This window comes from Phyllobates terribilis, unplaced genomic scaffold, assembly GCF_046119375.1.
Source record: "Phyllobates terribilis strain yellow unplaced genomic scaffold, ASM4611937v1 Scaffold_4__5_contigs__length_816908805, whole genome shotgun sequence".
NCBI classification, from domain to species: Eukaryota; Metazoa; Chordata; class Amphibia; order Anura; family Dendrobatidae; genus Phyllobates; species Phyllobates terribilis.
Genome location: NW_027362764.1, coordinates 37,493,855 through 37,619,235, shown reverse-complemented (window position 1 = coordinate 37,619,235; position 125,381 = coordinate 37,493,855). Strand labels below are relative to the sequence as shown.

The following is a 125,381-nucleotide window of genomic DNA, read 5'->3' as shown; positions in this document are numbered from 1 at the left end:
GGAACACATTTTTGGAATGTTCACATCTGCCTGGTTACAATGATATATTTTTCATAACTGAGATACCCCCAGAAATCGAGGAATTGGTTTCTTAGCTTCTGAGCATCATAGAGAGGTCCTGTTTAATATCCATCTGCATGAAAATTAGTGATGGCCAACATGATGTCTCCATCTTGGATGTGGGACCCCCCCACACCAAGATATGAAATCTGAAGGTTTCTATGTTCTATGCAGCTGGGCGGTTTCACAAAACCGAGCCCCCGTGTGAGGTAGACAAAATGGGCGGTTCCTAATAATTTGGCCCTGTTACTAAAAAGCAAATCGGCCATTTTCAGGTCATTCTTCTTAGGGACGTCGAACGCACGCACATCACGCGGCGTAAGAAGAATCACCTCTAATTTCCGGGGAGCCGTCCCCCCCACAGAATCTGAGACCATCACCTTGTGAAGCAGGTTTTGCTATTACTTATCCCTTTTATTTTAATAACTGTTTATGCATACATGTAAATTGTCTCCTTTATAATATCTTGTATATATTTTGTAAACACTGCCCCCCTTTTGGGAGTAAATCATTAATTATTTACCAGTTTCTTTCTTCTTGTCCTATGTCGAGCAAACACGTTCCTCACCCACTAATTCACGTTACCTACCAGGTACCCGATCCACCTGTTAAGCGATCGGTGGTGGCAGTATACCAGTATTTATGTGATATTGTGGTTTGAGGGTGGCTGGTCGGAGGTATATATACGTTCCTGGAAGGAACTGGTGGTATATATACGTCCTGTCACATCACGTGCCGCAATAGTCGACATAAATTACAGCAGCGGCACCCGTGCTTATCCTCTGTCAATACCGTGTTTGACCAGCAGGATAAGGGGGCGCCAGAGAGCTGCAAGGTCTGACCCAAGAGTGGGTGTTGTTTTCATGACACACACTCTTGGCATTCTCTTAATGAGCTTCAAGAGGTAGTCACCGGAAATGGTTTCACTTCACAGGTGTGCCCTGTCAGGTTTAATAACTGGGATTTCTTGCCTTATAAATGGGGTTGGGACCATCAGTTGTGTTGTGCAGAAGTCTGGTGGATACACAGCTGATAGTCCTACTGAATAGACTGTTAGAATTTGTATTATGGCAAGAAAAAAGCAGCTAAGTAAAGAAAAACGAGTGGCCATCATTACTTTAAGAAATGAAGGTCAGTCAGTCCGAAAAATTGGGCAAACTTTGAAACTGTCCCCAAGTGCAGTTGCAAAAACCATCAAGCGCTACAAAGGAACTGGCCCACATGAGGACCGCCCCAGGAAAGGAAGACCAAGAGTCACCACTGCTTCTGAGGATAAGTTTATCCGAGTCACCAGCCCCAGAAATCGCAAGAATATAACTACTATAATACTGCTCCTATGTACAAGAATATAACTACTATAATATTGCCCCTATGTACAAGAATATAATTTATATAATACTGCCCCCTATGTACAAGAATATAGCTACTATAATACTGCCCCCTATGTATAAGAATATAACTACTATAATACTGCAACTATGAACAAGAATATAACTACTATAATACTGCTCCTAGATACAAGAATATAACTACTATAATACTGCTCCGATGTACAGGAATATAACTACTATAATACTGCCCCCTATGTACAAGAATATAACTACTATAATACTGCCCCTATGTACAGGAATATAACTACTATAATACTGCCTCCTATGTACAAGAATATAACTACTATAATACTGCTCCTATGTACAAGAATATAACTACTATAATACTGCTCCTATGGACAAGAATAGAACTACTATAATACTGCTCCTATGGACAAGAATAGAACTACTATAATACTGCTTCTATGTACAAGAATATAACTACTATAATACTGCCCCCTATGTACAAGAATATAACTACTATAATACTGCTCCTATGTACAAGAATATAACTACTATAATATTGCCCCTATGTACAAGAATATAATTTATATAATACTGCCCCCTATGTACAAGAATATAACTACTATAATATTGCCCCTATGTACAAGAATATAATTTATATAATACTGCCCCCTATGTACAAGAATATAACTACTATAATATTGCCCCTATGTACAAGAATATAATTTATATAATACTGCCCCCTATGTACAAGAATATAACTACGATAATACTGCAACTATGAACAAGAATATAACTACTATAATACTGCTCCTAGATGCAAGAATACAACTACTATAATACTGCTCCGATGTACAGGAATATAACTACTATAATACTGCCTCCTATGTACAAGAATATAACTACTATAATACTGCCCCCTATGAACAAGAATATAACTACTATAATACTGCCTCCTATGTACAAGAATATAACTACTATAATACTGCTCCTATGTACAAGGATATAACTACTATAATACTGCTCCTATGTACAAGAAGATAACTACTATAATACTGCCCCCTATATGCAAGAATATAACTACTATAATACTGCTCCTATGTACAACAATATAACTACTATAATACTGCCCCCTATATGCAAGAATATAACTACTATAACACTGCCCCTATGTATAAGAATATAACTACTATAATACTGCCCCCTATGTATAAGAATATAACTACTATAATACTGCTCCTATGTACAAGAATATAACAACTATAATACTGCGCCTATGTACAAGAATATAACTACTATAATACTGCTCCTATGTACAAGAATATAACTACTATAATACTGCTCCTATGTACAAGAATATAACTACTATAATACTGCTCCTATGTACAAGAACATAACTACTATAATACTGCTCCTATGTACAAGGAGAACTACTATAATACTGCTCCTATGTACAAGGATATAACTACTATAATACTGCTCCTATGTACAAGAATATAACTACTATAATACTGCTCCTATGTACAAGAATATAACTACTATAATACTGCTCCTATGTACAAGAATATAACTATTATAATATTGCCCCTATGTACAAGAATATAATTTATATAATACTGCCCCCGATGTACAAGAATATAACTACTATAATACTGCCCCCTATGTATAAGAATATAACTACTATAATACTGCAACTATGAACAAGAATATAACTACTATAATACTGCTCCTAGATACAAGAATATAACTACTATAATACTGCTCCGATGTACAGGAATATAACTACTATAATACTGCCCCCTATGTACAAGAATATAACTACTATAATACTGCTCCTATGTACAAGAATATAACTACTATAATACTGCTCCTATGGACAAGAATATAACTACTATAATACTGCTCCTATGGACAAGAATATAACTACTATAATACTGCTTCTATGTACAAGAATATAACTACTATAATACTGCCCCCTATGAACAAGAATATAACTACTATAATACTGCCTCCTATGTACAAGAATATAACTACTATAATACTGCTCCTATGTACAAGAATATAACTACTATAATACTGCTCCTATGTGCAAGAATATAACTACTATAATACTGCTCCTATGTACAAGAATATAACTATTATAATATTGCCCCTATGTACAAGAATATAATTTATATAATACTGCCCCCTATGTACAAGAATATAACTACTATAATACTGCCCCCTATGTATAAGAATATAACTACTATAATACTGCAACTATGAACAAGAATATAACTACTATAATACTGCTCCTAGATACAAGAATATAACTACTATAATACTGCTCCGATGTACAGGAATATAACTACTATAATACTGCCCCCTATGTACAAGAATATAACTACTATAATACTGCCACTATGTACAGGAATATAACTACTATAATACTGCTCCTATGTACAAGAATATAACTACTATAATACTGCTCCTATGGACAAGAATATAACTACTATAATACTGCTTCTATGTACAAGAATATAACTACTATAATACTGCCCCATATGAACAAGAATATAACTACTATAATACTGCCTCCTATGTACAAGAATATAACTACTATAATACTGCTCCTATGTACAAGAATATAACTACTATAATACTGCTCCTATGTGCAAGAATATAACTACTATAATACTGCTCCTATGTACAAGAATATAACTACTATAATATTGCCCCTATGTACAAGAATATAATTTATATAATACTGCCCCCTATGTACAAGAATATAACTACTATAATATTGCCCCTATGTACAAGAATATAATTTATATAATACTGCCCCCTATGTACAAGAATATAACTACGATAATACTGCAACTATGAACAAGAATATAACTACTATAATACTGCTCCTAGATGCAAGAATAGAACTACTATAATACTGCTTCTATGTACAAGAATATAACTACTATAATACTGCCTCCTATGTACAAGAATATAACTACTATAATACTGCTCCTATGTACAAGAATATAACTACTATAATACTGCTCCTATGTACAAGAATATAACTACTATAATACTGCCTCCTATGTACAAGAATATAACTACTATAATACTGCTCCTATGTACAAGGATATAACTACTATAATACTGCTCCTATGTACAAGAAGATAACTACTATAATACTGCCCCCTATATGCAAGAATATAACTACTATAATACTGCTCCTATGTACAACAATATAACTACTATAATACTGCCCCCTATATGCAAGAATATAACTACTATAACACTGCCCCTATGTATAAGAATATAACTACTATAATACTGCCCCCTATGTATAAGAATATAACTACTATAATACTGCTCCTATGTACAAGAATATAACAACTATAATACTGCGCCTATGTACAAGAATATAACTACTATAATACTGCTCCTATGTACAAGAATATAACTACTATAATACTGCTCCTATGTACAAGAATATAACTACTATAATACTGCTCCTATGTACAAGAACATAACTACTATAATACTGCTCCTATGTACAAGGAGAACTACTATAATACTGCTCCTATGTACAAGGATATAACTACTATAATACTGCTCCTATGTACAAGAATATAACTACTATAATACTGCTCCTATGTACAAGAATATAACTACTATAATACTGCTCCTATGTACAAGAATATAACTATTATAATATTGCCCCTATGTACAAGAATATAATTTATATAATACTGCCCCCGATGTACAAGAATATAACTACTATAATACTGCCCCCTATGTATAAGAATATAACTACTATAATACTGCAACTATGAACAAGAATATAACTACTATAATACTGCTCCTAGATACAAGAATATAACTACTATAATACTGCTCCGATGTACAGGAATATAACTACTATAATACTGCCCCCTATGTACAAGAATATAACTACTATAATACTGCTCCTATGTACAAGAATATAACTACTATAATACTGCTCCTATGGACAAGAATATAACTACTATAATACTGCTCCTATGGACAAGAATATAACTACTATAATACTGCTTCTATGTACAAGAATATAACTACTATAATACTGCCCCCTATGAACAAGAATATAACTACTATAATACTGCCTCCTATGTACAAGAATATAACTACTATAATACTGCTCCTATGTACAAGAATATAACTACTATAATACTGCTCCTATGTGCAAGAATATAACTACTATAATACTGCTCCTATGTACAAGAATATAACTATTATAATATTGCCCCTATGTACAAGAATATAATTTATATAATACTGCCCCCTATGTACAAGAATATAACTACTATAATACTGCCCCCTATGTATAAGAATATAACTACTATAATACTGCAACTATGAACAAGAATATAACTACTATAATACTGCTCCTAGATACAAGAATATAACTACTATAATACTGCTCCGATGTACAGGAATATAACTACTATAATACTGCCCCCTATGTACAAGAATATAACTACTATAATACTGCCACTATGTACAGGAATATAACTACTATAATACTGCTCCTATGTACAAGAATATAACTACTATAATACTGCTCCTATGGACAAGAATATAACTACTATAATACTGCTTCTATGTACAAGAATATAACTACTATAATACTGCCCCATATGAACAAGAATATAACTACTATAATACTGCCTCCTATGTACAAGAATATAACTACTATAATACTGCTCCTATGTACAAGAATATAACTACTATAATACTGCTCCTATGTGCAAGAATATAACTACTATAATACTGCTCCTATGTACAAGAATATAACTACTATAATATTGCCCCTATGTACAAGAATATAATTTATATAATACTGCCCCCTATGTACAAGAATATAACTACTATAATATTGCCCCTATGTACAAGAATATAATTTATATAATACTGCCCCCTATGTACAAGAATATAACTACGATAATACTGCAACTATGAACAAGAATATAACTACTATAATACTGCTCCTAGATGCAAGAATAGAACTACTATAATACTGCTTCTATGTACAAGAATATAACTACTATAATACTGCCTCCTATGTACAAGAATATAACTACTATAATACTGCTCCTATGTACAAGAATATAACTACTATAATACTGCTCCTATGTACAAGAATATAACTACTATAATACTGCTCCTATGTACAAGAATATAACCACTATAATACTGCTCCTATGTACAAGAATATAACTACTATAATACTGCCCCCTATGTACAAGAATATAACTACTATCATACTGCCCCTATGTACAAGAATATAACTACTATAATACTGCCCCTATGTACAAGAATGTAACTACTATAATAATGCCCCTATGTACAAGAATGTAACTGCTATAATACTGCCCCTATGTACAAGAATGTAACTACTATAATACTGCTCCTATGTACAAGAATATAACTACGATAATACTGCTTCTATGTACAAGAATATAACTACTATAATACTGCCCCTATATACTAGAATATAACTACTATAATACTGCCCCCTATGTACAAGAATATAACTACTATAATACTGCTTCTATATACAAGAATATAACTACTATAATACTGCTCCTATGTACAAGAATATAACTACTATAATACTGCCCCCTATGTACAAGAATATAACTACTATAATACTGCTCCTATGTTCAAGAATATAACTACTATAATAATGCCCCCTATATACAAGAATATAACTACTATAATACTGCTCCTATGTACAAGAATATAACTACTATAATACTGCTCCCTATATGCAAGAATATAACTACTATAATACTGCCCCCTATATACAAGAATATAACTACTATAATACTGCTCCTATGTACAAGAATATAACTACTATAATACTGCTCCTATGTACAAGAATATAACTACTATAATACTGCCCCCTTTATGCAAGAATATAACTACTATAATACTGCCCCTATATACTAGAATATAACTACTATAATACTGCCCCCTATGTACAAGAATATAACTACTATAATACTGCTTCTATATACAAGAATATAACTACTATAATACTGCTCCTATGTACAAGAATATAACTACTATAATACTGCCCCCTATGTACAAGAATATAACTACTATAATACTGCTCCTATGTTCAAGAATATAACTACTATAATAATGCCCCCTATATACAAGAATATAACTACTATAATACTGCTCCTATGTACAAGAATATAACTACTATAATACTGCCCCCTATATGCAAGAATATAACTACTATAATACTGCCCCCTATATACAAGAATATAACTACTATAATACTGCTCCTATGTACAAGAATATAACTACTATAATACTGCCCCCTATATGCAAGAATATAACTACTATAACACTGCCCCTATGTATAAGAATATAACTACTATAATACTGCTCCTATGTACAAGAATATAACTAATATAATACTGCTCCCTATGTACAAGAATATAAATACTATAATACTGCCTCTATGTACAAGAATATAACTACTATAATACTGCCCCCTATGTACAAGAATATAACTACTATAATACTGCCTCTATGTACAAGAATATAACTACTATAATACTGCCTCTATGTACAAGAATATAACTACTATAATACTGCCCCCTATGTACAAGAATATAACTACTATAATACTGCCTCCTATGTACAAGAATATAACTACTATAATACTGCTCCTATGTACAAGAATATAACTACTATAATACTGCTCCTATGTACAAGAATATAACCACTATAATACTGCTCCTATGTACAAGAATATAACTACTACAATACTGCTCCTATGTACAAGAATATAACTACTATAATACTGCCCCCTATGTACAAGAATATAACTACTATAATACTGCTCCTATGTACAAGAATATAACTACTATAATACTGCTCCTATGTACAAGAATATAACTACTATAATACTGCCCCTATGTACAGGAATATAACTACTATAATACTGCCTCCTATGTGCAAGAATATAACTACTATAATACTGCTCCTATGTACAAGAATATAACTACTAAAATACTGCTCCTAAGCACAAGAATAGAACTACTATAATACTGCTCCTATGGACAAGAATAGAACTACTATAATACTGCTTCTATGTACAAGAATATAACTACTATAATACTGCCCCCTATGAACAAGAATATAACTACTATAATACTGCTCCTATGTACAGGAATATAACTACTATAATACTGCCCCCTATGTACAAGAATATAACTACTATAATACTGCTCCTATGTACAAGAATATAACTACTATAATACTGCCCCCTATGTACAAGAATATAACTACTATAATACTGCTCCTATGTACAAGAATATAACTACTATAATACTGCTCCTATGTACAAGAATATAACTACTATAATACTGCTCCTATATACAAGAATATAACTACTATAATACTGCTCCTATGTACAAGAATATAACTACTATAATACTGCCCCCTATGTACAAGAATATAACTACTATAATACTGCCCCTATGTACAGGAATATAACTACTATAATACTGCTCCTATGTACAAGAATATAACTACTATAATACTGCCCCCTATGTACAAGAATATAACTACTATAATACTGCCCCTATGTACAAGAATATAACTGCGATAATACTGCAACTATGAACAAGAATATAACTACTATAATACTGCTCCTAGATGCAAAATAGAACTACTATAATACTGCTTCTATGTACAAGAATATAACTACTATAATACTGCCTCCTATGTACAAGAATATAACTACTATAATACTGCTCCTATGTACAAGAATATAACTACTATAATACTGCTCCTATGTACAAGAATATAACTACTATAATACTGCTTCTATGTACAAGAATATAACTACTATAATACTGCCCCTATATACTAGAATATAACTACTATAATACTGCCCCCTATGTACAAGAATATAACTACTATAATACTGCTTCTATATACAAGAATATAACTACTATAATACTGCTCCTATGTACAAGAATATAACTACTATAATACTGCTCCCTATGTACAATAATATAACTACTATAATACTGCTCCTATGTACAAGAATATAACTACTATAATACTTCCCCCTATATACAAGAATATAACTACTATAATACTGCTCCTATGTACAAGAATATAACTACTATAATACTGCCCCCTATATGCAAGAATATAACTACTATAATACTGCCCCCTATATACAAGAATATAACTACTATAATACTGCTCCTATGTACAAGAATATAACTACTATAATACTGCTCCTATGTACAAGAATATAACTACTATAATACTGCCCCCTATATGCAAGAATATAACTACTATAACACTGCCCCTATGTATAAGAATATAACTACTATATTACTGCCCCCTATGTACAAGAATATAACTACTATAATACTGCTCCTATGTACAATAATATAACTACTATAATACTGCTCCTATGTACAAGAATATAACTAATATAATACTGCTCCCTATGTACAAGAATATAAATACTATAATACTGCCTCTATGTACAAGAATATAACTACTATAATACTGCCCCCTATGTACAAGAATATAACTACTATAATATTGCCCCTATGTACAAGAATATAATTTATATAATACTGCCCCCTATGTACAAGAATATAACTACTATAATATTGCCCCTATGTACAAGAATATAATTTATATAATACTGCCCCCTATGTACAAGAATATAACTACGATAATACTGCAACTATGAACAAGAATATAACTACTATAATACTGCTCCTAGATGCAAGAATAGAACTACTATAATACTGCTTCTATGTACAAGAATATAACTACTATAATACTGCCTCCTATGTACAAGAATATAACTACTATAATACTGCTCCTATGTACAAGAATATAACTACTATAATACTGCTCCTATGTACAAGAATATAACTACTATAATACTGCTCCTATGTACAAGAATATAACCACTATAATACTGCTCCTATGTACAAGAATATAACTACTATAATACTGCTCCTATGTACAAGAATATAACTACTATAATACTGCCCCCTATGTACAAGAATATAACTACTATAATACTGCCCCCTATGTACAAGAATATAACTACTATAATACTGCCCCTATGTACAAGAATATAACTACTATAATACTGCCCCTATGTACAAGAATGTAACTACTATAATACTGCCCCTATGTACAAGAATGTAACTACTATAATACTGCCCCCTATGTACAAGAATGTAACTACTATAATACTGCTCCTATGTACAAGAATATAACTACGATAATACTGCTTCTATGTACAAGAATATAACTACTATAATACTGCCCCTATATACTAGAATATAACTACTATAATACTGCCCCCTATGTACAAGAATATAACTACTATAATACTGCTTCTATATACAAGAATATAACTACTATAATACTGCTCCTATGTACAAGAATATAACTACTATAATACTGCTCCCTATGTACAATAATATAACTACTATAATACTGCTCCTATGTTCAAGAATATAACTACTATAATAATGCCCCCTATATACAAGAATATAACTACTATAATACTGCTCCTATGTACAAGAATATAACTACTATAATACTGCCCCCTATATGCAAGAATATAACTACTATAATACTGCCCCCTATATACAAGAATATAACTACTATAATACTGCTCCTATGTACAAGAATATAACTACTATAATACTGCTCCTATGTACAAGAATATAACTACTATAATACTGCCCCCTATATGCAAGAATATAACTACTATAACACTGCCCCTATGTATAAGAATATAACTACTATAATACTGCTCCTATGTACAAGAATATAACTAATATAATACTGCTCCCTATGTACAAGAATATAAATACTATAATACTGCCTCTATGTACAAGAATATAACTACTATAATACTGCCCCCTATGTACAAGAATATAACTACTATAATACTGCCTCTATGTACAAGAATATAACTACTATAATACTGCCTCTATGTACAAGAATATAACTACTATAATACTGCCCCCTATGTACAAGAATATAACTACTATAATACTGCCTCCTATGTACAAGAATATAACTACTATAATACTGCTCCTATGTACAAGAATATAACTACTATAATACTGCTCCTATGTACAAGAATATAACCACTATAATACTGCTCCTATGTACAAGAATATAACTACTACAATACTGCTCCTATGTACAAGAATATAACTACTATAATACTGCCCCCTATGTACAAGAATATAACTACTATAATACTGCTCCTATGTACAAGAATATAACTACTATAATACTGCTCCTATGTACAAGAATATAACTACTATAATACTGCCCCTATGTACAGGAATATAACTACTATAATACTGCCTCCTATGTGCAAGAATATAACTACTATAATACTGCTCCTATGTACAAGAATATAACTACTAAAATACTGCTCCTAAGCACAAGAATAGAACTACTATAATACTGCTCCTATGGACAAGAATATAACTACTATAATACTGCTTCTATGTACAAGAATATAACTACTATAATACTGCCCCCTATGAACAAGAATATAACTACTATAATACTGCTCCTATGTACAGGAATATAACTACTATAATACTGCCCCCTATGTACAAGAATATAACTACTATAATACTGCTCCTATGTACAAGAATATAACTACTATAATACTGCCCCCTATGTACAAGAATATAACTACTATAATACTGCTCCTATGTACAAGAATATAACTACTATAATACTGCTCCTATATACAAGAATATAACTACTATAATACTGCTCCTATGTACAAGAATATAACTACTATAATACTGCCCCCTATGTACAAGAATATAACTACTATAATACTGCCCCCTATGTACAAGAATATAACTACTATAATACTGCCCCTATGTACAAGAATATAACTGCGATAATACTGCAACTATGAACAAGAATATAACTACTATAATACTGCTCCTAGATGCAAGAATAGAACTACTATAATACTGCTTCTATGTACAAGAATATAACTACTATAATACTGCCTCCTATGTACAAGAATATAACTACTATAATACTGCTCCTATGTACAAGAATATAACTACTATAATACTGCTCCTATGTACAAGAATATAACTACTATAATACTGCTTCTATGTACAAGAATATAACTACTATAATACTGCCCCTATATACTAGAATATAACTACTATAATACTGCCCCCTATGTACAAGAATATAACTACTATAATACTGCTTCTATATACAAGAATATAACTACTATAATACTGCTCCTATGTACAAGAATATAACTACTATAATACTGCTCCCTATGTACAATAATATAACTACTATAATACTGCTCCTATGTACAAGAATATAACTACTATAATACTTCCCCCTATATACAAGAATATAACTACTATAATACTGCTCCTATGTACAAGAATATAACTACTATAATACTGCCCCCTATATGCAAGAATATAACTACTATAATACTGCCCCCTATATACAAGAATATAACTACTATAATACTGCTCCTATGTACAAGAATATAACTACTATAATACTGCTCCTATGTACAAGAATATAACTACTATAATACTGCCCCCTATATGCAAGAATATAACTACTATAACACTGCCCCTATGTATAAGAATATAACTACTATATTACTGCCCCTATGTATAAGAATATAACTACTATATTACTGCCCCCTATGTACAAGAATATAACTACTATAATACTGCTCCTATGTACAATAATATAACTACTATAATACTGCTCCTATGTACAAGAATATAACTAATATAATACTGCTCCCTATGTACAAGAATATAAATACTATAATACTGCTTCTATATACAAGAATATATCTACTATAATACTGCTCCCTATGTACAAGAATATAAATACTATAATACTGCCTCTATGTACAAGAATATAACTACTATAATACTGCCCCCTATGTACAAGAATATAACTACTATAATATTGCCCCTATGTACAAGAATATAATTTATATAATACTGCCCCCTATGTACAAGAATATAACTACTATAATATTGCCCCTATGTACAAGAATATAATTTATATAATACTGCCCCCTATGTACAAGAATATAACTACGATAATACTGCAACTATGAACAAGAATATAACTACTATAATACTGCTCCTAGATGCAAGAATAGAACTACTATAATACTGCTTCTATGTACAAGAATATAACTACTATAATACTGCCTCCTATGTACAAGAATATAACTACTATAATACTGCTCCTATGTACAAGAATATAACTACTATAATACTGCTCCTATGTACAAGAATATAACTACTATAATACTGCTCCTATGTACAAGAATATAACCACTATAATACTGCTCCTATGTACAAGAATATAACTACTATAATACTGCTCCTATGTACAAGAATATAACTACTATAATACTGCTTCTATGTACAAGAATATAACTACTATAATACTGCCTCCTATGTACAAGAATATAACTACTATAATACTGCTCCTATGTACAAGAATATAACTACTATAATACTGCTCCTATGTACAAGAATATAACTACTATAATACTGCTCCTATGTACAAGAATATAACCACTATAATACTGCTCGTATGTACAAGAATATAACTACTATAATACTGCTCCTATGTACAAGAATATAACTACTATAATACTGCCCCCTATGTACAAGAATATAACTACTATAATACTGCCCCCTATGTACAAGAATATAACTACTATAATACTGCCCCTATGTACAAGAATATAACTACTATAATACTGCCCCTATGTACAAGAATGTAACTACTATAATACTGCCCCTATGTACAAGAATGTAACTACTATAATACTGCCCCCTATGTACAAGAATGTAACTACTATAATACTGCTCCTATGTACAAGAATATAACTACGATAATACTGCTTCTATGTACAAGAATATAACTACTATAATACTGCCCCTATATACTAGAATATAACTACTATAATACTGCCCCCTATGTACAAGAATATAACTACTATAATACTGCTTCTATATACAAGAATATAACTACTATAATACTGCTCCTATGTACAAGAATATAACTACTATAATACTGCTCCCTATGTACAATAATATAACTACTATAATACTGCTCCTATGTACAAGAATATAACTACTATAATACTGCCCCCTATATACAAGAATATAACTACTATAATACTGCTCCTATGTACAAGAATATAACTACTATAATACTGCCCCCTATATGCAAGAATATAACTACTATAATACTGCCCCCTATATACAAGAATATAACTACTATAATACTGCTCCTATGTACAAGAATATAACTACTATAATACTGCTCCTATGTACAAGAATATAACTACTATAATACTGCTCCTATGTACAAGAATATAACTACTATAATACTGCCCCCTATATGCAAGAATATAACTACTATAACACTGCCCCTATGTATAAGAATATAACTACTATAATACTGCCCCCTATGTACAAGAATATAACTACTATAATACTGCTCCTATGTACAATAATAAAACTACTATAATACTGCTCCTATGTACAAGAATATAACTAATATAATACTGTTCCCTATGTACAAGAATATAAATACTATAATACTGCTTCTATATACAAGAATATATCTACTATAATACTGCTCCCTATGTACAAGAATATAAATACTATAATACTGCCTCTATGTACAAGAATATAACTACTATAATACTGCCCCCTATGTACAAGAATATAACTACTATAATACTGCCTCTATGTACAAGAATATATCTACTATAATACTGCCTCTATGTACAAGAATATAACTACTATAATACTGCCCCCTATGTACAAGAATATAACTACTATAATACTGCCTCCTATGTACAAGAATATAACTACTATAATACTGCTCCTATGTACAAGAATATAACTACTATAATACTGCTCCTATGGACAAGAATAGAACTACTATAATACTGCTTCTATATACAAGAATATAACTACTATAATACTGCCCCCTATGAACAAGAATATAACTACTATAATACTGCCTCCTATGTACAAGAATATAACTACTATAATACTGCTCCTATATACAAGAATATAACCGCTATAATAATGCTCCTATGTACAAGAATATAACTACTATAATACTGCTCCTATGTACAAGAATATAACTACTATAATACTGCCCCCTATGTACAAGAATATAACTACTATAATACTGCCCCTATGTAGAAGAATATAACTACTATAATACTGCCCCTATGTACAAGAATGTAACTACTATAATACTGCCCCCTATGTACAAGAATGTAACTACTATAATACTGCTCCTATGTACAAGAATATAACTACGATAATACTGCTCCTATGTACAATAATATAACTACTATAATACTGCCCCTATATACAAGAATATAACTACTATAATACTGCCCCCTATGTACAAGAATATAACTACTATAATACTGCTCCTATGTACAAGAATATAACTACTATAATACTGCTCCTATGTACAAGAATATAACTACTATAATATTGCCCCTATGTACAAGAATATAATTTATATAATACTGCCCCCTATGTACAAGAATATAACTACTATAATACTGCTCCTATGTACAGGAATATAACTACTATAATACTGCCCCCTATGTACAAGAATATAACTACTACAATACTGCCCCCTATGTACAAGAATATAACTACTACAATACTGCTCCTATGTACAAGAATATAACTACTATAATACTGCCCCCTATGTACAAGAATATAACTACTATAATACTGCTCCTATGTACAAGAATATAACTACTATAATACTGCCCCCTATGTACAAGAATATAACTACTATAATACTGCCCCTATGTACAGGAATATAACTACTATAATACTGCCTCTTATGTGCAAGAATATAACTACTATAATACTGCTCCTATGTACAAGAATATAACTACTATAATACTGCTCCTATGTACAAGAATATAACTACTATAATACTGCTCCTAAGCACAAGAATAGAACTACTATAATACTGCTCCTATGGACAAGAATAGAACTACTATAATACTGCTTCTATGTACAAGAACATAACTACTATAATACTGCCCCCTATCAACAAGAATATAACTACTATAATACTGCTCCTATGTACAGGAATATAACTACTATAATACTGCCCCCTATGTACAAGAATATAACTACTATAATACTGCTCGTATGTACAAGAATATAACTACTATAATACTGCCCCCTATGTACAAGAATATAACTACTATAATACTGCCCCCTATGTACAAGAATATAACTACTATAATACTGCTCCTATGTACAAGAATATAACTACTATACTACTGCTCCTATGTACAAGAATATAACTACTATAATACTGCTCCTATGGACAAGAATAGAACTACTATAATACTGCTCCTATGGACAAGAATAGAACTACTATAATACAGCTTCTATGTACAAGAATATAACTACTATAATACTGCCCCCTATGAACAAGAATATAACTACTATAATACTGCTCCTATGTACAGGAATATAACTACTATAATACTGCCCCCTATGTACAAGAATATAACTACTATAATACTGCTCCTATGTACAAGAATATAACTACTATAATACTGCCCCCTATGTACAAGAATATAACTACTATAATACTGCTCCTATGTACAAGAATATAACTACTATAATACTGCTCCTATGTACAAGAATATAACAACTATAATACTGCCCCCTATGTACAAGAATATAACTACTATAATACTGTCCCTATGTACAGGAATATAACTACTATAATACTGCTCCTATGTACAAGAATATAACTACTATAATACTGCTCCTATGTACAAGAATGTAACTACTATAATACTGCCCCTATGTACAAGAATGTAACTACTATAATACTGCCCCCTACGTACAAGAATGTAACTACTATAATACTGTTCCTATGTACAAGAATATAACTACGATAATACTGCTCCTATGTACAAGAATATAACTACTATAATACTGCCCCTATATACAAGAATATAACTACTATAATACTGCCCCCTATGTACAAGAATATAACTACTATAATACTGCTTCTATATACAAGAATATAACTACTATAATATTGCTCCTATGTACAAGAATATAACTACTATAATACTGCCCCCTATGTACAAGAATATAACTACTATAATACTGCTCCTATGTACAAGAATATAACTACTATAATACTGCTCCTATGTACAAGAATATAACTACTATAATATTGCCCCTATGTACAATAATATAATTTATATAATACTGCCCCCTATGTACAAGAATATAACTACTATAATATTGCCCCTATGTACAAGAATATAATTTATATAATAGTGACCCCTATGTACAAGAATATAACTACTATAATATTACCCCTATGTACAAGAATATAATTTATATAATACTGCCCCCTATGTACAAGAATATAACTACGATAATACTGCTCCTATGTACAAGAATATGACTACTATAATACTGCCCCCTATGTATAAGAATATAACTACTATAATACTGCTCCTATGTACTAGAATATATCTACTATAATACTGCCCCTATGTACAAGAATATATCTACTATAATACTGCCCCTATGTACAAGAATATAACTACTATAATACTGCTCCTATGTACTAGAATATATCTACTATAATACTGCCCCTATGTACAAGAATATATCTACTATAATACTGCTCCCTATGTACAAGAATATGACTACTATAATACTGCCCCATATGTACAAGAATATAACTACTATAATACTGCTCCTATGTATAAGAATATAACTACTATAATACTGCAACTATGAACAAGAATATAACTACTATAATACTGCAACTATGAACAAGAATATAACTACTATAATACTGCCCCTATGTACAAAAATATAACTACTATAATACTGCAACTATGAACAAGAATATAACTACTATAATACTGCTCCTATGTACAAGAATATAACTACTATACTACTGCTCCTATGTACAAGAATATAACTACTATAATATTTCTCCCATGTACAAGAATATAACTACTATAATACTGCTCCTATGTACAAGAATATAACTAGTACAGTTATATGAAAAAGTTTGGGCACCCCTATTAATCTGAAGCTTAATGTTTTATAAAAATTGGTGTTTTTGCAGCAGCTATTTCAGTTTGATATATGTAATAACTGTTGGACACAGTAATGTTTCTGCCTTGAAATGAGGTTTATTGTACTAACAGAAAATGTGCAATCTGCATTCAAACAAAATTTGACAGGTGTATAAGTATGGGCACCTCACCAGAAAAGTGACATTAATATTTAGTAGATCCTCCTTTTGCCTCTAGTCGCTTCCTGTAGCTTTTAATGATTTCCTGGATCCTGGATGAAGGTATTTTTGACCATTCCTCTTTACAAAACAATTCCAGTTCAGTTAAGTTTGATGGTCGCCGAGCATGGACAGCCCTCTTCAAATGATCCCACAGATGTTCAATGATATTCAGGTCTGGGGACTGGGATGGCCATTCCAGAACATTGTAATTGCTCCTCTGCATGAATGCCTGAGTAGATTTGGAGCGGTGTTTTGGATCATTGTCTTGCTGAAAGATCCATCCCCTGCGTAACTTCAACTTTATCACTGATTCTTGAACATTATTGTCAAGAATCTGCTGATACTGAGTGGAAGCTATGCGTCCCTCAACTTTAACAAGATTCCCGGTGCCGGCATTGGCCACACAGCCCCAAAGCATGATGGAACCTCCACCAAATTTTACTGTGGGTAGCAAGTGTTTTTCTTGGAATGCTGTGTTTTTTTGCCGCCATGCATAACGCCTTTTTGTATGACTAAACAACTCAATCTTGGTTTCATCAGTCCACAGGACCTTCTTCCAAAAAGAAATTGGCTTCTTCAAATGTGCTTTTGCATACCTCAGCCGACTGTTTGTGGCGTGCTTGCAGAAACGGCTTCTTTCGCATCACTCTCCCATACAGCTTCTCCTTGTGCAAAGTGCGTTGTATAGTTGACCGATGCACAGTGACACCATCTGCAGCAAGTTGATGCTGCATCTCTCTGGAGGTGGTCTGAGGATTGTCCTTGACTGATCTCACCATTCTTCTTCTCTGCTTTTCTGTTTTTCTTGGCCTGCCACTTCTGGCCTTAACAAGAACTGTCCCTGTGTTCTTCCATTTCCTTACTATGTTCCTCACAGTGGAAACTGACAGGTTAAATTTCTGAGACAGCTTTTTGTATCCTTCCCCTGAACAACTATGTTGAATAATCTTTGTTTTCAGATCATTTGACAGTTGTTTTGAGGAGCCCATGATGCCACTCTTCAGAGGAGATTCAAACAGGAGAACAACTTGCAAGTGGCCACTTTAAGTAGCTTTTCTCATGATTGCATACATCTGGCTATGAAGTTCAAAGCTCAATGAGGTTACAAAACCAAAAAAAGTGCTTTAGTAAGTCAGTAAAAAGTAGGTAGGAGTATTTAAAACAAGAAAATGATAAGGGTGCCCATACTTATGCACCTGTCAAATTTTGTTTGAATGCAGATTGCACATTTTCTGTTAGTACAATAAACCTCATTTTAAGGCAGAAACATTACTGTGTCCAACAGTTATTACATATATCAAACTGAAATACCTGTTGCAAAAACACCAATTTTTATAAAACATTAAGCTTAAGATTAATCGGGGTGCCCAAACTTTTTCGTATAACTGTATAATACTGCTCCTATGTACAAGAATATAACTACTATAATACTGCCCCCTATGTACAAGAATATAACTACTATAATACTGCCCCCTATGTACAAGAATATAACTACTATAATACTGCTCCCTATGTACAAGAATATGACTACTATAATACTGCCCCATATGTACAAGAATATAACTACTATAATACTGCTCCCTATGTACAAGAATATAACTACTATAATACTGCAACTATGTATAAGAATATAACTACTATAATACTGCAAGTATGTATAAGAATATAACTACTATAATACTACCCCCTATGTACAAGAATATAACTACTATAATACTGACCGCTATGTACAAGAATATAACTAGTATAATACTGACCCTTATGTACAAGAATATAACTACTATAATACTGCTCCTATGTACAAGAATATAACTACTATAATACTGCTCCTATGTACAAGAATATAACTACTATAATACTGCTCCTATGTACAATATAACTACTATAATGCTGCTCCTATGTACAAGAATATAACTACTAAAATATTGCTCCTATGTACAAGAATATAACTACTATAATACTGCCCCTATATACAAGAATATAACTACTATAATACTGCTCCTATGTACAAGAATATAACTACTATAATACTGCTCCTATGTACAAGAATATATCTACTATAATACTGCTCCTATATACAAGAATATAATTACTATAATACTGCTCCTATGTACAAGAATATAACTACTATAATACTGCTCCTATGTACAAGAATATAACTACTATAATACTGCTCCTATGTACAAGAATATAACTACTATAATATTGCCCCTATGTACAAGAATATAATTTATATAATACTGCCCCCTATGTACAAGAATATAACTACGATAATACTGCAACTATGAACAAGAATATAACTACTATAATACTGCTCCTAGATTCAAGAATATAACTACTATAATACTGCTCCGATGTACAGGAATATAACTACTGTAATACTGCCCCCTATGTACAAGAATATAACTACTATAATACTGCCCCCTATGTACAAGAATATAACTACTATAATACTGCTCCTATGCACAAGAATATAACTACTATAATACTGCTCCTATGTACAAGAATATAACTACTATAATACTGCCCCCTATGTACAAGAATATAACTACTATAATACTGCTCCTATGTACAGGAATATAACTACTATAATACTGCCCCCTATGTACAAGAATATAACTACTATAATACTGCCCCCTATGTACAAGAATATAACTACTATAATACTGCTCCTATGTACAAGAATATAACTACTATAATACTGCCCCTATGTACAAGAATATAACTACTATAATACTGCTCCTATGTACAAGAATATAACTACTATAATACTGCTCCTATGTACAAGAATATAACTACTATAATACTGCCCCCTATGTACAAGAATATAACTACTATAATACTGCCCCTATGTGCAAGAATATAACTACTATAATACTGCTCCTAAGGACAAGAATAGAACTACTATAATACTGCTCCTATGGACAAGAATATAACTACTATAATACTGCTTCTATGTACAAGAATATAACTACTATAATACTGCCCCCTATGAACAAGAATATAACTACTATAATACTGCTCCTATGTACAGGAATATAACTACTATAATACTGCCCCCTATGTACAAGAATATAACTACTATAATACTGCTCCTATGTACAAGAATATAACTACTATAATACTGCCCCCTATGTACAAGAATATAACTACTATAATACTGCTCCTATGTACAAGAATATAACTACTATAATACTGCTCCTATATACAAGAATATAACTACTATTATACTGCTCCTATGTACAAGAATATAACTACTATAATACTGCCCCCTATGTACAAGAATATAACTACTATAATACTGCCCCTATGTACAGGAATATAACTATAATACTGCTCCTATGTACAAGAATATAACTACTATAATACTGCTCCTATGTACAAGAATATAAATACTATAATACTGCCTCTATGTACAAGAATATAACTACTATAATACTGCCCCCTATGTACAAGAATATAACTACTATAATATTGCCCCTATGTACAAGAATATAATTTATATAATACTGCCCCCTATGTACAAGAATATAACTACTATAATATTGCCCCTATGTACAAGAATATAATTTATATAATACTGCCCCCTATGTACAAGAATATAACTACGATAATACTGCAACTATGAACAAGAATATAACTACTATAATACTGCTCCTAGATGCAAGAATAGAACTACTATAATACTGCTTCTATGTACAAGAATATAACTACTATAATACTGCCCCTATGTAGAAGAATATAACTACTATAATACTGCCCCTATGTACAAGAATGTAACTACTATAATACTGCTCCTATGTACAAGAATATAACTACGATAATACTGCTCCTATGTACAATAATATAACTACTATAATACTGCCCCTATATACAAGAATATAACTACTATAATACTGCCCCCTATGTACAAGAATAAAACTACTATAATACTGCTTCTATATACAAGAATATAACTACTATGATACTGCTCCTATGTACAAGAATATAACTACTATAATATTGCCCCTATGTACAAGAATATAATTTATATAATACTGCCCCCTATGTACAAGAATATAACTACTATAATACTGCTCCTAGATTCAAGAATATAACTACTATAATACTGCTCCTAGATTCAAGAATATAACTACTATAATACTGCTCCGATGTACAGGAATATAACTACTGTAATACTGCCCCCTATGTACAAGAATATAACTACTATAATACTGCCCCCTATGTACAAGAATATAACTACTATAATACTGCTCCTATGCACAAGAATATAACTACTATAATACTGCTCCTATGTACAAGAATATAACTACTATAATACTGCCCCCTATGTACAAGAATATAACTACTATAATACTGCTCCTATGTACAGGAATATAACTACTATAATACTGCCCCCTATGTACAAGAATATAACTACTATAATACTGCCCCCTATGTACAAGAATATAACTACTATAATACTGCTCCTATGTACAAGAATATAACTACTATAATACTGCCCCTATGTACAAGAATATAACTACTATAATACTGCTCCTATGTACAAGAATATAACTACTATAATACTGCTCCTATGTACAAGAATATAACTACTATAATACTGCCCCCTATGTACAAGAATATAACTACTATAATACTGCCCCTATGTGCAAGAATATAACTACTATAATACTGCTCCTATGTACAAGAATATAACTACTATAATACTGCTCCTATGTACAAGAATATAACTACTATAATACTGCTCCTAAGGACAAGAATAGAACTACTATAATACTGCTCCTATGGACAAGAATAGAACTACTATAATACTGCTTCTATGTACAAGAATATAACTACTATAATACTGCCCCCTATGAACAAGAATATAACTACTATAATACTGCTCCTATGTACAGGAATATAACTACTATAATACTGCCCCCTATGTACAAGAATATAACTACTATAATACTGCTCCTATGTACAAGAATATAACTACTATAATACTGCCCCCTATGTACAAGAATATAACTACTATAATACTGCTCCTATGTACAAGAATATAACTACTATAATACTGCTCCTATATACAAGAATATAACTACTATTATACTGCTCCTATGTACAAGAATATAACTACTATAATACTGCCCCCTATGTACAAGAATATAACTACTATAATACTGCCCCTATGTACAGGAATATAACTATAATACTGCTCCTATGTACAAGAATATAACTACTATAATACTGCTCCTATGTACAAGAATATAACTACTATAATACTGCCCCCAATGTACAAGAATATGACTACTATAATACTGCCCCTATGTACAGGAATATAACTACTATAATACTGCTCCTATGTACAAGAATATAACTACTATAATACTGCTCCTATGTGCAAGAATATAACTACTATACTACTGCTCCTATGTACAAGAATATAACTACTATACTACTGCTCCTATGTACAAGAATATAACTACTATAATACTGCTCCTATGGACAAGAATATAACTACTATAATACTGCTCCTATGGACAAGAATAGAACTACTATAATACTGCTTCTATGTACAAGAATATAACTACTATAATACTGCCCCCTATGAACAAGAATATAACTACTATAATACTGCTCCTATGTACAGGAATATAACTACTATAATACTGCCCCCTATGTACAAGAATATAACTACTATAATACTGCTCCTATGTACAAGAATATAACTACTATAATACTGCCCCCTATGTACAAGAATATAACTACTATAATACTGCCCCTATGTACAGGAATATAACTACTATAATACTGCTCCTATGTACAAGAATATAACTACTATAATACTGCTCCTATGTACAAGAATATAACTACTATAATACTGCCCCTATGTACAAGAATATAACTACTATAATACTGCCCCTATGTACAAGAATGTAACTACTATAATACTGCCCCTATGTACAAGAATGTAACTACTATAATACTGCCCCTTATGTACAAGAATGTAACTACTATAATACTGCTCCTATGTACAAGAATATAACTACGATAATACTGCTCCTATGTACAAGAATATAACTACTATAATACTGCCCCTATATACAAGAATATAACTACTATAATACTGCCCCCTATGTACAAGAATATAACTACTATAATATTGCTTCTATATACAAGAATATAACTACTATAATATTGCTACTATGTACAAGAATATAACTACTATAATACTGCCCCCTATGTACAAGAATATAACTACTATAATACTGCTCCTATGTACAAGAATATAACTACTATAATATTGCCCCTATGTACAAGAATATAACTACTATAATATTGCCCCTATGTACAAGAATATAATTTATATAATACTGCCCCCTATGTACAAGAATATAACTACTATAATATTGCCCCTATGTACAAGAATATAATTTATATAATACTGCCCCCTATGTACAAGAATATAACTACTATAATATTACCCCTATGTACAAGAATATAATTTATATAATACTGCCCCCTATGTACAAGAATATAACTACGATAATACTGCTCCTATGTACAAGAATATAACTACTATAATACTGCCCCCTATGTATAAGAATATATCTACTATAATACTGCCCCTATGTACAAGAATATGACTACTATAATACTGCCCCCTATGTATAAGAATATAACTACTATAATACTGCTCCTATGTACTAGAATATATCTACTATAATACTGCCCCTATGTACAAGAATATATCTACTATAATACTGCCCCTATGTACAAGAATATAACTACTATAATACTGCTCCTATGTACTAGAATATATCTACTATAATACTGCCCCTATGTACAAGAATATATCTACTATAATACTGCTCCCTATGTACAAGAATATGACTACTATAATACTGCCCCATATGTACAAGAATATAACTACTATAATACTGCTCCTATGTATAAGAATATAACTACTATAATACTGCAACTATGAACAAGAATATAACTACTATAATACTGCCCCCTATGTACAAGAATATGACTACTATAATACTGCCCCATATGTACAAGAATGTAACTACTATAATACTGCTCCTATGTATAAGAATATAACTACTATAATACTGCAACTATGAACAAGAATATAACCACTATAATACTGCCCCTATGTACAAAAATATAACTACTATAATACTGCAACTATGAACAAGAATATAACTACTATAATACTGCACCCTATGTACAAGTATATAACTACTATAATACTGCCCCTATGTACAAGAATATAACTACTATAATATTTCTCCTATGTACAAGAATATAACTACTATAATACTGCTCCTGTGTACAAGAATATAACTAGTACAGTTATATGAAAAAGTTTGGGCACCCCTATTAATCTGAAGCTTAATGTTTTATAAAAATTGGTGTTTTTGCAGCAGCTATTTCAGTTTGATATATGTAATAACTGTTGGACACAGTAATGTTTCTGCCTTGAAATGAGGTTTATTGTACTAACAGAAAATGTGCAATCTGCATTCAAACAAAATTTGACAGGTGTATAAGTATGGGCACCTCACCAGAAAAGTGACATTAATATTTAGTAGATCCTCCTTTTGCCTCTAGTCGCTTCCTGTAGCTTTTAATGATTTCCTGGATCCTGGATGAAGGTATTTTTGACCATTCCTCTTTACAAAACAATTCCAGTTCAGTTAAGTTTGATGGTCGCCGAGCATGGACAGCCCTCTTCAAATGATCCCACAGATGTTCAATGATATTCAGGTCTGGGGACTGGGATGGCCATTCCAGAACATTGTAATTGCTCCTCTGCATGAATGCCTGAGTAGATTTGGAGCGGTGTTTTGGATCATTGTCTTGCTGAAAGATCCATCCCCTGCGTAACTTCAACTTTATCACTGATTCTTGAACATTATTGTCAAGAATCTGCTGATACTGAGTGGAAGCTATGCGTCCCTCAACTTTAACAAGATTCCCGGTGCCGGCATTGGCCACACAGCCCCAAAGCATGATGGAACCTCCACCAAATTTTACTGTGGGTAGCAAGTGTTTTTCTTGGAATGCTGTGTTTTTTTGCCGCCATGCATAACGCCTTTTTGTATGACTAAACAACTCAATCTTGGTTTCATCAGTCCACAGGACCTTCTTCCAAAAAGAAATTGGCTTCTTCAAATGTGCTTTTGCATACCTCAGCCGACTGTTTGTGGCGTGCTTGCAGAAACGGCTTCTTTCGCATCACTCTCCCATACAGCTTCTCCTTGTGCAAAGTGCGTTGTATAGTTGACCGATGCACAGTGACACCATCTGCAGCAAGTTGATGCTGCATCTCTCTGGAGGTGGTCTGAGGATTGTCCTTGACTGATCTCACCATTCTTCTTCTCTGCTTTTCTGTTTTTCTTGGCCTGCCACTTCTGGCCTTAACAAGAACTGTCCCTGTGTTCTTCCATTTCCTTACTATGTTCCTCACAGTGGAAACTGACAGGTTAAATTTCTGAGACAGCTTTTTGTATCCTTCCCCTGAACAACTATGTTGAATAATCTTTGTTTTCAGATCATTTGACAGTTGTTTTGAGGAGCCCATGATGCCACTCTTCAGAGGAGATTCAAACAGGAGAACAACTTGCAAGTGGCCACTTTAAGTAGCTTTTCTCATGATTGCATACATCTGGCTATGAAGTTCAAAGCTCAATGAGGTTACAAAACCAAAAAAAGTGCTTTAGTAAGTCAGTAAAAAGTAGGTAGGAGTATTTAAAACAAGAAAATGATAAGGGTGCCCATACTTATGCACCTGTCAAATTTTGTTTGAATGCAGATTGCACATTTTCTGTTAGTACAATAAACCTCATTTCAAGGCAGAAACATTACTGTGTCCAACAGTTATTACATATATCAAACTGAAATAGCTGTTGCAAAAACACCAATTTTTATAAAACATTAAGCTTAAGATTAATAGGGGTGCCCAAACTTTTTCGTATAACTGTATAATACTGCTCCTATGTACAAGAATATAACTACTATAATACTGCTCCTATGTACAAGAATATAACTACTATAATACTGCCCCCTATGTACAAGAATATAACTACTATAATACTGCTTCTATATACAAGAATATAACTACTATGATACTGCTCCTATGTACAAAAATATAACTACTATAATACTGCCCCCTATGTACAAGAGTATAACTACTATAATACTGCTCCTATGTTCAAGAATATAACTACTATAATACTGCTCCTATGTACAAGAATATAACTACTATAATATTGCCCCTATGTACAAGAATATAATTTATATAATACTGCCCCCTATGTACAAGAGTATAACTACTATAATACTGCTCCTATGTACAAGAATATAACTACTATAATACTGCTCCTATGTACAAGAATATAACTACTATAATACTGCCCCTATGTACAAGAATATAACTACTATAATACTGCAACTATGAACAAGAATATAACTACTATAATACTGCTCCTAGATTCAAGAATATAACTACTATAATACTGCTCCGATGTACAGGAATATAACTACTGTAATACTGCCCCCTATGTACAAGAATATAACTACTATAATACTGCCCCCTATGTACAAGAATATAACTACTATAATACTGCTCCTATGCACAAGAATATAACTACTATAATACTGCTCCTATGTACAAGAATATAACTACTATAATACTGCCCCCTATGTACAAGAATATAACTACTATAATACTGCTCCTATGTACAGGAATATAACTACTATAATACTGCCCCCTATGTACAAGAATATAACTACTATAATACTGCCCCCTATGTACAAGAATATAACTACTATAATACTGCTCCTATGTACAAGAATATAACTACTATAATACTGCCCCTATGTACAAGAATATAACTACTATAATACTGCTCCTATGTACAAGAATATAACTACTATAATACTGCTTCTATGTACAAGAATATAACTACTATAATACTGCCCCCTATGTACAAGAATATAACTACTATAATACTGCCCCTATGTGCAAGAATATAACTACTATAATACTGCTCCTAAGGACAAGAATAGAACTACTATAATACTGCTCCTATGGACAAGAATAGAACTACTATAATACTGCTTCTATGTACAAGAATATAACTACTATAATACTGCCCCCTATGAACAAGAATATAACTACTATAATACTGCTCCTATGTACAGGAATATAACTACTATAATACTGCCCCCTATGTACAAGAATATAACTACTATAATACTGCTCCTATGTACAAGAATATAACTACTATAATACTGCCCCCTATGTACAAGAATATAACTACTATAATACTGCTCCTATGTACAAGAATATAACTACTATAATACTGCTCCTATATACAAGAATATAACTACTATTATACTGCTCCTATGTACAAGAATATAACTACTATAATACTGCCCCCTATGTACAAGAATATAACTACTATAATACTGCCCCTATGTTCAGGAATATAACTATAATACTGCTCCTATGTACAAGAATATAACTACTATAATACTGCTCCTATGTACAAGAATATAAATACTATAATACTGCCTCTATGCACAAGAATATAACTACTATAATACTGCCCCCTATGTACAAGAATATAACTACTATAATATTGCCCCTATGTACAAGAATATAATTTATATAATACTGCCCCCTATGTACAAGAATATAACTACTATAATATTGCCCCTATGTACAAGAATATAATTTATATAATACTGCCCCCTATGTACAAGAATATAACTACGATAATACTGCAACTATGAACAAGAATATAACTACTATAATACTGCTCCTAGATGCAAGAATAGAACTACTATAATACTGCTTCTATGTACAAGAATATAACTACTATAATACTGCCCCTATGTAGAAGAATATAACTACTATAATACTGCCCCTATGTACAAGAATGTAACTACTATAATACTGCTCCTATGTACAAGAATATAACTACGATAATACTGCTCCTATGTACAATAATATAACTACTATAATACTGCCCCTATATACAAGAATATAACTACTATAATACTGCCCCCTATGTACAAGAATATAACTACTATAATACTGCTTCTATATACAAGAATATAACTACTATGATACTGCTCCTATGTACAAGAATATAACTACTATAATATTGCCCCTATGTACAAGAATATAATTTATATAATACTGCCCCCTATGTACAAGAATATAACTACTATAATACTGCTCCTAGATTCAAGAATATAACTACTATAATACTGCTCCTAGATTCAAGAATATAACTACTATAATACTGCTCCGATGTACAGGAATATAACTACTGTAATACTGCCCCCTATGTACAAGAATATAACTACTATAATACTGCCCCCTATGTACAAGAATATAACTACTATAATACTGCTCCTATGCACAAGAATATAACTACTATAATACTGCTCCTATGTACAAGAATATAACTACTATAATACTGCCCCCTATGTACAAGAATATAACTACTATAATACTGCTCCTATGTACAGGAATATAACTACTATAATACTGCCCCCTATGTACAAGAATATAACTACTATAATACTGCCCCCTATGTACAAGAATATAACTACTATAATACTGCTCCTATGTACAAGAATATAACTACTATAATACTGCCCCTATGTACAAGAATATAACTACTATAATACTGCTCCTATGTACAAGAATATAACTACTATAATACTGCTTCTATGTACAAGAATATAACTACTATAATACTGCCCCCTATGTACAAGAATATAACTACTATAATACTGCCCCTATGTGCAAGAATATAACTACTATAATACTGCTCCTAAGGACAAGAATAGAACTACTATAATACTGCTCCTATGGACAAGAATAGAACTACTATAATACTGCTTCTATGTACAAGAATATAACTACTATAATACTGCCCCCTATGAACAAGAATATAACTACTATAATACTGCTCCTATGTACAGGAATATAACTACTATAATACTGCCCCCTATGTACAAGAATATAACTACTATAATACTGCTCCTATGTACAAGAATATAACTACTATAATACTGCCCCCTATGTACAAGAATATAACTACTATAATACTGCTCCTATGTACAAGAATATAACTACTATAATACTGCTCCTATATACAAGAATATAACTACTATTATACTGCTCCTATGTACAAGAATATAACTACTATAATACTGCCCCCTATGTACAAGAATATAACTACTATAATACTGCCCCTATGTTCAGGAATATAACTATAATACTGCTCCTATGTACAAGAATATAACTACTATAATACTGCTCCTATGTACAAGAATATAAATACTATAATACTGCCTCTATGCACAAGAATATAACTACTATAATACTGCCCCCTATGTACAAGAATATAACTACTATAATATTGCCCCTATGTACAAGAATATAATTTATATAATACTGCCCCCTATGTACAAGAATATAACTACTATAATATTGCCCCTATGTACAAGAATATAATTTATATAATACTGCCCCCTATGTACAAGAACATAACTACGATAATACTGCAACTATGAACAAGAATATAACTACTATAATACTGCTCCTAGATGCAAGAATAGAACTACTATAATACTGCTTCTATGTACAAGAATATAACTACTATAATACTGCCCCTATGTAGAAGAATATAACTACTATAATACTGCCCCTATGTACAAGAATGTAACTACTATAATACTGCTCCTATGTACAAGAATATAACTACGATAATACTGCTCCTATGTACAATAATATAACTACTATAATACTGCCCCTATATACAAGAATATAACTACTATAATACTGCCCCCTATGTACAAGAATATAACTACTATAATACTGCTTCTATATACAAGAATATAACTACTATGATACTGCTCCTATGTACAAGAATATAACTACTATAATATTGCCCCTATGTACAAGAATATAATTTATATAATACTGCCCCCTATGTACAAGAATATAACTACTATAATACTGCTCCTAGATTCAAGAATATAACTACTATAATACTGCTCCTAGATTCAAGAATATAACTACTATAATACTGCTCCGATGTACAGGAATATAACTACTGTAATACTGCCCCCTATGTACAAGAATATAACTACTATAATACTGCCCCCTATGTACAAGAATATAACTACTATAATACTGCTCCTATGCACAAGAATATAACTACTATAATACTGCTCCTATGTACAAGAATATAACTACTATAATACTGCCCCCTATGTACAAGAATATAACTACTATAATACTGCTCCTATGTACAGGAATATAACTACTATAATACTGCCCCCTATGTACAAGAATATAACTACTATAATACTGCCCCCTATGTACAAGAATATAACTACTATAATACTGCTCCTATGTACAAGAATATAACTACTATAATACTGCCCCTATGTACAAGAATATAACTACTATAATACTGCTCCTATGTACAAGAATATAACTACTATAATACTGCTCCTATGTACAAGAATATAACTACTATAATACTGCCCCCTATGTACAAGAATATAACTACTATAATACTGCCCCTATGTGCAAGAATATAACTACTATAATACTGCTCCTATGTACAAGAATATAACTACTATAATACTGCTCCTATGTACAAGAATATAACTACTATAATACTGCTCCTAAGGACAAGAATAGAACTACTATAATACTGCTCCTATGGACAAGAATAGAACTACTATAATACTGCTTCTATGTACAAGAATATAACTACTATAATACTGCCCCCTATGAACAAGAATATAACTACTATAATACTGCTCCTATGTACAGGAATATAACTACTATAATACTGCCCCCTATGTACAAGAATATAACTACTATAATACTGCTCCTATGTACAAGAATATAACTACTATAATACTGCCCCCTATGTACAAGAATATAACTACTATAATACTGCTCCTATGTACAAGAATATAACTACTATAATACTGCTCCTATATACAAGAATATAACTATTATACTGCTCCTATGTACAAGAATATAACTACTATAATACTGCCCCCTATGTACAAGAATATAACTACTATAATACTGCCCCTATGTACAGGAATATAACTATAATACTGCTCCTATGTACAAGAATATAACTACTATAATACTGCTCCTATGTACAAGAATATAACTACTATAATACTGCCCCCAATGTACAAGAATATGACTACTATAATACTGCCCCTATGTACAGGAATATAACTACTATAATACTGCTCCTATGTACAAGAATATAACTACTATAATACTGCTCCTATGTGCAAGAATATAACTACTATACTACTGCTCCTATGTACAAGAATATAACTACTATACTACTGCTCCTATGTACAAGAATATAACTACTATAATACTGCTCCTATGGACAAGAATAGAACTACTATAATACTGCTCCTATGGACAAGAATAGAACTACTATAATACTGCTTCTATGTACAAGAATATAACTACTATAATACTGCCCCCTATGAACAAGAATATAACTACTATAATACTGCTCCTATGTACAGGAATATAACTACTATAATACTGCCCCCTATGTACAAGAATATAACTACTATAATACTGCTCCTATGTACAAGAATATAACTACTATAATACTGCCCCCTATGTACAAGAATATAACTACTATAATACTGCCCCTATGTACAGGAATATAACTACTATAATACTGCTCCTATGTACAAGAATATAACTACTATAATACTGCTCCTATGTACAAGAATATAACTACTATAATACTGCCCCTATGTACAAGAATATAACTACTATAATACTGCCCCTATGTACAAGAATGTAACTACTATAATACTGCCCCTTATGTACAAGAATGTAACTACTATAATACTGCTCCTATGTACAAGAATATAACTACGATAATACTGCTCCTATGTACAAGAATATAACTACTATAATACTGCCCCTATATACAAGAATATAACTACTATAATACTGCCCCCTATGTACAAGAATATAACTACTATAATATTGCTTCTATATACAAGAATATAACTACTATAATATTGCTACTATGTACAAGAATATAACTACTATAATACTGCCCCCTATGTACAAGAATATAACTACTATAATACTGCTCCTATGTACAAGAATATAACTACTATAATATTGCCCCTATGTACAAGAATATAACTACTATAATATTGCCCCTATGTACAAGAATATAATTTATATAATACTGCCCCCTATGTACAAGAATATAACTACTATAATATTGCCCCTATGTACAAGAATATAATTTATATAATACTGCCCCCTATGTACAAGAATATAACTACTATAATATTACCCCTATGTACAAGAATATAATTTATATAATACTGCCCCCTATGTACAAGAATATAACTACGATAATACTGCTCCTATGTACAAGAATATAACTACTATAATACTGCCCCCTATGTATAAGAATATATCTACTATAATACTGCCCCTATGTACAAGAATATGACTACTATAATACTGCCCCCTATGTATAAGAATATAACTACTATAATACTGCTCCTATGTACTAGAATATATCTACTATAATACTGCCCCTATGTACAAGAATATATCTACTATAATACTGCCCCTATGTACAAGAATATAACTACTATAATACTGCTCCTATGTACTAGAATATATCTACTATAATACTGCCCCTATGTACAAGAATATATCTACTATAATACTGCTCCCTATGTACAAGAATATGACTACTATAATACTGCCCCATATGTACAAGAATATAACTACTATAATACTGCTCCTATGTATAAGAATATAACTACTATAATACTGCAACTATGAACAAGAATATAACTACTATAATACTGCCCCCTATGTACAAGAATATGACTACTATAATACTGCCCCATATGTACAAGAATGTAACTACTATAATACTGCTCCTATGTATAAGAATATAACTACTATAATACTGCAACTATGAACAAGAATATAACCACTATAATACTGCCCCTATGTACAAAAATATAACTACTATAATACTGCAACTATGAACAAGAATATAAGTACTATAATACTGCACCCTATGTACAAGTATATAACTACTATAATACTGCCCCTATGTACAAGAATATAACTACTATAATATTTCTCCTATGTACAAGAATATAACTACTATAATACTGCTCCTATGTACAAGAATATAACTAGTACAGTTATATGAAAAAGTTTGGGCACCCCTATTAATCTGAAGCTTAATGTTTTATAAAAATTGGTGTTTTTGCAGCAGCTATTTCAGTTTGATATATGTAATAACTGTTGGACACAGTAATGTTTCTGCCTTGAAATGAGGTTTATTGTACTAACAGAAAATGTGCAATCTGCATTGAAACAAAATTTGACAGGTGTATAAGTATGGGCACCTCACCAGAAAAGTGACATTAATATTTAGTAGATCCTCCTTTTGCCTCTAGTCGCTTCCTGTAGCTTTTAATGATTTCCTGGATCCTGGATGAAGGTATTTTTGACCATTCCTCTTTACAAAACAATTCCAGTTCAGTTAAGTTTGATGGTCGCCGAGCATGGACAGCCCTCTTCAAATGATCCCACAGATGTTCAATGATATTCAGGTCTGGGGACTGGGATGGCCATTCCAGAACATTGTAATTGCTCCTCTGCATGAATGCCTGAGTAGATTTGGAGCGGTGTTTTGGATCATTGTCTTGCTGAAAGATCCATCCCCTGCGTAACTTCAACTTTATCACTGATTCTTGAACATTATTGTCAAGAATCTGCTGATACTGAGTGGAAGCTATGCGTCCCTCAACTTTAACAAGATTCCCGGTGCCGGCATTGGCCACACAGCCCCAAAGCATGATGGAACCTCCACCAAATTTTACTGTGGGTAGCAAGTGTTTTTCTTGGAATGCTGTGTTTTTTTGCCGCCATGCATAACGCCTTTTTGTATGACTAAACAACTCAATCTTGGTTTCATCAGTCCACAGGACCTTCTTCCAAAAAGAAATTGGCTTCTTCAAATGTGCTTTTGCATACCTCAGCCGACTGTTTGTGGCGTGCTTGCAGAAACGGCTTCTTTCGCATCACTCTCCCATACAGCTTCTCCTTGTGCAAAGTGCGTTGTATAGTTGACCGATGCACAGTGACACCATCTGCAGCAAGTTGATGCTGCATCTCTCTGGAGGTGGTCTGAGGATTGTCCTTGACTGATCTCACCATTCTTCTTCTCTGCTTTTCTGTTTTTCTTGGCCTGCCACTTCTGGCCTTAACAAGAACTGTCCCTGTGTTCTTCCATTTCCTTACTATGTTCCTCACAGTGGAAACTGACAGGTTAAATTTCTGAGACAGCTTTTTGTATCCTTCCCCTGAACAACTATGTTGAATAATCTTTGTTTTCAGATCATTTGACAGTTGTTTTGAGGAGCCCCTGATGCCACTCTTCAGAGGAGATTCAAACAGGAGAACAACTTGCAAGTGGCCACTTTAAGTAGCTTTTCTCATGATTGCATACACCTGGCTATGAAGTTCAAAGCTCAATGAGGTTACAAAACCAAAAAAAGTGCTTTAGTAAGTCAGTAAAAAGTAGGTAGGAGTATTTAAAACAAGAAAATGATAAGGGTGCCCATACTTATGCACCTGTCAAATTTAGTTTGAATGCAGATTGCACATTTTCTGTTAGTACAATAAACCTCATTTCAAGGCAGAAACATTACTGTGTCCAACAGTTATTACATATATCAAACTGAAATAGCTGTTGCAAAAACACCAATTTTTATAAAACATTAAGCTTAAGATTAATAGGGGTGCCCAAACTTTTTCGTATAACTGTATAATACTGCTCCTATGTACAAGAATATAACTACTATAATACTGCTCCTATGTACAAGAATATAACTACTATAATACTGCCCCCTATGTACAAGAATATAACTACTATAATACTGCCCCCTATGTACAAGAATATAACTACTATAATACTGCTCCCTATGTACAAGAATATGACTACTATAATACTGCCCCATATGTACAAGAATATAACTACTATAATACTGCTCCCTATGTACAAGAATATAACTACTATAATACTGCAACTATGTATAAGAATATAACTACTATAATACTACCTCCTATGTACAAGAATATAACTACTATAATACTGACCCCTATGTACAAGAATATAACTACTATAATACTGACCCCTATGTACAAGAATATAACTACTATAATACTGCTCCTATGTACAAGAATATAACTACTATAATACTGCTCCTATGTACAAGAATATAACTACTATAATACTGCTCCTATGTACAATATAACTACTATAATGCTGCTCCTATGTACAAGAATATAACTACTAAAATATTGCTCCTATGTACAAGAATATAACTACTGTAATACTGCCCCTATACACAAGAATATAACTACTATAATACTGCTCCTATGTACAAGAATATAACTACTATAATACTGCTCCTATATACAAGAATATAACTACTATAATACTGCTCCTATGTACAAGAATATAACTACTATAATACTGCTCCTATGTACAAGAATATAACTACTATAATACTGCTCCTATGTACAAGAATATAACTACTATAATACTGCCCCCTATGTACAAGAATATAACTACTATAATACAGCTCCTATGTATAAGAATATATCTACTATAATACTGCCCCCTATGTACAAGAATATAACTACTATAATACTGCTCCTATGTACAAGAATATAACTACTATAATACTGCTCCTATGTACAGGAATATAACTACTATAATACTGCCCCCTATGTACAAGAATATAACTACTATAATACTGCTCCTATGTACAAGAATATAACTACTATAATACTGCTCCTATGTACAAGAATATAACTACTATAATACTGCCCCCTATGTACAAGAATATAACTACTATAATACTGCCCCTATGTACAGGAATATAACTACTATAATACTGCTCCTATGTACAAGAATATAACTACTATAATACTGCCCCCTATGTACAAGAATATAACTACTATAATACTGCCCCCTATGTACAGGAATATAACTACTATAATACTGCTCCTATGTACAAGAATAGAACTACTATAATACTGCTCCTTTGGACAAGAATAGAACTACTATAATACTGCTCCTTTGGACAAGAATAGAACTACTATAATACTGCTCCTATGGACAAGAATAGAACTACTATAATACTGCTTCTATGTACAAGAATATAACTACTATAATACTGCTTCTATGTACAAGAATATAACTACTATAATACTGCCCCCTATGAACAAGAATATAACTATTATAATACTGCCTCCCATGTACAAGAATATAACTACTATAATACTGCTCCTATGTACAAGAATATAACTACTATAATACTGCTCCTATGTACAAGAATAGAACCACTATAATACTGCTCCTATGTACAAGAATATAACTACTATAATACTGCCCCCTATGTACAAGAATATAACTACTATAATACTGCCCCCTATGTACAAGAATATAACTACTATAATACTGCCCCTATGTACAGGAATATAACTACTATAAAACTGCTCCTATGTACAAGAATATAACTACTATAATACTGCTCCTATGTACAAGAATATAACTACTATAATACTGCCCCCTATGTACAAGAATATAACTACTATAATACTGCTCCTATGTACAGGAATATAACTACTATAATACTGCCCCCTATGTACAAGAATATAACTACTATAATACTGCTCCTATGCACAAGAATATAACTACTATAATACTGCCCCCTATGTACAAGAATATAACTACTATAATACTGCTCCTATGTACAAGAATATAACTACTATAATACTGCTCCTATGTACAAGAATATAACTACTATAATACTGCCCCCTATGTACAAGAATATAACTACTATAATACTGCCCCTATGTACAGGAATATAACTACTATAATACTGCTCCTATGTACAAGAATATAACTACTATAATACTGCTCCTATGTACAAGAATATAACTACTATAATACTGCCCCCTATGTACAAGAATATAACTACTATAATACTGCCCCTATGTACAGGAATATAACTACTATAATACTGCTCCTATGTACAAGAATATAACTACTATAATACTGCTCCTATGTGCAAGAATATAACTACTATAATACTGCTCCTATGTACAAGAATATAACTACTATAATACTGCTCCTATGTACAAGAATATAACTACTATAATACTGCTCCTATGTACAAGAATATAACCACTATAATACTGCTCCTATGTACAAGAATATAACCACTATAATACTGCTCCTATGTACAAGAATATAACTACTATAATACTGCTCCTATGTACAAGAATATAACTACTATAATACTGCCCCCTATGTACAAGAATATAACTACTATAATACTGCTCCTATGTACAGGAATATAACTACTATAATACTGCCCCCTATGTACAAGAATATAACTACTATAATACTGCTCCTATGTACAAGAATATAACTACTATAATACTGCCCCCTATGTACAAGAATATAACTACTATAATACTGCTCCTATGTACAAGAATATAACTACTATAATACTGCTCCTATGTACAAGAATATAACTACTATAATACTGCCCCCTATGTACAAGAATATAACTACTATAATACTGCCCCTATGTACAGGAATATAACTACTATAATACTGCTCCTATGTACAAGAATATAACTACTATAATACTGCCCCCTATGTACAAGAATTTAACTACTATAATACTGCCCCTATGTACAGGAATATAACTACTATAATACTGCTCCTATGTACAAGAATATAACTACTATAATACTGCTCCTATGTGCAAGAATATAACTACTATAATACTGCTCCTATGTACAAGAATATAACTACTATAATACTCCTCCTATGTACAAGAATATAACTACTATAATACTGCTCCTATGGACAAGAATAGAACTACTATAATATTGCTCCTATGGACAAGAATAGAACTACTATAATACTGCTTCTATGTACAAGAATATAACTACTATAATACTGCCCCCTATGAACAAGAATATAACTACTATAATACTGCCTCCTATGTACAAGAATATAACTACTATAATATTGCTCCTATGTACAAGAATATAACCACTATAATACTGCGCCTATGTACAAGAATATAACTACTATAATACTGCCCCCTATGTACAAGAATATAACTACTATAATACTGCCCCTATGTACAAGAATATAACTACTATAATACTGCCCCTATGTACAAGAATGTAACTACTATAATACTGCCCCTATGTACAAGAATGTAACTACTATAATACTGCCCCCTATGTACAAGAATGTAACTACTATAATACTGCTCCTATGTACAAGAATATAACTACGATAATACTGCTCCTATGTACAAGAATATAACTACTATAATACTGCCCCTATATACAAGAATATAACTACTATAATACTGCCCCCTATGTACAAGAATATAACTACTATAATACTGCTTCTATATACAAGAATATAACTACTATAATATTGCTCCTATGTACAAGAATATAACTACTATAATACTGCCCCCTATGTACAAGAATATAACTACTATAATACTGCCCCCTATGTACAAGAATATAACTACTATAATACTGCTCCTATGTACAAGAATATAACTACTATAATACTGCTCCTATGTACAAGAATATAACTACTATAATACTGCCCCCTATGTACAAGAATATAACTACTATAATACTGCCCCTATGTACAGGAATATAACTACTATAATACTGCTCCTATGTACAAGAATATAACTACTATAATACTGCTCCTATGTACAAGAATATAACTACTATAATACTGCCCCCTATGTACAAGAATATAACTACTATAATACTGCCCCTATGTACAGGAATATAACTACTATAATACTGCTTCTATGTACAAGAATATAACTACTATAATACTGCCCCCTATGAACAAGAATATAACTACTATAATACTGCCTCCTATGTACAAGAATATAACTACTATAATATTGCTCCTATGTACAAGAATATAACCACTATAATACTGCGCCTATGTACAAGAATATAACTACTATAATACTGCCCCCTATGTACAAGAATATAACTACTATAATACTGCCCCTATGTACAAGAATATAACTACTATAATACTGCCCCTATGTACAAGAATGTAACTACTATAATACTGCCCCTATGTACAAGAATGTAACTACTATAATACTGCCCCCTATGTACAAGAATGTAACTACTATAATACTGCTCCTATGTACAAGAATATAACTACGATAATACTGCTCCTATGTACAAGAATATAACTACTATAATACTGCCCCTATATACAAGAATATAACTACTATAATACTGCCCCCTATGTACAAGAATATAACTACTATAATACTGCTTCTATATACAAGAATATAACTACTATAATATTGCTCCTATGTACAAGAATATAACTACTATAATACTGCCCCCTATGTACAAGAATATAACTACTATAATACTGCCCCCTATGTACAAGAATATAACTACTATAATACTGCTCCTATGTACAAGAATATAACTACTATAATACTGCTCCTATGTACAAGAATATAACTACTATAATACTGCCCCCTATGTACAAGAATATAACTACTATAATACTGCCCCTATGTACAGGAATATAACTACTATAATACTGCTCCTATGTACAAGAATATAACTACTATAATACTGCTCCTATGTACAAGAATATAACTACTATAATACTGCCCCCTATGTACAAGAATATAACTACTATAATACTGCCCCTATGTACAGGAATATAACTACTATAATACTGCTCCTATGTACAGGAATATAACTACTATAATACTGCCCCCTATGTACAAGAATATAATTACTATAATACTGCTCCTATGTACAAGAATATAACTACTATAATACTGCCCCCTATGTACAAGAATATAACTACTATAATACTGCTCCTATGTACAAGAATATAACTACTATAATACTGCTCCTATGTACAAGAATATAACTACTATAATACTGCCCCCTATGTACAAGAATATAACTACTATAATACTGCCCCTATGTACAGGAATATAACTACTATAATACTGCTCCTATGTACAAGAATATAACTACTATAATACTGCCCCTATGTACAAGAATATAACTACTATAATACTGCTCCTATGTACAAGAATATAACTACTATAATACTGCCCCCTATGTACAAGAATATAACTACTATAATACTGCCCCTATGTACAGGAATATAACTACTATAATACTGCTCCTATGTACAAGAATATAACTACTATAATACTGCTCCTATGGACAAGAATAGAACTACTATAATACTGCTTCTATGTACAAGAATATAACTACTATAATACTGCCCCCTATGAACAAGAATATAACTACTATAATACTGCCTCCTATGTACAAGAATATAACTACTATAATACTGCTCCTATGTACAAGAATATAACTACTATAATACTGCCCCCTATGTACAAGAATATAACTACTATAATACTGCCCCTATGTACAGGAATATAACTACTATAATACTGCTCCTATGTACAGGAATATAACTACTATAATACTGCCCCCTATGTACAAGAATATAATTACTATAATACTGCTCCTATGTACAAGAATATAACTACTATAATACTGCCCCCTATGTACAAGAATATAACTACTATAATACTGCTCCTATGTACAAGAATATAACTACTATAATACTGCTCCTATGTACAAGAATATAACTACTATAATACTGCCCCCTATGTACAAGAATATAACTACTATAATACTGCCCCTATGTACAGGAATATAACTACTATAATACTGCTCCTATGTACAAGAATATAACTACTATAATACTGCCCCTATGTACAAGAATATAACTACTATAATACTGCTCCTATGTACAAGAATATAACTACTATAATACTGCCCCCTATGTACAAGAATATAACTACTATAATACTGCCCCTATGTACAGGAATATAACTACTATAATACTGCTCCTATGTACAAGAATATAACTACTATAATACTGCTCCTATGGACAAGAATAGAACTACTATAATACTGCTTCTATGTACAAGAATATAACTACTATAATACTGCCCCCTATGAACAAGAATATAACTACTATAATACTGCCTCCTATGTACAAGAATATAACTACTATAATACTGCTCCTATGTACAAGAATATAACTACTATAATACTGCCCCTATGTACAAGAATATAACTACTATAATACTGCTCCTATGTACAAGAATATAACTACTATAATACTGCCCCCTATGTACAAGAATATAACTACTATAATATTGCTCCTATGTACAGGAATATAACTACTATAATACTGCTCCTATGTACAAGAATGTAACTACTATAATACTGCTCCTATGTGCAAGAATATAACTACTATAATACTGCTCCTATGTACAAGAATATAACTACTATAATACTGCCCCCTATGAACAAGAATATAACTACTATAATACTGCTCCTATGGACAAGAATAGAACTACTATAATACTGCTCCTATGGACAAGAATAGAACTACTATAATACTGCTTCTATGTACAAGAATATAACTACTATAATACTGCCCCCTATGAACAAGAATATAACTACTATAATACTGCTCCTATGGACAAGAATAGAACTACTATAATACTGCTCCTATGGACAAGAATAGAACTACTATAATACTGCTTCTATGTACAAGAATATAACTACTATAATACTGCCCCCTATGAACAAGAATATAACTACTATAATACTGCCTCCTATGTACAAGAATATAACTACTATAATACTGCTCCTATGTACAAGAATATAACTACTATAATATTGCTCCTATGTACAAGAATATAACTACTATAATACTGCTCCTATGTACAAGAATATAACTACTATAATACTGCTCCTATGTACAAGAATATAACTACTATAATACTGCCCCTATGTACAAGAATATAACTAATATAATACTGCCCCTATGTACAAGAATATAACTACTATAATACTGCCCCCTATGTACAAGAATATAACTACTATAATACTGCCCCTATGTACAAGAATGTAACTACTATAATACTGCCCCTATGTACAAGAATGTAACTACTATAATACTGCCCCCTATGTACAAGAATGTAACTACTATAATACTGCTCCTATGTACAAGAATATAACTACGATAATACTGCCCCCTATGTACAAGAATATAACTACTATAATACTGCTTCTATATACAAGAATATAACTACTATAATATTGCTCCTATGTACAAGAATATAACTACTATAATACTCCCCCCTATGTACAAGAATATAACTACTATAATACTGCTCCTATGTACAAGAATATAACTACTATAATACTGCTCCTATGTACAATTATATAACTACTATAATACTGCTTCTATGTACAAGAATATAACTACTATAATATTGCCCCTATGTACAAGAATATAATTGATATAATACTGCCCCCTATGTACAAGAATATAACTACTATATTATTGCCCCTATGTACAAGAATATAATTTATATAATACTGCCCCCTATGTACAAGAATATAACTACTATATTACCCCTATGTACAAGAATATAATTTATATAATACTGCCCCCTATGTACAAGAATATAACTACGATAATACTGCTCCTATGTACAAGAATATATCTACTATAATACTGCCCCTATGTACAAGAATATGACTACTATAATACTGCCCCCTATGTATAAGAATATATCTACTATAATACTGCCCCTATATACAAGAATATGACTACTATAATACTGCCCCCTATGTATAAGAATATAACTACTATAATACTGCTCCTATGTACTAGAATATATCTACTATAATACTGCCCCTATGTACAAGAATATATCTACTATAATACTGCCCCTATGTACAAGAATATAACTACTATAATACTGCTCCTATGTAATAGAATATATCTACTATAATACATCTACGATAATACTGCCCCATATGTACAAGAATATAACTACTATAATACTGCTCCTATGTATAAGAATATAACTACTATAATACTGCCCCTATATACAAGAATGTAACTACTATAATACTGCCCCTATGTACAAGAATGTAACTACTATAATACTGCCCCCTATGTACAAGAATGCAACTACTATAATACTGCTCCTATGTACAAGAATAGAACTACGATAATACTGCTCCTATGTACAAGAATATAACTACTATAATACTGCCCCTATATACAAGAATATAACTACTATAATACTGCCCCTTATGTACAAGAATATAACTACTATAATACTGCTTCTATATACAAGAATATAACTACTATAATATTGCTCCTATGTACAAGAATATAACTACTATAATACTGCCCCCTATGTACAAGAATATAACTACTATAATACTGCTCCTATGTACAAGAATATAACTACTATAATACTGCCCCCTATGTACAAGAATATAACTACTATAATACTGCTCCTATGTACAGGAATATAACTACTATAATACTGCTCCTATGTACAGGAATATAACTACTATAATACTGCTCCTATGTACAAGAATATAACTACTATAATACTGCCCCCTATGTACAAGAATATAACTACTATAATACTGCCCCCTATGTACAAGAATATAACTACTATAATACTGCTCCTATGTATAAGAATATATCTACTATAATACTGCCCCCATGTACAAGAATATAACTACTATAATACTGCTCCTATGTACAAGAATATAACTACTATAATACTGCCCCTATGTACAAGAATATTAGTACTATAATACTGCCCCTATGTACAAGAATATAACTACTATAATACTGCCCCCTATGTACAAGAATATAACTACTATAATACTGCTCCTATGTACAAGAATATAACTACTATAATACTGCTCCCTATGTACAAGAATATAACTACTATAATACTGCTCCTATGTACAAGAATATAACTACTATAATACTGCCCCCTATGTACAAGAATATAACTACTATAATACTGCTCCTGTGTACAAGAATATAACTACTATAATACTGCTCCTATATACAAGAATATAACTACTATAATACTGCTCCTATGTACAAGAATATAACTACTATAATACTGCCCCTATGTACAAGAATATTAGTACTATAATACTGCCCCTATGTACAAGAATATAACTACTATAATACTGCTCCTATGTACAAGAATATAACTACTATAATACTGCTCCTATGTACAAGAATATAACTACTATAATACTGCCCCCTATGTACAAGAATATAACTACTATAATACTGCCCCCTATGTACAAGAATATAACTACTATAATACTGCTCCTATGTACAAGAATATAACTACTATAATACTGCTCCTATGTACAAGAATATAACTACTATAATACTGCCCCCTATGTACAAGAATATAACTACTATAATACTGCCCCTATGTACAAGAATATAACTACTATAATACTGCCCCCTCTGTACAAGAATATAACTACTATAATACTGCCCCCTATGTACAAGAATATAACTACTATAATACTGCCTCTATATACAAGAATATAGCTACTATAATACTGCTCCTATGTACAAGAATATAACTACTATAATACTGCCCCTATGTACAAGAATATAACTGCTATAATACTGTCCCCTATGTACAAGAATATAACTACTATAATACTGCCCCTATGTACAAGAATATAACTGCTATAATACTGTCCCCTATGTACAAGAATATAACTACTATAATACTGCCCCTATGTATAAAGAATATAACTACTATAATACTGCTCCTATGTATAAAGAATATAACTACTATAATACTGCTCCTATATACAAAAATATAGCTACTATAATACTGATCCCTATGTACAAGAATATAACTACTATAATACTGCTCCCTATGTACAAGAATATAACTACTATAATACTGCTCCTATATACAAGAATATAACTACTATAATACCGCCTCCTATGTACAAGAATATAACTACTATAATACTGCTCCTATGTATAAAGAATATAACTACTATAATACTGCTCCTATATACAAGAATATAACTACTATAATACCGCCCCCTATGTACAAGAATATAACTACTATAATACTGCCCCCTATGTACAAGAATATAACTACTATAATACTGCCCGTATGTACAAGAATATAACTACTATAATACTGCCCCCTATGTACAAGAAAATAACTACTATAATACTGCCCCTATGTACAAGAATATAACTATTATAATACTGCTCCTATGTACAAGAATATAACTACTATAATACTGCTCCCTATGTACAAGAATATAACTACTATAATACTGCTCCTATGTACAAGAATATAACTACTATAATACTGCCCCCTATGTACAAGAATATAACTACTATAATACTGCTCCTATGTACAAGAATATAACTACTATAATACTGCCCCTATGTACAAGAATATAACTACTATAATACTGCCCCCTATGTACAAGAATATAACTACTATAATACTGCTCCTATGTACAAGAATATAACTACTATAATACTGCCCCTATGTACAAGAATATAACTACTATAATACTGCCCCCTATGTACAAGAATATAACTACTATAATACTGCCCCTATGTACAAGAATATAACTACTATAATACTGCTCCTATGTACAAGAATATAACTACTATAATACTGCTCCCTATGTACAAGAATATAACTACTATAATACTGCTCCTATGTACAAGAATATAATTTCTATAATACTGCCCCCCTATGTACAAGAATATAACTACTATAATACTGCTCCTATGTACAAGAATATAACTACTATAATACGGCCCCTATGTACAAGAATATAACTACTATAATACTGCTCCTATGTACAAGAATATAATTTCTATAATACTGCCCCCTATGGCTAAGGACCTGTAAATGCAGGCCTGCTTGTTTGAATATCATCTCGGTGTGAGGGGAGGCGGTGTGCTATGTGGCGGTGCTCTGCTTTCCCTCCATGCTCTCTGGATTATACCGCTATACACGACAGGCTCACACACATCGGTTTGTAAAGACCTTTGTAAACAGGTTCTACGTTCTATTAACAAATCAAACTTTACCAATTGAAAATGTTGACATGGTTTAGTTTTGGCTTTTTCTTCAGTAACCTTCTTGGAAGAGCAGCCACATGTCTACCTGATCTTAACGGACAAAAAACATTTACGTAACCCGCACAGAACATCTGTTGTGTATAATCCCGAAAATGTCGTCATTGAGAGAGAAGTTGGACATTGTGCAGAATGTTATGAGAGGTCGGGATGTTGGAGCCTCCTCATGACCATATGGCGGCTTTCCTGGGCTCTTCACAACGTCTCGTCTTCTGTTTGGGTCCTCAGTGACTTGTGAGTACCATAGGTTTTCTAGCCATGGTCCTCCCCGATGAATTGGGTCTTCTCCTGAAGCTTCATTGACATCAAGAAATCACTAACTTTTCTTCCTCGCTACCAATGATCTAGTAAAAAAAAAAAATCGAATCATCTATGAAGATTTTGCCTTAAAGGGGATGTTCAGATTTGAAAACCAATTTTCTTATTCCTTTTTTGGGGGAAATTCTGACTTAATAAAACTTTGGAGTAACTTTCTACAAGTTCATCTTCTCTTGACCCAGAGTGATGAAAAGCTATGAAGAGCGTCTTTCGCTCTCTGGAGGCCTAGAGCAAGTCAGTCGATAATACTTGGCCCAGTGTAATGCTTCTTTTCTCCAGTGGTGGCGCTGCAGGGAATCTTACCACTTGGGACACAATTCATTACTGTTTTTGTGCCTATTTTTTTTTGGTTCTGCTCCAAGTTCTATTTTGATGGCGGCTGTTTTTGTAGTCCAGATTGCTGCAGTCGTCTCCTTACTTGGGACTCTTTAAAAAAGTAGCACAAATTTTGCACAAAAATAAAAAACCATCAGAAATTTTTGCGCAAATGTTAAAGTTGCATTGAACAAGTTAACGGGACTTTTTTTTTTCTCTACAAGACGGAAAAAAAAAAAAGTCAAAGAAAAAATAAAAAAAAGTATTTTTTTTGCAGAATTTACGAACCTGCGTGTAATATTGTCAACACTTTGGAGCAAACCTCAGAAACCAAACGGTAAAAAAGGAAAGTAACATAAGATGATGAATGGGACCTTTAGCGCTAGGATTCCCCATAGCTGGGATTTTTTAGAGCTTATAAATCCTTGCAATACAAGGTAACTACAAAATCCCTCAGGGGCCACGGGGGAATACATTGGGGGGGGGGATAATAAAAAGTTGTGAACAACTTCTTTAAATGGGTAAAATTGTAAAGTGTTTTTACGAACAACTTTGCAATTTAATTCCCATTGAAAATGTTCTCCGTTCTCAAGAATAGAGAGATTCTTAATGTCACTTTAAGAAAAGAAAAAAAAAAAATCTGGAAAGTTTATTCTTCACTTCTGCTATCCCGGTGAAAGTTGCAGCACCATGAAATACCACTGTCACCGAAAAGTACAGGCCAAGACTGACAACCAGTGAGGCCACCACTCCAGCTCTCACAATGGGTGACAGAATGGAAAACTGCCAAATGGTATTTGTCGTTGAGGAAACTGGGAAAGCTGGGTGAGGTCATGAAAGCTGGGTGAGGTCGTGAAAGCTGGGTGAGGTCGTGAAAGCTGGGTGAGGTCGTGAAAGCTGGGTGAGGTCGTGAAAGCTGGGTGACGACGTGAAAGCTGGGTGACGACGTGAAAGCTGGGTGACGACGTGAAAGCTGGGTGACGACGTGAAAGCTGGGTGACGACGTGAAAGCTGGGTGAGGACGTGAAAGCAGTGTCCTGTTAATCAACTGATCGCCACTCAGAGATACAGAAAAGTAATATTTATTAAAGCGATTTCCCCATAATCACCACCCATCACCCCATACTCACCGCCTATCACAGGAGCACGGCACATGGACGTCTGCTTTATTCTACCCCTCCCCCCCCTCTCGGTGATTGGTGGGATTCACAGCAAATTAACAATTTTTACTAATCCAGTGGAAAATGTATGTAAATTTGAGTACCCCATTAATGGTGGGTTCCAGGAGTAGTGGAAGGGGTCTAACTCCTGACACCGCCCCCGATCAGCTTATGCAATGAGCCGCCGCACATCGGCCCTGAACATGCTACAGACATTGTGCTGTCGGCATGAAAGGAGAGAGGCTGCAGTACCGCTCCCGGCCACTACAAAATGTATGGCGCTGTGTAAGTTCTGATGCGCTACGACCCCATCAATCAGATGATCAGTGGGGGTGTCTGGTGCCGACCCCACCAAGATATTAACTGACCTTTACTTTTATTAGATCATCAATGGTAAAGTTCCAGGAACCTGCCATTAATGCTGCAGTGCCTTCCTGTAACCATATTGCGGTATAATTACATGGAGTGGCCATCCAAGAATCCAGGAAATCTGAGTGATAATTAATGTGACAGCTGCCATTACAACCATATTAGTCATCACCCAGCTTTCCCAGGAACAGAAAAGTCACCATCAGTGAAAAGTGCGCTCCCTTATTAGTCACATGGTCCTGATGTGGCTGGAGGATATCGGTGGAGAGTGGAGCAGTGCTGGGACCGCAGAACTCTACAAATCGCTGCTATACGTCCTTCCCTCCATTGTAGAATTCGTATCCAGCTGGGACTTGTAGTTCTACAGCAGCAGGATGTAGGTTTTCATGTCCACAGTGTAGAGCGTTGTAGGAGCGCAGCGGTCAGATCACGGTCCCGCTCCCTCCTGTGCGTCCGGGTGGGTGGGATCAGGTGTGGTCGCGGTCTCTTCTATCGTGGAGTCGGACTCTTTTATTGTGGAAGCTTCACTTTCACCATTATCCTCCTCCTGTAAAGAGGCCGATTCAGCAGATTTCAGCTCTGGAAAGAGAAAGAAGAAAAATAATAATAATAATAATAATGTTATATTGTATCTACTTCATATTATAAGGAGTAAAAATCTGCAGCACAACATGCCTGTCCATACAGTAAGGTGCGCCACCATGTGGATGCAATTAGAATTGCAGTAGAATAACATTCTTGTACATAGGGGCAGTATTATAGTAGTTACATTCTTGTACATAGGGGGCAGTATTATAGTAGTTATATTCTTGTACATAGGGGGCAGTATTATAGTAGTTATATTCTTGTACATAGGGGGCAGTATTATAGTAGTTATATTCTTGTACATAGGGGGCAGTATTATAGTAGTTACATTCTTGTACATAGGGGGCAGTATTATAGTAGTTACATTCGTGTACATAGGGGGCAGTATTATAGTAGTTACATTCTTGTACATAGGGGGCAGTATTATAGTAGTTACATTCGTGTACATAGGGGGCAGTATTATAGTAGTTACATTCTTGTACATAGGGGGCAGTATTATAGTAGTTATATTCTTGTACATAGGGGGCAGTATTATAGTAGTTATATTCTTGTACATAGGGGGCAGTATTATAGTAGTTACATTCTTGTACATAGGGGGCAGTATTATAGTAGTTACATTCGTGTACATAGGGGGCAGTATTATAGTAGTTACATTCGTGTACATAGGGGGCAGTATTATAGTAGTTACATTCGTGTACATAGGGGGCAGTATTATAGTAGTTACATTCGTGTACATAGGGGGCAGTATTATAGTAGTTACATTCTTGTACATAGGGGGCAGTATTATAGTAGTTACATTCTTGTACATAGGGGGCAGTATTATAGTAGTTACATTCTTGTACATAGGGGGCAGTATTATAGTAGTTACATTCTTGTACATAGGGGGCAGTATTATAGTAGTTACATTCTTGTACATAGGGGCAGTATTATAGTAGTTACATTCTTGTACATAGGGGGCAGTATTATAGTAGTTACATTCTTGTACATAGGGGGCAGTATTATAGTAGTTACATTCATGTACATAGGGGGCAGTATTATAGTAGTTACATTCGTGTACATAGGGGGCAGTATTATAGTAGTTACATTCGTGTACATAGGGGGCAGTATTATAGTAGTTACATTCGTGTACATAGGGGGCAGTATTATAGTAGTTACATTCTTGTACATAGGAGGCAGTATTATAGTAGTTACATTCGTGTACATAGGGGGCAGTATTATAGTAGTTACATTCTTGTACATAGGGGGCAGTATTATAGTAGTTACATTCTTGTACATAGGGGGCAGTATTATAGTAGTTATATTCTTGTACATAGGGGGCAGTATTATAGTAGTTATATTCTTGTACATAGGGGGCAGTATTATAGTAGTTATATTTTTGTACATAGGGAGCAGTATTATAGTAGTTATATTCTTATACATAGGAGCAGTATTATAGTAGTTATATTCTTGTACATAGGGGGCAGTATTATAGTAGTTATATTCTTGTACATAGGGGCAGTATTATAGTAGTTATATTCTTGTACATAGGGGGCAGTATTATAGTAGTTATATTCTTGTACATAGGGGGCAGTATTATAGTAGTTATATTCTTGTACATAGGGGGCAGTATTATAGTAGTTATATTCTTGTACATAGGGGGCAGTATTATAGTAGTTATATTCTTGTACATAGGGGGCAGTATTATAGTAGTTATATTCTTGTACATAGGGGGCAGTATTATAGTAGTTATATTCTTGTACATAGGGGGCAGTATTATAGTAGTTATATTCTTGTACATAGGAGCAGTATTATAGCAGTTATATTCTTGTACATAGGGAGCAGTATTATAGTAGTTATATTCTTGTACATAGGGGCAGTATTATAGTAGTTATATTCTTGTACATAGGGGGCAGTAATATAATTACTATAATCTTGTATATAGGAGCAGTATTATAGTAGTTATATTCTTGTATATAGGGGCAGTATTATAGTAGTTATATTCTTGTATATAGGGGCAGTATTATAGTAGTTATATTCTTGTATATAGGGGCAGTATTACAGTAGTTATATTCTTGTACATAGGGGGCAGTATTATAGTAGTTATATTCTTGTACATAGGGGGCAGTAATATAATTACTATAATCTTGTATATAGGAGCAGTATTATAGTAGTTATATTCTTGTATATAGGGGCAGTATTATAGTAATTATATTCTTGTATATAGGAGCAGTATTATAGTAGTTATATTCTTGTACATAGGAGCAGTATTATAGTAGTTATATTCTTGTACACAGGAGCAGTATTATAGTAGTTATATTCTTGTACATAGGGGCAGTATTATAGTAGTTATATTCTTGTACATAGGGGGCAGTATTATAGTAGTTATATTCTTGTACATAGGGGCAGTATTATAGTAGTTATATTCTTGTACATAGGGGGCAGTATTATAGTAGTTATATTCTTGTACATAGGGGCAGTATTATAGTAGCTATATTCTTGTACATAGGAGCAGCATTATAGTAGTTATATTCTTGTATATAGGGGCAGTATTATAGTAGTTATATTCTTGTACATAGGAGCAGTATTATAGTAGCTATATTCTTGTACATAGGAGCAGCATTATAGTAGTTATATTCTTGTATATAGGGGCAGTATTATAGTAGTTACATTCTTGTACATAGGAGCAGTATTATAGTAGTTATATTCTTGTACATAGGAGCAGTATTATAGTAGCTATATTCTTGTACATAGGAGTAGTATTATAGTAGTTATATTCTTGTACATAGGGGCAGTATTATAGTAGTTATATTCTTGTACATAGGAGTAGTATTATAGTAGTTATATTCTTGTACATAGGGGCAGTATTATAGTAGTTATATTCTTGTACATAGGAGCAGTATTATAGTAGTTATCTTCTTGTACATAGGAGCAGTATTATAGTATTTATATTCTTGTATATAGGAGCAGTATTATAGTAGTTATATTCTTGTACATAGGGGCAGTATTATAGTAGTTATATTCTTGTACATAGGAGCAGTATTATAGTAGTTATATTCTTGTACATAGGAGCAGTATTATAGTAGTTATATTCTTGTACATAGGGGGCAGTATTATAGTAGTTATATTCTTGTATATAGGAGCAGTATTATAGTAGTTATATTCTTGTACATAGGGGGCAGTATTATAGTAGTTATATTCTTGTACATAGGGGTAGTATTATAGTAGTTATATTCTTGTATATAGGGGCAGTATTATAATAGTTATATTGTGAAGAAGCTTAAACATTTTTTATGTATATAGAAGTATTAATCAGCAGGAGATGACAGTACACAGTTTCTCCAAGGACAACCTGAATATAATTTCTTGGCTCCATTGTGCGGCATTATATGATGAATGACTATTTTTAATATTAGTAATAAATCTACATCAGATGAATATTCAGTATAGATGGCGGCTCTTTATACTATATACTTCTGGGAGAGAAGTGAAAAGTATAATGAGAGTTTTCTGTCAGACCCGGATGGTTCCTTCCGTTCCCGAGGTTGGAGGTAATTATCCTCAGAGTCTCCGGGTGATGGAGGACAATGTACAGTTTCTTTCCGTCCTCCGTTCTCAGCAGCAGCAGCTACAATCTTGTTCTTACGCGTCGTGTCATGACGGGAGATGCGGAGCGCTGCTGCGCCGAGAAAAAAATTGTCACGGGAACACAGGAGGAGGGCGCCGCAGAAAAGATAGTACATAAAGGGGCTTATGAGGTTATGATTAATGGGGGTCCAAACTCTGGAAGAAGAGACCTGGTTGAGTTCTTAAATGGCTTTTTATAGGGTTTTCCAACTACTTGGAAGGGGAAAAGCTTATTTACGACGTCCTATATGGCCACCCGAACATCAGTGATGATCTATTGTAACCAAGAGTCGCTCTCAGTTTGGTGGTTTTTCCATTTCATAGGAGTCCCATACATTTGAATGGCCAAGATGTAATTCTTGATTGCACCTGTAGAGGTCACTGCAGGGAAAGCATACAGCTTGCTGATTGTGGATGTTTAGAGAGTGAGACGGCTTTTGGAAGGGTTTTGTGTTTTATTTGTCTTTTTTATAACCAGGTGGTCTAAAAGTGAGAGACTTCTGTAACACAGGGGCCAAAACACCACAAATCTAAAAAAAAAAACATTTTAATTGCACACCATTGTAACACCCCTTTAAACAGGACCTGTCACTTCCTATAAATCCTGTACGTAATATTTTAATCTGGTGTTAATGCCGCTGTTCTCCTGAATGCGGCAACGTTTTTCTTTTCTTCCTGCGCCTCTCCGTTCATAAGATATGGCCCATTCTTCTCTGTATGTAATTGCTGTGTTGTTAGCCAGAGGGGTGTTGTCTTTACGTAGAAGCCCACATATAACTTGAGGATCACACCCTCTTGGCTAATAAGACTAGATTTATATACAAAGGAAGAGAGGGCAATATCTCAGGAACGGAGAGGAGCAGAAAGAAAAGAAAAACATCACCGGATTCAGGAGAACAGCGGCATTTACACCAGGTAAAATATACATATTTATGGCAAGTGATAGGTCCTCTTTAAAACACTGTCCATATGTTCAGTGATGTGAAAAAGTATTTGCCCCCCTCCTGATTTCTTATTCTTTTGCATGTTTGTCACTTAAGTGTTTCAGATCACAGAACAAATGTAAATATTAGACAAAGATAACACAAGTAACCACAAAATGCAGTTTATAAATGAAGGTCTTTATTATTAAGGGAAAAAGAAATCCAAACGTACAGGGCCCTGTGTGAAAAATGATTGCCCCTTAAACCTAATAACTGGTTGGGCCCTTACCAGCAACAACTGCAATCAAATGTTTGTGTCTTTACAACGCTCTGGAGGAATTTTGGCCGCTCATCTTTGTAGAATTGTTGTAATTCTGCCACATTGGAGGGTTTCCGAGCATGAACCGCTTTTTTAAAGGTCATGTCACAGCATCTCAATTGGATTAAGGTCAGGACTTTGACTAGGCCACTCCAAAGTCTTCATTTTGTTTTTCTTAAGCCATTCAGAGGTGGACTTGCTGGTGGGTTTTGGTTCGTTGTCCTGCTGCATAACCCAAGTGCGCTTCTGCTTGAGATCACGAATACATGTCCGGACATTTTCCTTCAGGATTTTTTGGTAGATAGCAGAATTCATGGTTCCACTTACCACAGCAAGTCTTGCAGGTCCTGAAGCAGCAAAATAGCCCCAGACCATCACACTACCACCACTATATTTTACTGTTGGTATGATGTTCCTTTTATGAAATGCTGTGCTGCTTCTATGCCAGATGTAATGGGACATACACCTTCCAAAAAGTTAAACTTTTGTCTCGTTAGAGTATTTTCAAAAAAGTCCAGAGATAATCAAGATGTTTTCTGGCAAAACTGAGACGAGCCTTTATGTTCTTTTTGCTCAGCAGTGGTTTTCGTCTTGGAGCTCTGCCATGCATACCATTTTTGCCCAGTTTCATTCTTATGGTGGAGTCGTGAACACTGACCCTAACTGGGGCAAGTGAGGCCTGTAGTTGTTTGGATGAATTGTCAAGGCGCTCTTGGGGTAATTTTGGACGGCCATTCCTGGGAAGGTTCACCACTGTTCCATGTTTTCGCCATTTGTGGATAATGGCTCTCACTGTGGTTCGCTGGCGTCCCAAAGCTTTAGAAATTGTTTTATAACCTTTTCCAGACTGATAGATCTCAATTACTTTGTTTCTCATTTGTTCCTGAATTTCTTTGCAGCATGATGTCTAGCTTTTGATGATCTTTTGGTCTACTTCACTTTGTCAGGCAGGTCCTATTTAAGTGATTTCTTGATTGAGAACAGGTGTGGCAGTAATCAGCCCTGTGTGTGGCTGGGGAAATTGAACTCTGCTTCCCAAAGATGTATACACCACAGTTAAAACATAAATTAAGAGGGAGGTGGGGGGCAATCACTCTTTCACACAGGGCCCTGTAGGTTTGGATTTCTTTTTCCCTTAATAATAAAGACCTTCATTTTAAAACTACATTTTGTGGTTACTTGTGTTATCTTTGTCTCATATTTACATTTGTTTTGTGATCTGAAACATTTACGTGACGAACCTGCAAAAGAATAAGAAATCAGGAAGGGGGCAAACACTTTTTCACACCACTGTATAGCATGGATTTCTTCACCATATTCCTAAAATCTGCTTGTTGTCAGTGAACGGAATAGTTTTTTTTTTTCTATCTGGAGGTTGAAAACACATGCTGACCTTATACTTTTCACAGCTGAAGGTTTGTTACTATGTTACATCCAGTGTAGATAATCCTGTTTGAGCTAACCACATGTGAAGTCCAAAATTCCCTCCTGTGCTGAAAGGTTTGTTACAATGTATCAGTGCAGGTAAATTCTAAAGAATTATCTGGACTGGATACAATTGTAACAAACCCTCAGCTGTGAGAAGTTCATGTGTTTGCAGCTTCCAGATGTTAAACATTTTTTCCATCCACCGACAGCGATCACTAATAATGGTCTTTCTCCACGGACCTTTCTCGGCCAGCTTTTCCTGCCTCTTCTTCTCTTTGGACGCCTCCAGTTCTTGCTTCTCTCGCTTCTCCTTCAGGATTTTGCAGACTTTCTTGTGGGCGAACCAGTGAAGTTTCTGACAGTTCTGGCCGCAGTAGATGACCTGACGGATGAGGAAACAGGACAGTAAAAAGCCTGAAATGTGTGGCGCCAACTCCCATGATGCTTCTGCTTGGAGTTCCACAACAGTTTGGGAGAACATGTTGCAGTCACAGCAAATTTAAAGAGATAGTTACATTATAAGACCACTAGATGGCAGCAACATGCAAACATCCTCAATAAGATACAGTCTTAAAGGGGTAGTGCCATCTTGAAGAATTATGGCAGATGTAACCCTCATCGATCGGGAAATAATTCAAGTCTATGGGAATTATGGGGACAGCCTACTGCGGCTTACTCGGCTCCTTTTATAAATCCCATAGAGATCAATGGAAAGTAGCATTTGGAAATGCAGCTGCCTCTCCATTGATTTCTATGGGGATTGTAACTTTCATAAAGAGGTGGTGGCAATAGAAGGGGCGCCTGCACTTCTCCAAGATGGGAATCCCACTTTAAGTATTTAATATTAGTGGAAAGGATTTTCTCTGGCCTCAGTCTAATATTTGGGTGATGTGACCAGGAGTCCAGCATTGCAAAAACATAGCTGCTTTCTTGTAAAAACAGCGCCGCAATTTTCCATGGGCTGCACTGAAGTGAATGGAACTGAGCTGCAATACCAGGCATGAACTGCGGAAAGACGTGGCGCTGCTTTTTTTTTTTTTTTTTTTTTTTTAAAACTGGTAGAGATTACAAAAAATAAAGTTGACTTACTTGCAGAAACCGTGCCATACCTGTCCGTGGGTGGTATGCGGTACTGCACCTCAGCTTTGATGAACTGAATGGGGCTGAGCTGCAGTTCCACACACAACTCATAGGCAGGTGCATCGCTGTATTTTGGAAATGAGCAGCCAAGTTTTTCCAATGAAGTAAAAATTAAAGAGGCTCTGGAGCTTTAAACACATCTACCCCATAGATGCAATTGGATAATATACGAATTTAGATCCTTTCCCAGGGAGCAGAGGCGTCAATGTGAACATATAACAGTGTGGAGCCTATTACAGGGCAGCATTTCATCATGGTTTTTGCCTATCTAGTCACTTTTTTACACTATAAAGTTGGGGAGGGAACTTATGAAAAGTCAAAAGACAGAAATGTGTTCAAAGGATTTGTCAATTCCAGGGAACTGCAATGGGCACCATCGCCACCCCATTGCTAATCCTCTGTTTCAGCTGCATGTCCCACCCCGAGGAGCCTTAATTAGCAAAACCCCACCTCTGCCTAAAGTTCAGCACGATCTATGATACCTCGTATTGAGACAGTAAGGTCTGAGGAGAGAAGTGATTAAAAAAAAGCACATTTTTGAGCATCTATAGCACTTTGGGGAGGAAAAGTTAAACTAATGCCTTGATGCGGTCACAGGGAAATGCAGGAAGACTCACCAACTTGCAAACCGAGCAGCGTTTATCGGCGCCTTTCTCGCCACATGTAGTGCAAAATTCAGCATCCACAAAGCCCACCTGGCCGGTAATTGCTTGTGTCAGCACGGAAAACGCCGTGGGGTCAGAACCCTGGAGAAACCAAAAATACATTAAAATCATTCAAGGCACAGAAATAAATGAGTTCTGCAGTTCAAGGCTTATATGCCATCAAGGAATCGTCATGGTGGCCATATATAGTTTGTCACCCAGAAGATAAGGCCAAAATATTCTTTATAGGATAAATCAATAAATTATATTTAGAAAATGGCCACTGTCTGGAGTTTTTTTTTTTTTTTTAACTTCAATGCATACCGGTATATCTTGGGTTAAAAATAATTATTTTGCAAATGGGTTTCATTAAAAATGTTGCACCTATCAGCTTTTACAAGCTCTTTATTTCCCTGTACGTTGCTTACTGCAGAATGAGTTAACTAAGAACTGGTCATTGAGCTCATTCTGATGAAGTGTTTGTAACTCTTCTGTCTTTTTCTCAGCTGATTTTTGACCACATCAAAGTCCAGATGACATGCTGATGCGGTCATAAATCAACACAGAGGAGCGCAGAAAAAGATAAAAAGGTTACAAAATCACTTTTTTGCCTTTTTTTCTTTTTACTTATTTCAGCATTTTTTTTTATAAGTCACAATTTTTGTATATTTTCACTGATGCGGTCGTATGACGGCCTGTTTGTTGAGGACAATTTGTAATTTTTCATCGGTGCCATTTTCATTTTATGACGTTACGATTACAGAGAGATCAGCTTAGATTTTTTTTTTTTTTTTTTTTTTAACTTTTGCAGGACTTTTTTTTTTTTAGCCTCTTTCTACTTCCACTGTCGGCGTTTTAATGTGGTTGATAAATATCGTGACTATTTTCATATAGAAGTTGTTACGGTTTCATTTTGTAAAAAGGGGAGAAAAAAACAAAACAAAGGGTTTCTCTTCTTTTTTTTTTTTTTACTTTTTCTGAAAACTTTTCAAAGTTTTGATCCTTTTATTATTTTTTTTTGCAACCCAGTAGGTTGACTTGACCGTGCCTGCCCAATAGGCACATAAAAGATGGTAGATACGGGTCGTGCCAACGGAGTGGCGCAGGGAGCACTCTCTCTTTGTCCAACCTCTTAGATGCCACGGTCGGTATCGACTACAGCATCTAAGGAGGTACAACAACCAAGATGGCAATCTCTCCAATCTTGGCTGTTAGAGCAGGGTATCCACTGTATAATACAGCCGGCGCCCGCAAGTGATCGACCGGACACAGCTCCTACTCCATAACTATGATGTTCTAAGCAAATGACATAGTAATACATCATGTCGCGTTATGGGGAAAACTGCGGAGATTTTATTCGATGTCTTGTGCATCCCAAGTAGGAGGAGAAGTTAGATACTTCCTACTCTGCTGATGTCACCATTCAACTACTAATGTGATTGGCTGACAGGAGGAGCGGAGAAGCTAGCTACTTCCTATTTGGCCGATGTCACCATTCAACTACTAATCTGATTGGCTGACAGGATGAGCTGAGAAGCTAGCTACTTCCTACTCTGCTGATGTCACCATTCAACTACTAATCTGATTGGCTGACAGAAGGAGCGGAGAAGCTAGCTACTTCCTACTCTGCTGATGTCACCATTCAACTACTCATCTGATTGGCTGACATGAAGAGCTGACAGAGGGAGGACAAGAGGAGAAATAAGTCTGATGAGAACAAATATGGCTCCCATAAGGAACACATAGTTCTGTTGCAGTAGCTGGAAATGACCCCATTTAAAACAATATGTCCGATATTTCCAAATCCCAGTAACGTCCTTACAATTTCCACAGGAGCGATGCTTCGGACCAGTTGCTGCAGGAGTGTGGCCTCGCAGTATGGAAATTTCCGGATACTTTCCCTTATGAACTTTTCTTGGAAAACGGGAAAGCAGTCGCCATCTCGACCCTTCAGTAAGCTAAATGAGAACAAGGAGAGGAACGAAAATGGTTATGACCAGGAATGAATAGTGATTATACACTGGTAAGAGGCGCACGGTGTGATAAGGGCGGCCCCCGAGGAGCCCACAAATAACAGCACCCGCTGCTCTGTGAGATACAAGGCTCAATGAACATCTTCTCCATTAGCTGAGACTGCAGTAAAGCGAGACCTGAGGCTGCAGATAGACCTGCGGCGACCAGCAGATCACAACATGCACAGCGCTCTGGAAAGTGGGCGTCCATGCAAGGTGTGACGAAACAGCTTCTTATCTTAATCAGCCAGATGTCTAGATTTGTTAAGCCAAGAGAAATACACTATTGTGTTTGTGTTGACTTCTGAATGTATGTGTATTTCTGTGGCTGGTCAAAAAAGACATACGATTATGTGTATCAACTTGAATGTTGTCTTCTCTTGGTCGTGAAACAATGTTTGTTACTATGCTAATTGCATATTATACTAAAGCCAGCTAGATGTTGATTTAAAGAGCCCCCTGCTACACCAACTATGTAAATTGATTAAATGCTCAAACAATGACACCTGAGCTCTGTGGAATAATATCATCCCTAATCCTTGCCCTGTGGATGTGTTCTTGAAAGAACAACTTTGGACTATTTAAGGAACGTATGCCTCTGTAGCAGGCAGACTTTTACAAGGAGAATCAAAGATCAGAGACACTCCTCAGAACATCAGCTTGGTAGTATGGCTCAATCTAGAGAGACACAGATTTGGACTCTACATGATTCTGGCCTAAGGGTATACAGCCCTGACTGGAAGGATATGGATCTGCTCCATTGACCATCAGAGAACCCATGGATGCATTTGGGGAGACCAGCTTGGTCACCTGGCCCCATGGATATGTTGTTTGGGGTTGCCAGGTGGGACCCTCCGGTCTCCTGGAACCCATGGAGACATTCGGAGAAGCCAGATTGGGACCAGCCGATCATCTGGCCCCAAGGAAACTCTCGGAGAGGTCAGGGTGGGACCCTTGGGTCTCCTTGCCTTGTACCTCGATGGAATGTCAGCTTCCTAAACTTGCCACTACCTCCTCTCTGTGGGGGCCCGCCAGAAGCGGGGGGCCACTGGTTGAGGTACTTGGCCCTGGAAGTACTAAATTCGCAGTTGCTCTATTCCCATTGGGCCAGTGGAAGGGTGAGTGTGTAGTTTTGCACCATCTTGGGTGCATGGCGTCTGCTGCACGGCGTCTGCTGCACGGCGTCTGCTCCGCATGGTTAGTGCACACATCAACAGTAAATGTATGCCGGTTACATTTAAAAGGGTTAATCCCATCCTAATAACTGGGGATTGTTGGATGGAGCGTGTAAATACAAGCAATTTTGCAATTTACTGCTAATTAAAATTTTCAGCTGTTGCTGACATATAAATACTTTTTCTTTGTTTACAGGTTGTTGCCTTGGAGACCGACCACCGCTGCTAGACATCAGATGATAAGCAGAACGTACAAGCTCTTTTTTTCCTATCGACTGTTTTGTAGCTGGCCAGCATTGCTTAAGTGTACCGCTACTCCCCAATGCCAGCCAGCATGATCCAATGATTACAAGCTAGACAGCAGCGGTGGTCGGTCTCCACGGTAACAAGCTGTAAAACAAAAGAAAAATGTTTCTCTCTCAAAAACAGCTGCAAATTTTAACCAGCAGTAAATTGCAAAAGGGCTTGTTTTAAAGAGCACAATCTGGCAATATCCATGTATGAAGTTGAGGAGTAACCCTTTAATAGGCACGGCTTGGATCATAGCAGCTCGAGCAGTGGAATCATCATTAGCTCAACTTTCTCTGGAATCAGGAAGTCAGCAGAATCGTGAATGCAGCTCTGGATGTGGGTGGAGTAAAGAAAGATCTAGAATAGGGTAATGATTACATACAATTAAAAATATGTATTACTGCATAGCTTTTAAAATAGAAAATGCAGAAAGTTTGCAAAAATTGTCTTGATTAAACCTCTCCCGTTTTGTGTACACAGCTCCAATGCAGACCTTTTAATGAGAGGATCCAGATTCTCCTGCTCCTGCAGATGAGCGCTGCACTTCTGGAAGATACAGCTGACGTAATGCATCTTCATGGCCAGGATCTCGTTCATGTCTCGCTGCTTCATGCACTTCTCGCAGATCAGGTCTAGCACCGCGCTGCATCTCTTCAGAGCTTCCGCTTCCAACAGCAGCGGGTTGTCTTTTATCAAAAAAATTATCTGGAGAACAGATTGGACCAGAATTTTTTTTTTTTTAACTTACATAAAAATTATTATTCTAACAACTTAAAGAAGTTGTGAACCTTTGGGGGCAATTTTTTTTTTAATAAAATGTATGTATTTGGAGGCTAAAAATCATTTTTATCATTGAGTTTCAGTAAAGATTTTGCACCGTTTGGCTTCTATAGCTTCTGCGTTGCAACATCTATTGCTGGCTGCAAAATGAGTTAACTGAGAAACCACCAGTGAGCTCATTCTAATGAGCTGACAGGAGTGTTTGTAACTGTTATCGTTTTTTTTTCTGAGCTCCTCTCGGCTGATGTACGACAGACCACATCATGGTTTTAGGTGCAGGGAAACAAAAAGGCTGCAAAAGCCAAACAGTGCAACATTTTTAATAAAACCCAAATGCAAAAAATTATTTTAGCCCAAAGTACATGCATTTAAGATATAAAATTGCCTTCATTATGGACAACCCCTCTAAGCTGAATTTACACAAACAGATCTCTGTGCAATCAGACTAATCTTACTGATAACATTTGCCATTTACACTGATAGATATTCTTGCATTCTGCATCAGTTGTAATGATGTTCAGAAACCTCCTCAATCACAAAAGAAAACAAATCTAGAGGGATGAAGGGGGGTGCAGCTGCAGATTCTCTCTGACTGTGAGAGGGGAGTAACATCAGAAGTAAAGAGACATCCGATTGGCTCAGCATCACACTAGGAAGAGCCCGCACCCCTTGGTAAGCAGAGAAAGAGAAAATATGTATTTTAATCTCTTCCCAATGTGTGATGTATATGTAGGTTACGGGTGGAGTTGTGTGGAGAAAGGCGATTGCGGGGTGCTAACATGGCAGACGAGGCCTGCTGAATGCGCCCATGGCGGTCCCTGTGGCACTCCTATGAAACCCAGCCGCAGGCTCTAAGTTTAGCCACTGTATAAACCTCAATATGTTAGTATTGTAGTTCATGAAACAAGCGGGCAGAACTCAAAAAATATTGCTTTATAAATTAAATAATAATAGTATTTTTTTAAATAATACCAGCCCTCTCACAGCTCACAGTACGGTTTACAGATCAAGTTATTGATCTCAAAAAATGGCGACATAAACCAATATTTTTATTTTAACCATAAAAATAATAATAATAAAAAAGAAGTGCAATGTTTGAGATCACAGTAATCGTAATGACCTGAACAATAATGACACCAGGTTACTTTTACTGCAAACTAAATGCCGTGGAAATGGAACCCAAAAAACATTGACAGAATTGCGTTTTATTTCACCACACCTGGAATTTTTTTCAACATTTTTCAGTACATTATGCGGTCATTCAAAACTGCAACTCGTCCTACAAATAATCTTCATATGGCGATGGAAAAGCAAAAATAATAAAAAATAAAGTTGTGGCAACTGGAAGACGAGGAAACAAAGAAAGAGCAAAAGTGAAAATTAACCGCTGCCAAAAGCTAAAAAAAAAAAAGATACAAAGCAGAAACATTAATAGACTCCACATCCCGAGCAGCCGTTGAGGGGACACAGCACAATACACATGGCGGACCGCAGAACACAGGCGTGACCCCCAGCTTTACCTGGACTGGGTGGAGGTTGGTGGTGGTGATGATCTTGTGCAGTGGTCCCGCCAGCTTCACCGGTAACTTTGGTTCTGTATTTAGTCCTTGCGGTTTGGTGTAATAATCCAACTTCTCACGCGGAAAGAAATTGTTAATGACGGTGACACAATCGTGCTGACCTGGGAGATAAAGACAGGAAAAGGGAAGTCCAAGAGTCATGTGCAGGCTCTGGGGGGCGACACTGACGCATTTCGGGTAGACGAGGTCGCCATGATTTGATCCTATATACAGACAGATCATACAGTGCTCTCTGCTCTCCAGACAATGCAAAACCATCTGTGACTATCAGGGCATGCTGGAAGTTGTGGTTCTGCAACAGCTGGTAAATCATAGGGTTGGGGACCAATCCCATAGAGGTAATGGACTATGGCCCCAGGGGAGATACAAGGGAGGGGAAATAAGAAAGACGGTGTATAAGGTAAAGGAGGGAGCAAACAAAGGCTTGTCCTGTCCGATGATCGGGGAGAAGGCAGAACACATTTTAAGGCCTCATATTTCTCACAGTTGAGAGTTGGATACAGCTGTATCCAGTCTGGGCAATTCTATATGGGTATGTGTTACCTACACTGATACATTGTAACAAACAAAGGCAACAAAATTCACAATGCTTTGTATCACAAAAATAATGTAGCCCTGTGTGCAAATTATTGTCTAATGCAGTTCTAAAATATACAGAGATACGTGATAAGATCCTGTCTACAGCCACCACTAGGGGGAGCTCCCTGTATACAGAGATACATGATAAGATTCTGTCTGCAGTCACGACTAGGGGGAGCTCCCTGTATACAGAGATACATGATAAGATTCTGTCTGCAGCCACCACTAGGGGGAGCTCCCTGTATACAGAGATACATGATAAGATTCTGTCTGCAGCCACCACTAGGGGGAGCTCCCTGTATACAGAGATACATGATAAGATTCTGTCTGCAGCCACCACTAGGGGGAGCTCCCTGTATACAGAGATACATGATAAGATTCTGTCTGCAGTCACCACTAGGGGGAGCTCCCTGTATACAGAGATACATGATAAGATTCTGTCTGCAGCCACCACTAGGGGGAGCTCAAGGAAAATAACCACTAAATTATCCAATTCGAACAACCCTTTATTATCTTCATTGAAGAAAGAGAGGAAAGCAGAACACAGGACAACAAAGTTAAACACAACATTAAAGGTTTTACCTACAAAAGCTGCCATTTGTGCGGCCGTCCTGCCAACAGAATTAACCACGTCGGTGTCGGCCCCGGCCTCTAACATCATCCAGACAATTTCTTTTTTCCCTAGGACACAAAAACTCATGTAATTACACCTCCAAGATGGGAAATGGAGAACCGCTGCCATTTTTACAAAGCAAAGTGGACTTTTAAGAGTATCGGTGGTGTCAGGTGCGGAGGAATAACACTGTTTCTGGCCATTTATGACTTGCATCCTGTATTTCCGTTTCTCTCACTCCTCCTTTCTCCTATTGTCATAGACTTCAATAGGCAGCTGTAACCTGACTCCTCAGTGAGTTGACAGTATGCCTTGTGTTGGGGGAGTTAGTTTTATCAGTATTTTACAGTTAATGAGGACATGATTATGCTTGAAACATGAAGCCTGGACTACACAACGACAAGTTATAGGACTAGTGGCCCAAACCCAGTGCCAGGATCCCTTTAATAAAGCCTTATCTTGTCACAATGGAACATTCCGCATCTACTTAATGCACTTTTTGTGATTTAAATTCTCATTGTTTTAAAGATTTCTGCTTGCGGTCAGTGAATGAAAACAGATCTGGAGCCGACCTCGGGCCTGCAGCTACTTTACAATGTATCCATGTAGATTAGATGATGACTTCTGACATGATGCACTGTAACAAACCCTCTGCTGTGGCTGAAGGGCTAGCTGCAAAAGGTTTCAATGTACAATAAGTTTTATTTTATCTCCGGCAAAGACATTTAACAGCAAGGAAACATTTGTTAAAGGGGAACTCCAGCAGAAAAGTATCACAGTATTTATCATATGGGTGTACGATGAGGCCCTGTTATCTATGACGGAGAGCCCCTTTACCATATATTTAGTATCTATATCCATAGAGTACATGGACACGTGTAGGCAGCGGTGGCGGCAGGCAGCAGCGTATCATTAGCAGCTGCTGCGCTGAATAGTTGCTGCATGTGACATCCAGGATCTCTGACTAATCAGATAATGGGGCCCTCAATGTCAGTACGGGGGGCTCACAGAGCAGCCATTATAAGCAAGAACACGACGATAATCATCCACTAAGTGATCTGTGGGCGGAGAAGATGCTGAATCTAAAGACATGGCCGTCTCCCCTGTAGTTTAGAGTAACCGTAGTTTAACAATTTTTTTCCCCCATAAATCAATGGAACACAAGAAAATAAGAAACTTTGTAACAAAGCTGATCTTTCATTCTCAGAACGCTCAATTCATGGGTTCACTTGGCATATTTAGTTTCCCAGAGGAGCATGCATGGCTTATAAGTCTCCTCACTCTGACATGCCACGCTTGGCTTGTCACTCTCCCCAAGGAGAAAAACGTTTCCCCTTAGACCTCAATTCACGGGTAAAATTTGTATTCAGTGAAGACAGAATGTTACATTTTATTGAGATAGGAGAAGACAGTTTGTGCTCATAAAGTTCTATGGAGAAGTATAACTGTCATTTCAGGAGAACTTTCAGCACAATGTCTGGCTCGGCCCCCAGCTCCTCCCTCCCCGTCTGACTCGGCCCCCAGCTCCTCCCTCCCCGTCTGGCTCGGCCCCCAGCTCCTCCCTCCCCGTCTGGCTCGGCCCCCAGCTCCTCCCTCCCCATCTGGCTCTGCCCCATGCTCCACCTTCCCCATCTGGCTCTGCCCCAAGCTCCTCCCTCTCCATAGAACTTTATAAGCACCAACTGTCATCTCCTATCTTAGTAATGGGACAATCTATCATCACTGAATACAGATTTTACCAAAGAATTGAGAATGAATGATCAAGCAGATTTCTCTGATAAGATATATTACAAAGTTTCTTATTTTCATGTGTATTATTGGTGTCTTAAAGAGTGACCATTATTAACAAGTTTTCTTTAAGGTAAGGAGAGCACAGAAGTCTGACATGTAAATGCTCTTAACAATGTCTTTTATGGTTCTATTGATTAAAAAAAAAAAAAAAAAAAGGAGCAACTTTTTAAAAGGTAATATGTGACCACCGAGGAATACAGCACAGACACTGGAGGAACGGCGCCGATCTGGGAGACGAGTATTAAGTATTTTTCTTTTATCATGGGCAGTGAAGCTATTAAGTTAACCCCTTTAAGCCATGTGTTACTTCGCTCTCAATGAATCCTCTTCGGCAGTCTAGATTGTACCAAGAGGAAGAGGGAATGAAGTATAATATGACAGCAGGATCAGACTACGTGGGGTTTGTTTGTAGTCTGTTACCGTGGAGACACACAGGTTTGCATTGGATCTTTCCACACAAAGCTACAAAGTTGGTAATAAAAAATAAAAAAAAGTTTAAAAAAAAAAAAAAAAAAAAGCGTTGTTTTGCACAAGTATACACATATGCTTTCACTCCGAGCTCAGCTGCTTTTGGGCCCGGGGTAACATGAGGCAGTTCCATTTTTGCTTACAGTGCCCCCTACCTGACAGACAGGCGAACATCAGAGCGGTGTAGCCGTGCTCGTGCTGGTTGCAGTTGACGTCTGCTCCATGTTGGACTAGCAGTTTGCACATCTCCACCTTCCCCTTGTACGCCGCGTGCATCAGCGGGGTCATTCCATGCTGAAACGAGAAAGACACAAACGGGAAATGGATCAGGTCTGTGTCACTTTAGAAGGACGGGGGCCCTTTAAGAACAACAATTTGGAGTTGCTGTATAGAAAAAAAATAAATTGGGAAACTGCAAATGTTTTAGTTCTCGTGTGCACAAAAGAGTCTGCGGAACAGAACAGCCGACCTTAGACCGCGTTCACATGATCAGTTTTGGGGGCACAGCGGCCGTCATTGACCTTAGCTGTAATTGTGGGACTGCCCCTTTAACGTTACTCATCGTGACATTGTATCGACACAGAATGAATCTGATACATTTATGTTGTGATCTCAGTAAATCTTTATTTTCTGTATTTATTTCTCCTTCATCTCCAGGTTTCTTCTTCTTCTCGGTGGTCTCCGGTGACCGCGGTCGGGCCGCTCCGTCCCTTGTAAGTAGCAATTAGCGCTCAGGATGCCGCGGGTTGCCAAGGTTACCGATGCATAGCAACTGAAAAGGCCGATCCTTGGCCAATAAATAAAAAAAAGTGAAGGAACAGAAAGGGCAAGTCTGAAAGCGGAAGAGTAAGAAATGTGCGGAATTATCAGATGGTGACAACATGGAGGGGAGAGGGACCCTGTACTGCTCTACACGCTTCCGGAGATATCGGCGTTTATACTTCGTAAAGACTATAAAACTTAGCACCAACAGGACACGGCTAACAGAGTCATTATGCTAAGCAGTAGAACGACCCGCCCCTGAGGATTCTGTCAGCCACTCCCACTCGGTGACCATCAGAAAAATTGGCACCAAATAAAATGTCATCATTCCACAGAGCGGTTCCAGAGATAATGGTCTCTGTATTTACAGCTTATTTCTATAGTCTTTAATTATGGGGGGGCGGCTCACAGGATCCTCGGGGAGGCGGCGGCTCACAGGATCCTCGGGGAGGCGGCGGCTCACAGGATCCTCGGGGAGGCGGCGGCTCACAGGATCCTCGGGGAGGCGGCGGCTCACAGGATCCTCGGGGAGGCGGCGGCTCACAGGATCCTCGGGGAGGCGGCGGCTCACAGGATCCTCGGGGAGGCGGCGGCTCACAGGATCCTTGGGGAGGCGGCGGCTCACAGGATCCTCGGGGAGGCGGCGGCTCACAGGATCCTCGGGGAGGCGGCGGCTCACAGGATCCTCGGGGAGGCGGCGGATCACAGGATCCTCGGGGAGGCGGCGGCTCACAGGATCCTCGGGGAGGCGGCGGATAACAGGATCCTCGGGGAGGAGGCGGCGGCTCACAGGATCCTCGCAGGACGCCAAAGAGTACGGCAAGCTAAAGACCGAGATTCTGGTATGCTTGGGGGTGACTATGTCTGTCAGGGCGCAGCGGGTCCACCGCTGGGCGCATCACCGGGACAAACCCCTCGCTCCCAAATGTTTGACCTTTTGCACTTGGTCCAGAAGTGGCTGCAGCCGGAGTCCTCTACGCCTGCGCAGATGGTGGAGCGGGTGATGATGAACCGGTTTATGCACTCCCTACCAAGGCCCATACAGACTTGGGTTGCCCAGAGTGATTCCTGGAATGCCGATGAACTGATTGGACAGGTTGAGAGATACCAGGGGGTTGAGGGTCCCTTGGGAAGGCAGCCCACGCACAAATGGGGGTCCCAACAGGGGGTGGTATGGCCAAAAGGGGGTGGGGCGTACAAGGTCCAAAGAGGTGGGGGAGGTGGTGCCCAAGGTCCCTACGGGTGATGTTATTTGCTGGAGGTGCCACGGCCCAGGATATATATAGCCGCCCGTTGTCCACTGACCCCCGAGCAGATGGACTGCAGCATAGGACGCCGCTATTCATACTATGCGTATCCGGCCTGCAGTGTGAACTGTCCACCCAGCAAGGGGCCACAAGCATGTTCCCTGAAGGTGAACGGGCGGCAGACAACGGCACTGCTAGACTCCGGGAATCTGGAGACCCTTGTAAGTGTCACACTTCCTCCCCAACTGATCCCAGGGAAGAAGGTTGGCGTCCGCTGCATTCATGGTGATGCTAGGGATTACCCTAGAGCCAGAATGGACATTGAAACGGCCCATGGTACTGTGTCCCACAAGGTCGGCTTTGTTCAGAACTTGTTGCACTCCATCATTATAGGCCGGGACTTTTGTTTGTTTTGGGATCTTTGGGGGAAGGGTTCAGGGTTCGCTCGCTCAGATAAGAAACTAGTTAACCCTGAAGAGGTATCACCACACCCAGAGTCAGACAGGTTTCCCTTTTGTGTCCTTGTGGGGGATGAGGAGGTAGTGTCCCCCGAGTGAGAATTTTGGGTCTGCCCACCAGAGGGACCTCACTCTGAGGGAAGCCTTTAACAATGTTATGGTCATAAATGGGATTGCACAGGAGCCCGGGGGCTGACATAAGATTTCCCTATTTTATGATGAGTGGGGAGATGTTGTACCAGGTTACGAAAGTGAGGGAAGAGCTGGTGGAACAGTTATTGGTGCCGGGGCCCTATATATACGGAGGGTGTTGGACATGGCCCATTCACATGTCTTGAGAGGATATTTGGGAATGGAAAAAAATGCAGGAACGGATTGTGCAGAGGTTCTATTGGCTCGGATGTCACCGGGAAATATTCAAGTATTGCAAGTCCTGCCCTATGTGCCAGTTAACCGCCCCACCTCTCACTTTCTAAGTCCCCTCGTGCCATTGCCCATCATTGAAGCGCCGTTCGAGAGAATTGCTATGGACCTGGTCAGTCCCCTGGTTAAATCTGCTCCTGGGCATCAATATATATTGGTCATCTTGGACTATGCCACCCGCTATCCTGAAGCGATCCCTCTGAGAAACTACTCCGACGAGAGTATAGCTCGCAAGTTAGTCACTGTTTTCTCCCAGACAGGGTTACCAAGGGAGATCCTCACCGACCAGGGAACTTCTTTTAGGAGTAAGGTAATGAGGAAATTGTGTTGTGTGAGGTCCTGCAAATATCTCAAATGAGAACTTACAGTGCCTACAAGTAGTATTCAACCCCCTGCAGATTTAGCTGGTTGACACATGCGGAATTAACTTGGCATTGTGACATTTGTACTGTAGATCAGCCTGGAAGTGGGAAATGCACTGCAGCAAATTTTGTTTTTGTTTTTTTTTATTAAAAACGTTAAAAGTTAATTCAGAGTGTCATTTATTATTCAACCCCTCAAACCACAAGAATTCTGTTTGGTCCCCCTAAAGTATTAAGAAGTAGTTCAGGCACCAAGAATAATGAGCTTCACATGTGTGGATTAAAGATCTCTTTTGCCAGCCTTTTCTGACTATTTAAGACCCTCCCCAAACTTGTGAACAGCACTCAGACATGGTCAACATGGGAAAGACAAAGGAGCATTCCAAGGCCATCAGAGACAAGATCGTGGAGGGTCACAAGGCTGGCAAGGGGTACAAAACCCTTTCCAAGGAGTTGGGCCTACCTGTCTCCACTGTTGGGAGCATCATCCGTAAGTGGAAGGCTTATGGAACTACTGTTAGCCTTCCACGGCCTGGACAGCCTTTGAAAGTGTCCTCCCGTGCCGAGGCCAGGCTTGTCCGAAGAGTCAAGGCTAACCCAAGGACAACAAGGAAGGAGCTCCGGGAAGATCTCATGGCAGTGGGGACATTGGTTTCAGTCAATACCATAAGTAACGTACTCCACCGCAATGGTCTCCGTTCCAGACGAGCCTGTATGGTACCTTTACTTTCAAAGCGTCATGTCAAGGCTCATCTACAGTTTGCTCATGATCACTTGGAGGACTCTGAGACAGACTGGTTCAAGGTTCTATGGTCTGATGAGACCAAGATCGAGATCTTTGGTGCCAACCACACATGTGACGTTTGGAGACTGGATGGCACTGCATACGACCCCAAGAATACCATCCCTACAGTCAAGCATGGTGGTGGCGGCATCATGCTGTGGGGCTGTTTCTCAGCCAAGGGGCCTGGCCAGTTGGTCCGCATCCATGGGAAGATGGATAGCACGGCCTACCTGGAGATTTTGGCCAAGAACCTCCGCTCCTCCATCAAGGATCTTAAGATGGGTCGTAATTTCATCTTCCAACAAGACAACGACCCAAAGCACACAGCCAAGAAAACCAAGGCCTGGTTCAAGAGGAAAAAAGTCAAGGTGTTGGAGTGGCCTAGTCAGTCTCCTGACCTTAACCCAATTGAAAACTTGTGGAAGGAGCTCAAGAATAAAGTCCACATGAGACACCCAAAGAACCTAGATAACTTGGAGAAGATCTGCATGGAGGAGTGGGCCAAGATAACTCCACAGACCTGTGCCGGCCTGATCAGGTCTTATAAAAGACGATTATTAGCTGTAATTGCAAACAAGGGTTATTCCACAAAATATTAAACATAGGGGTTGTATAATAATTGACCCACACTTTTATGTTTAAAATTTAATCAAATTCAACTGAGCAACATAACTTTTTGGTTTGTAAGATTTATGCTTCTGTTCATAAAACCTACTCTCGTTTGCAGTTTGAAGGCTCTAACTTATTTGCATCTTATCAAACCAGCTAAATCTGCAGGGGGTTGAATACTACTTGTAGGCACTGTATACGTTCAGACAGATGGCCTCGTGGAGAGGGTCAACAAAACTCTGTGGAATATGCTGAGCAAGGTCATAGAAAAGGATGGTAGAGACTGGGACTGTCTCCTGCCATATCTGTTCTCGATCCGAGAGGTTCCATAAGCCTCTACTTGGTTCTCGCCATTTGAACTCCTGTATGGCCGACATCTGCGGGGTCTCCTGGATGTAGCAAAGGAAACCTGGGAAGCCGATGTCACGCCCCAGAGGAGCATCATCGAGCACATCGCCCTGATGCAGGAGAGGATTGCGAAGGTGATGTCCATCGTAAAAGAACATCTCCTCCAGGCACAGGAGTCGCAGGCCTGGGTCTACAACCGCTCAGCCAGAGTGCGGCAATTCAATCCTGGTGACAGAGTCCTCGTACTGATTCCTACCGTGGAAAGTAAGTTCTTGGCCAAGTGGCAAGGGCCGTATGAGATGGTGGAAAAGGTTGGTGAAATGAATTATAAGATTCATGAACCAGGACGAAGTAAGCCATACCATATATACGTCAATCTCATCAAGCCATGGCAAGACAGAGAGGCTGTTGAAGCTCCATGCTTGCTGGTCAAACCAGAAGGCGAGGTTGGAGGAGTCGCAATAGCAGAGACGCTGACGATGGCGCAGAAACAGCAGCGTCGAGAGTTGCTGCAGAAGAACAGGGATCGGTTCTCGGAATTGCCGGGGTGCACAAGGGTCATAGAACACAAAGTTCTGAAGGAGCCACATGTGCGGGTGAACTTGAAGCCCTATGGGATTCCTGAGGCCCGATGAGAGTTGATCTCCAAAGAAGTGAGTCGTATGCTGAAACTCGGGTTCATTGAGGAATCCAAGAGCGGTTGGTCGAGCCCAATTGTCTTGGTCTCAAAACCAGATGGCAAATGGAGATTCTGTAATAACTATCGGAAGTTGAAGGAGGTCTCCAAATTCGACGCATATCCGATGCCGCCTGTCGATGAGCTGATGGAGCGACTTGAGCCAGCAAGGTACATAACCCCCTTGGATTTGACAAAGGGATATTGGCAGATCCCCATAGCACAGGGAGCCAAGGAGAAGACTACGTTTTCTACGCCGGACGGATGCTTCCAGTATGTCTGGATGCCGTTTGGACTGCAGGGGTCCCTGCCACCTTCCAGAGAGCCATGGATCAAATCCTTGCGCCCCATCAGAAATACACTGCGGCATACCTGGACAATATTGTTATCTTCAGCTGAGACTGGGGAAAGTCATCTGGAAAAGGTCCAGGCGGTGTTTGATGCTCTGAGGAAGGCGGGGTTTTCAATAAATCCAAAAGAATGTTCCATGGGGAAGAAAGAAGCCAAATACCTGGGATATGTAGTGTGGAGATCAAACCCCAAATCACTCAAGTGGAAGCAATCCAGACTTGGCCGAGACCGCTGTCTAAGAAGAAAGTCAGAGCCTTTCAGGGAATCGTGGGATACTACAGGAGGTTCATCCCAAATTTCGCCATGATGGCCGCACCCCTGACTAACCTCCTTAAGGGGACAAAATCAGCCATGGCCAAGTGGACTGCAGAGGCGAAAGACGGCCTTTCAAGGGATGAAAGCGGCTCTGTGTAGGCAACCGGTCTTGCTTGCCCCCCGACTTCAAGAAAGAATTTATACTCCAAACAGACGCCTCAGATGTCGGTTTAGCAGCAATCCTTTCCCAGGAGATACAAAGGGAGGAGGACCCTGTCCTCTACCTGAGTAGAAAGCCATCATCCTCCGAGAAAAATTATTCTGTGATCGAGAAGGAGTGCTTGGCCATAAAGTGGGCGGTGGACATGTTCCTGTACTATCTGTAAGGACAAAAGTTTAGATCGGTATCCGACCATGCCCCACTCAGATGCATGAGGGGAAAAAAAAGGGAAGAAATGCCAGGGTCACCCGCTGGTTTTTAGCCCTACAGGATTTCAACTTCCATGTAGAACATAGAGCAGGGAAGCTACATGGTAATGCTGATGCCTTCTCGAGAATCCCCTGTCTAGTAGTAGAAGGTGCCAATCCCCAAGGCTTTAGGCAGAGGGGGGAGGTATGTAAGGTGGCTAATGGTCGCGTAGTCGATGGGAGGTATGTATCACAGAGATGGCTGGTCTTTGTGATGTAACCTGGAATGCTTCTCTAGTGCACGCAAGCACTAAGAGCACTGATTGGGAGCTGGGTTATAGGTAGTTGGAGAGATGGAGGGGGGGGGGGTCAAATTTCTCAGCGCTTAGTCCTCCTGAATCAATGTGTCCTCCATGGTTTATGCAATTAGTACAGGAACGGAATCAGCAATTTCCTTCCGTTTGGCACATACAGAATATAACAAACATTCATTTATATCCAAATGTAAAACCTTTGAGTAAATGAACAAAGGTATTGATTGGCAAAAGCTGCAAGTTATAGATCTGGGGAATTAATGCTGGGAACATATGTGCTGAGCGATCGATCAATGTGTCACTGTATGCAACAATCACATCTGCAGGGAACGCGTCAGAGGAGCAACATAACAGCCCAGGGGCCAAAGAGTCCCATTACTGCATTAGTCCTAAAGAATTAACCCACAGAAGTAGCAAGAGCCTCTTAGCATCATGTGCCAGTCATGGAAAACATTTTGCCAAGTATAATTATTGTGTTATGAATGTTCCTTATATCATTTGTCACATATGATCTCACAAATTTACTACTGCCCCTATGTACAAGAAAGTAACTACTATAATACTGCCCCCTATGTACAAGAATATAACTACTATAATACTGCCCCCTATGTACAAGAATATAACTACTATAATACTGCCCCCTATGTACAAGAATATAACTACTATAATACTGCCCCCTATGTACAAGAATATAACTACTATAATACTGCCCCCTATGTACAAGAATATAACTACTATAATACTGCCCCCTATGTACAAGAATATAACTACTATAATACTGCTCCCTATGTACAAGAAAGTAACTACTATAATACTGCTCCCTATGTACAAGAATATAACTACTATAATACTGCTCCCTATGTACAAGAATATAACTACTATAATACTGCTCCTATGTACAAGAATATAACTACTATAATACTGCTCCCTATGTGCAAGAATATAACTACTATAATACTGCTCCCTATGTACTAGAATATAACTACTATAATACTGCCCCTATGTACAAGAATATACCTACTATAATACTGCCTCCTATGTACAAGAATATACCTACTATAATACTGCCTCCTATGTACAAGAATATAACTACTATAATACTGCTCCTATGTACAAGAATATAACTACTATAATACTGCTATGTTCAAAAAATAATATAATATGTATCTACAATATTTCACAATTATTATTTGCTTGATTATATATCTTCCGAAATAAAATGACAATTACTGCCTTTACAAATGTCCACATTTCTAATAGGAGGTATCAAATTAATTTCTAGTTTTATGCCATTTATTACATTTAGACTTATTTTTGCTAACTCTGGAAAATCCCTTTAAGTCATCGGTGGACTCCAGTCACTTGACCTCCATTCGTACCTCATCCAAACAGTTGACACGGACATCTTTACTCCCCAGCAGTGTGACGGCTTCTTGGATGTTCCCTACAAAAGAAGCAGAACAGATTGTTAACAATAATCTGATGTGTTTGGTGAAAATAATAAAACCTTTATACGGGTATCTGCATCGCTAAGCCGAAATCTGACATTTTTAAGATCAATATAAAAATGTTTAGGTTGTTACTAGAAATAATCAGAGAATACGAATGATAACAAAAAAACCTTTTTCTCTCTCATGGTTATTGGTTGGGTGAAGCCATTTACTGTCAAACTACTGTGTTTTCTCTTTTTAAATCTTAATGACAACCAAAAACATCCAAATGACCCTGATCAAAAGTTCACATACCCCAGTTCTTAATACCGTGTGTTGCCCCCTCTGACATCAATGACAGCTTGAAGTCTTTTGTGGTAGTTGTGGATGAGGTTCTTTATTTTCTCAGATGGTAAAGCTTCCCATTCTTCTTGGCAAAAAGCCTCCAGTTCCTGTAAATTCCTGGGCTGTCTAGCACGAACTGCGCGCTTAAGATCTCCCCAGAGTGGCTCAATGATATTGAGGTCAGGAGACTGAGATGGCCACTCCAGAACCTTCACTTTCTTCTGCTGTAGCCAATGACAGGTTGACTTGGCCTTGTGTTTTGGATCTTTGTCATGTTGGAACGTCCAAGTACGTCCCATGTGCAGCTTCCGGGGTGATGAGTGCAAATTTGCCTCCAGTATTTGCTGATAGTGTGCTGCATTAATCTTTCCTTCAACTTTTACCAAGTTTCCTGTGCCTTTGAAGCTCACACATCCCCAAAACATCAGCGATCCACCTCCATGCTTTACTGTAGGAATGGTATTTCTGTCATCATAGGCCTTGTTGACCTCTCTCCAAATGTAACGTTTATGGTTGTGGCCAAAAAGTTCAATTTTGGTCTCCTCACTCGAAATTACCTTGTACCAGAAGTTTTGAGGCTTGTCTCTGTGCTGTTTGGCGTATTGTAGGCGAGATACTTTGTGGCATTTGCACAGTAATGGCTTTCTTCTGGCGACTCGACCATGCAGCCCATTTTTTTCAAGTGCCTCCTTATTGTGCATCTTGAAACAGCCACACCACTAGTTTTCAGAGAGTCCTGAATTTCAGCTGATGTTATTTGTGGGGTTTTCTTTGCATCCTGAACAATTTTCCTGGCAGCTGTGGCCGAAATATTTGTTGGTCTACCTGACCGTGGTTTGGTTTTTACAGAGCCCCTGATTTTCCATTTGTTAATCACATTTTGAACGCTGCTGACTGGCATTATCATCAATTCCTTGGATATCTTTTTGTATCCCTTTCCTGTATTATACAGTTCAGCTACCTTTTCCCGTAGATCCGTTGACAATTCTTTTGGTTTCCCCATGACTCACAATCCAGAAACGTCAGTGGCTGGATGAAAGATGCAAGAGTCTGTCTGGATCCCAGAAACTCACTCAGCTTTTATGTACACACACTGATTACATGCAAACAGGTCAAAGGTGAGGATGTTACCTTTAGTAGCCATTCAAACCCATTTGTGTCAAATCCTGTGCATGTTATCAGACCAAAATCACCAGGGTATGTGAACTTTCGATCAGAGTCATTTGGATGGTTTTGGTTGTCATTAAGATTTAAACAGAGAAAACACAGTAGTTTGACAATAAATGGCTTCACCCAACCAATAACCATGAGTGGAGAAAAAAAGTTTTTTTGTTATGATTCATATTCTCTGAAACAAGGCCACATTTGGCTCCGGCTCTTGGACGCTCCATTATTGGGGACGTGCTGCTATTTTGTGAGTTTACATTGAACGTGTAAAGATTCTAAAACTCTACAAATAAATTCTGCTTAATGAGGAAAGTAAAGGATCCGGAGATGAGGAAAGTAAAGGATCCAGAGATGAGGAAAGTAAAGGATCCAGAGATGAGGAAAGTAAAGGATCCAGAGATGAGGAAAGTAAAGGATCCAGAGATGAGGAAAGTAAAGGATCCAGAGATGAGGAAAGTAAAGGATCCAGAGATGAGGAAAGTAAAGGATCCAGAGATGAGGAAAGTAAAGGATCCAGAGATGAGGAAAGTAAAGGATCCAGAGATGAGGAAAGTAAAGGATCCAGAGATGAGGAAAGTAAAGGATCCAGAGATGAGGAAAGTAAAGGATCCAGAGATGAGGAAAGTAAAGGATCCAGAGATGAGGAAAGTAAAGGATCCAGAGATGAGGAAAGTAAAGGATCCAGAGATGAGGAAAGTAAAGGATCCAGAGATGAGGAAAGTAAAGGATCCAGAGATGAGGAAAGTAAAGGATCCAGAGATGAGGAAAGTAAAGGATCCAGAGATGAGGAAAGTAAAGGATCCAGAGATGAGGAAAGTAAAGGATCCAGAGATGAGGAAAGTAAAGGATCCAGAGATGAGGAAAGTAAAGGATCCAGAGATGAGGAAAGTAAAGGATCCAGAGATGAGGAAAGTAAAGGATCCGGAGATGAGGAAAGTAAAGGATCCGGAGATGAGGAAAGTAAAGGATCCGGAGATGAGGAAAGTAAAGGATCCGGTAATGAGGAAAGTAAAGGATCCGGTAATGAGGAAAGTAAAGGATCCGGTAATGAGGAAAGTAAAGGATCCGGAGATGAGGAAAGTAAAGGATCCGGAGATGAGGAAAGTAAAGGATCCGGTAATGAGGAAAGTAAAGGATCCGGTAATGAGGAAAGTAAAGGATCCGGTAATGAGGAAAGTAAAGGATCCGGTAATGAGGAAAGTAAAGGATCCGGTAATGAGGAAAGTAAAGGATCCGGTAATGAGGAAAGTAAAGGATCCGGTAATGAGGAAAGTAAAGGATCCGGTAATGAGGAAAGTAAAGGATCCGGTAATGAGGAAAGTAAAGGATCCGGTAATGAGGAAAGTAAAGGATCCGGTAATGAGGAAAGTAAAGGATCCGGTAATGAGGAAAGTAAAGGATCCGGTAATGAGGAAAGTAAAGGATCCGGTAATGAGGAAAGTAAAGGATCCGGTAATGAGGAAAGTAAAGGATCCGGTAATGAGGAAAGTAAAGGATCCGGTAATGAGGAAAGTAAAGGATCCGGTAATGAGGAAAGTAAAGGATCCGGTAATGAGGAAAGTAAAGGATCAGGTAATGAGGAAAGTAAAGGATCCGGTAATGAGGAAAGTAAAGGATCCGGTAATGAGGAAAGTAAAGGATCCGGTAATGAGGAAAGTAAAGGATCCGGTAATGAGGAAAGTAAAGGATCCGGTAATGAGGAAAGTAAAGGATCCGGTAATGAGGAAAGTAAAGGATCCGGTAATGAGGAAAGTAAAGGATCCGGTAATGAGGAAAGTAAAGGATCCGGTAATGAGGAAAGTAAAGGATCCGGTAATGAGGAAAGTAAAGGATCCGGTAATGAGGAAAGTAAAGGATCCGGTAATGAGGAAAGTAAAGGATCCGGTAATGAGGAAAGTAAAGGATCAGGTAATGAGGAAAGTAAAGGATCCGGTAATGAGGAAAGTAAAGGATCCGGTAATGAGCCCCCGGGGGAGAGGCGGCTGCAGCTCGTCAGGGAGAGACGTCCAGAGGGACCCAGTTTGGGAAAACTAATGGCAATTAAAATTGAGCAGAAATCCAGAGTCAACGCTATTGATTGCTGTAAGTAGGACGTGTGCCCGCTATAACATGAGCATCACCGTAGTCTCCACAGTGCTCGCCCCTCGGGTGATTTTATGCCCCTCTTCCCTTTTTGAGTCCATGAACACTCAGTTTGCCGGACACATAAGCAGTGGAAGTGCGGCCTGCAACTTTGGCTTTAAAAGTTTTAAAATAACTTTTGTGTTTTTTTGTTCTTCTAATCAACAGTTTGGAAACAGTCAACAAGCTGCTGCCGATGGAATATTATGTTGCGGATCTGTCTTTTTATATTTAGTACATTAATTGTCTGGCTGCTTCGCTGTCTCTTTAATAGCGCCCCTTGCTGGCCGACTTATAAACATAAATAAGCAATGCTGGTCTTTTATTTTCAGCTGTAGTGTGAAATACCCGATCCACAGCCGCACTGAATCTGTACAAACCTACAACTGGTGGTTTCACCGGCAGCTCACTGACCTACTTGCTGATGGTTTCTAGGCTGCAATTTTTTTTTTTCTAAATCTGTAATGAAAATTATGTACAAAATTGCTACATTTTACATTAACAGATTGAAGCCTATAGCAAAAAAAGATGGAGCGTAACATGGATAAAGACTGTAGAGCGCTGCGGAATATGATGGCGCTATACAAGTAACAAATTAATAAACATGGGTCCGTTACAGCATGGATCAGATTTTCTACCTTGCTGATGGTTTCCATTATTATAAATATGTCGTTGGCACATATTCCTTTTCTTAAGGCACAAGAAGTAAGACTACACCCTTCACCTATATAATATCAGCCCCTTCTGCCCCATTAGGGTTAATAAGACGTCTTGGGATGATCTCGCTGTGATACTTTGTCCGATACTCAGGTCATGGGCACCTGTGCAAGTCTATGGCTGCGTGAGAAATATCGGACTGCACTCGGATGCCATCAGAGCCCGATGTGCACACAGACAATGGAGAAGATGGAGAAACTAAGTTCTCCGTCTTCTCTGCACCTGAGCTGCAGTTGCCTCATGAGAGAGACGCGGGGCACAGACGCGGGGCACAGACGACCCTCGCTTGAGAGAATATACGGCAGAGTGAGCGGACCCCAACAGTGAAACCAATACCCTGATATAGATTGTAGCCCCCTAGGACAAGCCCTAGGAGAACAAAGACCAGCAATGAAGCATGTTCTGCTGTGACGGGGAGGCAGTACTATCTGTGCCACTTACAGGGAGAGACAGGGAGGCAGTACTATCTGAACCGAAATCATTTACAGGGAGAGATGAGCAGACAGTACTATACGTGTGTCTACGTAACTTACAGAGAAAGATAAGGCGGTAATATCTGTGCCTAGAACACTTATAGGGAAAGACAGGGAGGCAATGCAATCTGAGCCTAGCTCATTTACACGGAGAGACAGGGAGGCAGTACTATCTGTGCCAACATTATTTACACAAGAGACATTATACTATCTATCCACACATTATACAATAAGAGTGACAGTGAGGCAGTACTATTTGTGCCCACATCATTTACAGGCAGGCAGTGCCATCACAGAGATGAAGGTCAGGCTGCTCGGAGAGGATATGGGGCGATGTATATCAGACGTCCTGTCCTCCCAATCCCAGATTACCGGAATATTACGATTTAGAGGACGTTCATTACTATCACACAGATCAGACGGCGAGAGATTAGTCACAAAACCGAATTCTCCATCTTCCCAATTACAGCTGGGGTCGTCTGCCGTCTGCCGCTATAATCACTGCAGATTATCTCTTTAATTATGGCTAGTGCAGATTAGTGAGGGGCACGGATTATATACCCAGGGGGATACCGCCTCCTGCCCCCAAAAGAAGACAAAAAATAAATAATATAGAAATAACAGAATGAAAGTTTATCAGGCTGAGCGTTCTCCTCTGCTGCCACCATAGGGCTAGTCTGTCCAAAGTGTCGGTCTTCACTGCAGTTCCGTCATGCTAGTCATGAATCAGGTAGCTCAGGATGATCAGCTCTGCAGGTTCCTCACACATTCATGAGATTTTAGTTTTGTGCTGACCGTTTGAGGGAAGGTCCATTACTGACAGGTCAAAGTCCCCAGGAAGAAAGACGTCCGTGTAAAAGACTCCCCAGGTTTGGTTTGGGACCATCTGACCTCATCTTTGGGATGTGATGGAGCCGGCGAACCCCCGAATCTGCACCAGCTGTTCTTGGCCTGGGGACCCTATAGAGTGATAGTCCGGCTCCAGGGGGACACGCGCCGCCCCCGGGGGAGGGGGGAGACACTGAACCGTGAACGGTTGTAGAAAACCATCCCAAATGCTGCAATAGATGTAAAAAAACAAACTGAGAATTATTTACCCGCCCTGGGGCTGCGCTGTGTACCCGCTACTGCCCATCTCTGCTGTTTGGCTGCAGGGGTCTCATCACGTCACCAGCGCTGCAGCCTACTGGCGAGTTCACAGACTTGTGCCACCTACAGAAGCAGATCCCCCACAACGGCGCGTCACCCACAGATCCCCCACAACAGCGCGTCACCCACAGATCCCCCACAACAGCGCGTCACCCACAGATCCCCCACAACAGCGCGTCACCCACAGATCCCCCACAACAGCGCGTCACCCACAGATCCCCCACAACAGCGCGTCACCCACAGATCCCCCACAACAGCGCGTCACCCACAGATCCCCCACAACAGCGCGTCACCCACAGATCCCCCACAACAGCGCGTCACCCACAGATCCCCCACAACAGCGCGTCACCCACAGATCCCCCACAACAGCGCGTCACCCACAGATCCCCCACAACAGCGCGTCACCCACAGATCCCCCACAACAGCGCGTCACCCACAGATCCCCCACAACAGCGCGTCACCCACAGATCCCCCACAACAGCGCGTCACCCACAGATCCCCCACAACAGCGCGTCACCCACAGATCCCCCACAACAGCGCGTCACCCACAGATCCCCCACAACAGCGCGTCACCCACAGATCCCCCACAACAGCGCGTCACCCACAGATCCCCCACAACAGCGCGTCACCCACAGATCCCCCACAACAGCGCGTCATCCACAGATCCCCCACAACAGCGCGTCATCCACAGATCCCCCACAACAGCGCGTCATCCACAGATCCCCCATAACAGCGCGTCATCCACAGATCCCCCATAACAGCGCGTCACCCACAGATCCCCCATAACAGCGCGTCATCCACAGATCCCCCATAACAGTGCGTCATCCACAGATCCCTCATAACAGCGCGTCATCCACAGATCCCCCATAACAGCGCGTCATCCACAGATCCCCCATAACAGCGCGTCATCCACAGATCCCCCATAACAGAGAGTCATCCACAGATCCCCCATAACAGCGCGTCATCCACAGATCCCCCATAACAGTGCGTCATCCACAGATCCCTCATAACAGCGCGTCATCCACAGATCCCCCATAACAGCGCGTCATCCACAGATCCCCCATAACAGCGCGTCACCCACAGATCCCCCATAACAGCGCGTCATTCACAGATTCCCCATTACTTTGCCCCCAGCCCCGGTCCCCACCTTTGGAGATGACGGCCACCAGCTGCTTCTCCTCCTCGGTCACCTCTCCTCTCCGCGGCGCCATGCTGTGGCGGCTGAGGCTGCTCAGGCTCTGGACACACAGGAAGCCGCAGTGATACAATGTCTCCAGATCAGTGTCAGCCCTCGGCCGACACCGGGACAGCGGCCATGACTAGTGCTGGCAGTCGGGCCCCGGCCTGAGCCTGCTCCGGAGCACACCACTGCGCACTGCCCCAGGGGGATCTGCTGTAAGTGCCGCATATACCAACCTCTAATCCATCAATGGAAATATGAGAATTGTGTTGTGTTCTTGTAAGATTGTGTCAATCTATTATTTCTAGAGGAAGGTAAAGCAAAGAGCTGAAATACAGGCGGAGGTTAATGGCGCTGACAGAGACCCCCCTGCTGTTGTGGAGTTGGTATCGCCCGCGGACTGTGCTGCTGCCTGAGAGTAGAGCGCTCTGCCCTTCAGCAGTGTCCTATTGTCTGCTGGTGTGTGAGGAGGCGGCCGGAGCAGCGCATAGGTAAGCGGAGCACAGCACGTATACACAGCGCCACAGACAGAGCCCCACAGTGTACACAGCGCCACAGACAGAGCCCCACAGTGTACACAGCGCCATAGACAGAGCCCCACAGTGTACACAGCGCCACAGACAGAGCCCCACAGTGTACACAGCGCCACAGACAGAGCCCCACAGTGTACACAGCGCCATAGACAGAGCCCCACAGTGTACACAGCGCCACGCACAGAGCCCCACAGTGTACACAGCGCCACGCACAGAGCCCCACAGTGTACACAGCGCCACGCACAGAGCCCCACAGTGTACACAGCGCCACGCACAGAGCCCCACAGTGTACACAGCGCCACGCACAGAGCCCCACAGTGTACACAGCGCCACGCACAGAGCCCCACAGTGTACACAGCGCCACGCACAGAGCCCCACAGTGTACACAGCGCCACGCACAGAGCCCCACAGTGTACACAGCGCCACGCACAGAGCCCCACAGTGTACACAGCGCCACGCACAGAGCCCCACAGTGTACACAGCGCCACGCACAGAGCCCCACAGTGTACACAGCGCCACGCACAGAGCCCCACAGTGTACACAGCGCCACGCACAGAGCCCCACAGTGTACACAGCGCCACGCACAGAGCCCCACAGTGTACACAGCGCCACGCACAGAGCCCCACAGTGTACACAGCGCCACGCACAGAGCCCCACAGTGTACACAGCGCCACGCACAGAGCCCCACAGTGTACACAGCGCCACGCACAGAGCCCCACAGTGTACACAGCGCCACGCACAGAGCCCCACAGTGTACACAGCGCCACGCACAGAGCCCCACAGTGTACACAGCGCCACGCACAGAGCCCCACAGTGTACACAGCGCCACGCACAGAGCCCCACAGTGTACACAGCGCCACGCACAGAGCCCCACAGTGTACACAGCGCCACGCACAGAGCCCCACAGTGTACACAGCGCCACGCACAGAGCCCCACAGTGTACACAGCGCCACGCACAGAGCCCCACAGTGTACACAGCGCCACGCACAGAGCCCCACAGTGTACACAGCGCCACGCACAGAGCCCCACAGTGTACACAGCGCCACGCACAGAGCCCCACAGTGTACACAGCGCCACGCACAGAGCCCCACAGTGTACACAGCGCCACGCACAGAGCCCCACAGTGTACACAGCGCCACGCACAGAGCCCCACAGTGTACACAGCGCCACGCACAGAGCCCCACAGTGTACACAGCGCCACGCACAGAGCCCCACAGTGTACACAGCGCCACGCACAGAGCCCCACAGTGTACACAGCGCCACGCACAGAGCCCCACAGTGTACACAGCGCCACGCACAGAGCCCCACAGTGTACACAGCGCCACGCACAGAGCCCCACAGTGTACACAGCGCCACGCACAGAGCCCCACAGTGTACACAGCGCCACGCACAGAGCCCCACAGTGTACACAGCGCCACGCACAGAGCCCCACAGTGTACACAGCGCCACGCACAGAGCCCCACAGTGTACACAGCGCCACGCACAGAGCCCCACAGTGTACACAGCGCCACGCACAGAGCCCCACAGTGTACACAGCGCCACGCACAGAGCCCCACAGTGTACACAGCGCCACGCACAGAGCCCCACAGTGTACACAGCGCCACGCACAGAGCCCCACAGTGTACACAGCGCCACGCACAGAGCCCCACAGTGTACACAGCGCCACGCACAGAGCCCCACAGTGTACACAGCGCCACGCACAGAGCCCCACAGTGTACACAGCGCCACGCACAGAGCCCCACAGTGTACACAGCGCCACGCACAGAGCCCCACAGTGTACACAGCGCCACGCACAGAGCCCCACAGTGTACACAGCGCCACGCACAGAGCCCCACAGTGTACACAGCGCCACGCACAGAGCCCCACAGTGTACACAGCGCCACGCACAGAGCCCCACAGTGTACACAGCGCCACGCACAGAGCCCCACAGTGTACACAGCGCCACGCACAGAGCCCCACAGTGTACACAGCGCCACGCACAGAGCCCCACAGTGTACACAGCGCCACGCACAGAGCCCCACAGTGTACACAGCGCCACGCACAGAGCCCCACAGCGTGCGCGGGGCCCCACAGCGTGCGCGGCGCGCGGGGCCCCACAGCGTGCGCGGGGCCCCACAGCGTGCGCGGCGCGCGGGGCCCCACAGCGTGCGCGGGGCGCGGGGCCCCACAGCGTGCGCGGGGCGCGGGGCCCCACAGCGTGCGCGGCGCGCGGGGCCCCACAGCGTGCGCGGCGCGCGGGGCCCCACAGCGTGCGCGGCGCGCGGGGCCCCACAGCGTGCGCGGCGCGCCACGCGCGGGGCCCCACAGCGTGCGCGGCGCGCCACGCGCGGGGCCCCCCGGTGGCGCCGACGCCACTGCAGGCTACGTGTTAGACATGTATATATGCAATAATATAAAGATTTAAATGGAAGCTAAATCTATGTATATATTTTACACAAACATTAATACATGGGAAATACTGTTTAGTAACTGAGTCACAGATAGATGGATAACTTTTGAAGGGTTATTCCCCAAAAACTTACATCCCATATGTGGGCTCTGGAACAAAAGTATATGGGTATATCAAAAGGGCAAGACCAAAACAAAAAGGAAAAAAAAAACTAAAATGTATCTTTTAATCAATAATTTCTAAAAGCAATCGGCAATGTATGTTGGGACAATTATCCATAAAAATCACTTTAGTAATATAAGGAGAAAGGTACAGTGCACATGCATGCTTACCCTATAAGTGCCCAATGGAGCGGATATCCTGCCGATCGGTTTGGTGTCCCCGCTCCTCGGAGGCTGTCCCTTTTTGACCCTATGTAACCCTAAACAGACATACATCTAAAAAAGACATCCATAAGTGATGCAGTCATGCTGAAGTCAACACGAATGAAAAAAATGGTATCTACCATAATACATACATAAATTATGTGGGTAATGGGATGATACAATACATCAATACTTGGACATTGAAATGTTTCTTATGGAGCCACTTCTTAGTTGCCCTGGCTGTGTTTTTTTGGGTCATTGTCATTCTAGAAGACCCAGCCACGACCCATCCTCAATGCTCTTACCGAGGGAAGGAGGTTTTTGGCCAAAATCTCGCGATACATGACCCCATCCATCCTCCCTTCACTAGGGTGCAGTTGTCCTATCCCCTTTGCAGAAAAGCACTCCCGAAGTATGATGTTCCTCCACCATGCTTCACAGTTGGGACGATGTTCTTCGGGTTGTACTCCTCCTCCTTGTTCTTTCTTCAAACACGGCAAGTGGAGTTGATACAAAAAAGTTCTATTTTCGTCTCCTCTGACCCCATGACCTCCTCCCATGCCTCCTCTGGATCATCCAGATGGTCATTGGGGAACTTCAAATGGGCTTGGACATGTGCTGGCATGAGCAGAGGGACCTTGTGTGCCTCCAGGCTTTTATTCCATGACGGCGTAGTGTGTTACTAATGGTAATGTTTGAGACTGTGGTCCCAGCTGTCTTCATGAAAACCATGTCCGTTGTCGGAGACATTGGGGCAGACCATTGTAAATGCACAAATTTTGGTGCTGCAACTTTAAGACCTATTTATTATGTTTGCAAATTACTCCAAAATACAAGGTGGACGGGAAAAGTGCTGTAGAAGTCGGCCATTTATAAAATCATCGTAACAGGGGCATGGACTTTGTGCAGGGATTTAAGGGAGTTATACAAAATCGTCAGGCAAGCGCAAATCCGAGGTCAAAGCTGTCAGAGCTCCGCCAATATGAGAGCGCAGCTCCGGGGCAGCGCAGTTTTCTTTCATAGCTCGCCGATACTGCCCAGTGGAGGGAACAACAATCTAACCCAAAAAAAAGCCAATTTTTCTACAGAAATCAATGCACAGATTTGAGGCCATTTAGTAGGAGGAAGACTTGGGCGCTATTATTGCAGAAATCTAGTCTAAATAGACATTGTGAATTCCTTTTACATTATATTACCATCCTTGTTCTCAGTATGCCGACTTGCTCAGTGTTTTTTCGTTTTGTTTTTTGTGACTACGCACACGGCCGATGTATCTGAGAATTTGCAAACAAAAAACTTGTATCAGAAACCAAAATCAACAGAATACAGAGATATTTGAGCATGTGCTGCGTCATATAATGAAATTAAATGTCATGTGTTAATAAGAAGTGGACTGCAACTAAGTAAAATAGCCCGGTGGCAGTATTATAGTAGTTATATTCTTGTACATAGGTGGCAGTATTATAGTAGTTATATTCTTCTGCATAGGAGCAGTATTATAGTAGTTATATTCTTGTATATAGGGGCAGTATTATAGTAGTTATATTCTTGTACATAGGAGCAGTATTATAGTAGTTATATTCTTGTACATAGGAGCAGTATTATAGTAGTTATATTCTTGTACATAGGAGCAGTATTATAGTAGTTATATTCTTGTACATAGGGGCAGAATTATAGTAGTTATATTCTTGTACATAGGAGCAGTATTATAGTAGTTATATTCTTGTACATAGGGGCAGTATTATAGTAGTTCTATTCTTGTACATAGGGGGCAGTATTATAGTAGTTATATTCTTGTACATAGGAGCAGTATTATAGTAGTTATATTCTTGTACATAGGAGCAGTATTATAGTAGTTATATTCCTGTACAAATGGGCAGTATTATAGTAATTATATTCTTGTACATAGGGGCAGTATTATAGTAATTATATTCTTGTACATAGGAGGCAGTATTATAGTAGTTATATTCTTGTAGATAGGAGCAGTATTATAGCAGTTATATTCTTGTACATAGGAGCAGTATTATAGTAGTTATATTCTTGTACATAGGGGGCAGTATTATAGTAGTTATATTCTTGTACATAGGGGGCAGTATTATAGCAGTTATATTCTTGTACATAGGAGCAGTATTATAGTAGTTATATTCTTGTACATGGGGGGCAGTATTATAGTAGTTATATTCTTGTACATGGGGGGCAGTATTATAGTAGTTATATTCTTGTACATGGGGGGCAGTATTATACTAGTTATATTCTTGTACATGGGGGGCAGTATTATAGTAGTTATATTCCTGTACATAGGGGGCAGTATTGTAGTAGTTATATTCTTGTATATAGGGGGCAGTATTATAGTAGTTATATTCTTGTACATAGGAGAAGTATTATAGTAGTTATATTCTTGTACATAGGGGGCAGTATTATAGTAGTTATATTCTTGTACATAGGGGGCAGTATTATAGTAGTTATATTCCTGTACATAGGGGGCAGTATTATAGTAGTTATATTCTTGTATATAGGAGCAGTATTATAGTAGTTATATTCTTGTATATAGGAGCAGTATTATAGTAGTTATATTCTTGTACATAGGGGGCAGTATTATAGTAGTTATATTCTTGTACATAGGGGGCAGTATTATAGTAGTTATATTCTTTTACATAGGGGGCAGTATTATAGTAGTTATATTCTTGTACATAGGGGGCAGTATTATAGTAGTTATATTCTTGTACATAGGGGGCAGTATTATAGTAGTTATATTCCTGTACATAGGGGGCAGTATTATAGTAGTTATATTCTTGTATATAGGAGCAGTATTATAGTAGTTATATTCTTGTATATAGGAGCAGTATTATAGTAGTTATATTCTTGTACATAGGGGGCAGTATTATAGTAGTTATATTCTTGTACATAGGGGGCAGTATTATAGTAGTTATATTCTTGTACATAGGGGGCAGTATTATAGTAGTTATATTCTTGTACATAGGGGGCAGTATTATAGTAGTTATATTCTTGTACATAGGAGCAGTATTATAGTAGTTATATTCTTGTACATAGGAGCAGTATTATAGTAGTTATATTCTTGTACATAGGAGCAGTATTATAGTAGTTATATTCCTGTACATAGGGGCAGTATTATAGTAGTTATATTCCTGTACATAGGAGCAGTATTATAGTAGTTATATTCTTGTACATAGGAGCAGTATTAAGGTAGTTATATTCTTGTACAATTTAAGCCACGTCCGCATCTGGAAAGCCGAATATAGACCTTTTTTTTTGCCCTCACTTTTTTTTTTTTTTTTTTTTACACGTATGTATTCCTATAATTTTCAGCTCCAATTCTTGTATTCCATGTTTAATTATATCTAATTTTTTTTTTTTTTTTTTTACCTGTTTCCGAAAATACATATGTGGAGGCAGAGATTGTTCTGCGTTTCGCAGCGTGCTCCTGTAGCTCGTTCCTTTGTCTGTCGAGCACATGACCCTTCTTTCCCCGCGTGTGACTCTTTCCATAATGTAGTTGGAATTGTCGTCCTTCTGTATTGAAATGTTCTGAATCCAGATTTAATTGCAGCGCAGCAGAGAGAGGAGGCTGCCAGGAGGCAAATTAACTGGAAAACCAAACCCATCCTCCTTGTACAATGCGATTCTTCTGGAGAAACTATAGAGGCTTCACTAACCCCAGTTATTTTGCGGTGCACCAGCAAATGATGTAGGTGGGAGAGATGGGAATATAAAGAAATCTGTATCTCCTGTATGGCTGGAACTTGGCCTAGGATCTCCACTATCCAGTGATGTGGTATGCTGGGAGTAGTAGTTTTATGACAGAAGAATACTCAGAGTGGTGCCGCGGTGCGGGGAGGGTGCCATCATTTTGATCAGTTCTGGCCGTGACCTTGAAAGATGACGTGTCGAGGGAGAAGTTGTCAGATAAATGGCGCAGATTACTTCCAGCTTCTCCTTTAAATTTTATGGCTTTGGTTGTCTGAAGTGACAACCGGCTGCAGTTCTTCCAGTGGTTTTGTGTCCGTATCGAAGTGACATTTAAAGCGAAGCTGCACTTTTGTTCTAAAGGGAGACGACCTATCAAATAGCACTTGCCAATGGCCGTGGGGTGTTGCTCCCTTTTTGTTTTATCCCCACCTGGAAAACAAAGCTACTTTTTCTTTGCAAAAAGGCCATCCTTAAAGGGCAAGTTTACATTCACTGTCTTCATACATGACACTAAGATGTCATCGACTGAATTCCCTGAGTTGAAACGCTCAGTTCTTGCAATTCAGATTTGACTTGCAGACCTCCGAGCTAAGTTTGTGCCCCCTTCCCTTGAAGCTATTGGAACTGCTAATGATTTGATGTGCCTTTAATTGTAGAGCTGCAGCCAAAAGTGTTAAGACTGACGCAAATCTTCACCCTTTGCTCCTTCTATACTTCTCGCTCTTTTAGTCTGATGTTTCTATGGTTACTGACGGACAATTATAAACATTCCATTAGTTTTTTAACTTTTATTGACTAAACCATGAAGTTTCTGTGACGCCCCCCTGATTCTCCCGGCTTCTGCCCCTCGCCCCGGCAAATGGATATCAGCTTCTGAGTCAGATCCTGACTGACGGTCGCCTGTTCTTGCTCGTAGTTTATCACAATTTCAGTGATTTTTGTTTTGCCCCTCGCTTTTTGAGGATTAACCACAGGTTCTCTCTGGGGTGGAGATCTGGAGACTTTACTCGCCATGGACCCAAAATATACCGTAATTTACTTTTTCACCCAGCCACTTGATGAAGCGCCATGTCACAAGGCAAAAGTTTACAACTAAGTGGCTCGGTGAATAATAAAACTTGTTTTATTTTTTTGTTGAGCATTTTAGACTAAATTTTTATAACTGGATTTCATTTAAAAATTTGCATTGTTTGCCTCTTACAGGATTTTTCTTTCCTTGCACTTTGCTTATTGCAGAATGATTGATTTAACTGCGGATCCGTCAGTGAGCTTATTCGGTCTTATTTTCTGAACTCCTCTCAGCTGATTTTATAATCACATTGACTTTCCGCTCCGCTTTGGTATGATCCATGGTTATAAATCAGCATGGAGGGGTTAAGAAAAAAAAAATCCTGATGAATTCTCAGTTGAGGGTCATTCAGATGTCTGTTTTTTTTCATGTAAAAGAAAAATTGACCAAACTGATGAAATTCAATCTGTCTCATCAGTTTTATCTTTTTCTGCTGATGAGGAAAAGAATTTCTTCACCTTCATCTATCAGTCAGTGAAAAACGGACAGCACACAAATGGCGTCTGTTGACTTTTTTTTTTTACGGCCCCATAGACTTGCATTGCCGATTTTGATCCGACACTTGAATAGGTGTTCATATTGCTTAAATGCAGCTCTGGATGTGACTGGAGTATAATGGAAGATGTAATTTAGTACAAGTATTTGAAAATATCCTGAAAGTGGATAGACCTGGTGGTGGAGAATTTGCGAGATGTGGAACTCCCCTACTTACCGTAATAACTAGGACTGACGTATAGAAGGTTTCTCAAGATAAAAGGACAGAATTCTAAAAAAGAACCTTTATGTAGTGAGATCTTGAAAAGAAACTTTGTTTTGTTTTTTACCATCTGTTTCCATCAGAAGGAAAGATTTCCCTTGATTTGGATGAAAACATTGATCTTCTTTTATGTCAGAATTTTAAAAGCTCCGTCTGCTGTTGAATGACAGTAAATGTGACGGCGGCAATTTGACGAAAGAGTTGGGTTTTCATGTTGTGAATTTTAGAAAAGACTCTTGTATTTCGCCTGCCTGATGCCTTTTGTGAGCATGGATGGCTCCGTTACGGGTGACACATTTTCATTTAAGCTTGGTGACTGCGTTTTAAAGGGAATGTGTCATTGTGTGACCCATTGTTCAAAGCAAGTTTTTGTTGTGTGTATGTATATGTATATATAATATATATATATATTTTTTTTTTTAGTTTTCTGCATCACTATCCTTATTTAAAAATAAAATCTGCATACTTGCTATTCTTGCTCTGGCAATTGTGACTAATATTGTTACTCATACATCTGTTCTTCAGTTATTAGATTAACCTGTATACATTATACAACATAAAATCCATCATTCACAATGGGAGATGTCACAGCTCACCTCCTCCTCCTGTACAGTGACTGATAACACCTCTATACACAGTAGATAATACGGGATGCACCGTTCACAATAGGTGATGTCACAGCTCACCTCCTCCTGTACAATGACTAATATCTACTGTATATAGAGGTGTTATCAGTCATTGTACAGGAAGGGAGGAGGAGGTGAGCTGTGACATCACCTATTGTGTTAATGCTGCTCTTTGCTATGGAGGGTATTGTGATTTTCCGTGTGGTCCTCGCCGTACACTTTTCCAGAGTAACAAGTATGGGGTCAGGTTCACGTCTGTGTGAGAGAATCTCTTCTTGGAAATGGTTCCTAAAATATACACCTGAGTCTGCAGATCCGTGTGAGTGTTTGGCAACCTGAGAGGGGTGAAGGGGCGCAGCAGCAGAGATGAGCGGCCACTGATGAGTTTTGCACCTGTACAAGTTCATATTCACTGTTACACCTGACACAATCTTATAGAACACTTTATTCCTAGATCCCCCGCGCTCCCCAGTTACATTGTACCGTGTACATATAGGATCTCGCGCAAAAAAATCCAAACTGCTCTAGTAAGTGTCTGTGTTGCTCATAGCAACCAATCAGATTCCAGCTTACATTTCTCTAGAACAGGTTTGAAAGTGAAAGATGCGATCTGATTGGTTGCTATGGGGAACACTGATACTTTGAGTGCTGGGACAATTTTTACATATGGAGGCCGTTATGTATATTAGTATAGAGTAGGCCGGTTGTCTCATAAACGTCTCCTACAGTTTTATGATGGCTGCACGGGTAACATAATAAACAGTAGCCTAGTGGGAGGATGGGTGTTGGGCGTCTGGACTAAAGTTGCCCTTTAAGCGCCGTTGTCTGCACCTTGTTCGGCCTGACCCTGATGCTCCCGAGCAGATTAGAGGCCGCTGAATTGTGAGCTATATATATCCACGGGCAGATGCCGCTCGCTCAAAATATTATGGTGGGGACAGGCCGGTCACCACATAAGCCACCTCATGCAATCAGTCCCTGGTGACCGCCGTTTGGTGTCACGGTCGTATATTACGCCATTTTACCCAAATATCTGGACTTAAAGATGTGTATTTTATAGAAAAAACATATATCTCCGCATATGCCTGTTTTAAAGGGGTTCTCCAGGAATAGAAAAACATGGCCGCCTACTTCAAAAATAATGCCCCAACATTTATGGGGCACTGAGCTAGAATACCAAATACAACCTGAATACAGGTGTGGAGCCTTTCTTCTTTTTTTACTTCCAAAAAAATGGCTCCACACCAGTCTTCAGGTTGTATGTGATATTGCAGCTTAGCTGGGCACAACCCATGACTGTTTGGGCATTAATTTTGAAGAAGGCGGCCATGTTTTCCTAATCCTGGAAAATAAAATAATATCGCTGTCGTTTTGGCCGAGATATGATCTTTTTGAAGTTACCGGCCTGAGGCTGCACTACTGAGACAATGGCGCGTTTTTGATGCGTTTTTTTTATTTTTTTTGCATTTTGTGCGCTTTTTGCCTTATTTGCCATGTGGTTTTTCCTATGCATTGTATAGGAAAAACGCTGGCAAATCCGCACAAAGAATGGACATGCTGCATATTTAAACGCACATGAAAACCTGTCAGGAAAATAACTGATCATGTGCACAGATCTTCTCCTAGGAAATCCTGGGGCAAGGATTACAATGCATTTTTGTCCCATTTCTGTGCGCAAAAAATGCATCGTGTGCACATAGCCTAACAGGTAGTCCCAGCTCTACTGCACCAATGCAAAGCTCAGACTCTTACATTAATACGGAGGTTTCCCCTTTTTCCTCTAGTCTAGGAAAAGTTATCACTTGTGCTTTATTGGCACGTAATGATGACATTCATCAAGAATTGTTCCTTTCTATTGATTTGTATACATGCCAGTCTTCACTTCAGATCTGTCATTGTATTCATGAACCAGGAGGCTCTGGATGTACAGTGCTTCCCTGAGACAGGAGCTTCTTCTGAGGCCACGGCCCCACTATCCGTATTTGATCTGTATTCGGTCAGTATTTTTTCTTCAGGAGTGGGAGCCAAAACCAGGTGAGAAACAATCAGAGAAAAGGTATAATAGAAACAAGTCAACAATTCTGCATTAATCACCCACTCCTGAGAAAAAATACTGATAGTGGGGCCGTGGCCTTATGTTAACACTACAGATGTCTTCGACTTAATAGGTCAATAATGTGTTAGGAGGCCTGAAACCCTCGGGTGCAGATTTCCTTCCATGGCGGCCGTCCCCATGCGTCATTGTACCGAATCTACAGGTAACACGATGTCCGACCCGTTCACCTTGTGATCTCTGTCCCAGCGGTAATTAAAGCGTGAGACGTGATCGCCGCGCTCCTCATTATCGTTCTGATTACAAAACGGGCCGTACATGAATGACTGCGGCCATGCAGTGGCGATGTCTCACGTTGTCACCACCGGAATTAAAGGTAATCCGTTTCTTAAAAGAAATGGAGACTTGTCTGATATGTTTCCCCCACTAGTAAGGTAAAGGAACGACACACTAACCCTTTGGCAGCTGGCCGTTTTTTTTATTTGTGTTTGTTTTTTTCGTCTTTTTTTCCCCTTCCCCTTCTCAGAGCCATAACTTTTTTTTATCTTTCTATCCACACAGCTGTATGAGGGTTTTGTTTTTGCAGGACCAGTTGTAATTTTGAATAACACCTTTCACGTAACCATATATTATACAGAAAAAAAGGGAAAAACATATTCCAAGTGGGGTAGATTTTAAAATAAATTAAAATAGAACAATCTTTTTTTTTTTTTTTTTTTTTTTATATAGCGCCAACATATTCCGCAGTACTTTACATGCATTACCATGGCTGTCCCCGTTAGGGAATGTAGATTGTGAGTCCCATCAGTCTTTGGAGTGTAGGAGGAAACTGGAGAACCCGGAGGAAACCCCACGCAAACACGGGGAGAACATGCAAACTCCTTCCAGATATCGTCCTTGGTGGGATTTGAACCCTGGACCCCAGCGCTGCAAGGCTGCAGTGCTAACCACTGAGCCACTGTATACAGTGCTAACCACCAAGCCACCATACAGTGCTAACCACTGAGCAACCAAGCTGCCCTGTATATATATATTTTTTTCCCGGTTTCATCATTTTGGAATAAATATATATTCTATTTGTTCAGGCAATTGCACATGTAGCGATACCAAATAAGTTTTTAATGTTTTGCTACTTTTGTTGTGTAATCCTATGAGGCCCAGCCTGCTGCGGAACCTCACTGGTGCCAAAGGTAGAACAGATGTGTACATGCTTGAACACTTCTCCATTCACATCTATGGGATTTCTCATAGGAGTGAATGGAGCAGTAGTCGCACGCCTTCACTCCATTCATAAGGAGACTTTGGGATTACTGTCCTCCTGTGGATAGTGGAACAATCTTTTAAGAAAGTTGTGATGTGGACCAGATGATCCTATGGGTCCAATTTGCCAGAGATCCATGAATTACTTGTAGAGCTTTGTGCTCTGATTTGTGGAAATTACTTAAAGGGATTGTCCAGGATTAGAGAAACATGGTTGCTTTTTTTTACAAAGTGTGTGGTATTGCTTTTCACTTCCCTGGCATTTAGCTGCGATGTTGGACAACCCCTGGACTGTGGTGAAAAGTTTTTAACCCCTTTTAGATCACGTGACCTACGTGTTTAAAGGGCAGTTTCTGTGACCAATGATATGACAGGACAAGTCTGCAGATCTTTCCTAACTCTTGTAATAGAGTAACAATAAGTTGATCACACACAGACTGCAGCGCCTCCGCAGGTGAAATGAAGCATTACGTGATTCTCATTGAAATCAGTTGGATGTCTGTGTAGTGGAAAGACACGATGGGTCCTCCAGAGTGAGGGACGCTCTATGTATCTGCAACCTACTCAGGCTAATGGATAAGGGATCCCTGGGATGTGAGTGATACATATAGGAGATCTCTAGGACTGCAGGTGAGAATTACTGCGACGGGGAAGACCATTAGGCCATCATCAGATTTTACTGTAAAAGTAAAATATCCGATATATGAACAAACTGGTTTATTGTATTTTTTTTTCTTTTTCATTTTTTGTCTTTTTAACTAATCTTATTTTCATTTTTATTGCTTTCATTTACAGAAAGTTTATGAATAAGCACCAGAAGCCAGTGCTAACAGGCCAGCGGTTTAAAACCAGAAAGAGGGGTACGTTTCCATTGTCCGACGACCCATACTCTTCTTTCCTTTGTGGAATATCTGTTTCATCAAAACTTCTAAACTTTAGTACTGTTTCCTCTTTAAAAAAAAAAAAAAAAAAAGTGATTATAGGTAGCTGGGATTTTTTTTGTTATGTATTTTTATTTATTTTTTACTGTATGCAGGTGGGTGTCAAACATTGCTGTACAGGTTATTGGCTGCAGCGGTGACGTACACTGTAGTGGTGACATCACCTCTGCAGCCAATATACAGAGACTAGTAGTAATGGAGAGCCGAGAAGGGTCACTACCTGCTTATGTGTTACTTTACGGGTATAAAAGAATTTAAGGACCACTCTTTCTAAAGCATAAGACAGTATCCACCATTCACAATAGGTGATGTCACAGCTCGCCTCCTCCCCCTCCTGTGCAATGACTGATAACCCCTCTATATGAAGTAGATAAAACAGGATCCACCATTCACAATAGGTGATGTCACAGCTCTCATCCTCCCCCTCCTGTGCAATGACTGATAACCCCTCTATATGAAGTAGATAACACAGGATCCACCATTCACAATAGGTGATGTCACAGCTCTCATCCTCCTGTACAATGACTGATAACTAGTGTTGAGCGATACCTTCCGATATCAGGAAATATCGTATCGGATTGGATCGGACCGATACCCAAAAAGTATCGGATATCGCCGATTCCGATACCGGAAACCAATGCAAGTCAATGGGATACAAATATCGGAATGAAAATAAACCCTTTCTTTCCTTGTAGGTTAATTCTACATGAAGGAAAACAACTAACAGTAATGTAGAATGTATTACATGAAAAGCCGGCAATTCATCAGCGGCATACACCGGTACCCGACAATTTAGAACAGAAAGAATAAAGCTTCACACATAGATTAGATAGATAGAAACATGTCAGTCACATATATAATAAGTACAGTGACAGTGTTGCTTACTGTACTTGTCATTTAGTGTAAAGGATTTATTTAAAAAAATAAGTGTTTTCATGCACCGTCTCTTTAAAAAAGCCGGCCGGCAATTCAGCAGCGGTACCCGACAATTTATAACAGACAGAATAGAGCTTGACACATAGATTAGATAGAAACATGTCAGTCACATATATAATAAGTACAGTGACAGTGTTGGTTACTGTACTTGCATTTAGTGTTAAAATAAAGGATTTATTTTAAAAAAATTGGCGTGGGGTTCCCCTTAATTTTAGGCTCTAGCGGAGGTTAAGCAGACAACTGGGGCAGATGTTTGAAGCCTGGGAAGGGGGTAATACCCACGGAGCTTCCCAGGCTACTAATATCAGCCCCCAACTGAATACCTAGCCTTTACTAGCTATTAAAATGGGGGACCCCCCCAAAAAATGACGTGGGGTCCCCCCTAATTTAATAGCTAGCAAAGGCTAGGCAGACAGCTGGGGGGCTGATATTAATAGCCCAGGAAGGGTGCCATGAATATTGGCCCCCTCCCAGGCTAGAAACACCATCCGTCAGCCGCCCCAGAAATGGCGCATCCATAGGATGTGCCAATTCTGGCACTTAGCCTCGCTCTTCCCATTGCCCTGTTGCGGTGGCAGTGGGGTAATAGGGCTGGGGTTGATGTCAGCTTATAATGCCAGCTGACATCAAGCCCAGGTTAGTAATGGAGAGGCGTCTATAAGACACCCCCATTACTAACCCCATAGTCAAAGTTAAAAAAAAAACACAAACACCCAGAATAAAGTCCTTTAATTGAAATAAAGACACAATTCTTTATTGTTCTAAATTAAACCATACTTACCATCACGCCCATTCCAGCTGAAGCCAACGATCTCCTGTAATAAAAGAAAAATAATAAAGCAACCTCATCCTTACCTTTCCATGGTTCCCAGGACAGCTTCAGCTCTGCTACATCGAGATGACAGGCTGGACCGCAGCAGAACGCTGCCATCTAGCCTGTCATCCCGTAGACACTGAGAAGCGCAGGCATGCTTGCGCTCCTCAGTGTCTGGCTGTGACAGCATCCAGATGAGCCGAGGTCATGTCCAATGAACTCAGCTCACCTCATGCACGTCACTGACAGCGTGGGAGAATTCTCCTGCACTCAGCATGAGAATTTTCCCACACTGTCATTGGACATGACCTCACCTCATTCACGTCACTGACAGCGTGGGAAAATTCTCACGCTGAAGCGCTGAGTGCAGGAGAATTTTCCCACGCTGTCAGTGACGTGCATGAGGTGAGTTCATGTCCAATGATCTCAGCTCACCTCATGCACGTCACTGACAGCGTGGTTGAATTCTCACGCTGAAGCGCTGAGTGCAGGAGAATTCTCCCACGCTGTCAGTGACGTGCATGAGGTGAGCTGAGTTCATTGGACATGAACTCGGCTCATCTGGATGCCGTCACAGAGAGACACTGAGGAGCGCACGCATGCCTGCGCTTCTCAGTGTCTGCGGGATGACAGGCTGGATGGCAGCGTTCTGCTGCGGTCCAGCCTGTCATCTTGATGTAGCAGAGCTGAAGCTGTCCTGGGAACCATGGAAAGGTAAGGATGAGGTTGCTTTATTATTTTTCTTTTATTACAGGAGATCGTTGGCTTCAGCTGGAATGGGCGTGATGGTAAGTATGGTTTAATTTAGAACAATAAAGAATTGTGTCTTTATTTCAATTAAAGGACTTTATTCTGGGTGTTGTGTTTTTTTTAAATACTTTACTAGAAATTCATGGTGGTCATGTCTAATATTGGCGTGACCCCATGAATTTCGGGCTTGGGGCCAGCTGATAAAGGGGTTAAGGCCAGCTTGGCATTATTACCCAGTGAGCCACCGCACCAGGGCCCTGGATGAGTTGGGTACAGTGCCAGAAGATGGCGCTTCTATGAATGCGCCATTTTCCGGGGTGGCTGCGGACTGCAATTTGCAGCGGGGGGGGGCCCAGAAAGCTTGGGCCTCCCTGCGCTGCAGATTCCAGCCCCCAGCTGCCTAGTTGTACCTGGCTGGACACAAAAATAGGGCGAAGCCCCACGTATTTTTTTTTTAATTATTTCATGAAATTCCTGAAATAATTAAAAAAAAATTGAAGTGGGGCTTCGCACTATATTTGTGTCCAGCCAGGTACAGCAGGCAGGAACGGGCTGCCCCCAACCACCAGCTGCCTATTTGTACCTAGCCGGACACAACAATATAGGGAAGCCCTTTTTTTCTTAATTATTTCATGAATTTCATGAAATAATTAAAAAAAAAAATACGTGGGGCTTCGCCCTATTTTTGTGTCCAGCCAGGTACAACTAGGCAGCTGGGGGCTGGAATCTGCAGCGCAGGGAGGCCCAAGCTTTCTGCCCCCCCCTGGTGCAAATTGCAGTCCGCAGTCACCCCGGAAAATGGCTCGTTCATAGAAGCTGGATGCTGTACCTGGCTGGCATACAAAAATATGGCAAAGCCCACGTCAAATTTTTTGGAAAAATTAATTAAAAAATAAATAATAATTTAGGGACTGCATCTTTATTAACTCCTCAAATGTCATTTAGTGTTAAAATAAAGGATTTATTTAAAAAAAAATTGGCGTGGGATCCCCCATAATTTTAGGCTCTAGCGGAGGTTAAGCAGACGGCTGGGGCAGATGTTTGATCCTGGGAAGGGGGTAAAACCCACGGAGCTTCCCAGACTACTAATATCAGCCCCCAGCTGAATACCGAGCCTTTACTAGCTATTAAAATGGGGGACCCCCAAAAAAAAATGACATGGGGTCCCCCCTATTTTAATAGCTAGCAAAGGCTAGGCAGACAGCTGGGGGCTGATATTAATAGCCCAGGAAGGGTGCCATGAATATTGGCCCCCTCCCAGGCTAGAAACACCAGCCGTCAGCCGCCCCAGAAATGGCGAATCCATAGGATGCGCCAACTCTGGCACTTAGCCTCGCTCTTCCACGCTGCCCTGGTGCGGTGGCAGGGGGTAATAGGGTTGGGGTTCATGTCAGCGCCAGCTGCCATGAAGCCCAGGTTAGTAATGATGGGCGTCTATAAGACACCCCCATTACTAACCTACAAAGTGTTAAAAAGAAAAAACACACTACACCCAGAAAAAAATAATTTATTTGAAATAAAACACATTTTATTTAATTCTTAGTTTACTAAAAAAAAAATAGTTACCTGTACACGCTCCTGCGCTGATTTCCCATGCACAGGTGTCACATCTGGAGATGGTGACAGCTGTGCATGGCTGCTGTAAGCTCACGCTGCCGGGAACACGTCCGCTCCTGGCAGCGGGAGCCCCTGACTGAGGTCACCGGAGTGCATTCAGTCAGCACAGCTCCGGAGACCTCCTTTACGGCACTGCTGTACCGTGGGAATTTCTCACGATACAGCAGGGCCGTAAAGGAGCTGACCGGAGCAGCGCTGCCTGAACTCCGGCGAACCCGCTTATGCAATGACGGGTCATTCTGGCAGCGGCAGCGGTTCAGAGCGGTCACATTCTATGTGGCTGCTCTAAACTGGAGATCATCGTGGGACACTCGTGGACTACTACGGAGGGGTAAGGATAAGGTTGTGCTTTATTATTTTATATTTTATTACAGGAGATCGATGGCTTCGGGGAATTAGGTGTCTAGGTGAGTATAGGTGTAGTTTTTTATTTTTTACTTTATTTTAGGTGGCGATCGGCGGGGACAGGTAATGTATGAACTAATTTATTGTAGGTAACCACTGGCCACCAATGACATGTATTTAACATTTATTGGGGACACAGTAGGGCAATTTAAATAGCAGGATCAGGCTGATGGGAACTACTGCTCCCATCGAGCTGATCCTGCTGGCAGGAGTGGACGGGGGACAGACATAGGCCGATGGGAGTAGTAGTGTCACATCGGCCTATGTCTGCCTGCACGCACACACTCGCAGACATCGCACAGACACCGCACACACTCGCAGACATCGCACAGACACCGCACACACTCGCAGACATCGCACAGACACCGCACACACTCGCAGACATCGCACACACTCGCAGACATCGCACAGACACCGCACACACTCGCAGACATCGCACAGACACCGCACACACTCGCAGACATCGCACAGACACCGCACACACTCGCAGACATCGCACAGACATCGCACACACTCGCAGACACCGCGCAGACACCGCGCAGACACCGCGCAGACACCGCGCAGACACCGCGCAGACACCGCGCAGACACCGCGCAGACACCGCGCAGACACCGCGCAGACACCGCGCAGACACCGCGCAGACACCGCGCAGACACCGCGCAGACACCGCGCAGACACCGCGCAGACACCGCGCAGACACCGCGCAGACACCGCGCAGACACCGCGCAGACACCGCGCAGACACCGCGCAGACACCGCGCAGACACCGCGCAGACACCGCGCAGACACCGCGCAGACACCGCGCAGACACCGCGCAGACACCGCGCAGACACCGCGCAGACACCGCGCAGACACCGCGCAGACACCGCGCAGACACCGCGCAGACACCGCGCAGACACCGCGCAGACACCGCGCAGACACCGCGCAGACACCGCGCAGACACCGCGCAGACACCGCGCAGACACCGCGCAGACACCGCGCAGACACCGCGCAGACACCGCGCAGACACCGCGCAGACACCGCGCAGACACCGCGCAGACACCGCGCAGACACCGCGCAGACACCGCGCAGACACCGCGCAGACACCGCGCAGACACCGCGCAGACACCGCGCAGACACCGCGCAGACACCCCGCACACACTCGCAGACACCGCGCGCGCGCCATCGCGCAGACACCCACACACACCAATCATGACGGGCTGATCGTCTGGGAGGTGAGGCTGACCTGAGCGGCTGTGGGAAAGTTCATGTGAGTTCATGCAATGCAGTCAAGCATGAACTCACATGAACCCTCTGAGGGCACCGCAGCGACTTCAAATGAACAGCTGATCGGCATCACCTGATACCTCAGCTGTTCATTTGAAATAACCGGCGGGAAAGCGCAGCACAGAACGGGAAAGCTGGCGGTGAAGTCTTTTCACTGCCGGCTTCCCCGCCCGGGTCCTTCGCTCCCCGCTCCTTGGTGCTGCGCTCCCCGCCCGGTCTTAACTTACGATCGGGATGGGAGGTGGCGAGGGGAGCGGAGGATCGGGGTGGGAGGCTGTGGGGAAGCAGTATGAGGCAGTGTGATTGTTTAAAAGCCGGCGCCTTTTTACCGCCCGCCGGCTTTTAAACGATCAGGAGAATTCTGCCACGCTGGGATGGCATTCTGATGACAGGCTGGATCTCAGCTGAGCGCTGCCATCCAGCTTGTCATCCTTCAGAGACACTGCAGAGCGCAGGCATTATGGGAACTTCCGATTCCGGTGTTCGATATTGTAAAAGTATCGGAATTAAGTATCGGAATTCCGATACCGCGAATATCGGCCGATACCCGATATTTCAGTATCGGAATGCTGAACACTACTGATAACCCCTCTATATACAGTAGATAACACAGGATCCACTATTCACAATAGGTGATGTCACAGCTCACCTCCTCCCCCTCCTGTACAATGACTGATAACACCTGTATATACAGTAGATGACACAGGATCCACCATTCACAATAGGTGATGTCACAGCTCACCTCCTCCTCCTGTACAGTGAACTTTGAACAGTTCAGAGAATGTCAAGGAAATGTCTATATAAATGAATAAGAATATTAAGAATGTAACCAGCACGAAATATGGGATTTTTTGTTTTGTTTAGCTTGGCCAATGCATCTATTTTACCCACCGTTTTTTGCACACAGCCGGACTCTTTGTATTTTCATATGTTACTTCTCTCCCTCTGCGTTGTCTTCTTGATGAGCTACAGACCGTAGAAAAGGAAGCGGATCTCTAGTGATGAATCCACAAACCTTTCCTTGTTTTCTTTACAGATGAAAAAGAGAAATTTGAACCTACAGTTTTCCGGGACACAATCATCCAGGGCCTTAATGAAGCAGGCAACGAATTGGAAGCAGTAGCCAAATTTCTTGACACCACAGGATCACGATTGGACTATCGCCGCTATGCTGATACACTGTTTGACATTCTCATAGCTGGGAGCATGCTGGGTAAGGACCTACTCATACATCTATGGTAAAAAGAAAAAAAGGGGTGGGGGCATTCATCAAAAATGTGGTCTATTCTTCCACGATGTCCATTTACTGCATATAACGATTGCAGCTGCCAGCATCATGTGGAGCATTTACTGCTACAATATTGCCATTTTTTTATGAGGATGAAAAAATACTGCCCCTATGTACAAGAATATAACTACTATAATACTGCTCCCTATATACAAGAATATAACTACTATAATACTGCTCCCTATATACAAGAATATAACTACTATAATACTGCCCCCTATGTACAAGAATATAACTACTATAATACTGCTCCTATGTACAAGAATATCACTACTATAATACTGCCCCTATGTACATGAATATCACTACTATAATACTGCCCCCTATGTACAAGAATATAACTACTATAATACTGCTCCTATATACAAGAATATAACTACTATAATACTGACCCCTATGTACAGGAAAATAACTACAATAATACTGCTCCTATGTACAAGAATATAACTACTATGATACTGCTCCCTATGTACAAGAATATAACTACTACAATACTGCCTCCTATGTACAAGAATATAACTACTATAATACTGCTCCTATGTACAAGAATATAACTACTATGATACTGCTCCCTATGTACAAGAATATAACTACTATAATACTGCCCCTATGTACAAGAATATAACTACTATAATACTGCCCCTATGTACAAGAATATAACTACTACAATACTGCCTCCTATGTACAAGAATATAACTACTATAATACTGCTCCTATGTACAAGAATATAACTACTATGATACTGCTCCCTATGTACAAGAATATAACTACTATAATACTGCTCCTATGTACAAGAATATAACTACAATACTGCCTCCTATGTACAAGAATATAACTACTAAAATACTGCCTCCTATGTACAAGAATATAACTACTATAATACTGCTCCTATGTACAAGAATATAACTACTATAATACTGCCCCCTATGTACAAGAATATAACTACTACAATACTGCTCCTATGTACAAGAATATAACTACTATAATACTGCTCCTATGTACAAGAATATAACTACTATAATACTGCCCCTATGTACAAGAATATAACTACTATAATACTGCCCCCTATGTACAAGAATATAACTACTATAATACTGCCCCCTATGTACAAGAATATAACTACTATAATACTGCTCCTATGTACAAGAATATACCTACTATAATACTGCCTCCTATGTACAAGAATATAACTACTATGATACTGCCTTCTTGGGAAGATCCTCTATCCATATATCATATTTTTATCTTCAGTCACCTCCTTCTCCCTCCGGTGCGATTCTTGCAGTAGGATCATTACCTGTAATGTCCTCGGATATAATGGTGCGGTACGAGCAGTGTCTTTTATTAAGGGTCTACAATGTAATGTCTTGCCTCTAGTAGATTTCCGTCTGGCAGGCTTTAGGTGGGAATTGGTCTGAAGCCAGTTTTGCCTCTAGAGATGGAGTGAGAGCCGTCATGTCCCTGTCAGATTTGGATGAAGCTGCAAAATGTGGTTCCACAAAACTTATGTGGAGGGGGTAGTGGCGGCTGGAGGTGACCTGACTGCTGGGGAGCTGTACTAATGTCTTATTTGTAATGGGAAGCTTGACAGCCTGGAGTTGCTTTTCACGGTATTTCTTAGCTGCAAGTTACAGATCCACTCCTCTGTCCCACGGGAAAAAGGAAATAAAGCTCTTAAATTACTTTTGTCGGCCAGTGTCGCTACGGGTTTAATAAAATCCATGAACTTCTTGTTTTTGGGGCTTGTTGTAAATCACATGGAACTGTGTTTTATTGTGTCGTTGTTCCTATAATAAGTCCTCTTGGGGCTCAAAATTTACACTTTCTGTCCCAATCTGGATTTCTTGGGACAGTCCTGTGAGCCGGAGCACAAAATTGGCATTTCTAGGGGCAGGTCCTAAATAGCTAAATTTTCCAGGTTATAATGTTAGTAAGGCGAGTGTCTGTGGGATATAAGGAAATTGGAGAAACCCAAGAGAAGAACATCTAGACTCCATGCTGATTTTATCCATGGGGAGGGGGGGAGGTCAATTTATTTAAACGCATGACGCGCATGTCCTGTTAACAGGATGCTGTCTTCTACAGCAGTGACATCAGTGATGGCTTTTGTCACTGCTGTAGAAGTGATCCGGGACACTCGGGGGTACGTGGACTGCGTCGTTGGCGGCGGACAGGTGAGGGATAGGTTTGTGTTTTTTTTTTTCAGGAGATCGAGGGCTTTGCGGAGGCATGTAATAAAAAAAAAAAAAAATTGTGGAACATTGTGTTTTATTTCATTTAAATACTTTATTCTGGCAGTGTCTCTTATTGAAAAGGCGGCGACTATTTTACTACGCGGTTAGTAATGGGGGCGTCTTATAGATGCCCTCCATTACTAATCTGAGCTTCACTTCAGCCGCCAATGCAAGGCTGACGTGAACCCCAACCCCATTACCCCACTGCTACATGGCAGTGAGAAGAGCGAGGCTAAGCTCCAGATTTGGCGCAACTTATGGATGCTCCATTTCTGGGACTGCTGCAGGGTGATATTAATTAATAGCCGCGAAGGGGGCTAGGATCCATGGCCCCTTCCCTGGTTATTAATATCAGTCCGCAGCTGTCTGTTTAGCCTTTGCTGGTTAGATTTTATAGGGGGACCCCACGTCAATTTTTTTTCTGGGGGTCCCCCTGTAATCTAGCCAGTATAGGCTAAACAAACAGCTGTGGGCTGATATTAATAACCAGGGAACATTTTTGGCTAATGGCCCCTTCCGTGGCTACTAATATTAGCCCCCAGCGGTCGGCTTTCCCTCTGTTGGTTATAAAAATGACGCGGGAGCCCACACAATTTTTTTTTATTTATTTATTTATTTTTTTATTTTAGGCTCTGTGCCCACGATCCGGACGTAGCAGCGCTTTGGATGCAACTTTTTTCTGTGTCCAAAACGTTCCATTCTATTGAACGCAGGTAAATTCAGATGTGTTCATTGAACCATGCGTATTTACCGCATTCAATACTTTCTATTGGTCAAATTTCTGTTGCACAGATTAGTGACTCCGCCAGAGAATTTCACATGCTGCGGTCCTGAAATACGCGCTGCATGTCAGTGTCCACGGGTGATTTTCAGCCTCAGATGCACACATAGTGGACATGGGATTTCTAGAGATCCCATCCATTATACTGTAACATTTGGACGCTACGGATTTGACGCTGTATAAACATACAGCGTCAAACATGCAGCAGCTCCTGACTTTGGCCACGTACCCAAACTCGCCCACAGCACGTCAATTTCTGTAGTGGACACGCTTGTCTCTGCTGCAGATTTTGACCGATTGAAGTGTCATTATATGCGATGGATTCACATGTACTGACAACAAAAGTGCGGCATTAGAACACCACGTTTTGGACGCAACATAAATACGTTGTGTCCAAAGCGCTGCTGAGTGCTGATCGGGGGACATAGTGTCTAATGAACCAGCTTTGAAATGTTAATTATGGCCAGGGAAAATGTTTGCCTAATGGTACCTTCCCAGGCTACAATTAACAGCTCACAACCGTCGCATATATTACATGAATATAAATGCTAATGCGGATTGGGTGAATGGGACTAGCTGACACCTAGCTTTTGTTTGGTGATGACAAGGTGTCAGTCAGACATTTTCATGACCAAACTCTTTATTTTACTTTAATTAGAGTTAAACACAGACACAGTGTAAACACTTTATTTACATTACAGCAGACACATTCTTTAATCATTTGAATGAACCAATATACTCACCCCAGTGCTATGGTAATCCAAGAGTTTAAGCAATGTCCCACCAAATTAATTTATCTCCAAAAAGCATTCATTGATGTACAAAAAACGCTTCAAAAAACGCATGAAAACAACGCATGTAAATCCGCATGCTTTTTATCTTCCAGGGAGAGGCAAAAACACAAGAAATTTCTGCTTCAAATCCGCATCATGTGCACATACCCTTAAAGTGGATCCGTAAGTGCCATAAATGTTTGTTGTTTTACCTGGTGTAAATGCCGCTGTTCTTCTGAATCCAACGTTGCTTTTATTTTGTTCATGCTATGGCTTTTTTTTTTTTTAACCTGTATATAAATGTGATCTTTTAGCCAACTGGGTGTGGCCATGAAGAATATGCCCACATAGAGCTAATGACCACACTTACTTGGCTAGAAAGACTAGATTTATGTGTAGGGAAGAAGGGCCCGCATCTCAGGAACAAAATAAAAGAAACGTCCGATTCAGAAAGACGGCGGCGTTTACACCAGATAAAAAAAAAACCTATTTATGGCGAGGACAGTTTCTCTGTAAGCCACATCCCCCGCAAAACTAGGTCTACAGGAAACACTTAATGGGGTTGTACGGAATTTAAAAGGGGGAAAAAATAATTTTTTTTGTTCCAAAAAAAATACTGTCACCACACCAATCTTTAGGTTGTGTTTGGAATTTCAGCTTGGCCCCATTTACTTCAATTAAGCAGAATTGCAGTACCAGGCACAACCCATGAACAGGTGGGGCAGTGTTTCTGCATAAAAGTGTTTTTTATTAAACGGACCATGGAGAGTGATGTCCTATTACCCCTATATAATTATACATTTGGTGATCTGGTGGCCATTGTCTACCTACTCGAAGATTCTTTAATTATCCATTTCTTCTCTTTAGCTCCGGGAGGCACTCGAATCGATGATGGAGACAAAACCAAGGTGACCGTTCACTGTGTCTTTGGAGCAAATGAGGACTATGAGACCATGCGAAATTATGCCCAGGTAATGCCTGTGTGTTGGGACGGGCTGGCTGATCAGTACAGCTGTGGCCCATTGTCCTCGTCCTCCTCCTCGTCCTCGTCGTCGTCCTCCTCCTCGTCCTCCTCGTCCTCGTCCTCCTCCTCCTCCTCGCCGTCCCTCCTCGCCGTCCCTCCTCGCCGTCCTCGTCCTCGCCGTCCTCGTCCTCGCCGTCCCTCCTCGCCGTCCTCGTCCTCGCCGTCCTCGTCCTCGCCGTCCCTCCTCGTCCTCCTCCTCCTCGCCGCCCCTCCTCGCCGTCCTCGTCCTCGTCCTCCCTCCTCGTCCTCCTCCTCCTCGCCGCCCCTCCTCGCCGCCCCTCCTCCCCGTCGTCCTCCCCGTCGTCCTCCCCGTCGTCCTTCCCGTCCGTCCTCCCCGTCCGTCCTTCCCGTCCGTCCTCCCCGTCCGTCCTCCCCGTCCGTCCTCCCCGTCCGTCCTCCCCGTCCGTCCTCGCCGTCCCTCCCCGTCCCTCCCCGTCGTCCGTCCTCCCCGTCCGTCCTCCTCTTCCATGACTGTTTCCAATAACTGTTTCAACAGATGATGTTCCAATGCTGCTAAACTTTACGTACCCCAACCTTTTTTTTTTTTTGTAAACTCTGTTCCATTAGTGACTACATCCTAAGTGCAGTGTGCATTGGAGTTTACGATAGTACAGAGCACTACCTGTGTAGCTCTGTCGCCCTCCAGTGGCAGCTATAAATGTTTACCGGGATCCAGTCCCCTATACTGAGGACATAGAGCACCAACTCTGCCTTACTTTCCTGATAATCTAGTGTTTTGAATATAGTTTTGTTTTGTTTTTTTAGTACTCCGTGCCAGATTAATGTAGTTTGACTATGTCTTGTGCATGAATGAAATCGAGATGGGCGATACGAAATGGCTGTGCTCTGGTTTACAGGCCTTGTGTGAACACCTCTGGTTGGATTTGTTGACCCTTACTTTTCCCAGTCTTTTGTGGAGAAGACCCCTTCGCTGTATTCCACATTACTCTTTAGCACCCTACGACTCGCCTGCGTCCTCCTTCATCAATATTTTTATTTTTCTAGGTCTTCAGCAAACTGATCAGAAGATATAAATACCTGGAGAAAGCTTTTGAAGACGAAATAAAAAAGGTAAGAAGGAAACCTAAACACTTATAAAGGGCTGGCTTGCTAAAAGATTGGAAGCAATATTTTTAGAACGAGTTGCAGTACCAAACACAGCCACTAGCAGAAGTATGGCGCTGTGCCTGGGAAACAATGAAGTGAACGGCCTGGCGCCCCCTCATTCTAAGAAAAAAAAAAAAGTGGGTCTGAGTGTGATGAAATGCCGGCCGGTGGGTGCCGCTCTCTGGTGCCCCCTTACCTCTCAGGTGAGTCAAGGTACTGCACCTAGAGTAAGTAGTGCCAGGAAGCTGCTACCAGCGGGGGAAAACACGGTGGTGTGTCGTCCCTTACATGTCACCAATCCGCGACGCCATGATACAGGAACAACTCTCTGGCGCCCCCTTTCCTCTCAGGTCAGTCAAGGTACTGCACCTAGAGTGAGTGGTCGCCAGAGAGTCCATCCTGTAGCCCTCTGGGTATTTGAGGCCCTCTGCAGTGAGGGCGGTATATATATTTCCCTTGCTGTGCCAATAATATATATCCACACCTCCGACCGTCACTGCCAGCCTTCCTCAAATCCCCCAGGTGGTATGCTGCCACCAGTTCTCGTTTGATACAAGCCCGGTCCGTTAATAGACTTGTATCGGGTCAGGAACCAACCCAGTAGCGGCGTTTCAGCCAAGCGTTTCCGGACCAATGGATTCGTATATGCAGAGTAAAGGATACAGCCCACGATTAATTTATGATTTAATCGATTATAAGAATACACTAGATTACAAGGCTATACAATTAACTAGACAACGGTATTTGGCCAGAATAAGGGATATAACAACTAGAAATACAAAACACAGGAATAACCACGATAAATCAGTTACTGTTCTTGTGGTGCAAGGGAGGCGTTGCGATCCCACAGGTTCAAGTTTAGTTGCAGTCGTCCAAGCCTCAGTAGCACATGGCTAAGGTGCTCCTCCCACTCAGAGACCTGGACCCGACATTAGGAGTTGTTCACATCATCTCCTGGGTCCAAACTGAGGGGGTTTCTCGCTGTTGTTATACTAAAAGTCCTTTCACGCCCACTCTTGGTGATGTCAGTTTACTAAGCCCCGCCCCCCTACCAATGCCAGTTTTGGCTCCATTTTGGAAAAGTACCTATAACTTTCCCTGGGTTGATCTCATCGTATCACCAGAGGTCTCGTCGTGATCCTACTCTTCTGGGGAAGCCATTGACTCTAAACATGCCTCCCCTGGGACCTTGTATATGGTTCTTCTAAATATCTAGCTTTCCAGGCCACTCATGGATTTATAAGTCCCATGATTGTGTCCGCGGGCACCTTTCCCACATGATACATTTTATTCGGGTTCCCTAACTTGTATCGTGTGGTTATGAATTGATAGTGTATCTGTAGCTTTTGGTGGCCATTTTCCACAAAGAAAGCACATGGTTCCTTGGGATAATGGAGAGGTTTGCAGGCTTGCACAAATGGTTTGCTTCTGGTTTCAAGTGACATCAAGGTGTTAATTACCCCCCTGGGGCCTAGCTGACTCTGTCCTGTTTGGACACAACAGAGCTGGCCCATCTATTTACCATATCAAAGAAGTTCCTGAGACTGGTCTCCAGAGGTGGGGGCGAATTGCTCTGTTTACCAGGGGCTGGAGAATTGTGACATGGTAGGAGCTGTGTGAGGGATTTTTAGAAATGACAATAGGGAATATCTTCAGGTATGACGTGTCATACCTAAGATGGCGGCTAACTTTCATGATATGAGGTCAAATTTTTGGTCTCAATTTATATAACCCATTGCCTGCCCACTCACCCCAGAGGGGTTCACATGGTTTCTTTTGTCTTTGCAGCTCCTGCTTTTTCTCAAGGCATTTTCCGAAGCGGAACAAACAAAGTTAGCCGTGCTCACCGGCATTCTGCTGGCTGGTGGAACGCTCCCAGCCACTATTTTAACAAGCCTGTTCACCGAAAATATAGTCAAAGAAGGTACGGCATGCACGAGGTCGGTGTCTCCACCTGGCTACAGGTTTCCTTTAAGTCTTTTATTGATTTCTATTGTTCTACTCCAATCACCACCAAAGCTGCAGAAAATATTTTTTTGCACCATGTGCCAATCATAGTATTCTAGGTTTTACAACTTATGATTGAAGAAAAAAGTGGCCAGTGCCCGTGACTCCTTACATGTCGTCCTGTCCACACAGAGGTCTGGAAGCGGCTGTCAGGAACATACCTTTGCCACCCAATGTATCTTCCCCGTCCCTTTAATCCATGGAGATTAGTTGAGTGTTTAGCCGCCAGCAAGTTTCCATGTCCAGTAGGTAGGAGCACCGTATAAGAAAGATGTCCACAGCCCCTGTTTCTTCTTGCTTCACTCCCACCTCAGGTATTTCTGCGTCTTTTGCTGTAAAACTCTTCAAGGCATGGATGTCTGAGAAGGATGCAAACTCTGTAACGTCATCCTTAAGAAAAGCCAATCTGGATAAAAGACTACTAGTCAGTATATGTCTATGACTCCAATGTAACCAAATGTTCAGGCGCTTATATTCTTTTACATAGAGAGCAGTATTATAGAAGTTACATCATTACTATTATACTGCCCCCTATGTACAAGAATATAACTACTATCTATAATACTGCTCCTATGTACAGGAATATAACTACTATAATACTGCCCCTATGTACAGGAATATAACTACTATAATACTGCTCCTATGTACAAGACTATAACTGCTATAATACTGCTCCTATGTACAAGAATATAACTACTATAATACTGCCCCTATGTACAAGAATATAACTACTATAATACTGCCCCTATGTACAAGAATATAACTACTATAATACTGCTCCTATGTACAAGAATATAACTACTATAATATTGCCCCTATGTACAAGAATATAACTACTATCTATAATACTGCCCCTATGTACAAGAATATAACTACTATAATACTGCTCCTATGTACAAGAATATAACTACTATAATACTGCTCCTATGTACAAGAATATAACTACTATCTATAATACTGCTCCTATGTACAGGAATATAACTACTATAATACTGTCCCCTATGTACAAGAATGTAACTACTATCTATAATACTGTCCCTATGTACAGGAATATAATTACTATAATACTGCCCCCTATGTACAAGAATATAACTACTATAATACTGCTCCTATGTACAAGAATATAACTACTATAATACTACCCCCTATGTACAAGAATATAACTATAATACTGCCCCCTATGTACAAGAATATAACTACTATAATACTGCCCCCTATGTACAAGAATATAACTACTATAAGACTGCTCCTATGTACAAGAATATAACTACTATAATACTGCTCCTATGTACAAGAATATAACTACTATAATACTGCTTCTATGTACAAGAATATAACTACTATAATACTGCTCCTATGTACAAAAATATAGCTACTACAATACTGCCCCTATGTACAAGAATATAACTACTATAATACTGCTCCCTATGTACAAGAATATAACTACTATAATACTGCTCCCTATGTACAAGAATATAACTACTATAATACTGCCCCCTATGTACAAGAATATAACTACTATAATACTGCCCCCTATATACAAGACTATAACTACTATAATAGTGCTCCCTATGTACAAGAATATAACTACTATAATACTGCCCCCTATGTACAAGAATATAACTACTATAATACTGCTTCTATGTACAAGAATATAACTACTATAATACTGCTCCTATGTACAAAAATATAGCTACTACAATACTGCCCCTATGTACAAGAATATAACTACTATAATACTGCTCCCTATGTACAAGAATATAACTACTATAATACTGCCCCCTATGTACAAGAATATAACTACTATAATACTGCCCCCTATGTACAAGACTATAACTACTATAATACTGCCCCTATGTACAAGAATATAACTACTATAATACTGCCCCCTATGTACAAGAATATAACTACTATAATACTGCCCCTATGTACAAGAATATAACTACTATAATAGTGCTCCCTATGTACAAGAATATAACTACTATAATACTGCCCCCTATGTACAAGAATATAACCACTATAATACTGTCTCCTATGTACAAGAATATAACCACTATAATACTGCCTCCTATGTACAAGAATATAACTACTATAATACTGCCCCTATGTACAAGAATATAACTACTATAATACTGCCCCTATGTACAAGAATATAACTACTATAATACTGCCCCCTATGTACAAGAATATAGCTACTATAATACTGCACCCTATGTACAAGAATATAACTACTATAATACTGCCTCCTATGTACAAGAATATAACTACTATAATACTGCTCCCTATGTACAAGAATATAACTACTATAATACTGCCCCCTATGTACAAGAATATAACTACTATAATACTGCTACTATGTACAAGAATATAACTACTATAATACTGCTCCCTATGTACAAGAATATAACTACTATAATACTGCTACTATGTACAAGAATATAACTACTATAATACTGCCCCTATGTACAAGAATATAACTACTATAATACTGCTCCCTATGTACAAGAATATAACTACTATAATACTGCCCCTATGTACAAGAATATAACTACTATAATACTGCCCCTATGTGCAAGAATATAACTACTATAATACTGCCCCTATGTACAAGAATATAACTACTATAATACTGCACCCTATGTACAAGAATATAACTACTATAATACTGCACCCTATGTACAAGAATATAACTACTATAATACTGCACCCTATGTACAAGAATATAACTACTATAATACTGCACCCTATGTACAAGAATATAACTACTATAATACTGCTCCCTATGTACAAGAATATAACTACTATAATACTGCCCCCTATGTACAGGAATATAACTACTATAATACTGCCCCTATGTACAAGAATATAACTACTATAATACTGCCCCTATGTACAAGAATATAACTACTATAATACTGCCCCCTATGTACAAGAATATAACTACTATAATACTGCCCCTATGTACAGGAATATAACTACTATAATACTGCCCCTATGTACAAGAATATAACTACTATAATACTGCCCCCTATGTACAAGAATATAACTACTATAATACTGCCCCCTATGTACAAGAATATAACTACTATAATACTGCCCCTATGTACAGGAATATAACTACTATAATACTGCCCCTATGTACAAGAATATAACTACTATAATACTGCCCCTATGTACAAGAATATAACTACTATAATACTGCCCCCTATGTACAAGAATATAACTACTATAATACTGCCCCCTATGTACAGGAATATAACTACTATAATACTGCCCCTATGTACAAGAATATAACTACTATAATACTGCTAATGCATCTCTTTATATCAGGACGACAATCTTATGACCATGCGGTAATAAATGTATATCGCCCCAGTATTTGCCTCGCTCTGATCACTACATTATTGATGCCTTAGGAGCTGTTTCCATCCAATCGGCAGACAGTTGAACATTTCTCAAAGTATTTTACTGATGCCGACTTGAAGGAACTCTCTGATTTTCTGCGGGTCCAGCAATCTCTGGGAACACGGAAGGAGCTGCAGAAGGAGCTTCAGGAACGTTTGTCTGAAGAATGTCCTATCAAAGAGGTTACTTTTTTTACTAATAACTGTGCACATAGCGAATTAGAGATACATAATACTGCCATACAGTGCACATACAATGCTGCCGACCGTACAGAACCATACCATTTAGTAACTACACAAGAAACCGCCATACCGTGCTCTTGTTTTCTCTAATGTAACGAAGTGTTCCAAGCGGTGCACAGTGCCCTCTCATATACTACCAAAGAGTGCCATGTGCTAAAATACAATACACACAGTATACCACCATATAGTATCCTAGTAAACTGACATTTATACTATTGATTATAAAACCTTCACTTGGTGCTGTAGTATCCTCATAAAATTCTATCTTACAGTATCTAGTGCTTAAGTAATACCACAAATCACTACTACTACAATACCGCCATGCTGTACTATATTTGTTACATAAGTGCCCACATACCTCCATAGATCATATCAGCAAAGTCGTAGATTCTGCATTTTTTGGCACCTTTTGCAAAAAGAGACAAATGTGGTGTAAAAATTACACTATTATCATATGATTTATCTTAGATAGTGATGTACTTAAAAGAGGAGATGAAGCGCAGCGGGATCCCCGAGCCCGCCGTGATTGGGCTCCTGTGGACCTGTGTGATGAACGCAGTAGAGTGGAATAAGAAAGAAGAGCTGGTGGCGGAGCAGGCGCTGAAGCACTTAAAGGTGGGAATTAAAGGGAAACTCCACCGTCGCGTTACATCAGTGTGCTGTGTTGTTGTTTTTTTTTGTTTGTTTTGCTGTTTTATGATTTGTAAATTCCTCTTTTAATTTTCACTTTAAAAAAATCCATGATTTTATATTCTTGTCCTGGCTGGAACATTATAGGCACCTTTGTACAGCCTAGAGAGAGAATGCAGGAACCTTTTCTCATGTTGTCATTCCCACTTCATAATTGTAGCCATTTTAATGTCATCTCTTCCCAGTAAATCCTACATTGACCCCATGGGACTCAACAAAAAGTATTTTCCTCTTGTTATCATCCATCTTGCCAATCACAAATTGATTCTCCCTGAGAACCTCCAGTGACTTGGGGGAAACACAGGAACTTTTTTTCTCTTGGTATCATCCTTCTTACAGGCATTTGTCCCCTCAATACCCTCTAGTGATCCAGAATGAATACAGGAACTTTTCCTTCAGTTATCATCTCTTTAAGCATTTCTTTGCTTGAGCCTCCAGTGACTGAAGGAGAATACAGGAGCTTTTCCTTCAGTTATCATCTGTAAGCATTTCTTCCCTTGAGAGCCTCCGGTGACTGAAGGAGAATACAGGAGCTTTTCCTTCAGTTATCATCTCTTTAGGCATTTCTTCCCTTGAGAGCCTCCAGTGACTGAAGGGGAATACAGGAACTTTTCCTTCAGTTATCATCTCTTTAGGCATTTCTTCCCTTGAGAGCCTCCAGTGACTGAAGGGGAATACAGGAACTTTTCTTCATGTTACTGGTTGGGGGGTTTGTGTTCCTTGATTGCCACATTTTAGGAGGGGATGAGATTCTGTTTTTCTACTAAAGTGAGAACATAATCAGTTGCGAGTGAATTTACCCTCTGTGCCTAATTGGGACATTTCTTAAATCTAATGGATGTAAAATGAGTATTTAAATATTTTCGGTTTTAAGTGAGGTCGACAAAAATGTGAAAATTGCCTGGACTTTGAAATGGTTAATGATCACATTCTGGCAGATTTTATATTTTGTACGACTTATATCAATGGACTTATTTCTGGGACCAATATCTATAACCATTTAACCTTTATAAAACAGTAAAAACCCTGATAATTCTTCAGTTCTCCCAGTTAATATGTATGGCAGATGTAAGACACGATGTGGTTCAGGATGGTGATAATGTTACATTTAATCTTTGTATATCTTATAGATAGATGGTCACATGTTATCACCTTGTGTTTCAGCAATACGCTCCTCTTCTGGCCGTGTTCAGCACTCAAGGCCAATCCGAGCTAGTCTTACTTCAGAAAGTGCAAGAATACTGTTACGACAACATCCACTTCATGAAGGCCTTCCAGAAGATCGTAGTCCTGTTCTATAAAGGTGAGACGAAACCTGAAGACCTGGTGTAAGAAATCTGTAATTAGTAGGTATAGCCTTCTCCACAGGGGGCAGTATTATAGTAGTTATATTCTTGTATATAGGGGGCAGTATTATAGTAGTTATATTCTTGTACATAGGAGCAGTATTATAGTAGTTATATTCTTGAACATAGGGGCAGTATTATAGCAGTTATATTCTTGTACATAGGGGCAGTATTATAGTAGTTATATTCTTGCACATAGGGGGCAGTATTATAGTAGTTATATTCTTGTACATAGGAGCAGTATTATAGTAGTTATATTCTTGTACATAGGAGCAGTATTATAGTAGTTATATTTTTGTACATAGGGGCAGTATTATAGTTATATTCTTATACATAGGGAGCAGTATTATAGTAGTTATATTCTTGTACATAGGGAGCAGTATTATAGTAGTTATATTCTTATACATAGGGAGCAGTATTATAGTAGTTATATTCTTGTACATAGGGAGCAGTATTATAGTAGTTATATTCTTGAACATAGGGGCAGTATTATAGTAGTTATATTCTTGCACATAGGGGGCAGTATTATAGTAGTTATATTCTTGTACATAGGAGCAGTATTATAGTAGTTATATTCTTGTACATAGGGGGCAGTATTATAGTAGTTATATTCTTGTACATAGGGGCAGTATTATAGTAGTTATATTTTTGTACTTAGGGGCAGTATTATAGTAGTTATATTCTTATACATAGGGAGCAGTATTATAGTAGTTATATTCTTGTACATAGGAGCAGTATTATAGTAGTTATATTCTTGTACATAGGGGCAGTATTATAGTAGTTATATTCTTGTACATAGGGGGCAGTATTATAGTAGTTATATTCTTGTACCTAGGGGGCTGGATTATAGTAGTTATATTCTTGTACATAGGGGCAGTATTATAGTAGTTATATTCTTGTACATAGGAGCAGTATTATATTAGTTATATTCTTGTACATAGGAGCAGTATTATAGTAGTTATATTCTTGTACATAGGGGGCAGTATTATAGTAGTTATATTCTTGTACATAGGGGCAGTATTATAGTAGTTGTATTCTTGTACATAGGGGGCGGTATTATAGTAGTTATATTCTTGTACATAGGGGCAGTATTATAGTAGTTATATTCTTGTACATAGGAGCAGTATTATATTAGTTATATTCTTGTACATAGGAGCAGTATTATAGTAGTTATATTCTTGTACATAGGGAGCAGTATTATAGTAGTTATATTCTTGTACATAGGGGGCAGTATTATAGTAGTTATATTCTTGTACATAGGGGCAGTATTATAGTAGTTGTATTCTTGTACATAGGGGGCGGTATTATAGTAGTTATATTCTTGTACATAGGGGGCGGTATTATAGTAGTTATATTCTTGTACATAGGAGCATTATTATAGTAGTTATATTCTTATACATATGGAGCAGTATTATAGTAGTTATATTCTTGTACATAGGGGCAGTATTATAGTAGTTATATTCTTGTACATATGAGCAGTATTATAGTAGTTATATTCTTGTACATAGGAGCAGTATTATAGTAGTTATATTCTTGTACATAGGAGCAGTATTATAGTAGTTATATTCTTGTACATAGGGAGCAGTATTATAGCAGTTATATTCTTGTACATAGGGAGCAGTATTATAGCAGTTGTATTCTTGTACATAGGGAGCAGTATTATAGTAGTTATATTCTTGTACATAGGGGCAGTATTATAGTAGTTATATTCTTGTACATAGGAGCAGTATTATAGTAGTTGTATTCTTGTACATAGGGGCAGTATTATAGCAGTTGTATTCTTGTACATAGGGGCAGTATTATAGTAGTTATATTCTTGTACATAGGAGCAGTATTATAGCAGTTGTAATCTTGTACATAGGGGCAGTATTATAGCAGTTGTATTCTTGTACATAGGGGCAGTATTATAGCAGTTGTATTCTTGTACATAGGGGCAGTATTATAGTAGTTATATTCTTGTACCTAGGGGGCTGGATTATAGTAGTTATATTCTTGTACATAGGAGCAGTATTATAGTAGTTATATTCTTGTACATAGGAGCAGTATTATAGTAGATATATTCTTGTATATAGGAGCAGTATTATAGTAGTTATATTCTTGTACATAGGAGCAGTATTATAGTAGATATATTCTTGTGTATAGGAGCAGTATTATAGTAGTTATATTCTTGTACATATGGGGCAGTATTATAGTAGTTATATTCTTGTACATATGGGGCAGTATTATAGTAGTTATATTCTTGTACATGGGAGCAGTATTATAGTAGTTATATTCTTGTACATAGGGGCAGTATTATAGTAGTTATATTCTTGTACATACGGGCAGTATTATAGTAGTTATATTCCTGTACATAGGGAGCAGTATTATAGTAGTTATATTCTTGTACATAGGGGGCAGTATTATAGTAGTTATATTCTTGTACATAGAAGCAGTATTATAGTAGTTATATTCTTGTACATAGGGGCAGCATTATAGTAGTTATATTCTTGTGCATAGGGGCAGTATTATAGTAGTTATATTCTTGTACATACGGGCAGTATTATAGTAGTTATATTCTTGTACATACGGGCAGTATTATAGTAGTTATATTCTTGTACATAGGGGGCAGTATTATAGTAGTTATATTCTTGTACATAGGAGCAGTATTATAGTAGTTATATTCTTGTACATAGGGGGCAGTATTATAGTAGTTATATCCTTGTACATAGGAGCAGTATTATAGTAGTTATATTCTTGTACATAGGAGCAGTATTATAGTAGTTATATTCTTTTACATAGGGGGCAGTATTATAGTAGTTATATTCTTGTACATAGGGGCAGTATTATAGTAGTTGTATTCTTGTACATAGGGGGCAGTTTTATGTTAGTTGTATTCTCATACTAGATTGGCGTACATAGGAATACTGTATGTTTAGATTTTCATGTAAAATCAGGCCAGTTCTGCATAATCGTCTCTATTTCTCCATAAATGAGAGCTGTGCTATGTCGGTATACACCGTGGGCTCAGCTGTTATATTCAGATACAATTTCTGCAGGATTATTATAGATAAAATCTTGCAGAAAAAAGCAGCTGTTGAACTCTTAATTGTCTTGTAATGACGAGTATTATCTTTTTATTTGCAGTGTTTTTCCCTTTTATTATCATTGGGTCTGCAATAGGAACATTCTACTATGTTGAATCTTAAAGGGCCATTAAAACGTTATAAAATCTACTAGCTCCGTTCTGTTTCCCTGTATTTTTCCATTTATAATCTAAAAATGAGACCGTTAGACCCCCTATATGTATCTCATTACCCCCCCCACCCCCCACCCTTTCCTCCATTACTAAATCTAGAGTGAAACCTCCAGTAAAGGGGCAGAGTTCAGGTCTCTTCTTGTTTACAACTAGGAGGAAACTTTGTCCTTTTAGTTCATCCTCTCCAGACTAAAATTGTCCAACTAGTCTTGCAAACTTTTTTTTGAGGTTTTGGGTCACATGTAGCTGTGTATTTGATTAATGTTGTGCTGGATTTCAGCGGATGTCCTGGGGGAAGAAGCCATTCTGAAGTGGTACAAGGAAGCGCACGTCGCCAAGGGGAAAAGCGTCTTTCTTGACCAAATGAAAAAGTTTGTGGAGTGGTTACAAAATGCAGAAGAAGGTAAAGCGAAAAGTTGCACTAATGTTCCTTCTCCCCCATCACCATGGTGATTTTTATATATATTGGGATTTTTTTGCTTACGTTTTTGGACAGTTTAGCAGAACATGCAACCCCTTTTTTTTTTTTTTTTTCCTTTTTTGTCTTTGTAACTTTTTCAAACTTTTTTTTTTTTTTTTTGTGTGCAAAAAAAAATTCATTGTGACCCATTTTTTAAGACTCTGGTGCTGGACAGTCAACAGATCTTTAAGACTAATACAAACAAAACCAAAACTGGACTTAAAAAAATAAAAAAAAATATGTAGAACGCCACTTGAGGCATGTGGCCCCGAATGTCTGGCAAGATGCAGTGAAATGATCGTGCAGCCTGAGCACTCAATAGTGTGTTTTTTGCTGTCTTATGAATCTGCCCGCCATTTTCTTTCTGCAGCCTTGGTTCATACTGTGGGTTTTTGTTTTTTTTTAAGTATGTGCTTCCCCCTAGTGGAAGTTGGTTAATAGTTTTCTGTAAGTTTGATTGGACACTGTATGACAGGCAGACATTTAAAGGGAATCTGTCATCCTGGAGGCACCGTGCAATCTATAGAGCATATGTAATATTTTTCCCCAAGCCCAAATTGATTGAAATCCCTGCTTATTCTTCTTTTAGAAGTCCAGTGGGTGGTTCACTTGCAGGTACATGGCAAGATTTGGTGGCTGTGGGTAAATAGCAGGATGTTTGTTTATGGCAGGAGTCTTTGTAAGAGTCTCCCTCTGCTGTCTCAGCATGCAGTCTCATAGACTGATGGAAGAGCTGCAGCTGCATCCCCCTCCTCCCCTTACAGCTCCAGTTCTGTGTTTACCAAATGGACCAAGGCAAAAGTTTTTGTTGCTGTCAGCTCAGTCATGGGGGTTAAAGTAGGCGTACAGGACAAGGATGTAAAGAAAAAATAAAGGTCTTTATGGGGGACCGCACATTTCTTCCTCGGGTACATGCAAAAAAGACCTATTCTGTTATTTTAAAAACAGATAACGACGTAAACCTCAATAAATAACAATTAATTATCAGCCAATTATAAAGATAGATATGTGTATGTAGATGCAATTAAATATTATAAAACAACATTGAGAGATACTTTCTAATAATGAAGACCTCCAGGGGGTTAAAGTACAGAATATCTGGAATGAAGATCTCCAGGAGGTTAAAGTGCACAATATCCAGAATGAAAATCTCCAGGAGGTTAAAGTGCACAATATCCGGAACGATTATCTATTAATTAACGTCTGATAACGATCTGAACAACATTCCGGGATCTCTTTATTATTTATCAGTCTGAGACAACAAGAATCTTCAACAAGGGGAAAAAAAAAAGGTTTAGAAAGATTTTGTCCTAATCTTGATGATCGACCGATGTTCATTCATCTGTTTCCTCAAGGTTTGTACTATTCTAGCAACATATTGTAATTTACAAACTACGATCCGATAAATGAATTCCGAATACGGAATATGAATCTAAAGTGATCTAGCTCCTGGACGCTCTGTGTAACAGAACCAATAATAAAAAAAAACAAAGATCAGTTAATTTGTCCCCATTTCCTAATTTGAAAGGTTTAGATCGAAAAATTACAGTCATGAATTTTTAAAGCTTAACAAAATGATTTGGAATTAATTTATCAGAAGGTAGTTGTATATCACAGTACATGGGCGGGACAGATGAATAAACAGATATATACTATTAAGAATTCGACACTTCATGTCTCTAAAGGTTTTTCTCAAATGATAAAAAATCCACATTGTCTCAGACTGATAATAGAACAGATCCCTGGGGGCTGGTGTTATTATCCTGGGAAGGGGCCACTATCCATAGATCTTCCCTTATTTTTAAACCATCTTAACCTTACAGTAAAGTTTCCACAATGAGTTTTTTACGCTGCATATTTTCGAAAAATAAAATTCAAAGTAACCTATTTAATGGGAACAGAAAATCTGCAACATCAAAAGCTCATGGTGTGAACATAACCTGACGCACTGCGCTGCTCCACATTTCTCATTTTCCCATATGTCTCCCTCATTATTTGTATAATGTTCTCTGTCTTCTAGAATCGGAGTCTGAAGGAGAAGAGAACTGAGCAGTGGCAGCGGTCCAGGCTGCAGACGAGCGGCATGAACGTCGCGTCTGCCCGGAGTCTGCGAGCTACAAGTCGTCCATGTTTTCTAGGAGAAGCGGTTTAGTGTTGGTGCACTCAGGCAATTAGATCCTTTTATCTGGACGTCTACCTCTGGTCAGTCTCGTGATCCTAGGCAAAGCCATCCACCCGGGAGCCATGAGAAAGGGGCGGTGCTTCTCCATGGACTCCTCCTACTTGTTAGTATCTCCAAGCACAGAATGAACAGCACAGTCCCGACTCTCGTGTCCAGGTCTCTAGTGTGCGCTCGTAGCTCAGTATCGGCTTGTGGATGTTATATAAGATTAACCCCCTTTTTTTTTCTTTTTTTTTTTTTCCTTTTGAATAAAGGCTTTTTATCTTAAGGATGTAGTCTGTGATGCCATATTATACCATTCTACACTTCTAATATTCACCATAAACAACGTGAAGCTCCTTTAATTGGAGTCAAGTAGCAATAGCAAAAAACATTGCAGGACTCTCCTCCCCTGTATACTCACGACAGAACATACCTCCTATATACAGACACAAGACCTGTCTACAAACAGCAAGATATAACTCCCCTGTGTACCGACGCGCGGCCGGGGCCCTCCTCCCCTGTGTACCGACGCGCGGCCGGGGCCCTCCTCCCCTGTGTACCGACGCGCGGCCGGGGCCCTCCTCCCCTGTGTACCGACGCGCGGCCGGGGCCCTCCTCCCCTGTGTACCGACGCGCGGCCGGGGCCCTCCTCCCCTGTGTACCGACGCGCGGCCGGGGCCCTCCTCCCCTGTGTACCGACGCGCGGCCGGGGCCCTCCTCCCCTGTGTACCGACGCATAGCTAAAAAAAAATACACCGATGTGTATACATTTAACCCCTTCAGGACCCAGCCTATTTTGACCCTAAAGACCTTGGCATTTTTGTCAATTCTGACCAGTGTCCCTTTACGAAGTAAAAACTCTGGAACACTTCAACGGATCCTAGCGATTCTGAGATTGTTTTTTCGTGACATATTGGGCTTCATGTTAGTATTAAATTTAGGTCGATAATATTTGCGTTTATTTGTGAAAAAATCAAAAATATGGGAAAAAATTTTAAAATTTTGCAATTTTCAAATTTTGAATCTTTATTCTACTAAACCAGAGAGTGATGTGACACAAAATAGTTAATAAATAACATTTCCCACATGTCTACTTTACATCAGCACAATTTTGGAAAAAAAATAAAATTTTGGTAGGAAGTTTGAAGGGTTCAAAGTTCATCAGCAATTTATCTTTTTTCCAGCAAAATTTACAAAACCATTTTTTTAGTGACCACATCACATTTGAAGTCCCTTTGAGGGGTCTTTATGACAGAAAACACCCAAAAGTGACACCATTCCAAAAACTGCACCCCTCAAGCTACTCAAAACTACATTCAAGAAGATTATTAACCCTTCAGGTGCATCACAGGAACTAAAGCC

At 38.9% G+C, this 125,381-nt stretch overlaps 2 protein-coding genes across 2 annotated transcripts; one reads left to right on the top strand and one right to left on the bottom strand.

The window, feature by feature from the left end:
* Nucleotides 1-49,370: 49,370 nt before the first annotated feature.
* Nucleotides 49,371-84,025, bottom strand: ANKMY2 (ankyrin repeat and MYND domain containing 2). Its single transcript, XM_073677260.1, has 10 exons — nucleotides 83,743-84,025; nucleotides 76,573-76,637; nucleotides 68,352-68,490; nucleotides 65,907-66,005; nucleotides 64,686-64,846; nucleotides 62,879-63,090; nucleotides 60,730-60,865; nucleotides 58,881-59,009; nucleotides 57,364-57,505; nucleotides 49,371-50,844 (listed from the first exon to the last, which is right to left on the bottom strand). Exons 1-10 carry the CDS (start codon nucleotides 83,804-83,806, stop codon nucleotides 50,693-50,695), a joined length of 1,299 nt encoding a protein of 432 aa, XP_073533361.1. The 5' UTR covers nucleotides 83,807-84,025; the 3' UTR covers nucleotides 49,371-50,692.
* A 91-nt stretch (nucleotides 84,026-84,116) lies between these two features.
* BZW2 (basic leucine zipper and W2 domains 2) lies at nucleotides 84,117-124,305 on the top strand. Its single transcript, XM_073677259.1, has 12 exons — nucleotides 84,117-84,266; nucleotides 97,331-97,395; nucleotides 104,300-104,476; nucleotides 109,207-109,310; nucleotides 110,369-110,434; nucleotides 112,259-112,394; nucleotides 112,792-112,901; nucleotides 115,894-116,064; nucleotides 116,593-116,739; nucleotides 117,979-118,117; nucleotides 121,676-121,798; nucleotides 123,876-124,305. Exons 1-12 carry the CDS (start codon nucleotides 84,124-84,126, stop codon nucleotides 123,902-123,904), a joined length of 1,410 nt encoding a protein of 469 aa, XP_073533360.1. The 5' UTR covers nucleotides 84,117-84,123; the 3' UTR covers nucleotides 123,905-124,305.
* Nucleotides 124,306-125,381: the final 1,076 nt, after the last annotated feature.

Bases quoted from the DNA above. Each gene is read 5' to 3' on its own strand.
- ANKMY2 (XM_073677260.1), bottom strand. From the start codon at position 83,806: ATGGCGCCGCGGAGAGGAGAGGTGACCGAGGAGGAGAAGCAGCTGGTG. The intron at 66,006-68,351 runs GTAGGGGGCACT...TTTGTGTCCTAG, and splicing joins GATGTTCGCCTGTCTGTCAG to GGAAAAAAGAAATTGTCTGG. The intron at 59,010-60,729 runs GTAAGGACGTTA...TGGTTTCTCCAG, and splicing joins GCATCGCTCCTGTGGAAATT to GGTTCTGACCCCACGGCGTT.
- BZW2 (XM_073677259.1), top strand. From the start codon at position 84,124: ATGGCGCTGACAGAGACCCCCCTGCTGTTGTGGAGTTGGTATCGCCCG. The intron at 112,902-115,893 runs GTCAGTATATGT...TTGATGCCTTAG, and splicing joins ATCTGGATAAAAGACTACTA to GAGCTGTTTCCATCCAATCG. The intron at 121,799-123,875 runs GTAAAGCGAAAA...TCTGTCTTCTAG, and splicing joins GTTACAAAATGCAGAAGAAG to AATCGGAGTCTGAAGGAGAA.